General features: G+C 48.0%; 3 protein-coding genes and 1 long non-coding RNA gene across 7 annotated transcripts; 3 read left to right on the top strand and 1 right to left on the bottom strand.

The window, feature by feature from the left end:
• The first annotated feature begins 65,760 nt into the window (after nucleotides 1-65,760).
• HYI (hydroxypyruvate isomerase (putative)) lies at nucleotides 65,761-68,644 on the top strand. 2 transcript variants are annotated; one of them, XM_069588918.1, is made up of 8 exons: nucleotides 65,761-66,099; nucleotides 66,179-66,290; nucleotides 67,252-67,366; nucleotides 67,766-67,844; nucleotides 67,934-67,983; nucleotides 68,086-68,155; nucleotides 68,244-68,378; nucleotides 68,488-68,644. In XM_069588918.1, the coding sequence occupies exons 1-8, from the start codon at nucleotides 65,901-65,903 to the stop codon at nucleotides 68,559-68,561; spliced, it is 834 nt and encodes a 277-aa protein (XP_069445019.1). In that variant the 5' UTR covers nucleotides 65,761-65,900; the 3' UTR covers nucleotides 68,562-68,644. The 2 variants fall into 2 exon arrangements, with proteins under 2 accessions (XP_069445019.1, XP_069445027.1); XM_069588926.1 differs by lacking the exon at nucleotides 68,086-68,155.
• SZT2 (SZT2 subunit of KICSTOR complex) lies at nucleotides 68,638-120,341 on the bottom strand. Of its 2 annotated transcripts, XM_069588845.1 has the most exons (72): nucleotides 120,245-120,341; nucleotides 108,454-108,579; nucleotides 107,969-108,142; nucleotides 107,502-107,672; nucleotides 104,074-104,205; nucleotides 103,166-103,307; nucleotides 102,652-102,758; nucleotides 98,998-99,208; nucleotides 98,632-98,802; nucleotides 98,042-98,276; nucleotides 97,740-97,869; nucleotides 96,700-96,842; nucleotides 96,297-96,449; nucleotides 96,050-96,164; nucleotides 95,629-95,846; nucleotides 95,331-95,546; nucleotides 94,861-94,939; nucleotides 94,567-94,661; nucleotides 94,135-94,303; nucleotides 93,851-93,965; nucleotides 93,616-93,729; nucleotides 93,256-93,426; nucleotides 93,039-93,133; nucleotides 92,680-92,803; nucleotides 92,424-92,588; nucleotides 92,130-92,334; nucleotides 91,686-91,801; nucleotides 91,331-91,577; nucleotides 90,376-90,517; nucleotides 90,150-90,242; nucleotides 89,926-90,004; nucleotides 89,531-89,824; nucleotides 89,222-89,363; nucleotides 88,950-89,045; nucleotides 88,798-88,861; nucleotides 88,381-88,566; nucleotides 87,883-88,053; nucleotides 87,708-87,795; nucleotides 87,538-87,609; nucleotides 87,159-87,360; nucleotides 86,240-86,339; nucleotides 85,413-85,542; nucleotides 83,514-83,666; nucleotides 83,309-83,411; nucleotides 83,118-83,223; nucleotides 82,921-83,032; nucleotides 82,266-82,384; nucleotides 81,996-82,160; nucleotides 81,677-81,761; nucleotides 81,378-81,542; nucleotides 81,122-81,289; nucleotides 79,630-79,763; nucleotides 79,076-79,242; nucleotides 78,865-78,962; nucleotides 78,643-78,775; nucleotides 78,413-78,543; nucleotides 78,180-78,280; nucleotides 77,931-78,107; nucleotides 77,478-77,745; nucleotides 77,295-77,374; nucleotides 77,090-77,215; nucleotides 76,786-76,985; nucleotides 75,376-75,466; nucleotides 75,069-75,149; nucleotides 74,912-74,986; nucleotides 72,505-72,718; nucleotides 71,990-72,143; nucleotides 71,725-71,847; nucleotides 71,223-71,628; nucleotides 70,992-71,108; nucleotides 69,636-69,704; nucleotides 68,638-69,474 (listed from the first exon to the last, which is right to left on the bottom strand). In XM_069588845.1, exons 1-72 carry the CDS (start codon nucleotides 120,269-120,271, stop codon nucleotides 69,331-69,333), a joined length of 10,290 nt encoding a protein of 3,429 aa, XP_069444946.1. In that variant the 5' UTR covers nucleotides 120,272-120,341; the 3' UTR covers nucleotides 68,638-69,330. The 2 variants fall into 2 exon arrangements, 1 of the variants encoding a protein (XP_069444946.1); XR_011256805.1 differs by lacking the exons at nucleotides 68,638-69,474; nucleotides 69,636-69,704; nucleotides 70,992-71,108; nucleotides 71,223-71,628; nucleotides 71,725-71,847 and adding an exon at nucleotides 75,786-75,897.
• LOC138439908 (uncharacterized) lies at nucleotides 77,882-82,067 on the top strand. The gene is made up of 4 exons (XR_011256855.1): nucleotides 77,882-79,679; nucleotides 79,819-79,907; nucleotides 81,053-81,878; nucleotides 81,971-82,067. It is a non-coding gene; the product is annotated as an uncharacterized lncRNA (long non-coding RNA).
• MED8 (mediator complex subunit 8) lies at nucleotides 120,249-125,644 on the top strand. Of its 2 annotated transcripts, none has more exons than XM_069588933.1 (7): nucleotides 120,249-120,455; nucleotides 121,819-121,937; nucleotides 122,949-123,093; nucleotides 123,503-123,643; nucleotides 123,838-123,919; nucleotides 124,288-124,536; nucleotides 125,264-125,644. In XM_069588933.1, the coding sequence occupies exons 1-7, from the start codon at nucleotides 120,450-120,452 to the stop codon at nucleotides 125,326-125,328; spliced, it is 807 nt and encodes a 268-aa protein (XP_069445034.1). In that variant the 5' UTR covers nucleotides 120,249-120,449; the 3' UTR covers nucleotides 125,329-125,644. The 2 variants fall into 2 exon arrangements, with proteins under 2 accessions (XP_069445034.1, XP_069445035.1); XM_069588934.1 differs by having other exon boundaries at nucleotides 120,418-121,572.
• Nucleotides 125,645-126,825: the final 1,181 nt, after the last annotated feature.

The raw sequence follows: 126,825 nt of genomic DNA, 5'->3' as shown, positions 1-126,825 counted from the left end.
CTTTCACTCCTACCTGGTGAGTCACTCTGCAGGGGAAGGGGGCGGGGCGGGGAGGGGGGAAGAGCAGGGGGCGGGGAGCAGGGAGGGTGTGTGTGTAAATGAGACAGGAGTTAATATCTCAATAGAGCACTCTGCTGATGACTTCCCCTCAAGCTCTGAGAGAATACAGGCTACCCAGGGGAGGACACCCCCACCCTCAACTATCAAATCCAGAAACCCACCCTGTCTGTTCTTTCCTTTCTCCCTCCTGAGGTGTGCCCCCCAGTAGCAAGTGGGCTGACCCCATTTGAAGCCTCTTTACTGTATCATTCCTATCAACTCTCTGTCACGCTCAAGTCTCTCCCATCCTAAAAACTCCCCTCCCTTGACTCCACCAGGCCCTCCAGAGTGGGAGAGGTGGAGCGTTTCTCTGTTCTCCATCCTTGCGAACCCAAGAGCTGTTGACACAGGGAGCCTCCGCTCTCCCGTCTCCTGTGCACACTCAGCCCACTGTGATGTGCATTCTGGGACCATCACTCCACTGAAATTGCTCTTGATACGATGACTACCTGGGCTTCCCAGGTGGCACTAGTGGTAAAGAACCTGCCTGCCAGTGCGGGAGACATGGGTTCGATCCCTGGGTCGGGAAGATCCCCTGGAGAAGGAAATGGCAACCCACTCCATTATTCTTGCCTGGAGAATCCCATAGACAGAGGAGGCTGGCAGGCTATGATCCACAGTGTCGCAAAGAGTCAGACACAGCTGAGACGACTTGGCATGCATGCACAGCGACTATTCGCCTGCCTACTGCCCAGTCCGATGGCCATGCCTGTTCGCAGCTTAGTGGTCTTCTCCATGGTCTTTTCCCCTTCCTGCCCACTGCCTGGGTCCCTTCGGTGCCAGCGCGCACAGACCAGCTCTGACCTCGTTACATCCCCATCAGCAGGCTGCTAGGCCCCCTGTTCTTACCCTCACACGCTGGCCTCGACCATCCCCCACCCCAGCACCTGCTGCTCCCACCTTGCTCAGGGGACCTGGAGATGAGATGGCTGTTGGGTCTTCTCAGATCTCTCCGCTGTGGGCCTGTGTTCTCCTAATGTATCTGCTCTCTCCTGCCTTCACTTTTCTTCTTGTCCCACCTACATGCCGAGGCCTAATGTTTTAATTACACTCTCGTCAATCCCCCATGCCCCTTTGCCTCTCTGCCTTTTGATGGTATCTGTCTGGCAGACCCCCAGCTCTGGATGCGCCCTCCTGTCTGCCTTCTTGTGCTTGCTCAAGCAGCCAAGTAACCCCACGGGGCAGAGTGCTGTTCCCATAAATCACAGCTGCTGACTGCACACGGGCCCTCCGCACCTTTCTACCTGCAGCTTGGAACCCCACCTTTCTGCAATGGCTGTTTTCAACCTTCACCATTCTCTTTAAGCCTCCAACCAGCCCATTTCCTCCTTGCTGGCAGATGTGGCCTGGCTTGCTCCTTTATAGGATTAAAGCCACAGACAGGAACCCCCCAGTGCCTTACACTGATGCACAGTCACGCATCTCCCTACATCCTCCCCCAAGCTGCTTCAGAAGAAACACCCCTTCTCCCACCTCCTGCCCGTCCTTGATGGCCTAGCCCCTCCTGCCTCTCTCTGTTATCCCCTCTTTCTCTGAGTTCTCTAGCCACCCCCCACCCCCACCCCGCACCTTACCTGGATCTTTTCCACCAACCTGTCCCTGCAACCTTAACCCTGTCCCTTCCCACCGTTGGCCGTTGGGCATTCCTGTCCACTCAGACATTCAGTCAAACATTGCTTTCACCTCCCACAACTTCCCCAGAGCATAACGTTTGAATGGGGTCCTCCATGCCACAAAACATGATGGGCGTTTCCCCCCAGCATTCATCTTACTAATGTCTTGATTACTAAACTCCTAAAACATTAGTGTCTTTGAGTCCCTTGACACCATACTCTCCTGGTTTGTCTCTTTGGTCTTCTCCTTAGGCTTCTTTGCAGGGTTACCTACTCCCTTAAATGCCTGTGTCCCTCGAGCTCATTCCTAGGCCTTTCTCCCTCTCATTGTGGACCCTCCCTGGTGATCTCATCTGTGCTACAGCTTCGATTACCACTCATCTGCTGATGATTCACACCTTTATGCATCCAGCCTGGAGAACTTCCTGTCTACGCTCCTGACCAGGAGGATCCTAGCCAACAGCCTCGTCATGTCTACTTCCATCTCTCAGAGGACCTCAACCTGGACATGTCTGAGACCTAACACACGGTTCTCATTCTCTTGGGGTTCTCTGTCTTGGCGAATGGCACCATTGTCCACCTAATAGGCTAACCAGAATCCTAGGGACCATCCCCAGATCCTGTTTACTTTACCTCCAAAGCACCTCTAATCTACCCCATTCTCTTCATCTCTAGCAATACTTCACTGGTCCAAGCTACTGTTACCTCTTATCTGGACTCCTACGGAGGCTCCTAACTGACCCTGTAGTCTTATAATGTCACTCACTCCGCTTTTAAAACCTTCTAATGACTTGCCATTGCTCTGGGATGAAGAGCCAACTCCTTAGCAACTACTAAACGCCCTCTCTTGCCACGCCCTCTCTTGCCCACCTCCCACATCATCCAGCACCGTGCTCCCCACGGCTCAGTGCCTTGCATCTGCGCTAGATTCCTTTCAATTCCTCAGACACTTGTGTCCCCACCCGCCCCAGCCACCAGGCCTTTGCACATTCTCTTTAAAAAATATTTATTTATTTGGCTGTGCGGGGACTTAGTTTCAACAAGCGGGATCTTTAGTTGCAATGTGTGAACTCTTAGTTGCAGCATGTGGGATCTAGTTCCCCCATCAGAGATTGAAGCCGGGCCCCCTGCATTGGGAATGTGGAGTCTTAGCCTCTGGACCACCAGGGAAGTGCCTGAACCATTCTTTGTAGAAGACTTTTCTACTCCATCACTTCACCTTTTAGTTCATTCTTCAATTTTTGGTGCAAGCATCATTTCCCTGGGGTAGCCTTCCCTGATGTAGGTCAGAGTTGTTTGTTAGACGTTCTTACAGTGTCTTGTTTCTTCCACGTGTAATTAAGCAAACATATCTCTCTGGGCCCCTCACCCCATCTGGAAGGTGGGTAGAGTCCATGGGGGTTCCTGGCCATGTGGGCATTGGGATTCATAAGTGTAGTAGGGGCTTCTGACAAAGGCTTTGGATCCACACAGGTTTATATCACAGACACCTCCAGGTTTCCAAGGGCTCCCCAAAGCTGCCAGTGCCACCAGACACCCCAGGCTGAACTGGCCACACTCAGGACAAATCAGTTACTAGGGGCAGGCCAACCTTTGGAGACATGCTAGACCTGGCCTGAATTAAGCCTGTGGCACTTACAAGCTACCTGGTCTTGGACAATTACTTCTCTTGTTTAAGCTTCACTTTCCTCTTCTGTAAAAGGGAGATACTACCTACTTTGTAGCATTGTAGGAATGACATAACATTATGTTTGTAAAGAGCGTCATCTGAGCTTTATATCACAGGTTCTTGAAAATAGAAGCTATTTGATGATTATCAGAATTAGCACAACCAAGACTCTAATAGCATTGGTTTCGAGGACCATTTAAAAGCTAATCGCACTGGGTCCATATCCTAGTAATCCTCAGCTACTGTTTGAATGAGTGCCAGCTTCATCATCCATCAGCCTCCTGCACTTCCTTTCTCCGGATCCAGCTTCACACTGCTGCCTCCTCAGCCTTCGCGGTAGTCCTGCGGATACCCTCAGCCTCTTCAGAAGGCCTGCCTCCAATTTCTGCCTCACTGAGGACCTGGCAACCGTCTCCAGGGAAGCTGCCATTCTCCACAAGTGCAGCCTAAGGAGGCAGGGCAGAGCCTCCCTGCTCAAGAAAGCCACGCCCATATCGTTATTCCTTTCAGCCTCATGGAAAAATTCCTGCTCGTTTAAGGCTCATGCCATCTGGCTCTTAAAGTTCATCGATTCAACCAGGATTTATTGAGTTCTTTTCCCTCTTTCTTAGATCTCCCCTGTGTTATTCAGTTAGAAACTGGTGCACCATTTTAAATGTTCTTCTAAGTTTGTGGGTGATCGCATCTCATAATGCTGGTCATCACCTGGTGCTTGGGATGTAAATTGCTCAAGAAAACTTCGCTTCCTCCCTTGGAACCCCAGCAAAGAGGTAGGAGGTGGAATCCTCCACCCCTTCACCAGAGCACCTTTTTCTTCTTCCCAAGACCATCATATGAGGCTGGGCTGCCATGTGTGACTTGCTTCAATGTAGGACAGGGCAGCTGAGAAGAGGTATTACAATGCAGAAGAAGAAAAGTTACAGTTGAGTAATAACTGAGACTTTCCCTGAGATCAGAGAGGTAAGTATCTCAAGAAGCCAATACTAACATCACTCCCCTGCCCTCCTTTATACAGATTTTCTCTGAATTGCAGCCTTCATCAGTTCACCCTTGCAACACAGAAAAGCCCCTCCTTCCCCACCAGGATGGGGGTCTCACTCCCTGGACCTCTTCTCTTCCCTCATTCAGTTCCCCAAGATAACCTGTGAGTCATATCTGCAGATTTGATCAATAATGCCTGAATGGACACCTCCTCCCAAAAATTATTCTTGTGGGAAATGTGTTGGCATTCTACTTCCCATTTTTCAAGGTGGGTTTCTTTACTTCAGGGATTTTCTTTTCAATATTCCATATCCATACTGGTTTCCTTAAATACTGAAGTTGTTAAACAAATACATTCATACCCATAAAGACCACTTCTTAGACCTAGTACATTTTAAAGCCAAATTGAGAAAGGAAATAATTCCTTAACTGCCTCAAATTAGCATCGTGTCTTCCCTGTTCCCTGGGAATCAGTAAATCCGATTATTGTGGCAAGGGTAGAATGTCTGTTCCTTTCTTGATCCCCTTTGGGATTTGTTTGAATAAGAATATGGTCCTAGTCCCTTTAATGACTTCTCAATGATTTTCACAAGAGAGGATTTGATGGCTTGATTTTAGGACGCAGGCAATTACATTCTTGCCAAGAGCTAATATCAGTTTGGGGAAAGAGAAGGGAATTGGCCTATTCTCCCAGTTAACAAAAATGGAAAAGGATGGAAAAAAAAAAAAACCAAGCACAGTACTCAAGACTATGTAGGATAGACCTACTAATCAATTAAACAGACTTGAGAGCCCAGAAATAAACCCGTACACTTATGGTCAATTGATTTTTGACAGAGGTGCAATTCAATGGGGAAAGAGTTGTTTTTTCAACCAACAGTTCTGAGACAACTGGATATTCACATGCAAAAATATTAATTTAGACTCTTATCTCATGCTGTACTCAAAAAGTAACTCAAAACGGGTCATATACCCAAATCTAAGAGCTAAAACTATAAAACTTTTAGAAGAAAACATAGGAGCAAATCTTCAGGACTTTGGGTTAGAAAGAGTTTTTGGATATGATACTAAAAACACAAGCAATGTAAGAAAAAATAATAAATTGGGTTTCACAAAAATTAAAACCTTTTCAATTAGAAGAACACCATTAAGAAAGTGAAAACAAGTTACACATAGGGGAAAATATTTACGAATCTTATGCTTAATAGAAGGATTTGTATCTAGAATGTATAAAGAACTTTTACAACTCAATAATAGGACAAATGACTCAATTTTAAAATGGGTGAGATTTCCCTGGTGGTCCAGTGGTTAAGAATCTGATGTGCAGTGCAGGGGCCACGCATTCCATCCCTGGCCTGGAAAGATTCCACATGCTGCAGAGCAACTAAGCCCTGAAGCCACAATTACTGAGCCTGCACACCACAACCAGAGAGTGCGTGCTCGGCAATGAAAGGGCCACATGATGCACTGAAGATGGAGCCAGATAAATAGTTAATTAATTAGAAAAAGTATCCACCTTCCAAGGCAGGGATGCAGGTGTGATCCCTGATCGGGGAAATAAATCCCACATCCCACAGGGCAACTAAGCCCACAGGCCTAAACTACCAAGCCCATGCCACAGCTAAAGAAACCCGTGTGCAAAGACATGACATAGCCAAACAAATGAGTAAATGTTTTTAAAAATGGCAAAGTATTGAACAAACATTTCACCAAAGAAGGCATATGAATGGTCAGTAAGCACATGAAAAGATGCTCAATGTTAGTCATTAGAGAAAGGTAAATTAAAAGCACAATGAGATATCACTACACATCAACTACAATGGCTGTAATAAAAAACGCAGGCAGTAACAAGTGCTGATGAGGATGTGGAGAAACAAGTTTTCACACATTACTTGTGGGAATGTGAAATACTGCAACACTTGGGGAAACAGTTTGAGATTCTTAACGCAAATTTACCACGTGACCCGGCAACTTCACTTCTGGGGTATCTTCCCAAGAGAAATGAAAACATATGTCCACAGAACTTATATGTGTGGAAGTTCACAACAGCAGTATTTACAATACCCCCAAAATAGGAACAGCTCAAATATTTATCAGCTGGTGAATGGATAAACAGAATGTAGTCTGTCTGCACAGTAGAGTACTATTTGGCAATAAAAAGGAATAAAGTACTGATCGCTTCTGCAGATGAACTTCAAAAACATTGCACTCAGCAGAAGAAGCCAAACACAAAAGATCACATATTGTATGATTCCATACATATAAAAAGTCCAGAAAAAGCAAATCTACAGAAACAGATAGTAGATTAGTGATTGCTGGTGGGAATATGCAGTGACTAGAAATGAGCACAAGGATTCTTTTCGAGGTGATGGAAATGTTTTGTGGTGATAGTTGCCCAACTCTGTAAATCTACTAAGAATCATTTAATGCTACACACACACACACACACACACACACACACACACACTGCAGAAAAATTACAACTGGGTAATAACTAGGACTTTCCCTGAGACCAGAGAGCTAAGTATTTCAAGAAGCAAATGCTAGCTTCACTCCCCTGCCCTCCTTTTGCTTTGGGCTACATCCTTCATCAATGCCCCCTTGCAAAAAAGAAAATCCCTTCCTTCCCCACCAGGATAGGGGTTTCACTCCCTGGATCCCTTCCCTTCCCTTATTCAGTTCCCCAAGATAACTCATGAGTCATGTCTGCAGGCTTCACCAAGTTGATCAGTAATGCCTGAATAGACACCTCCTCCCAAAGATTATTCTTGTGGGGAAGGGTGTTGGCATTCTATATGCATCCCATCCCATACAAGACAACAGGGTAGGAACAAAATAAATGGAACTGAGGATGATATTAATATTCAAAGGCACCAAAGGTAGAGGCTCTAAATTTGACTGAGCTTCCTGACAGCCAAAGAGAAAAAGGAAACAAATTGAGTATGCAATTCATAGTGTCTTTAAGACTGAAAAAAAAAAAAAAAGACTCACTTGTTAAGAGCAGCTTTGCTTTTTCAAGTACTTAGGCCTGAGAAAAATTTTTTCTAGTGAAAGGACACTGTAGGAACTAGTGTACATCTTGAGCACTATCCTACAGTCAATTTAATTTTGAGTTTCTTTGACAGCTTCTTAGAATTAAGAAGAGTAGAATTGGTAGAATTAGGCTAGAATCCGTCTAGTCAAGGCTATGGTTTTTCCAGTGGTCCTGTATGGATGTGAGAGTTGGACTGTGAAGAAAGCTGAGCACCGAAGAATTGATGCTTTTGAACTGTGGTGTTGGAGAAGACTCTTGAGAGTCCCTTGGACTGCAAGGAGATCCAACCAGTCCATTCTGAAGGAGATCAGTCCTGGGTGTGTTCTTTGGAAGGAATGATGCTAAAGCTGAAACTTTCAATACTTTGGCCACCTCATGTGAAGAGTTGACTCATTGGAAAAGACTCTGATGCTGGGAGGGATTGGGGGCAGGAGGAGAAGGGGACGACAGAGGATGAGATGGCTGGATGGCATTACTGACTCAATGGACATGAGTCTGAGTGAACTCCGGGAGTTGGTGATGGACAGGGAGGCCTGGCATGCTGCAATTCATGGGGTCTCAAAGAGTTGGACACAACTGAGCAACTGAACTGAACTGTGCTGCCCAAAGTGGTAGCCACAGTTGCATGTGGTTATTGAAATTAAAATTAGGACTTTCCTGGTGGCCCAGCAGTTAAGAATTCACCTGCCAATGCAGGCAACATGGGTTCGATCCCCAGTCTGGGAAGATTCCACACGCCACAGGACAACTGAGTCCGTGCATCGCAACGACTGAGACGGAGTTCTGGAGCTCCAGCACAGAGCCCGCGCTCTGCAACAAGAGAAGCCGCTGCAATGAGAAGCCTGCGCACTGCAACTAGAGAGTAGCCGCCGCTTGCCACGACTCGAGAAAGTCCTCACACAGCAACGAAGAGCTGCCGCAGCCAAAATTAAATAATAAATAGATAAAACTGCAAACACATAAAATTAGAGATCTCATTTCTCAGTCACCCAAGCCACACTCCAAGTGCTTAGGAGCCCCCTGGGCTAGTGGCTAGCATATTGGACAGTGCATCTGTGAGGCATTCCCATCACTGCAGAAAGTTCTATTGGTGCTGCTGCTAGAGGAGAGCTTAGTAAAAACAAATAAAAGCTTAGAGTTGAGAATACTAGTGAAAGAGTAGTTCTGTCCCGACTTTGGCATGGATGGAACTCTTCAATCTGGGTTGGGGATGTGTGGAAATTTCATTTGAAAAACAAGGAACGGTTTTACCATAGATAACATTTTGACTTTTTCTAACCTTTGAGCGTGGAGTGGTGGGATAAACTGGGGTCCCCCCAGGATCATGCCCCCATGGGGAACAACAATTGGTTAGTTTAGCTGTTCAGCTAAATGACTGGGCTTCTGTTTGCTGAGTGGTATGTTCAAGCTGGCAGGATTTTGATATACAGATCAGGGAAGGAGTAAATCCAGGCTGGCAGGGAGAGGCTGAGATATGGATGGATGGGGAGAGGAGGGGTGAATGTGGGTTCTGCTTTGAGCAGAGATGAAGGAATAAGGACCTGAGGGGATTCTGCTATGCAGAGGGTCACGCGCTTTTCTGTTCCAGAGCTCCAGGAAACTTTTAGTCACAGGGGAGTTGGGCTTGTATTTAGGGGGATTTTAGGTACTTAGGGGGATTTTATGATGTGCAGGGGCTTCCCTGGTGTCTCACCTGGTAAAGAATCCACCTTCAATACAGGAGACCTGGGTTGGATCCCTGGGTTGGGAAGATACCCTGGAGAAGGGATAGGCTACGAAGTCCAGTATTCTGGCCTGGAGAATTCCATGAACTATATAGTCCATGGGGGTCACAAAGAGACAGAACTGAGTGACTTTCACTTTCTTATGATGTGCAGAGACCAACTTTCTGTCTGGCAGAGGGTGACAGAAGCAGTGGCTCCAGGAGGTCTAGTCACGTGGGGGTTAAAGGCTGGGTCTTGCCTGGGATTTTTTTCACCTGATGGGTGTTACTTACCTGCATCTTAGATAAACCATTCTCACACTCCAGAGTCCAACCTCACTCTGACTGTCAAGCTTGCAGATCTATGGCACAAAGAAATGAAGATTGATCAGGCCCAAGCTGTAATGAGGTTTAGAATCCCACTTCAGAGTCAGAGGGAAATTGCGGAAACCACTCCGAGATAGAAATGACAACTGTGGTGGCATCACAAGGCCCCCTCTGGGCCCGTGTCTGCCTTCCTGAAGCCTGGGATGCACAAAGGCCAGAGTGGCCCAAAGGGCACATGGCCATGTGACTCCTGACCTAAGAGACAAGGGCTCTTTGTACATAATAACACACTGGCCAGGCGCCAAGAGGAGACGGTGATGGTGATAGGAAGAGTTTGTCTTTCTTGCTCTTCTCCCTGCTGGCTGGAGACCTCCCGGAGCCACTGCTTCTGCACCCTCTGCCAGACAGGAAGTTGGTCTCTGCACATCATAAGAAAGTGAAAGTCACTCAGTTCTGTCCGACTCTTTGTGACCCCATGGACTATATAGTTCATGGAATTCTCCAGGCCAGAATACTGGACTTCGTAGTCTATCCCTTCTCCAGGGTATCTTCCCAACCCAGGGATCCAACCCAGGTCTCCTTCATCCCCATCCCTCCACATCTAGAGTGAAACCAGATGGAACTGAACAACTTACAGCTTGAACCAGAGCCCACAGAGGTAGCTTCTGTAGGACAGAAGGGATGACCAGACACAGGCAGGTCAAGCCTGGGGTGAGAGTGAGAGGGTTCAGGTGAGGGTTTTGTTCATCCCAATGCCAGAGGGCGGTGGTTTTGACTACACTGAGAGCCTGCATGTAAATGCCCTTGTACCTGTGGCACTGGTAGGGTCCAGTTATCCTTGAAAATTCTCTGGATACATTCTGTATAGATTGGAAGAAAAACTCAAGTCAAAAGTCGACAATGGGGACTGCCCTGCTGGTCCAGTGGCTAAGGCTACATGCTCCCAGTGCAGGGGGCTCAGGGTTCGATCCCTGGTCGAGGAACTAGCTCCCATATGCTGCAACTCAGGGTTCACATGCCACAACTATTAAAAAAAAATCCTGCATGCCACAATTAAGAACTGGCACAGTCAAATAAGTCAATAAATAAAAGTAAATATTAAAAAAGAAGTCAACAGTGATTTTAGTGCTTTAGGTGTGTGTTTTTTTCTGACTAATATTACAGTTATTTATAGTAAACTCTGCTTTTCCCTCGCTTTCACAATCATAGAATCATGGTGAGTGGTGTCAGTAAAAACTGCCCGGAAGTATTGACCGAGGCTGGCGACCCCATCATCCCATTAGGAGCGATAAGGAATATAGTGAGGAGCAAAGAGCATCCAGCGATGGACGGAAGAAGAGGAGAGATGGGGGCGGGGGGTGGCGGTGATAGTGCGGGGCCGAAGGGCACAGGAGGTCACAGTCACACCTGGCTCTGGAGCAGCTGGAAGGTGTAATTATTGAAAACGAATGGTTTGATCAAGCAGCGCCAGACAACATGGAGGGGAGGCAGCCGTGCAGGGAGCTGTGTGGACATGTATGATCTGAGCACATCTGGAGTAGCAGATGCAAACGGTCGTCACTAAGGAAGCGTGTGACTATCCACTGCCGTTCCCCAAGGCTGTGGCCAAAAGAAATGAGGAAGTGCTGATATGCGATGGGAGTCACTCATCCTGTATATTTCACGTTGTTAGTGGTTTTGCTAACATATGCAATTGTCCCAGGGAGATGGGATACCTTTTATTTTGTTTAGATGGAGAGGGAGACTCCAGGAGCTCACACTAGGTCTTTCCCTTGAAAAAAAGGCTCTTCATTCATACAGGGTGGGGATCAGGAACAGCTGGAGCTGTGAGTTCTGGCCACACCTCACAAACTGGAGAATGATCACAGGATAGAGCTTGAGCCTCACTGGACCTTGTGTGAGGTGGATTCGGGTTCAGATCTTTTTTGCCCCCAGTGCCACACACCCCTACTCTATTGGACTTTATTGGCGTCTGGATCTCTGGGAATCAATGTTAGATCAGCTGCGATGCCCAGTGATCTCTAAAATGTCTGGGGTAACCACAGGCCCTGAATGAGGGCAGGGCATGCAGAACCCCACAGATCGGCTAATCTGTGCTCCTGTATGACCCTGCCAATCCACCTAACCCGCCTCCCTCACCACTCCTCCTTGGAAGGTACTTTAATCAGGATTCTTTGTTGCACATGGCAGAGAAAGGACAATGTGTTGGTCTTCTGTGTAACTGAAAAGTCCAAGGTGTGGCAGAAAAAGTTTAAATTCTGCACTGTGCTTTTAATGTGAGTCAGCTATAATTAATACTTGTTTTCCTTGTATAATTTCTACAAGGGGGAAAGAACTTACAAATACTTTTTCCAAATGCCAAGAAATTCTACCACACTTACATTTGCTGGCTGGTTTAAATAAAACAAAAGCACTGAACTTATACTCAGCGGGTTAAATATTACAAGGTTGATGGAAAGTTCAATTTTCTATAACAAACTTACAATGAGTAAATACAATTTCCTACAATAAACAGGCATCATAGTCTCAAGGTTAAGGGTTATAAAACAATAAACGATTGTAGTTAGAATAGAATTTTATAGGAGAGATCTTGCATACAAACTACTCAATATCATCATGACAAGATACGAAATAAGAATAAATGTAATTTGAAATAAGATCTTAACTCCATATGGTTAATATTCTCTCTCTCTCTTTCTATTCTTGTACCTTCCAACTTACTCCTAGTCTTTGCCATACAAAAAATTATATTCAGCCTGATGCTTTGCATTCTCAAAAGCCCTCATAGCAATAACTTCTCATTCTTGCAAGATTTCTTATTTATTGTTTAAACTACATTTTCAAACACACATGAAATAAGATTGATATTAAATGATGATATAAATGATATTAAAGATAATATTTCATTTCCTCCAAGGATGGATACTCAGACAAGGCTGGGTCCAGGGGCTCAGATAACAAAGTTCTCTCCTCTGTATCTGTCTGTGTCTCTCTCCATCTCTCATCTCTACTTGATCTCTGGTTCACTTGGCTTGTTGGACTCATTTTCTCCTATTGTAGAATTTTTCCTTCATGGAGACAGTGAACTAGCCTCAGGTGGCTCCAGTTTGAACGCTCAGAAAAGGAGGGAGCATTTTCTTGATGGAGTTGACAGGAAACTCCCAGGGAAGAGTCAGGTTGGCTCAGCTTGGCCACTGACCCAGCCTTGAACTAGTCACAAGGGCTAGTGGAATGGAATGATCTGCAGGCCTGTGTCGCATACCCGCCTCTAGGTTCTGGGGCTGGGGACTGAGTGGGGCTCCGTGCCATCTAAACATAGAATCACAGAGGGATATTCCTTCCAGGTGGAGAAGACAATGGCACCCCACTCCAGTACTCTTGCCTGGAAAATCCCAAGGACAGAGGAGCCTGGTAGGCTGCAGTCCATGGGGTCGCTAAGAGTTGGACACGACTGAGCAACTTCCCTTTCACTTTTCACTTTCATGCATTGGAGAAGTAAATGGCAACCCACTCCAGTGTTCTGCCTGGAGAATCCCAGGGACGGGGGAGCCTGGTGGGCTGCCGTCTATGGGGTCACACAGAGTCGGACACGACTGAAGCGACTTAGCAGACTTAGCAGTAGCATTCCTTCCAGGAAGAGAGGCCAGGCAGACAACCTCAGGCTAGGCCAAAAAGTGGAAGGTAATGTTACATTGGGTCAGTGGGGATAATAAAATTGTGACATTGCTCATCAAAGCACGACTGGCGTGAGACCCAAAGACCCATTAACAGACTATAGAGTTTTTAATGCTGAAGTGGATTATCGAGAACACATTTAAGGAACTTGGGTGTGGCACAGCCTTCCTGGCATGGGTTGCCACCTGCCTTACTTCCCAGCGCTGAATTGGGTATTAAGAAGCACGCTGGATGTTAGCTCCAGTGGCCTGCAATTCCAGCATTGTTATCATCTGCTCTGAAGGTGCAGCTGCTGCATTAGAAAGGTCAGGTCCTCAGGTCACTGAGAACATATTTAATGAGGGCGGGTAGGCCATTTGGAATGGCAAAGGGGTCTGGAAAAGAGGCTTGGCTGACAGCCTAGGGCAAACTTCAGAAGCTGCACCTACGCCCTTAAATGACATAACCCAGCTCTGCCTCTCGGTCCCAGATGGAGGTGAGGAGTCCTCAGAGTACTTTACCTGCAAGTGAGCAGCTGTTGACAGTGAAGGGGAAGAAGTGGGTCCAACGGGCTGGGAGGGTACGGAGCACCTCTTGAGGCCCAAACCTCCTGTCCTAGAACCACAACGATCGCCCTGATTATCAGGACCCTGATTACCCAGGACCCTGTGTGCCCTGTAAATGGACAGTTGGTACAGTTTCAAAAAGGCTGCCCTGCAGCGCTGAGGTCCATGCATGATGACTTTGGGCCTTGGGGAGGGAACAGATGCTGGGGCTAATTAGGGCATGACTCCTCTGGCCCATGACGGCAGAGGACATCCAAATAAAGTGGGACACCTGCGCCCAGTGCATTACGTGGACAACACTGCTTCCCGACCAGCCTGTGTGGGGAGGACTCAGAGTGGCTCTTAGAAACAGTGTGCCCTGAATGTTGTCTTCTGAAACCAGAGAGTCCAAATCAGGGAGGCACAGCTCCTCCCACGACCAGGGATCAAGAAGCATCCTCCACAGTAGGGGTGAGGAGGGAGAGGTTCTCAGTTTATAGATCTCCTGTCTTTATAAACCCTCACCAAAAAATTGTGAGGTTTTTTTTTTTTTAGGATCATTTTGCCAGCAGGCTTACACTTGGTAAGGCTAGGACCACTCCCTAAAATGGACCCTAACCCAAGGAATTCCACAGAACTTTATTAAACATGCATGGGAGGCTCTCTCCAGATCAACAGTGGCAGCAACGCTGGTGTGCAGATGCTCTAATCCACGCCAAGCCCTGGGAACAGCGCTGCCGACGGCTCTCTAGCATGAGAGTTGCGCTGGAGCCATGGCCACTGATTGACCTTATTTTGGACTTGACAACAGGGGACACCTAGGGACAGTCTCACTCAGTATGCCACCACGCTGAAGGATAAACTTCAGGTGACTGATGGTTCATCACCATGGAGGCTTGGTGGAACGGTGCACAGAAAGCAAGATGAGAGCCTGAGGAGCTGACATCTGTTGTTTTGGCCTGCTCAGAAGCTATTTATCCTTCCTTCGGTGACCACACTCCACTTTTTGCTTAGGAAACCGCACCTCAGCCTCTCTGTCTGTGTCGTTTAGGGGTCAAACACTCGGGGAACCCACGACAACCATCAGGCAAGACATAAAGGTCGATTCCTGATGATATTGTTTAAGCCAGGGTTGGTAAAGTTTTCTACAAGGGCCAGTAGTAAATATTTGCAGTTTTGTGGTCCTTAGATCTCTGTTGTGACTACTGCACTCTGTGGTCATAGGGCGAGAGCAGCCGTAGATCACATGTAAACAGTTCAGCGTGGCTGTGTTCCAATACAAAGGTATTTACAAAACAGGAGGCAGGTTTCACGTGACTTATAGGCTGTAGTTTATCAATCCTGAGTTTAAGTATCTGGATACAGCTGAGCCTGAAGCCAACTGCCCTTGGGATTTTTCAGTTAATGAACCAGTGCATTCTCCTTTTACTTAAAGCAATTTGAGTTGGTATTCTTATCAATACAATGAAAAGCTTTCTTCCTAATTTACCCAGGTATAGAACCAGGGTTGCAGACTAGAGAGGGGGTTTCACAATGGATTTGGCAACCCCAAGTAGGCAGGAGACAGCTTTACCCTAAGGGAAACCTTATATCTGTTAGGGCACTGCTCAGGATGCCTGACTGTTTATAACATGCAGCCGGAGAGGCAGGGCTGTTAAGAGTGTACATCCAAGCAAACTTCCATGCAATGGAGACCTGACAGGGTGGGCATCTACCTGTCTGAGGACACTGATCAGACCGCATGATCAGTGGAACAGGAAATGCCCCAGTGAGGCCGAGGAGAAGTCAGCCCTCTCTTTTGGTGAGGAGTGGGAGGAGATGAATGCTGAAGAGAAGGACAAGTGGGGAAGGAAGCCTGATGACCACATGGAGTGGGAGCCTAGTGACACCTTGATCCCAGACACCTACTCCTCTCTGTGGGGATATGACAGCCTTCTTCACAACAGTTAATCTGGGGATGGCAGATGATAAGGAAAAAGAAAAGCAAGTAATGAAGGGAGGGTGGTGGGTGGAGAGCTGGGAACTGGAGCAGGGGATCAAGGGGAAACTTACCAGTCACTTGACTGATGGCCTAGAGGATGATTTTGCCCAAGATGGGCACCCCCACCCCTCCAGGGGCTGCCTCCTCTGTGGAGCATGTGGATGCCCCAAGCCCTTGCTGCCCTTCACGTGGAAGGGATTTGAATCCCCCTTTATAAGGAAATAGGAAACTCCAGCCTCAACAGATATTCAGTTCCTTAAGGGGGTCAGTCTTTCTTTCCCTGGAGCAGAGAGGAGTTGGGAGCCCATGTACCTGGACTGGTTTGGGGTCCGGTCTTACTTTACCTGCTGGCTGAGCAGATGCCAAGAGACAGGATGGGGCAAAAAGGCAGCACTCTTCTCCCAGGATGGGAGATGACCTAGAGTGGCAGGTTTCAGATAAGAAGAGTTTGCACTCAGAAGTAATTACAGAGAGACTAGAGGAGGCTGTCAGGGTTCCGCCCGTATTCCCCCTGGATGATTTTTTGCATACCAGCTGCAGAGCACTCTCACACTCAAGAATGTGCACTCTACCTTTGTCAGATGCTGAGCTCAGACAAGAGCTGGGGAATTGATACGGAGCAGGGGCAGCCTTTACCGGTGACTGTGGGACTCCATGGTCCCTGGTCAGGATGACCCAAAGTAGTAGCATTAGCCACTCAGTCGTGTCTGACTCTTTATGACCCCATGGACTGTAGCCCACCAGGCTCCTCTGTCTGTGGAATTCTCCAGGCAAGAATACTGGAGTGTGTTGGGGCTCCCCAATGCAGGGACTGAACGCGAGTCTTCTGCATTCGGCAGCCCTCAAAGTCCTTATGTGGAATGGAGCCAAGTTTACCCTCCATGGGACTTTGCTCAGTACCCATCCTCACTAGACCCCCCTCCCTGCCTGGTGACCCCACCTCCCTCTCCATTACTGGTTTTCCCAGGAATTCTTAAGTCTCCCTTCTTAATTCCTAAGCCACCACGGCTTCCCTGGTGGCTCAAATGGTAAAGTGTCTGCCTGCAACGTGGGAGACCCAGGTTCGATCCCTGGGTTGGGAAGATCCCCTGGAGAAGGAAATGGCAATCCACTCCAGTATTCTTTCCTGGGAAAGCCCATGGATGGAGGAGCATGGTAGGCTACAGTCCATGGGGTCGCAAAGAGTCGGACACGACTGAGCCACTTCACTTTCACGTCTTTAAGTCTCCTTTCAGGGTTTGCTTCTCGAGACCCAACCCAAGCCTCTGTGGTCCCGTGAACTGATAGCCGGGACAGCACAGAGCAAGCAGACCAGGCGTCTGGTCCCAGGGTCGAAGTGGTGACCCCAGGTCATTGGGAAGGGGAAGGTGCTTTCACGTGTGTGCATGGATCCCAGAAACATTTGGAGTAAGCTGTTTCCATGGTGCCCAAGTCCAGCTTTGAGTATCTGGAATGGCCGAAGCCAGTCAGCCTGGGGACAATTTGGCCAGGTTTTCCTGAACAATTTTAGACCCTCCAGAACCTGGATGGGCCACCTGCATTCTAGCTCTTAGTGAGGGAGGAAGAGAGGGAGGTTGGGAGAGGTAGGTCAAATTCTCTAAAGATGAGGAGGGGGAAGGGGAGATGAGCCCCCTAGTCTGAGGGCCCCTCAGACAGGCTCCAGCCCGGGGTGGACACCACTCTTAAGTTTGGTGCACGGAGATTCCTGGCTCTTTCGTCTTCCCAGAGAGCCCAGAGAAAAGCGGACAGCCTTGGGGACAAGCCAGGACAATCCAGGGCTTTGTGTCATGAAACCCTCCATATTCTTCTGCTCTGAAAATGTGTATAGATCGTGGCAGGGAAGGATATGTTGTAGCACACCATGCCTGCAGGAGAAGAGCCTGGTGAACCCGGCATTACTCCTGGGGAAGGGAGACTGGAGCAAGCAGAGCAGCACCCAGGAAAGTGAGGAGCAGGGGACGCGGGGCAGCAGCCCCTGGCAGAGTAGCCAGCTTCCGGCTCAGCTTTGGGTGAATCCCAGGACCCGTGCGTTTGCCTCCACGGCCATCACACATTCCTCAGATCCAGGGCATCACCACAGGTTTTGGTGACCAACAAGAGTCCCCTGCAGGCCAGCATGGGTCACAGGAAAGAGCCTGGAGTTGACAGTCCTGAAGAGCCAGGCTGGGACTGGCAGGCAAGTCCATGAGCAAAGCTTCAGGAATGAAGGCAAGGATGGGGTGGGAGGGGAGGAGGGGGTGGCGCACGGGGCTTAAGCCAGAGGAAATGCCTGGGCACAAGCGAATAGCACGTCTACTGCTCTGCCAAAGACCAGAAGCACCTCTTGGGCAGGAGACTGTGGGGAGAAGCAGCAAGGCCTTCCCAGGGGTCCTGGGGGCTGGCCAGCCGGTGGTGGTCTCTGTCTGGCTAAGGATGAAGGGGGTTTTACATGCTGCTTTTGAGAGAGAGGCGCGGGGAGGCTGGAGCCACCACAGAGAGAACAAGGAAGAAAGGTTGGGGAGAGGGCACGGACGTGCAACTGCTGTGGATGGAAGGACTTGGGGAGAGCCTGTGGGGAGCACTGGGCTTCCCTGTCATCTCACAAACCCTCAGGAAAACCCACACTATCTACTGAGGCCTCCGGAGCTAGAATTCTGATTATCTGGGATGCAGCCACATATGGGTTCTGGCCTCAGGGCTGTCTGGGGAGAGCCGGCACAGCCCTGGGTGGCCCACTCATACGGTGAAATCCGGAGAAGGTTCAAATGAAGGTGTGAGAGGCCTCTGTGCTCAGACTCCAAATGAAGATCTCCTGTCTCTGCTTCTCCCTTTCCCAGGACAAACACGGCTCCATGCAGCCCTAAGGAGGGAGGTTAGTGGGAAGAATGGCTTCAGGACACAGAGAGCTCCCAACTCCAGGAGGAGAAAGACGGAGGGATTTGCTGCTGATCAATCCTGTTGGCCAGATCCTGGAACTGAAATTGCCCTGCCCAGGAGATATTTCAGGGCACATGTGCCAGGGGGAAAGGGAGTTTGCGGAGCCCACAGTGCCTGCCTTGAATTTGATTCTTGAATTAGAGGTGTGACTCCTTCAGAACTTCAGGGGCTTCAGAAACAATTGAGGGACTTGGTGAGACCTCATGGAAAGCGTGGGCTTAAGCAGGCGATACAGGCCATAGCGAGTCAACGAGGGACCCTGTCTCCAAGGTCATGTGAGTTTGTCTTTGCAGGGGTGCTCATCACCAGGCCTGGCTTTCGGGGAGCAGGGGTGTCTAGATGTGATGCTTGTGAGGGGGGCAAGTGGCGAAATTTGAATTATAGCTGCTGTCGGGATACCACTAATATCAAAGGCTGATAAGCCTGGCAAAAGGCAGTTTACCCCTATACTGTGGGTCTGTTTTTTTTTTTCTTTTAATTTATTATTTTAAAAAATTATTGATTTATTTCTGGTTGTGCTGGGTCTTCACTGCTGTGTGTGGGCTTCCACGGGCTTCTCATTGCAGTGGCATCCCTGTTGCAGAGCATGCGCTGTAGGCGCATGGGCTTCGGTGTTGTAGCTCTTGGGCTTAGCTGCTCTGTGGCATGTGGAATCCTCCCAGACCAGAGACTGAACCTGTGTCCCCTGCACTGGCAGGCAGATTCTTATCCACTGTGCCACCAGGGAAGTCCCTGTGGGTCTGTTTTTAAGGCAAGTAAGGTCGTTCTGCACAGAAACGTATTCCTTTTAGTTGCTGACATCTGTCAAACTTCTGGACCTGTTGTTCTCAACTCTGTCACACACAACACACACTTATACATGTAACATATCCTTGAAGGGGATCCTGGCTGCTCTGCATGAACTCAGAACAGTGAACTATTGTCCCTTATCCTGACTGACTTGGGAATAGCTCACTAGAATTTCATGTAAGTAAATACCCTGTGTATAATGATCTGAAAGTTAAATTCTCTCAGTAATGTCCGACTCTGCAACCCCATGGACTATGCAGTCCATGAAATTCTCTAGGCCAGAATACTGGAGTGGGTAGCCCTTCCCTTCTCCAGGGGATCTTCCCAACCCTGGGATTGAACCCAGGTCTCCCACATTGCAGGTGGATTCTTTACCAGCTGAGCCACTAAGGGAAAACCTAGACCTTATTTCTGTGTTACAAGACAGCAAAGTGTGCAGTTCGCCTGTAAACTGATGCAGCAAATGCTGAGGGCTCTGCCCATGAACAAAGGGGAGCTTCCATCTGGGCTCGGCCCTTGAAAACAGTCAGGGAACAGGACACGTGGACAGTCCCCCTCCAGATGAAGAGCTGGCTTCTTGACACGTGAAATCCAACGAGCAGTCCTAATAACAAGAACCACCAGCCCTAGTTCTAGTGCAAAATTACTTGACTGGGTCCGAGAGGCCCTTCTCCAGTGGAGTATCAATCACTCCGGGACAAGGGTCCCCAGAATATGAAAGGGCCATCTAAAGCCACTGTCTTCCAAAGGTAGCTTTGTGTATAGCAGTTGCAAAGTTCCCTGGACTCCTCCATGGCCTGTGCTGAGCATGAGGACAGCACCCCTGGAAAGAGCTGCAAATAAGAAGACAGAATGAATAGAATGAGAGGGAGAGAGAGGTGCAAAAGCACAGGCTTCAAAAAAAATAAAGAAAGAAAGAATGCAAGAGAGCCTGTCCTGTGATATGGAGCAATTGTTGCATTCCTTCTAGCGGCACGCTGCTTTCTTCCTGTTGGTGACACCTGTTATTCCTTGGGGGAATATCTCCTGAACTTTGAGATATCTTGGTGTGAAGGTCACAGTGTCCTGCCCACCTGACTTCCCCCAGACTCTCAGGGAGAGGTGTGCCACCCAGGCCTGGCCAATCAGAATGCCCCATTCCCTAGGACACAGAGATCAGGCCAGAGAAGGCATGTGATCTACGCTGGACCAATCACTAGTTGTCTGGGCCCTGCAAACGTACAGACACTGAGAGAAACAAAGGCTTTTTTCTTTTGTGTTGCTAAGCTGAGAATATGTGAATTCGGAGCTGTCAGCACCTAGCTCCCCTGGCAACATGGAGGAAATCCGTCTGGAGCCGGAGAGGAGAAGATCAACACGTGGAGGGAAGCAGAGAGAGCCCTGTTAGTATCAGGGAGGCGCTGGACCCACTGCACATTGCTCTGGCGCTGCTTGTGGCCTTCCCCCTGCAGTGAGCCTCTAAGCCACGGCTCCCCTTTTTTTCCTTTTCATTTTTCTCTTTTTTTTTTCTTTTACTTCTCCTTTTTTTTTTTTTTTGCTGAAGTTAGTTTGAGATGGATTGTAACTGAGAGTCCTGACTTTTACAAATAGCATGAATTCATTAATTCATTCATCAAACACTTATTGAGTGTCTAACATGTACCAGGCAATATCTTATATCCTAGAGCCACAACTATAAACCAGTGGATTTGATCCTGCCCTCAGAGAGCTTACTGTTGTGGGAAGAGGCAGAATAAAAAGAATCTCACAATCAATTATTTTATATACTAATTTTAAGAAGCGCCTGTAGAATGAAGGAAAACCTATAGAATGAAGCTCTGTGAGGGCAGGAGCCTCCATTTCTTTCACTCATTGGTGTATCCTGTGGCACATAGGGCGTGAACTGAAGCGACTTAGCGGCAGCAGCAGCAAAAATACCGCTTGAAAAAATGTGAACAAAAGACTAAATTCCAGATATAACAGCAGGAAGGTATGAGGGTCAGGGAGTTTTTCCAGGCAGCAACATTTAAGCTGAGATCTAAAGAACAGGGAAACCTAAATGGGAAGGAAATTTCAAGAAGAGGGGCTGTATATACATATATAGTCTTTCTAGGTGGGCGCTAGTGGTAAAGAACCCACCTGCCAGTGAAGGAGATGTAAAAGACGTGGGTTCAATTCCTGGGTCGGGAAGATCCCCTGGAGGGCATGGCAAGCCACTCCAGTATTCTTGCCTGGAGAATCCCATGGACGAAGGAGCCTGGCGGGCTACAGTCCGCAGGGTTGCAAAGAGTCAGACGTGACTGAACGACTAACACACACACACACACACACACACACACACAAACACACACACATACATGTATAACTCACTTTGCAGTACAGAAGAAACTAGCACAACATTGTAAAGCAACTATACTCTAATAAAAATTAAGAATAAATATAAAGAACAGGGAGGGGTTGGCCAGGACATAAGAGCAGAGGGGGGCATAAATCACGGGGGGTGGCAGAGGGAGCGGGCCTAACTGAAGGAGTAAGAGGAGGCTGCGGGATTGGGTGTAGGGAGAACTGGGGTGTGTAGTAGGAGAGGAAGCTGAGGCCGGGGGCCTCACTAGAGTCTGCAGCAGCCACATTCAGGATCTGGACCACAGTCCCAAGGCAGTGGGAAGCTAGCGTTAGAGCAATGAACAGAGCAGTCAGAGTCCTTGGGTCTTAAATGGAAGCAGAGAATGAAAAGGGAGTAAGGCCTGAGCAAAAGCAAGGGTTGCCTTCACCCTGGTGAGAGATGAGAGATGATGGAAAAGAGGGCATAGCCAAGATATTTACAATGATTACCATCAAATGAGCAGAAATAACATTCACATATCCAATGGGAAATGATTTCCTGAGCTGGAAAATGATTGGGTAAATAAATCAATGAGTTTCAGGGAAAATTGGTAAAAGAATTATATACCATGATATATCCTGGCCGTGAAAAACAAATTTTTTTTTTTACGATGAAGGGAAAATATTGCAAGGCTCCTCAGATTAAGTGAGATTACAAAGGGGGAAGTTTTAGATTGGACTTAGGCTTTACCTCAGCATTTCTAAATGCTAGACAATAGGGAGGAATGATTATTAGTTTTGGATGAAAAAGATGGTGACACAAGAATTCTGTACCTAACCAATTGTCATTCATGTGCAAAAACAATAGAAACATATTCCAGATTTACAGAGAAGGATGTAGAAAATGTATCATTTATGTGTTCTCCCTAAGCAAACAACCTGCAGACATACTTCAGTGGCTCAAGAGAGGAATTAAAATTAAGAACTCGAAGATGGGAACACTGTAATATAAAGGTTTGGTTGCAAGCATTAAAACCAACTAAATATATCATAAGACTTGAACAACAACAACAAAATATATAGGGTTGAAAAGCAAGTTGGATTTATAAACCCACAGTACATTTTAAAAAACAGGGAAATGAGAGAGCAGAGGGCAAGACAGGTAAGGACACACACTAAAGTCTCTATTTGACATAAAATAAAACATAAGGGAGTTAGGAGATATAGATTGTTCTTTACTTTCCTAATCAGAGAAATGGATGTTTAAGAATATATTTGTTAAACATAAAAGTTGATTACCAGTTAAATTAAAAACAGGATTCAGTTCAGTTCAGTTCAGTCGCTCAGTCGTGTCCGACTCTTTGCGACCCCATGAATCACAGCACGCCAGGCCTCCCTGTCCATCACCAACTCCCGGAGTTCACTCAGACTCACGGCCATTGAGTCAGTGATGCCATCCAGCCATCTCATCCTCTGTCGTCCCTTTCTCCTCCTGCCCCTAATCCCTCCCAGCATCAGAGTCTTCCAATGAGTCAACTCTTCGCATGAGGTGGCCAAAGTACTGGAGTTTCATCTTTAGCTTTTACTACCTTTTAAATCATGGGAGATGACAAAATAAAACATGCTATATAGCAAAAAGCAGAAAATAAAGGATTCCTAAGTGATAGAGACACAATGTGTAAAAAGATCGTAAAAAATACTCTGATACTAAGATTTCAAGTAACTTCAAAAAAACAGGTGAGGAGTGGAGTACAGTTAATGATCTTATCTTATTCGGAGGGAATTAATTAGCTGATTTGATTCTTGACATTGACAGAAAAATCTGTTTCAATATTTAACAAAACATACAAGGACAACCACTAAAAGTGGAGAAACAGAATTCAAACCTTTCAGACCACAAAAGGAACAAAGATATACTGCTGCCGCTGCTGCTGCTAAGTCGCTTCAGTCGTGTCTGACTCTGCGACCCCATAGACGGCAGCCCACCAGGCTCCCCCGTCCCTGGGATTCTCCAGACAAGAACACTGGAGTGGTTGCCATTTCCTTCTCCAATGCAGGAAAGTGAAAAGTGAAAGTGAAGTCACTCAGTCGTATCCAACTCTTTGCAATCCCATGGACTGCAGCCTACCAGGCTCCTCCATCCATGGGATTTTCCAGGCAAGAGTACTGGAGTGGCTCAAAGTTATACTATCAAACCTCAAAAGGCATAAAGAGAAAAAGGAAATCAGAGCATGATCAATAGAAAATATAGACTAAAATAGTAGGCATGAGTCCAAACACATCAGTAATCACAGTAAACCTTCATTTTCAAATGATAGGATGGTCTCCCCAGCAAATAAACGATAATTAACTGTAAAACTATTTTTAAAAAATGTTCAGGAAGGATGCCAGAAATAAGATCAACACACCAAAACCAATAGCTCTGTTATTTGTCCATAGTAAACAATTAACAACAACAACTTCAAATATCTAGGAATAACTTAAAACAATGTGTGGAAGATAAGGAAATGACAAATTATCCAACAGAAAAATAAGCAAAGGTCATGAACTGTCAGTTCACAGAAAAAGAAAAATCGTCCAGCAGACATAAAAACAAGTTCAACCTCACTGGTAATCAGAGATATGGAACTTGAAACAATATTAATACCAAAAGCAAAAAAATGGTCCTTAATATGTAGTGATGGGGATGGAGTGGGGAAGCACATTCTCACAGGAATAAACATCAGTAAAGCATTTGTAGGACAATTTGGGAATGCTTTAAATTTAAATGCATGTGTCTTTTGACCCAGCAGCACTGCTTTCAAGAATCTATTCTACAGAAATATCTGCACTCATGCCAAGATACTCATTGCAGAATTATTTATAATAATAAAAAAGGAGGGAAACAAATATCTGAAAGTAGAGGAACAATCAATTAAATTACAATATATCCATATGTAAGCGAGGGCCAAGCAGCTGCCCCTCTTCTCTGCTTAGGTGATTTTAACATTTCACCTTGAAACAAACCTTCTCCATCCAGGGAAGGATAGCTTTTGTGGTATCCATTATTTATGGCAGTGTACCCCTTGCCCTGAGAAAATAGCAAAATAAAGCTTTCTGTGGCTTCATCAAAGCAGGATTCTTACAGATGCCCTTGCTATGGAGGTTTGGCCTTTGAGGAGAAGGTAAAGTGATTTGCATGAGAAGCACAAGCCCTCTGAGAAGGAAGCGATGGCAGTTATTGCCTCTCTTCTCTGACACTTGAAGTTAAGGAGCCCTGATCAGGTGGAACACTAACGTCCTAATGTAGATCCGCTGGTAAGAAGAACACAATGGTTTCCAATACAGAAATCATCATGAAGGAAGTGGGAATCTGGGCTCCAAACAGGTATCTAAGAGCTCACAAGGAAAGCTGTGCCTTTAGGTCAGGGCACCTCGGCATGGTAATGTCTAGGGGAAACTATAGTCAAGTTGCAACTCTCTTAAGACCCAGGTCAACAATGTCAGCATCAGAGTAGAAGAACATTCATTGGGTTGTGGGGCCCAGGTTCAACAGGAACACCATGTGAAGTCAACCAAAGGAAAAATGCTAGTGACTCAAGAGGGTCCAGCTGACCCCCTTCCATGGAATGTCATGTAGAGATGGATAACTATAATAGCTGACAAGTCATGGTGTTACCTGGCTCTCTATAGCAATCTGACCCCATCTCTAATTACTGCTCCCTTCCTTGGTCTGGTCTAAGCCTCTTTATTGTTCCCTAAACATGCTAGCAGGCTCTTGTCAAGTCTTTGGTCTTACTTTGCCTAGAAAGCTCTTTTCTTATCTTGCCTCACTTCTTACAAGTCTGCTCAAACATTACCCTTTGAGTGAGGCCTTCCTTGTTCATCATTTGAAAAATTATGAGCCTCTTCCCCTTCCACGTGTTAGCACTCCCCATTGCCTTTCTCATTTATCACTTATTTATTGTGTTTATTGCTCATTTCTAATCCACCTTCTCCCACCCTCACTAGAATGTAAGCTTCATGAAAGCAAATCTTTTGTATATTTGGTTCACTCATTTATCCCCAGGACCTAGAATAGTGCCTGACATGTAGCAAGTGCCCTGTGAATATTTGCTGAAAGAATAAATAGGTACTCATAGAAAAACCCTTAAATACATAAGTGAAAACAAGCGCATTGCCAAATAACATATATATAGTATCATATTATTCATGAGAAAATAATATATGTGTGTTTGTGTGTAAGAGGAATAAAGAAAACATATCAAACTATGTGGGGAAGAAAATGGGATGGGGTAATTGAAGTGATTTATTTTTTAATCACTTAAAAATTAATTTTTCATCTGTATACTCCTGTCTTATTTGTATTATTTTACAGAAGAGTATGTATTTTCATATAATAAAATAGGTAACAAATGGATAATTTTTATAATTAATATTAAGAGTCATGTCTGACTCTTTGCAACCCCGTGAATGGTAGCCCAACAGGCTCCTCCTTCCATGGAATTTTCTAGGCAAGAATACTGGAGTGGGTTGCCATTTCCTTCTCCAAGGGATCTTCCTGACCCAGGGATCGAACCTGGGTCTCCCACATTGTGGGCAGATGCTTTCTTGTCTGAGCCACCAGGGAATTAATATTAAGAGGGTAACAATTTAAGAAGAAGGTCCAGACTTTTGGTATTGGCAGCATAGTTCGTGTCAGATTTGTCCTCTTGAAGAAAAATTTATAAACATTGGCCAAAATATTTTTTAAATGACTTGAAATTCCTGGAGAATGACCAAAAACTGGGAAGAAACGTGAGGGAATTCAATTCTTGAAAGAATAGAATATGCTGGATGAGATCCATGCTTGATCTTGCAAAGCGTGAGGATAGAAGACAGCAGCAAGCTGTAGCCTGAGGATTCAGGGGACAGAATTTAGGGCTGTCAAAGGACTGGACCTGGAGGAAGGAAAACCAGGAGGGAGGGAGCTACAGAAGGCAGAAGCACCAAATCTATTCATACAATGTCCTCAAATTCTTGGCTGACTTCTAAGCTATGGGAGCAGAGAGACTCCAAAGAGATTGGGGAAAATAACTTCCTGAAGCCTGAAAGAGTTGAGCAGCAGCTTCCATAGCTCTTCACTTCAAGGGAAGCAGTACCTGGAGTTTGAGTGTTATCATGTTAGGGGAGCTTGGTAAATACCACAGGTATTCCATTAAAATTCCAGAAGGACAGTGACCAGCCCAAGGAATTCTCCCTAATAAGGCCAAAATCAAAAGAAATGATTTATAGTAAAGCATAAGACCAAGGTTCCACAAGCTCAAGGTGATACACCAATAAGTTACTGTCTACTATAACAAAACTGAACCCTCCTCAGAGGAAGACAACAGAATCCAGAATCTCCACAATGTTTTTTACCTACAATGCTGAGTATGCAATAAAAAGTTATTAGACACATGAACAGACAGGAAAATGTGACTCAGTAGAGAAAAAATAAGGCAATAAAAGCAAACCCTTAGATAACTCAGTGTTGGAATTAACAGACAAGATAACTGGGTTAAAGAACCCACAGAAAAAGATAAAAAATAATGTGTTTAGAAACGGAGAACCTCAGTAGAAATACAAAAACTGTAAAAACACAAAAACAAAACCCCCAACTCTGTAGATGTTTTGAATTGTATGCTCTAACTGGATGAAGTGTGTGTTATATAAATTATACCTGAATAAAATTGTTACATATATTTTAAAATTGTCAGTGGAAATCCTTGAACTAAAAAAATATACTAACTGAAATAAAACACTCATTGAATAAGATTAAAAGCAGTTTGGGAAAATGGCAGAGTATCAGTTCAGTTCAGTCGCTCAGTCGTGTCCAACTCTTTGCGACCCCGTGAATTGAAGCACACCAGGCCTCCCTGTCATCACCATCTCCCAGAGTTCACTCAGACTCACGTCCATCGAGTCCGTGATGCCATCCAGCCATCTCATCCTCTGTCGTCCCCTTCTCCTCCTGCCCCCAATCCCTCCCAGCATCAGAGTCTTTTCCAATGAGTCAACTCTTCACACGAGGTGGCCAAAGTACTGGAGCTTCAGCTTTAGCATCATTCCTTCCAAAGAAATCCCAGGGCTGAGCTCCTTCAGAATGGACTGGTTGGATCTCCTTGCAGCCCAAGGGACTCTCAAGAGTCTTCTCCAACACCACAGTTCAAAAGCATCAATTCTTCGGCGCTCAGCCTTCTTCACAGTCCAAGTCTCACATCCATACATGACTACTGGAAAAACCATAGTCTTGACTAGATGGACCTTAGTCGGCAAAGTAATGTCTCTGCTTTTGAATATACTATCTAGATTGGTCATAACTTTTCTTCCAAGGAGTAAGTGTCTTTTAATTTCATGGCTGCAGTCACCATCTGCAGTGATTTGGGAGCCCAAAAAATAAAGTCTGACACTGTTTCCACTGTTTCCCCATCTATTTCCCATGAAGTGATGGGACCGGATACCATGATCTTTGTTTTCTGAATGTTGAGCTTTAAGCCAACTTTTTCACTCTCCTCTTTCACTTTCACCAAGAGGCTTTTTAGCTCCTCTTCACTTTCTGCCATAAGGGTGGTGTCATCTGCATGTCTGAGGCTATTGATGTTTCTCCCGGCAATCTTGATTCCAGCTTGTGTTTCTTCCAACCCAGCGTTTCTGGCAGAGTATGATCCTCCAAAAATTCATCCCTCCATAAAACAACAAAAAAATTGGAAAACAATTGATATGATTAACATATGCAGAACTATGGGAATTAACCAGAAGCTTGGAGCAACCTGGGGCGTGTGTAGTTACAGCAGCAAGTTTTGTGGCATTTAAACTTGCTCTAGTATATCTCTCACTTTCCAGTCCTTCAGCAGCCTTGAAGGATAATAGCCCAGTTCCCTCTTGGGAAGCCCTTTTGGCAGTCAGCGGTGGGAATAAAATGGAGCTGGAGCTCTTTCAAAGACTTGTTCCCAAGAAGTGTCATTATTTGGCCTGTGCCTAAAAGATTTCAATTACAAGACTGGTTTGAAGCTAGCTTATATAAGCAGCCTCATCCTTAGGCGGGGTGGAGGGTGGTAGTGTTTGAAAAAAATTACAGGCACATGTTTCAACTTCATGACTACCTGAGGCAATAAATAACAGCTGAGGGTAGCAAAAACTAGCCAAGAAGCATAGAAGGAAAATCTCAGGAATGAGATGACCACAGGGTCTCGAAAAGTCCCGTCATATTCTTGGCAGCCTACACAGTCACGTACATGTGTAGGGCTGTGCTCATGCTCAGGAAGACTAGAGAAAGACCTAAGCTCTCAGCTTATGGCTGGCCTTGAGGATTCGTGCAAATAGGAAGCAAAGGCTTAGGTGGAACTGCCTGACCAGTGTGGAAGGTACACACCAACATACACGCAGAACTCCTTGGCAATGACTTGTATACAATAAAGAATATAGGCTTTGTGTGTGTGAGTTGCTCAGTCATGTCTGACTCTTTGTGACCCCATGACTCCTCTGTCCATGGAATTCTCCAGGCAAGAATACTGTAGTGGGTAGCCATTCCCGTCTCCAGGGGATCTTCCTGACCCAGGGGCTGAACCCAGGTCTCCTGCATTGCGGGCAGATTCTTTTCCATCTGAGTCATCAGGGAAGATTTAAAGAATTAATTCAGAGAAATTACTGAAAACAAAAACAAACAAAACTCTAAACAACTACAAGTAACAATAACACAAGCACTGGGGGGAGGTGTGATTTCCAAGCACCACATAATAGCATTTTAAATGCCTAGTTTTAACGAAAAATTATTATTCTTTTTATGTGAGTTATCACGGGAAAAAAGGAATTAATAAAAACTGTCCCTGAAGAAGCCCAGATGTTAAACCTGCTAGACCAACATTTAAAATTGACTATTTTAAATATATTCAAAGCACTGAAGAAACCATGTCTAAAGAAATAGAGAAAATTATGAAAATGATGTATCATCATTTAGAGAATATAAAAAAAGAGACAATTATAAAAAATACCCAAATGGAAATTCTGGAGTTGAAAAATATAATTAGAATGGAAAATTCACTAGAGGTCTTCATCAGCAAATTTGAGTAGGCAGAAGACATAGTCAGTGAACTCAGAGATAGCTTCAAATTATAAAAGCAAAAACTGACAATTAGAAGATAAAAAAGGAAATGGGAGAACTAAACAACACTATAAATCAAGTTGATCTGGTGTACATCTATAGAATATTCTACTCAGTACCAACTAAATGTGCATCCTTCGCAAGTGCACATGGATTATTCCCCAGAGAAGACCATATGTTAGGCAATAAGACAAGACTTAATAAGTTTGAAAGAATTGAACTCATATAGTGCAAGTTCCCCAGGCACAATGAAATAAAATTAGAAATAGTTGGGGTGTTTGGGATTGACATGTACATACGGCTATATTTAAAAAGCATAACCAACAAGATCCTACTGTATAGCACAGGGAACTCTGCTCAATGTTAGGTGGCAGCCTGGATGGGGGAGAGGGGGAGTTTGAGGGAGAGTAAAGAAAAAAAAATCTTAAAAGCAGCCAGAGAAGAAGGACACAGGGGAACAATTATAAGAATGTCAGCTGACTTCTCATCAAAAAAAGAAGTCCGGGAGACAATGAAATGATATTTTTGAAGTGCTGGAAGGAAAAGATGACCAAAGTAGAATATTATATTGAGTGAAATATATTTTTTTAAATAAAATGAAATAAAGATATTTTCAGAGAAGCAAAAGCTGAAAGAGTTCATTGCCTCAAACTACCCTGGGAGAACTACCTAAGGAAGTTCTTCAGGAGGAAAGAAAGTGTTATTCGATGGAAAACTGGATCCACAGGGAGGAATAAAGAGTACTGGAAAGGGAATATATATGTTTAAAAATAAAATAACTATTTTTATTTTAAAAATTCTTTAAAATTCAGTTGTCTGTTTAAAGCAAATAGTGGCAATGTACTGTGGGGCTTACAAAATGTTCTTATGAAATACAGCACAGAAGATAAGATGAGGTGCAAAATGGAATTATACCATTGTATAGTACCCTTGCCTGGAAAATCCCATGGACGGAGGAGCCCGGTGGGCTGCAGTCCACGGGGTCGCTAGGAGTCAGACACTACTGAGCGACTTCACTTTCACTTTTCACTTTCATGCACTGGAGAAAGAAATGACAACCCACTCCAGTATTCTTGCCTAGAGAATTCCAGGGATGGGGGAGCCTGGTGGGCTGCCATCTATGGGGTCACACAGAGTCGGACTGAAGTGACTTAGCAGCAGCAGCATACTACCTTATGTATGATGTTGTATAATATTAATTCAGCACAGATTATGGTAAGTTATGGATGAATATTGTAATCCCTAGAGGAACCACAAATAATAACATAAAGAAGGTAAAAAGCTAAAAGACTTCAAAGAAGATATATGAATGGCCCCATAAGCACATGGAAAGATCTCAGTATCCTTAACTGTCAGGAGAATGCAAATCAAAACCCTATTGAGACACCATTTGACACTCACTAGAATGGCTATAATAATAATAAAAAAAACAATGGTAATAAGTATTGGTGAGGATGTGAGAAATTGAAACCCCTATATATCGCTGCTGCTGCTGCTAAGTCACTTCAGTCGTGTCTGACTCTGTGTGACCCCAGAGACGGCAGCCCACCAGGCTCCCCCGTCCCTGGGATTCTCCAGGCAAGAACACTGGAGTGGGCTGCCATTTCCTTCTCCAATGCATGAAAGTGAAAAGTGAAAGTGAAGTCACTCAGTAGTGTCTGACTCCTAGCGACCCCGTGGACTGCAGCCCACCGGGCTCCTCCGTCCATGGGATTTTCCAGGCAAGAGTACTAGAGTGGGGTGCCATTTCCTTCTCCATGTAAAATGTGTCACCTTGGAAACCAATCTGGCAATTTTCAAAGGTTTAAACACAAGATTATCATATGGCCTAATACTTAAACTCCTAGGTATATGCCCAAGTGAAATGAAAATGTAAATACATACAAAAATTTATGCACAAATGCTCATAGCAGTATTATTCATTATAGCCAAAATGCAGAAACAACTTATGTCCATCAACTGAAGAATGGATAAATAAAATTTGGCTTATACATACAATGGAATATTATTTCACCATAAAAAAGAATTAAGTATTCATCCATGCTACAACATGGATGAATCTCGAAACTATCATGCTAAGTGGAAGAAGTCAGCCACAAAGACCACAAATTATATGATTCCATTTATATAAAATGTCCAACACAGGCAATTCTAGAGACAGAAAGTGGTTTATTTGTAGACTAGGGCTAGAAGTGGGCTGGCAGCAGAGGGAAGGGAGCTAAATGATCCATGGGTATTTTTAGTGGGAATAAAATTGTGCTGATGGTTTCACAACCCTATGAATATTCTAAAAATCACTGAATTGTATACAGTTGATCTGTGAAGAGCACAAGGGTTAGGGACGCCGGTTCCTACACAGTCTAAAATCCACGTGGAAATTTACATTTGGCCCTTGGTATCCATGGTTCCACATCCGTGGATTCAACCAGTGAGGAGGGATCGTGGAAAAAAATCTGCATGTGAGAGGACCTGCACAGTTCAAACCCATGTTGTTCGAGGGTTAATGGTACTTAAATAGCTAAAGTTGTATGGCATGTGAATTAGATATCAATAAAACTCTAAAAAATACCAATGGAGAAGATGAAAATGGAATACTAAAAATACATGATTAAGCCAAAAGAAGGCAGAAAAGAAAGAACAATGAAACAGAGAAAACAGGGAATAAACAGAAAATGACTAACAGTATGGTTGACTAAAACCCAGCCATATCTATAATTATATTAAGTGCAAATAGACTGAAAGGGAAAGTGCTAGCTGTTCAGTCATGTCTGACTCTTTGTGACCCCAAGGACTGTACACCACCAGGCTCCCCTGTCCATGGAATTCTTCAGGCAAGAATATTGGAATGGGTTGCCATTCTCCAGGGGATCTCCCCAACCCAGGGATCGAACCTGGGTCTCCTGCATTGTAGTCAGATTCTTTACCGGGTGAAGTAAAGAATTCCTTTACCAGGGAAGCCTGAAAACGGGCTAAATATCCCAATTAAAAGAAGGAAATTGACAGACTAGGTTTGAAAAAAACAGGACCCTTTAATTCTTCCTGAACTTTGTTTTGAGACGCAACCAAGTTACTTTTAAGTGGTTTGAGACTTTTAGGTCTTGGTTTCATGATTTTTCAGGTGGGTCTGCAGTACTGCTCAGTCCAAGACTCATTTTCCCCTGCTCCTGAGGCATTCTATACAATGCTTACGTACTCTGCCCTGTGTCTGGTGAATGTAGGGTTTTTCTGGTGAGTGCCAGGTGCAGCTCCCTCTAATCCTTTTGGATGGTTCTTTCTCCAGTCTCAGAAAGTTTCCTCACACACATACACCAGTATTTCTGCTGAACACTGGAGTGGGATCCTCTGAAAACCTTCAGGGTTCTCTCTCCATGCAATTCTCCACTCTTTTGTGTTCTGCCCTGTATAAACTCTAGCTGCCTTGTCTCCAGACTCTCAGTTCCATCCTCTCAACTCAGGACATCTGCAGATTCTGCCAAAGTTCCCCTTACTTACTCCATGACCTAGAAACTCTTTCAAGGGAGCAAGTTTGGGAAATCATGGGACTTACTTCATTTGTTTCCCAGTCTCAAGGATCAGTTCAGTTTAGTTCAGTTGCTCAGTTATGATCGACTCTTTGCGACCCCATGAACCACAGCACACTAGGCCTTCCTGTCCATCACCAACTCTCAGAGTCCACCCAAACCCATGTCCATTGAGTCAGTGGTGCCATCCAACCATCTCATCCTCTGACGTCCCCTTCTCCTCCTGCCGTCAATCTTTCTCAGCATCAGGGTCTTTTCAGATGAGTCAGCTCTTCGCATCAGGTGGCAAAGTATTGGAGTTTCAGCTTCAACACAAGTCCCTCCAATGAACACCCAGAACTGATCTCCTTTAGGATTGACTGGTTTGATCTCCTTGCAGTCCAAGGGGCTCTCAAGAGTCTTCTGCAACACCACCGTTCAAAAGCATCAATTCTTCTGCGCTCAGCTTTCTTTATAGTCCAACTCTCACATCCATACGTGACAACTGGAAAAACCACAGCCTTGACTAGATGGACCTTTGTGTCTGATGTACTGTATCTTGAAAACTTTTCATGTATTTTCTCTGTTTCGGGTGAGGGGATAAATCTGATTCTTGGTACTCTATCTTGGCTGGAGGTGTAAGGGTGGTGTGGCCATTTTAATATTAGAGAAAGTAAACTTTAAGACAAATGTTATCAGAGATAAAGATGTCAACTCTTAATGATGAGGATCCACTTTACAAGAAAGATGGTACTGAAATCTCCAATGATTGTGAATCTGACCAGTTCTCCTGATAAGTCTGTCAATTTTTGCTTTATGTATTTTGAAGTTCTATTATTAGGTGCTGTTAGGGGCTAACTGTTTGTGTATCCCCCAAATTTGTATGTTGAAGTCTTAATTCCCAAAGTATTGGTATTTGGATGTAGGGCATTTTGGTAGCTAGGTTTGTATGAGGTCATGAGTAGGGCCTCCATGGTGGGATTAGGATTTTTATAAGAAGAGGAAGAACCCAGAACTCTCCCTCTCTAGTATGTGGGGCTACTGCAAGAAGGCTAGCTATCTACAAGCCAGGAAGAGGAGTCTCATTATGAACTGCTAGCACTTTGGCACTGGACTTCCCAGCCCCCAGAACTGTGAGAAATAAATTTCTATTGTTTAAGCCACTCAGTCTGTGGCATTTTGCTATGGCAGCCCAAGCTGACTGATACAGGTGCAGACATTGCTATGTCCTCTCAGTAACTGATAAAACAAGTGCGCAAAGATAGTAAGGATACAGGAAATAACATTATCAACCAATTTGACCAAATGGACATTTATATAACACTGATGCAACAACTCAGGCATACTTTAAAATACACAAGGAACATTTACCCAGGTAGACCATACACTGGGCATTAAAACAAATCTCAATGAATTTCAAAGGACTGAAACCATACAGAGTGTGTTCAGTGATCATCATGAAATTAAATGAGAAACAAACAAAAATAAATTTAAAAAAATGTAAAATTCCCAAATATTTGGGTGTTAAGGAACACCATTTAAATCCGTAGGTCAATAAAGAATTACAAGGGATATTCAAAGCTATTTTGAGTTGAATGGTAATGAACTTATATCAAAATCTGGAGGGTGCAGCTAAAGCCACACTTAGAAGGAAATTTATAGCTTTAAGTACTAATATTAGAAAAGACCAGTTTTATAATCAATTATCAATGCTTCCACCTTAAAATTTTAAAAAAGAAGAGAAAATTAAACTCAAAACAAGGAGGATAAAGGAAATAATAGAAATAGTGGAAACAAAGGAAAGAGAAACAGATAAATATAGAAAATAAACAAATCCAAAAATCAATAAAAATAACAAATTATTGATATATTCAATAACAGATTGGCCTAAAAGCATGTTAAGTGAAAGAAGCCAGTCAAAAAAGTAGGATTCCATTTATCTGAGGTTCTAGACAGTGGTCCGCTGATCAAATGCAGCCCAATGCCTGTTTTTATATAATCTTGAGTTAAGAATGGTTTTTACATTTTTTTAGAGGATTGGAAAGGAGAAGGAGGAGGAGAAATAGTGCTAAGTTGCGTCAGTCATGTCTGACTCTGTGTAACCCCATAGACGGCAGCCCGCCAGGCGCCCCCGTCCCTGGGATTCTCCAGGCAAGAACACTGGAGTGGGTTGCCATTTCCTTCTCCAGTGCATGAAAATGAAAAGTGAAAGTGAAGTCGCTCAGTTGTGTCTGACTCTTAGCGACCCCATGGACTGCAGCCCACCAGGCTCCCCCGTCCCTGGGATTCTCCAGGCAAGAACACTGGAGTGGGTTGCCATTTCCTTCTCCAATGCATGAAAGTGAAAAGTGAAAGTGAGGTCACTCAGTAGTGTCTGACTCTTAGCGACCCCATGGACTGCAGCCCACCAGGCTCCTCTGTCCATGGGATTCTCCAGGCAAGAGGACTGGAGTGGGTGCTATCGCCTTCTCCGGAGAAATAGTAGTGACAGAAATTGTATGTGCCCTGCAAAGACTGGAGTGTTTACTGTCTGTCTCTTTACAGAAAAGTTTCCTAATGGTTGATTGAGACACACATAGCAATGGTGATACAAATGAGAGTGGTGTTTACCTTTTGGATAAGATGGGAGGATGACTGGGACAGGGCATGAACGAACGTTCTTGTGTAATGGAAATGTTTGCTGTTTTGATTGTGATGATTACTTGGATGTCAAAACTCATTAAAATCTGAGCACTTTATTGTACATAAATTTTACCTTAATTGGAGAACCAGGAGGTCTTTTCCCCGCCACGAGCTGCATTCATTGATTAAATTTTAAAAAGCATCTTTTAAAAATATGTTTAAAATTTCCCCCTCATATCTTTCCTTCTAAGTGGGATTGATATTTTGAATAAAGAACTTTGTGCTAGAGGTCTTCTTTGAAATTTTTGGCTTGACTGAGAGCTCATCAAATAAAAAACAGGTTTTATAGAGCTTCAGAAATTATTGTTTCCTTGGGATTATGCTTCCCAACTAACAATTTAGCATGATTGAAAATATAAATTTATGTTGTGAAAACTGCAACAGATGCTCTCTTTCCAATGTTTATCTGTCTATATGTGATTAGGGTTGAGCAGTGTATTCTCTCCACTTACATGAAAAAGCATGTGGTAAATTATTTTGCAGCATCTTCTGTTTTCCATCCATTGGTGTGAATTTCCCTGGTAGAAAGTTGATTTGGTCTTTAAACTGATGTTAAATTCTGTTCCAGTATGATTCTTAATTTTGAGAGTCCAAGTTTTGAATTTTTCTTCTTTCAAATTTGTGATTTTTTTAATGCAAAATGTTGACTTGCATTGGCTTATCTATATGTATTATCAGGAGCCCTAGTTCCCTTTCCCTCTGTTTAAATGATGAAATGGGATGGTTAGGAAAATCTTTGTTATATAGAATTTGGATTTTTCAGAAAGCAAGATATGGGAGTAAAAACCCAGAGTCACTAGATGAGCTAATAATAGTCTGTAGTTTTTATTTTAGAAATATTTCACGTATAGGCAGGTTTCTATGACTCTTCTAGATAGTGAGCTGGCAATGAACAACAGGGAGGAAATCTTGTTTTAAAAGTTGATTTAAAGATACCACTTCTGAAGAAAAAGTAGGAACAGTAGAAAATGGAGGTAGAGTTCTTAGACCTCTGCCTCACACCACATACAAAAATAAATTCCAGATGGGTAAAAATATAAATAGTCTATTTCTAGCAATGGCTGTCTGGAGAAACTGCCCAGTATAAACTGCTTAAAATGCTGGATGAAATACAAAAAGCATCTTTCTTTTTAAAGACATGGCAATGTCAGAAAAGGAAGGGAAATTGTCAGAAAGAAGAAGAAAGCTCCACTCCAGAAAAATTCCAGCTGGAGTTGGTGTTTGTCTGGTGACATCTGTCAATCCCTGGTGGCTTAGCAAAGTGCAGAGGATAGGGGTTGAGTGTAAGAGGGCAGGGAGTTTGGATTGAAAATACATAAAGCTGGGATTCTCTGAGGCTGAACTAGAAAAGTGGCTGAACTGAAAAAATGCCAACAGAAAAAGGCAAGGTGGATTCTCATCTCCAATGTGGGGCTGTGCTCACTTGGAAATGATGTCTCATACATGTTTATCAAAAAAACCTCAAGCCCCAAACTTAAAATGATTCTGGGTTTGTAGTGCCCTAACTGCCTGGCAGAAGCAAACATGTGAAATTTTCTGCAAAGGAACACATTTTCACCTGGGCCTCAATTGCCACAGATAAATTTTCAAAGTATATGAGTTTACACACATTTAAAAAATCCTCAAATACAGGAGGTAATAAGATACTGTGTGTGAATCAGCAGAAACAATACCTAGAAGGATCTGACCTGTAAATATGACAGCTACTTAGAATGATCAGTTACAGAATACAAGAGACACATTGGAGTGGGTAGCTTTTCCCTTCTCCAGGGGATCTTCCCAACCCAGGGATCAAACCCAGGTCTCCTGAATTGCAGGCAGATTCTTTACCAATTGAGCCACAAGGGAAGCCCTGAGGCACATTAACTATGTTTGAAGAAATACAAAAGACACCAAAAGTTTGACAAAGTAGCAACGGACCATCAAGAGGAATTAGGCAGAATTAAAAACAAACCTTGCTCCTTGGAAGAAAAGCTATGACAAACCTAGACAGAGTATTGAAAAGCAGAGACATTGTTTTGCTAACAAAGCTCTGTCTAGTCAAAGCTACGGTTTTTCCAGTAGTCATGTATGGGTGTGAGAGTTGGACCATAAAGAAGGCTGAACACCGAAGAATTGATCCTTTGGAGCTGTCGTGTTGGAGAAGGCTCTTGAGAGCCTCTTGGACAGCAAGGAGATCAAACCAGTCAATCCTAAAGGAAATAAATCCTGAATATCTATTAGAAGGATTGATGCTGAAGCTGAAGTTAGAATACTTTGGCCACCTGGTATGAAAAGCCAACTCATTAGAATAGACCCTGATGCTGGGAAAGATTGAAGGCAGGAGGAGAAGGGGATGACAGAGGATGAGCTGGTTGGATGGCATCATCAACTCAATGGACATGAGTTTGAGAAAACTCCAGGAGGTGGTGAAGGACAGGGAAGCACGGCGTGCTGCAGTCCATGGGGTTGCAAAGAGTTGGACACAACTGAGTGACTGAACAACAGCAAAAGCAAACCAAATAGAACTTCTGGAAATTAAAAATAAAATGGGGAAAACTAACGAGCTGAAAGGGGAGATTATACACAGGTGGAAGGAGGAGATATAGCTAGGAAGCTGCCCAGAATGCACGAAGAAGAGACAAAGACAGCAAATATGTGATGGATTAAGAGATAAGAAGGAGCAAATGAGAAGACTACCATAAACCTAACAGGAGTTCTAGAAGGAAGGGGAGTTGCAATATTCAGAGATTATCATTGAGAATTTCCAAAACAGATGAGAGGTGTCAATTTTCAGTATAAGATTCAAAAAGACAAACAATTCTCAAACAGGATAAATAAAAAGAAATATACACCTGTATAAGATGAAGAAAGAGCAAGAACAGATCATTATGAGGGGACAAGAATTTGACTGACATCTGTCTTTTCAGCATCCACAATGGAACTCAAAAGATGGGAGGATTATATCTGCAAAGTGCTGGGAGAAAGTAATTGTTGAATTACAAGCTCAGTAAAATTTCTTTCAAAAGAGAGGGCAAAATAAAGGACAAACAAAAAGAGAGGAATTTACCTTCAATGGACTAAAGAAGATGGTAAAGATAAAGCACCTTTAGATGAAATACTCATCTTCAGTAGTCGAGGGAAATGTAAATTAAAGCCGCAACGCTACTACTACACACCCACTGCTGCTGCTACTGCTGCTGCTAAGTCGCTTCAGTCGTGTCCGACTCTGTGCGACCCCATAGACGGCCTCCTACCAGGCTCCCCCATCCCTGGGATTCTCCAGGCAAGAATATTGGAGTGGGTTGCCATTTCCTTCTCCAATGCATGAAAGTGAAAAGTGAGAGTGAAGTCGCTCAGTCACGTCCGGCTCTTAGTGACCTCATGGACTGAAGCCTACCAGGCTCCTCCGTCCATGGGATTTTCCAGGCAACAGTACTGGAGTGGGGTGCCATTGCCTTCTCCAACACACCCACTAGAAGCGTACAATTTAAAAAGGCTGACCACACCAAGCGTTGATGAGAAATCGGAGCAACTGAAATGCTCATTCACTGCTCATGGAAAAGGTAAAGTGGTACAACCATCTTGGAGAACGATTTGGCAGTTTCTTTAAAAGTCAAACACATACCTACCATACGATCCAGCCATCCCACTCCTTGGTACTTACAGAAGAGGAAAGCAAATATATGTCCATACAATGACCTGTACTAGTGTTTATAGCAGCTTTATTTGCAATAGCAAAACAAAAACCTTAAAATAATCCAAAATTCGCAAACAGGTGAATGGATACATAAATTGTGGATATGCCTACAATGGAATACCATCTAGCAATGAAACAGAATGAACGTTCACAATATGATAGGTGCTGAAAGAAACCAGTCCAAAGTACAGTGTCATTCCTTTTATAGAAACCTCTAAACTATGTAAGCTAATCTTTAGTGACAGAAAAATAGATTAGCGCCTGTCTGGGGATGGGGCAAGGGCAAGTAGGGGTAGGAGGTAGTGATCACCAAGGGTCCTGAGGAAACATCTGTGGGGGATGGGTAGTTCACTGTCTTGATTGTGGTGATGGTGATGTGAGAACTTGCCAATTGCACACTTGAAATATACACAGTTCCTTGCATGCCAATTATACCTCAGTAAAGCTGTAAAAAAAATGGTAAGAGGATGGGAGGGAGCAAGGAAGGAAGGAAGGAAAGGAAGAAAGGAGGGAAGAATGGAAAAGAAAAACCGAATTCAGCGGTGTGCTGGAGCCTGCAAAATTCGACCATCTCTTCCCCCATCCACACTCAGGGATGTTACATTGGTGGCTTGAAAGAGAACGTGGTGGGAGTACATTCACTACAAATCAGGGATCCTGCTAACCCCAGTTACTCCTAGCCACCGCGTGTACACTGGCAGAAGAAAACCAAGCCTAGAAGTGCCTTAATGCAAGGGGAAAAATGCAGGCAAAAAGCACGAAAAACGTGTGAATAAGTTTAAAAAGAAAATGTAAAAACGTGTTAATAATATCAACCTCATGGGGTTACAGACAATGAGGTAGACCCAGCACACAGAACAAGGATAGCATATATGGTCTGAAATAGGGTGACTGGAGTTGAAAGAGCCCAAGACTCATGAGCTGATTGGGAGGAGGACACAGATACTAACTGTAGACTTTTAAGGTTAAATACAAATGTTAAAATGTTTAGAGCAACTACTAAAAGCATATAAGTGAAGTGTATACTTCCAAAAGAGGAAGAAAATTCAGTGAGGGAAAACTCTTAATTCAACCCAAAAGAAGGCAAGACGTGGTGTGCTGGAGACATCTTGTGCTGATTCCTGAGAGCTAATTGGTAAATTTTCAGGTATTATGTGAATCAGCTGTTAACCATATCTATGATTAGAAATTAAAAAGGCAGCTTAAAATTAAATATACAAAGTTTGCTAGACAGAGGTCATAAATACTCGAAATACGTCACTTCATAGTTATTTCACTATTATCTGTGCTCTTGAAGTTATTCATGTCTATTCTATCTGTCTGGTGGAAATACTGTGTGCTATTGCTCATTTTTCCAAACTCTGTATTTAGTGATGTCATGTTGGTAGTTTGAAATGAGCCATGATAGGAGTGATTACACTCAGAAATCTGGAAACAGTACAAATCGGGGCTTGGTTCATTGTTCTGCTGATAATCTAGACTCAAGAAAGTGATGACGAAAAATGTTAACACAGGTTAAAGTATGTTGTGTCTGCAATCTTTATACTGGGAATAGCACAAAATATTCAGAGGATATTCTTTTAATATTTGAAGCTATTATCTAGCTCAGCAAAGAAGATGTTCTTATTAATATAAACAAAAATATAAACTGACATCGATGGCAGAAGCACACTTAGAGAGCTGGTGATTAAACGTTTTCTAGTTCACCACTGTTAGAAGGGGTGGATATGTGTGTGTGTGTGTGTGTGTGTGTGCAGGTAGCAGGACAAAGTGAAAGCACAAGAGTAGAAATTACTTCAACTATTTCTACAGCCACATGAATGAAAAGGATTAGTCAGCCTATATTAAGAAACAAACAACCAAAACCCAATTAAACCCAGTTATACTTTGTTCACAAGTTCAGTTCAGTTCAGTTGCTCAGTCGTGTCCAACTCTTTGCGACCCCATGAATCGCAGCACGCCAGGCCTCCCTGTCCATCACCAACTCCGGAGTTCACTCAGACTTGTGTCCGTCGAGTCTGTGATGCCATCCAGCCATCTCATCCACGGTCGTCCCCTTCTCCTCCTGCTCCCAATCCCTCCCAGCATCAAAGTCTTTTCCAATGAGTTAACTCTTCACATGAGGTGGCCAAAGTACTGGAGTTTCAGCTTTAGCATCATTCCTCCCAAAGAAATCCCAGGGCTGATCTTCTTCAGAATGGACTGGTTGGATCTCCTTGCAGTCCAAGGGACTCTCAAGAGTCTTCTCCAACACCACAGTTCAAAAGCATCAATTCTTCGGTGCTCAGCCTTCTTCACAGTCCAACTCGCACATCCATACATGACCACAGGAAAAACCATAGCCATGACTAGACGGACCTTAGTCGGCAAAGTAATGTCTCTGCTTTTGAATATGCTATCTAGGTTGGTCATAGCTTTCCTTCCAAGGAGTAAGCGTCTTTTAACTTCATGGCTGCAATCACCATCTGCAGTGATTTTGGAGCCCCCAAAAATAAAGTCTGACACTGTTTCCACTGTTTCCCCATCTATTTCCCATGAAGTGATGGGACCGGATACCATGATCTTCGTTTTCTGAATGTTGAGCTTTAAGCCAACTTTTTCACTCTCCTCTTTAGAGACACACCTAAAACACTGTTGTTGTTAAGTCGCCCAGTCTTTTCTGACTCTTTGCAACCCCAGGGACTGCAGCACACCAGCCCTCTCTGTCCCTCACCACCTCCTGAAGTTTGTGCAAGTTCATGTCCATTACATCAGTGATGCCATCCAGCCATCTCATCCTCTGACTCCGTCTTCTCTTTCTGCCCTTAATTTTCCCAGTCATTGGACTTTTCCAGTGAGTCAGCTGTTCTCATCAGATGACCAAAATACTGGAGCTTCAGCTTCAGCATCAGTCCTTCCAATGAGTATTCAGGGTGATTTCCCTTAAGCTTGACTGGTTTGATCTCCTTGCTGTCCAAGGGACTCTCATGAGTCTTCTCCAGCACCATAGTTCAAAGGCATCAATTCTTTGGCTCTCTGCCTTCTTTATGGTCCAGTTTTTTCACAACTGTACATGACCACTGGGAAGACCAAACATAGCCTTGACTATATGGACCTTTGTTAGCAGAGTAATGTCTCTGCTTTTCAACACACTGTCTAGCTTTGTCATAGCTTTCCTGCCAAGAAGCAAACATCTTCTGATTTCATGGCTGCAATCACCGTCTGCAGTGATTTTAGAGCCCTAGGGAGGGAAATCTGTCAGCACTTCCACCTTTGCTGCTGCTGCTAAGTCGCTTCAGTCATGTCCGACTCTGTGTGACTCTAGAGACGGCAGCCCACCAGGCTGCCCCATCCCTGGGATTCTCCAGGCAAGAACACTGGAGTGGGTTGCCATTTCCTTCTCCACCTTTACCCCTCCTATTTGTCATGAAGTAATGAAGATCATGGCATCGGGTCCCATCACTTCATGGGAAATAGATGGGGAAACAGTGGAAACAGTGTCAGACTTTATTTTTGGGGGCTCCAAAATCACTGCAGATGGTGACTGCAGCCATGAAGTTAAAAGACACTTACTCCTTGGAAGGAAAGCTATGACCAACCTAGATAGCATATTCAAAAACAGAGACATTACTTTGCCAACTAAGGTCCATCTAGTCATGGCTATGGTTTTTCCTGTGGTCATGTATGGATGTGTGAGTTGGACGGTGAAGAAGGCCGAGTGCCAAAGAATTGATGCTTTTGAACTGTGGTGTTGGAGAAGACTCTTGAGAGTCCCTTGGACTGCAAGGAGATCCAACCAGTCCATTCTGAAGAAGATCAGCCCTGGGATTTCTTTGGGAGGAATGATGCTAAAGCTGAAACTCCAGTACTTTGGCCACCTCATGTGAAGAGTTAACTCATTGGAAAAGACTTTGATGCTGGGAGGGATTGGGAGCAGGAGGAGAAGGGGACGACAGAGGATGAGATGGCTGGATGGCATCACTGACTCAGTGGACGTGAGTCTGAGTGAACTCCGGGAGTTGGTGATGGACAGGGAGGCCTGGCGTGCTGCAATTCATGGGGTCACAATGAGTCGGACATGATTGAGCTTCTGAACTGAGCTGAACTGAATGGGGCCAGATGCCATGATCTTTTTTTTTTTTTTTTAAATATTTAGTTTTCAGCCGGCTCTTTCACTCTCCTCCTTCACCCTCATCAAGATGTTCTTTAGTTCCTCTTTGCTTTCTGCCATTAGAGTGGTATCATCTGCATATCTAAGGTTGTTGATGTTTCTCCCACCTATCTTGATTCCAGCTTGTAACTCATCCAGCCCAGCATTTCTCATGATGTGTTCAGCATATAGATTAAATAAACAGCAGAAAGCCGTGTTGCACTTTTTCCTCAATATTTAACCAATCAGTTGTTCTATACAGGGTTCTAACTCTTGCTTCTTGACCCACATACAGGTATCTCAGGAGACAGGTAAGATGGTCTGGTATTCCCATCTCTTTAAGAGCTTTCTACCGTTCATTATGATCCACACAGTCAAAGGCTTTGGCATCATTGATGAAACAAGGGTAGATGTTTTTTGGAATTCCCTAACTTTCTCTATGATTTAGCAAATGTAGGCTATTTGATCTCTGGTTCTTCTTCCTTTTCTAAATCCAGCTTGGATATCTGGAAGTTCTTGGTTCACATAATCTGAATTCTAGCATGCAAGATTTTAAGCATGACCTTACTAGCATGAGAGATGAGGGCAATTGTCTGATGGTTAGCACATTCTTTGGTGCTATCCTTCTTGGGAATTGGAATGAGGATTAACTTTTTCCAGTCCTGTGGCCACTGCTGAGTCTTCCAGATTTGCTGACATATTGAATGCAACACCTTGATGGCATCGTCCTTTAGGGTTTTGAATAGTTCCACTGGAATTCAATTGTGTCCACTGGTTTTATTAATAACAGTGCTTCCTCAGGCCCACTTGACTCCACTCTCCAGCATGTCTGGCTCTGGGTGGCTGATCACACCATCATAGCCATCTAGTTCATCTGAATCTTTTTTATACAGTTCTTTCATGCATTCTTTCCCTCTCTTCTGATCTCCTCGGTGTCTGCTAGGTCTTTACAATTTATGTCCTTTATTGTGCCCGTCTTTGGGCAAAAAATTCCCTTGATATCTCCAGTTTTCCTGAAGAGTTCTCTAGTCTTTCCCCTTCTGTTGTTTTCCTTTAGTTTTATACCCTGTTCCTTGAAGAAGGCCTTCTTGTCTGTCTGCGCCGTTCTTTGGAAATTTGCATTTAGTTGGATATACCTTTTCCTTTCCCCCTTGCTTTTCACTCTCTTCTTTCTTTAGCAATTTGTAAGGCTTCCACAGACAATCACTTTGCTGTCTTGCTTTTCTTTTTCTTTGGGAGGGTTTTGTTCACTGACTCCTGTATAATATTAAGGCCTCTGTCCATAGTTCTTCAGGCACACTATTTACCAGTTCTAATCCCTTGAATCTACTTGTTACCGCTACTGCATCTTCATAGGGGATTTTACTTAAGTCATACCTGGCTGGCCTAGTGGTTTTCCCCACTTTTTTAGTTTAAGCCTGAATTTTGCTATGAGAAGCTGATGAACCGCAGTCAGTGTTTTTGCTGGCTGTATACAGCTTCTCCGTTTTCACCTACAAAGGATGTAATCAATTTGATTTCAGTGTTGGCCATTTGGTGATGTCCATGTGTAAAGTTGTCTCTTGTGTTGCTGAAAAAGGGTATTTGCTATGACCAATGCATTCCCTTAGCAGAATTCAGTTAGCCTTTGCCCTGCTTCATTTTGTTCTCCTAGGCCAAACTTGCCTATTGCTCCAGGTATCTCTTGACTTGCTACTTTTGCATTCCAATCCCCAGTGATGAATAGAACATCTTTGTGTGTGTGTGTGTGTGTGTTAGTTCTAGAAGGTCTTCTAAGCCTTCATAGAACTGATCAACTTCAGCTTCTTCAGCATCGGTGGTAGGGACATAGACTTGGATTACTGTGATGTTGAATGACTTGCCTTGGAAACGAACCAAGATCATTCTGTCATTTTTGAGGTTGTACCCAAGTACTGCATTTTGGACTCTTTTGTTGATTATGAGGCCTACTTCTTTTCTTCTATGGGATTCTTGCCCACAGTAGTAGATATAAGGACCTAAAGTAAAGTTGGAAGTAATAAGATGGGAAAGCATGTAACAAAGAAAGCAAACTGGCATAGCTGGATTAATATCAATCAAAGCAGACCTTAAGGCAAAAAAACATGCCAAGCATAAAAACAATCAGATAAAGATGATAAAATATTAAACTTACTAGAGCTCACATTTCTCAATGCATATATATTTGGATACATTTCTAAATATATATACATCATATATATAAAACTTTGAATTATATTAAGCAAAAATCAACAAAACTACCAGAAAGAATCAACGTATCTATTATAATTGTGGAAGTATCTTTTCCAAAATAGACTTTATTTTTTAGAACAGATTTATATTTACAGAAAAACTGAGAAGATAGTATGGAGATTTTTCCTATACCTCCTCACCCAGCCTCCCTTGTTATTAGCATCTTATACTAGTATGATGCATTTCTTACAATTAATGAACCAGTGTTGATAAAGTGAAAGTGTTAGTTGCTCAGTTGTGTCCAATTCCTTGTGACCCTATGGGCGGTAACCTGCCAGGCTCCTCTCTTCATGGAATTCTCCAGGCAAGAAGACTGAAGTGGGTAGCTATTCCCTTCTCCCAGGGAACTTCCTGACCCAGGGATCAAACTCCATCTGCTGCAATGCAGGCAGATTTTTTACCATCTGAGCAACCAGGGAAGCCCCATATTAATATAATATTATCAAATAAAGTAGTTTATTCATATTTCCTTAGTTTTTTACCTGATATCCTTTTTCTGTTTCAGAATCCCATCCAAGATACACATTACATTAGTCATCATGTCTCCTTAGGTAGGTTCTTGGCTGTGGCAGTTTCTCAGACTTTCCCTGTTTTTGATGACCTTAATTGTTTTTGGAAGCATCAGTCAAGTATTTTGCAGGGTACGCCTCTATTGGAATTTATCTAATGTTTTCCCATGATTACACACTGGTAATGTTTTTGAGGGGAAGCCAACAGAAGTAAATACGATTCCCATCGTATCATATCATATCACATCAAAGATACATAGCATCAACATGACTTATGCAACTGTGGAGGTTGATTTTGATCACCGGGCTGAGTTAGTGTTAGGTTTCTCCACTGTAAAGTTTTTCTTTCAATTCTCTACTCTTTGGAATGAAGTCATTATGTGCAGCTCAAGCTAAAGGAGTAAGGAATTATACTTCCCTTTTCTGAGGGCAGAGTATCTACATAAATTATTTAGAATTCTGCAAGGGAGATTTCTCTCTTCTCCCCCATCTGTTTACTTATTCAATCACTTATATCAGTATGGACTTATGGATATTTATTTTATACTTTGGGCTATACTATATTACTACTTAATTTTTTTATTCATGTGGAAAATTTTCAACACAAACCTATTAAAATTTTAAAGACTGAACATTCAGAAAATCAGTAAGGATATAGAAGATTTAATAGATCAACCAATAGTTTGATCTTACGAACACAATTATAGCATTACACCCAACAACTGAAGAAAACAAACATATAAATTATTTTGAAGTGTACATGGGACATTCATAAGACTGATCATGTGCTAAATCATATATACTAAGTCAATATATTTCAGAGAATTAATGCCATTCAAGCCATACTCTTTGATCATAATGCAATTACATGAAAAGCTTTAAAATTCTATAAATTTGAAGATTTAAATGCATACTATCAGAATGATTCCTGGGCCGAAGAAGAGATGAAAATGTAAATCAGGAAATATTTAGGGACTTTCCTTTGGCTCAGTATTTAAGGCGTCGTGCTCTCAATTCAGCAGCTTGGGTTCAGTCTCTGGTTAGGGAACCAGATCCGCAAGCTGCAGATAAAGATTCCATGCGCCACAACTAGGACCTGGGACAGCAGATAAAAGTAAATTTAAAAAATATATTAATTTTTAAAGGAGATACTTAGATCAAAATATAAAAGAAATACAACATATCAAAACTTGTGGGATGCTGCTAAAGAGAAATTTGGAGAGACATTCACATATTTTATTCAGAAACTTGTACAAGGAAAGAAGAAAACACATGTGCTAACTATTTAATTTAGAAATTAGAAAAAAGGACAACAGAATAAGCCTAATGGAGAAAAAGGAAGTACCAAATAAAAGAGCCAAAATTACGAAAAAGAAAACAACGATATAATTGAAAAAATCAAGAAGGCTGAAACATTGTTCTTTAAAAATGATAATAAAAAGCAAGTTGGAGGACTCCACTACATTATTGCAAGACCCGTTCAAAGGTACTGTAATCAAGTTTGTGTAGTAACAGCACAAAGGTAGGCATATAGACCAATGGAAAAGAATAGAATACAGAAATTGACTGACACACATGTGATAAACTTATTTTGTACAAAGATGCAAATACAAATTTGGAGAAGGATAATCTTTTCAATAAACAGTGCTGGAACTATGGTACATTCATATAAAAAACTGAACCTTGACCCATACCTTTCACTTTACACAAAAATTAACTCAAAATGATTATAGACTACAGTCAAATCCAACACTCTAAAGCTTCCTGAAGAAAACGTAAAAGAAAATCACTGTGTCCTTTGAGTAGGCAAAGATTTTTTATATATGACAAACAAAATCTGGATCCGCTAGAAAATAAATGAATTAAACTTCAAAATTAAAATTGTCTGTGGAGGACACTGTTAAAGAATGAATAGATAAGTCATAGTTTGAAAGAAAATATTTGCAAAGCATGTACCTGTCAAAACATATGTGTACAGAGTAAATTTTTTAATCCCCACAATTTGGTAATAAGAAGATAGTTCTATTTAAAAATAAGCAATCATTTTAAACATACAGTTCACCTCAGAAGATATTTGGACAGGAAATAAGCATGTGAAAAGATTCTCAACAACATTTGATTTAGGGAAGTGCAAGATAAAATTACAGCATGACACTACTACACACCTATTAGGATGGTTAAGCTTACAAAGAAGCAAACAAAACAGCCAAAACCAAGCATCGATGAAGATATGGAGCCTTGGAACTCTCGTACATTGCTGGGGGGAATGCAAAAACGATACAGCCACTTTGGGAAACAGTTTGACAGCTCATTATAAGTTAAATATCTATTTTGCCTGTGATCCAGTAATCACACTCCTAGGTATTTACCCAAGAGAAATGAAAACTTAGGTTTGCACTAAAACCGGTATACAGGGTTTCCTTGGTAGTCCTGTGGTGAAGGATCTGCCTTGCAATGCAGGGACACTCGTTTGATCCCTGGCCAGGGAAAATCCCACATGCTGCATGGCAACTAAGCCCACACACTGCAACTACTGAAGCCTGCGTTCTCTAGAGCCTGTGCTCCACAACAAGAGAAGCCACTTCAATGGGAAGCCTGTGCACCGCAACTAAAGACTAGCCCCCGCTCGCTGTAACTAAAGAAAACCCACACGCAATGATGAAGACTCAGCACAGCCCCCAGATATTGAAAAGCCAAAAAATCTCCCAAACTGTATGCAAATGCTTACAGCAGCTTTATTCATAATTGCATAAATCTGGAAACCCAAATATTCATCAGTTTGTGAGTAAACAAACTATAATACATCCACACATTGTAATGCTACTTAAGACAACATATTATAGCAATGAAAATAACATACATTAGCAGGAATGAATCTCAAAGATTAATGCTGAGAATAGAGAGCAAATCACAAAATAGAAAAGACTCTAATTTATATTGTGTTAACACCACAGGCAAAACTAAACAATATATAGTACATATATATGTGATAAAGCTATAAGGCAATCAACAAAAGTGATCAAGACCAATTTGGAATGATGGTTACCTTTGCGTTCAGGGAGGAGGATGCATTTGAATTTGGGGAGGAGCGTATAAAAACTTCAAAGGTTTTGTTGTTGTTCTGTTTATTAACCTTGCTGTTGAGTTATATTTTGTTATTCTTAAAATTTTGCATATATGTTATAATACTCTTTTGAATGTATTATATATTTCATAATTTAACAAAGATAACCATCTAACGGTAATAAAAGGCAGTTGAGAATAGCTTGTATTGGATATTTTGCATCCAATATCTCTTTAGATCTTGGCCAACTCCTAAGATGCACACACACACAGTAAGACTCCAAGAAGCTTAGAAAAGAATAGCTGATAGAGTAAAAGGTTGAGCAGGGATTTCAACTAATGCATGCTGTTGAGAAGACAGAAGTTGGAGTTCAACTACTGTCAGGGTGAAAGGGCCTTCATAAAATTTAGGCTTTTAGTTGTGACCCCAGAAAAGCCATCCTTGGGTTAAAGTCCACACATTAAGAGAAAGTTCCATGACCTTGGAACAGGGCTCTGATCCAAGGGTAAGTCCAACCCTCGAAAGGATTGAGGTATTTGCCCAATACTCTGCCCTCCAGAGTACCTTTCTTATAGTTGGACTATAGAGAAAGCTGAGTGCCAAAGAATTGATGCTTTTGAACTGTGGAGCTGGAGAAGACTCTTAAGAGTCCCTTGGACTGCAAGGAGATCAAACCAGTCAATCCTAAAGGAAATCAACCTTGAATATTCATTGGAAGGACTGATGCTGAAGCTCAAACTTCAATACTTTGGCAGCCTGATGCGAAGAACTGACTCATTCGAAAAGACTGTGATGCTTGAAAAGATTGAAGGCAGGAGGAGAAGGGGACGGCAGAGGATGAGATGGTTGGATGGCATCACTGACTCGATGGACATGAATTTGAGCAAGCTCTGGGAGTTGATGATGGACAGGGAAGCCTGGTGTGCTGCAGTCCATGGGGTTGCAGAGTCAGACATGACTGAGTGACTGAACTGAACTGAACTAGCCTCCAGAAGAAACTTTAATCCTCTTTGTAGAAAGACAACATCATCAAATCCTCAATAATTTTTCATACACAATGACAGGCATCAATAAAAATTATGAAGTATGATTGAAACAGAGCCAAATGCTTAAAAATCAAGAGAAAAATAGATCCATACATGATTTAGATATTGGAGTTACCAGACAGGGGCCTGAAAATAGCTGTTATTAATATAGTCAAGAACATACATAGTATATTTAACCAGAAACCTGGAATCTATATGAAATGATTAACTTAAATCCCAGAAATTCAATAGAAGGGTTTAAAAAGTAATGAGACACAGAGGATTTATAAACTGGAAGACAGTCTAGGAAAGAATACATAGATTGAAACACTGAGAGATTTAAAAAAAGATTTTAAAAGACAGAAGTAAAGGATCTTTAAAAGCCCATAAGAGACGTAGAGATACAGTGGAAAAGTTTAATATATGTATAGTAAGATTCCCAGGAGAAGAGAGAAAATGAAACAAGCAAACGGGACAGGCATAAACACACAAATTCAAGAGACTTTTTAAGATTCTATGAACTAAATACACACAAAACCATGCTCAGGCACATTAGAGTCAAACTAATAAAACCCAAAGACAGAAAACGTATTTAAGATGGCTAGAGAGGGGAAAACACATTACGTTCGTAGAAGGAACATTATGACCTCCACCTGATTCTTCAACAGAAACAATGGAGGCCATAAGACAATGGATACCCAGTGTAACTATCCTTCAAAAATGAAAATGAAATTGTTTCCCAACAAACAAAAAAAAAAAGCTGGGAGAATTTGTCACTATCAGAGCAACATTAAGAACTATTAAAGGGGGTTTCAAGCTGAAGTACAATAATTCCAGTTGGAAGCACAGCATTGTAGGTTCATACCCAAGGAGTGGGAAGTTATCTTTTACCTCCCTGAAGGCAGAGTATTTATATAAATTATTCAGAATTCTTGTACAAGGGGGATTTCTCTCTTCTCCTTTATTTATTTATTGTATTATTTACCTATGGGCTCTGGTTATTTATTTTACAATTTGGGTCATACAGCACTCTTTTACTTTTTTTTTCCTTTGCTCAAGTTGATCCAGCTTTGGCCACTGGGAGCTTTTTATTTGATTCTTGCATCTTTTTGACATACCCTATTTTTTTTTTTTTAAAAAAGCACTTATTCACTTTATGGCACTACAAGATGATTTAGACTTATCTTGCATATTTTCTGTCCCAGTTTTAGTTAGCCATTTCTCTAAGGGCCCCTGGTTTCTTTGAGAATGGCATTAGAAACCAAGGTGCAAGTGATAGCTGTGTTTGCTGCTAATGAGGTGTCATAATGTCCAGGCCCTCTCAGCTGACAGTAATGAAGCATATGCGCATATACTAGACTGTGCACACACATATGCAGGTACGTGTGTGTGTATGTTTATAAGTATATATTTCTACATCTGTATCTGCTGCTGCTGCTGCTGCTAAGCCGCTTCAGTCGTGTCTGACTCTGTGCGACCCCATAGACGGCGGCCCACCAGGCTCCCCTGTCCCTGGGATTCTCCAGGCAAGAACACTGGAGTGGGTTGCCATTTCCTTCTCCAGTGCATGAAAGTGAAAAGTGAAAGTGAAGTCGCTCAGTAGTGTCCTACTCTTAGCGACCCCATGGACTGCAGCCCACCAGGTTCCTCCGTCCATGGGATTTTCCAGGCAAGAGTACTGGAGTGGGGTGTCATTGTCTTAAATGTGAGTTCATATAGATGTAAGGACATATGCTCAGTCTCTATGGTAACCACTAGAAGAACAAGAAAGTGTAAAATTGATAAGGTAATGGAGGGATAAATGGGAAAAAAAATGAGTCCCAAAGATGGCAAGAAAGGAGAAATAAAGGAACAAAACCTTGATGAAACAAGTAGAAAACAAAGAACAAAATGGCAGATTTGAATGCAAAGAAAAAGAAACAGTAAGGGTGTCAGAGAAACACCAGAAGGACAGTCACCTCTCCAGATCCACTGTGTACGTTTCTCCACCCTGCGCTTTGCCTCGGGGCTGACCCACATGGGCTATGTCAGTGACTTCTTCACCTTCTGACTTCTTGTTGGGTTCAGCCAATGCAGATCCCCAGCGAGACATATCCCTTAGAGGTCCACTAGGACTGCTGTGTCCTGTGATCAAAAGTCATTGCTTCTTTCCTGCTCGATCAGAATTTTCTTACGGATCTCAGAAACCACTCCCTGTCTTCATCCCTTCAGGCCCGGGGATATGAATTATTCTGCTCTTCTTAGTTCTGGATTAACACATTATCCCTTGTGGGTCCCCTTGCACTTACACTGCCCAAACCTTAATAAACTGTCCCTTTATAAAACCTTCCTTGAATTACCCATTTCAGTGAGCCATCTGTTTCCCATTCAGACTTGGGAATAATACAGTAACTGTAGAATCAGGAAACAGTCCCTCAAAACGAAACCCTGGAATTCAGTTGCTCAGCTATTCAAGGGTTACTGTTATAACCTTGCTGGCATAGAGTTGGGAGCTAAACAATCTACGGCGTGTGGTGGCGTCATTACTCGAGTTATCAATGGTGGCAGCGTAGACGACATGCAGAAGGAGGACAGGGCATTCAGAGAGCAAGTGGCTCTAACATGTCATTACTATGGCAAGAACAGTGGTTATAAAATAGTGGAACCAACTGGATTCTTTTTACCACTCTGAAAAGTATACATAGGGAGAAAGAAAATAAAGCTACAGAAATACAAGAAAAGAAACATATGGAAAACCAGAATACCTCCACGACAGCACTGAAGGAGTCCCTTGTTTCCAGTAACTGCAGAGGAAATATGGCTAAGAAACAATCCTAGGGTATTACTGTAAAGGTCATAGATTTTGCAGTGCCAATTAAATGCCAAGTCTCTTACACCTGGTCAAGGTTATTGGTGGAAAGAGTAAAACTCTGACACCTGGGAGGGAAAGCATGATGCCGGAAGGGCAGAAAATTCTGACCCTTCATACTGCTTCAAATCTCTTCTGCTGGCTGGAAAAACTAGCTCTTCTTTGTGTAAAAGCTTTACAATAATTGCATGCAGGACAATTGCTTCATAAGCTGAGGTCAGTTTTCTTTAGGTCCCATCTCCTTATCTCTTATCACTTTCAGGCCCATGCAGAACCCAGATGGAGAGGTATGTGCCTGTTCCAGAAGAAGATGGCCTATGTACTTAACAAGCTATAGAAACTTGCCAAGGTATAGAATCAAGGGTCAAGCGAAAACGTGTGGTAGTGGATTCTAAGGATGTTAGACAAGAGGTTCTCAAGGTGTAGTCCCTATATCAACAGCATTGGCACCATCTTGAATGTGTTAGAAATGTTCATTCTTGGGCTTCACCTCAGATCTATAGTCATAAACTTTGGTTGTGAGGGGTAGGATCGGAAATTTATGTTTTAACAAGCTCTCAGGGGACTCTGATACACCCCCAAAGTTTGAGGACCACAGATAGAACAGATCCATTACAGTCCCATTTTCTAACTCATCAGACACCCTCCTCTGTGGCATTACTGCTCAAAGCGGTGATATTGGATAAGAACTGCTGCTATCATCTAGGAGCTTGTTAGAAACTGCAGAAGTTTGGGCTCTACACAAGACACACAGAATCAGATCCTGCATTTAGAAAGCTCTCCAGGTGATCTGCATGCACACTGGAGTTTGAGAAGCCCTGTTCTATAGTAATAGGTCTCAAACTTTAGCATGTATCAGAATTACCATACTTTGAGAACAATGGTCCTGGGTAAGCCTGCTCACTTCTCCCCAACCACAGCCGGGAAGGCCTGGAAGACACTCCCCTCATAAAGGCAGCGAGAAGTCTTTGAAGAGCTTGCAGTCACTGGACTGTCATCTATAGACTGCAGATGAGGTTTAGGGATAATGCAAGGGAATCCTGTCCCTTGATCTCAGCAGTAATAATGGGATCCCAGAGTAGAAAGGTCAAGGTGGCCACACTTACCTGTCAGAGACCAGGTAAGCCACAGTAAGTCATGGGTATATAATGGCTATAGGAATGCTTTGATCTCTAGGTAACTGTGGCAAAGATGTTTAGAAATGAAATAGTTAGGTAGCCTGTGAAGGCGCTGCTTGACAAACACAGATGAAAAATGCTAGATTTCTGCATAGAAACGGAGGGGAAGGTATTCCTGGCTTTCTACCCCATTCTTAGGCCCCTGGTACCTTAGCTGGTAAAGAATCCGCCTGCAGTGCAGGAGACCCTGGTTCGATTTGTGGGTTGGGAAGATCCCCTGGAGAAGGGATAGTCCACCCACTCCAGTATTCTTGGGCTTCTCTGGTGACTCAGACAGTAAAGAATCCACCTGCAATGTGAGAGGACCTGGGTTTGATCTCTGGGTTGGGACGATCCCCTGGAGAAGGGAAAGGCTACCCACTTCAGTATTCTGGCCTAGAGAATTCCATGGACAAAGGAGCCTTGCAGGCTACAGTCCATGGGGTCGCAAAGAGTTGGACATGTCTGAGCGACTTTCACTTTCAGTTTAGACCTAATTAAGACAGTTCACAGACTCAGAGACCCTCAACTGAGGAAGAACCGTGTGGCTGCAGACAGATACTGTGTGTTGTCCCTGAATGTTGCTGTTTAGTTGTTAAGTTATGTCTGACTCTTTTGCAACCCCATGGTCTGTAGCCCACCGGGCTCCTCTATCCCCGGGATTTCCCAGGTAAGAATACTGAAGTGGGTTGCCATTTCCTCCTCCAGGGGATCTTCCCAACCCAGGGATTGAACCTGTTTTTCTGGTGTCTCCTGCATTGGCACCTGGGAAGCCCACGGTAGCCAAATGACCTGTTATCATTAACCAAGGTAACTGTGCACTGGTGAAAGGTACATACTAGATCTTCCGGAGGTTAATAGACATTGGCTCTGAATTCACGCTGATCCCCAGAGCCCTGAAGTGCCACCAAGATCCACTAGGATCTTGGAGGCTGGGAGCTAATGAGAAGCAGCTGATGTATGGAGTCCTAGCCCAAGTTTAATACAGTGTCCTTGGGGTCATGGACACACTGTGTGTTTCTCCCAGAATAGACAGTGAAAAGAAAGATACTTAATAACAGGTAGAATTCTTATATTAGTCCTTTCACCCATGAAATGAAGGCTAATATGATGAAAAGGGCAAAGTGTAAGCTCTTAAAATGATCCTCCCCATTTACATGCCCACCACACCAAGAAAGTCAGTCAGAAGCAGTACTTTCACCTTGGGGAAATCACAGAGATTAGTGCTACCATTGACACTTAAGATGCGCAAGAGTAGTGGTTCCCAGCACATCGTCATTTAACTCACTTAACTGGCTAGAGCATGAACCAGGTGGGGCACAGAGAAAGAGAATAAATCTCTGCAAACTTAGATAGTGATGCCAATCACGACTAGAGCACCAAAGAGGAAGTCTTTGCTGTGGCAATTCAATACAGCCCATGGCACCTGGCATTCAGCTTCACCATTTCCCATTTCACCTGGAAAATATTTTCTTTCCAGGAAAAGAAATCTGAATTTATACAGCAGGGAAAATAGTATAACTTTACCGTCTTTGCCATGACGATGTCCTGTCTCGTCCTCCCTGCCCTAATATTATGTGATGGGAAATCAAGCATTTCTGTCTCTGATAGGACATTCCCATTGATGGTATTATGATCAACAGACCTGTGAGTGGGAAGTGTCTCACACTCTAGAGGCCTTTGTAAGCTAAATGTGTCCCTGAGGCAAGGGACCCACCATACAGGGGAAGTATCTAGGGGTTCTGTGGTCTGGAGCATCCTTCTGAAGGAAAAGACAAGTTGCTGTCTCTTGAATTTTACACCACAAAGCAAGAGACACACTGAGGTTGGAGGGAGGCCACTGTGGACCCGTCCACCTTGGAGGGAGCAGAGCTTGGTTCTCGTGGAGTAAATACATATTCTGCTTGTCTTCTCTGCCTGAAGTTCTTCTTCGAGGATCATCTGTAGAGTTACAGAATGCCTTATCCTTAACCGTGCTACCAAATGCTATACCATCACCTCTGACAAGGGGACATGATTTACAGCATAAGAAGTGAGAAGTCCTCAAAGCCACCCACATTCCTTCTCCATCTCCAAAGCCACCACTGGACAATTTCTCATGCACTAACTCCGAATCTCTTTCACCCGGAAGAGCTCTGGCCCTTTTAAGGGCTCACCTAATTAGGTCAGGCTCATCCAGCTGCATCTTGATTTCATACCTGACTTGGGACCTTAATTGCACCTGCAAAATCCTTTCATAGCAATATCTAGACTAGCATTGGATTGAATGACTGAGAGATGGGGCGTGTACACCAAGAGCAGGAATTTGGAGAGACTGTTTCTGGATTCTGCCTACCATACCTCCCCTCACTGTAACCTGATTCCTTATTTGAAGAACACCAGCGGCAGAAAAGCTATGGTGTCAGGGGGATTAAGCAGATTGAGATCACCTCTTGATGAAATGGCAGTCAGTGGGATTTTGTGCATCTTGTTGACAAGAACACGATTTTTTTACCCAGATGAAGAATGAAAGTGCACACCGAGGAAAGAAAGAGGAGAACTCTGATGGATATTTTTTGTGTCCCTTGTTGTATTCTACTCCTTGCTCTCTGCCCGAAAAGATGGACCAGTGTTGGCTCCATCAACAGGTTCCCTTTCCCTCGGGCTCTGACTGGTTTATCTAGTGGGGAGGCCCACCAGGAGACTAGAGGGGAGAGGAGTCAGGTGGGGTATTTATTGCTCAGGCTTCCTCCATACAGGCTGCCTCAAGCTGCCCGTGTCCTGCAAGTGAAGGCTTCTGCTCCTTGTAAGACAGTTACTGCTATTGAACCCTTTCCTCCTGGATCTCAGTCCCCTTGCCTGCACCTTTCAAGCTTAGGAGGAGGAGTAGCTCTGCTGTGATAGCCCTAGGTTGCTTCACTATCTCATGGATCTCCCCTACACCCTGCCCACGCCTTCATAAATAGTCCCTTTATTCAATCTTCCGAATTATCCTAATTTGAATGTGCCATCTGTTTTCTGTTTGGACTCTGACTGATGCAAGAACCTATTAGGAGATAGGCACCGGAGTGTGGCAGATGGAGATACAAATATTACCTTTATTACCACTACAGCTGGCACTGGACAATATGGCTTAGGTCTGCTAGGCAAGCAGGTTGCTGACACTTCACCCCGAGGTCAGTCCCATGAGGGCTCAGCCCTGTAAGCCTTACAGTGGGGGGAGTGGACCAGGAAGGTACTTTTTCGCACAGAGAGGGGAGGATGGAACTCAGAGGAGCAGTTAGGCTCTTCTCTGCGGAAGGAGTCGCTCTGCTTCCCTGGGGAAGACTGAGAAGGCAGGGCAGGCTTCCTTCACATTGGGAACATGAAGCCTGGGGGAAAGGCGGCACTGCTCCAACATTCCAAACAGCAAATACTCTAACTAAAGACAGAGATAAGTAAAACAGCCAAATACTTAACATCCAGAATTTCTAGGAAGAACATCTATGAACTAATTAAGCATCCTACTGAAAAGTGGACAAAGGCCGCAAATAAGCAATTCACAGAAAAGGGAATGTTCGTGGCAAACAAACATCTGAAAAGATGTTCAACTTCAGAAATAAGGAAAGACTTGATTTTTTAAAATGTTTTTTTTCCTGCGTCAGATTGGCAAAAATCCAGCGTTGATGAAGATGTGGGGAAACAGGCACTCAGAGGCTGTCAGAACGAATGTAAACTGATAAAGTGTTCTGAAGGGTGATTTGGCAGTGAATGAGAACTTTAAATGTGCTCATCCTTTGACCAAGCAAGTCCACTTTCAGAGACATATACTGGAAAAATATTCATATTTGTACCCACATACAAAAAGGCATATACAAAGATGTATTATTGTTGTAATAGTGATCGCTTGGAAGCAATCTTTTTGTCCAACAATAGGGGAAGGATAAAAACTTTGTATTCTGCAATAAAACGCAGTTATTCACACTTGCACCCTCTGAGTCATACACACACTGGTTATATTTAACAAAGTTTAAAGATTGCATGTGGATGGGTGTGTAACTAGCTAACACTCCATTAACTAATACTGCCGAGAACAACAGGCATATGTAGGGGAGGGGCACAGAAGAGTTTCTGGACACGATCCAGCCTCTCAGTAATAGAATTTAGAAACTAAAGATAAAGGGCCAGTTACAGGAGCCTCCTTTTAAAGATAAGGGTGCATAACATGGAACAGCAAATATTATTATATTCTTCCAAGAATATAATGATTGTTCGTGCAAGTACAAATTTTGTAGAGTGATTCAATGCTGTTTCATATAATGATGTTATTATTCAATGTACTGTGTGAGTGAGATGACTCTGTTTAAATGTGCTGAAATTTTAGTTATACAGTCCTAATGTAGATGTACCATGGGTATTCCTCTATGACATACTTGGATACCACAGAAACCTATGGAAGAAAAACTTTACCAAAGATTTAGCTTCCTTTTTGACACAGTTACAAGCGATCATGAATCCATGTGATACGGACTATTACTGGTAAAATTGAGTAAAGTAGAAAGTTAAATTCCGAAGCCTTGGAAATGCAAACTCAATGGCTCAGACAAATAATAATAACAGACTGACACTAGATTCTTAAATCCAGGCAGCTGTAACTGAACACATGGCTGGATGTGAAAATACCTAACATGATATATGGAGCCTGATCTGAACATGCCGTATAAAAGTGATAAAAAAGACTGGGAACTCAAATAAGAAAGTTAAAATAGAAAGGAAGATGCTCTTGTATTAAAGCAAGGTAGGAAAGAGATTAATGAAGATTGGGTGAAATAAAAATCATCAGCATAAATTCATTACTTTGAAAGATAGAGATTCTCTCATAGACACTGAGATCCCTAACTTGCTGTGAGTCATTTAGCTTACTGCTACCAGCTATATGAAATTATATAAATTAATAAAATTATGCAAATACATAGCCTAAGTGCCCATGGTCCAAGTCTTTAATTTTTTTTTTTTACCAAAAGAACCAAGTGTTTTTTGAAATGTGCACAATTCTTGGTTTGGTGATGGGAAAAGCAAGTTAGTTCTGAGACATCTCTTTCTTGGGAAGAGTTAAGATGAAGCAAGAAGGCTAGCCTGATTGATTCCCTTACAGAGGTTTTGAGGGAACACAAGGTCTCTCTCAGTTTTTCTTGCCACGTCTCTCTGTTGTTGTTACTTAGTTGCTAAGTTGTGACCCCTCTTTTGTGACCCCATGAGCTGGAGCCCACCAGACTCCTCGTCCATGGGGTTTCCCAGGCAAGAATACTGCAGTGGGTTGCCATTTACTTTTCCAGGGGATCTTCCCCACTTAGTGATTGAACCTGTGTCTCCAGCATGGTAGGTGGAGTCTTTACCACTGAGCCACCTGGGAAGCACTCTGTACATCAACTTTATTCTCTTTGGCTAAGTGTCACCTGCTTATTTTATTTATATACAGAGTACATCATGTGAAATGCTGGACTGGATAAATCACAAGCTGGAATCAAGATTGCTGGGAGATATATCAACAACCTCAGATATGCAGATGATACCACTCTAATGGTAGAGAGTGAAGAGGAACTGAAGAGCCTCTTGCTGAGGATGAAAGAGGAGAGTGAAAAAGCTGGCTTAAAACTCAACATCCAAAAAACTAAGATTATGGCATCCAGTCCCATCACTTCATGGCAAATAGAAGGGGAAAAAGTGAAATCAGTGACAGATTTTCTTTTCTTGGGCTCCCAAATCACTGCAGACTGTGGCCGCAGCTATGAAATTAAAAGATGCTTGCTCCTTGGAAGGAAAGCTATGACAAACCTAGACAGTGTGTTAAAAACCAGTGACATCACTTTGCCGACCAAGGTCCATCTAGTCAAAGCTATGGTTTTTCTAGTAGTCATGTATGGATGTAAGAGTTGGACCATAAAGAAGACTGAATGCCAGTGAATTGAGGCTTTTGAACTGTGCTGTGTTGAAGACTGTTGAGAGTTCCTTGAACTGCAAGTAGATCAAACCAGTCACTCCTAAAGGAAATCAACCCTAGATATTCATTTGAAGGACTGATGCTGAAGCTGAAGCCCCAATACTTTGGCCAGCTGATGTGAAGAGTGGAGTCATTCTAGAAGACCCTGATCTGGGAAAGATTGCAGGCAGGAGGAGAAGGGGACAAGAGAGGATGAGATGGTTGGATGGCATCACTGACTCAATGGACATGTGTTTGAGCAAACTCTGGGAAATGGTGAAGGACAGGGAAGCCTGGTATGCTGCAGTCTGTGGGGTCGCAAAGAGTCAGATAGGACTTAGCAACTGAACAAAGTGTCCTGATGAGGTATGGTTCAACTAAGGAGAAAAGAGGGAACAGACATTGGGTAGGCAATCTACAATGCCTATTACAGGTACTTTGGTTGGTCTAGCTTGGATCTGGTGTCCACTCACTGACCAATCACTGTGGCTGGGTCGAGAGAGGAACTTATAAGCAGATGGTAGAGCCTATTCACACTTAAGATGAAGAAGTGGTGAAAGTGATATAATTCCCCCAAACAAGAGAAGAAAGAGAACCTCTATTAGATATTGATTGCTGCTAACAAGTTACCCCAAACTCAGGGACTTAAACGACAAATGTTTACTGCCAAAGAGGTTCTGCAGCCAGGAATCTTAGTTGGATCTCTCTGACTCAAATCTTGTCTGTCATGAGGCAGTCAAGGTGTTGGGCAGGACAGTCATCTTAAGGCTCAGTGGGAGCAGATCTGCATCCAGCCTCACTCACAGGTTGCCAGCCAGAGGCACTGGCTCCTAGTCGCTAAGTTGTGGCCAGTTCTTAGTTGCTCTGGAAAGACTCTTAGACATAGATCTTTCCATAGGGCAGCTCACAATATGGCATCTGGTTTTCTTCAGAGCAAGTGAGTTAAAGAGGATACCCAAGACATAAGCTAAAGCCTTTTTGTAACCTAATCTCCGGGGTGACATTGTACTATTTTTGCTGTATTCTATTTGTTTGAAGCGAATGGCAAGGTCCAGTCCATATTCAAGAGGAGGGGACATGATGACCAGGAGGTGGAGATCACCAGGGATCACTTCACAAGCTGCCTCCCACAGGTTCTGAGCAGGCAATATAGTAAAGGACCACTAGCCTGAGCAGTGACACGCTGAATCTAAAAAGTAGCAATTATAGTCTAACACAAACAAGCTGAGTCTGTTGAAAAACCTTGAGATTCTCATGATAGTGAAATGAAGATGTTAATATAAAATGTGCCAACAGGTGGTAATAAAGCATATCAAAAGTTTTAAAATGTTAGCATTTTAAATATAGAACAGGTACAAAATATTTAGAAAATATATGTAAGATACAGAGATGTGATCACAACACACCAGAAAAAGGGGATGACCCTTAATCTTGAAGTTTCCGACACCACCCCCTTCTCTCCCCCTCCAGAAGTCACCATCATCTTGAATTTTGTGGTCACGATCACTTGCTTTTCTTTATAGTTTTACCACAGATGTTCGTATCCCTATACAAGGTATTGCTTGGTTTTCCCTGCTTTTGACTTCATGTAAGTGGAATCATATTGTATATATTTCTCTGTGATTTGCTTCTTTCACTCACAATCATGTTTCTGAGATTTATCCATTTGATGTTTTCAATTTGATCCAAAGTCACTAAGTCTTCATGCATTACTCTAATCCAAGAGCAACTCAATTTTATCATTTAAGTCCCCTGTTTTCCCTTCACTTTTATAAACAACACTGCAGGGCCATGCTACAACTCATCTATATATGTATCAATGGACATTTGAGTTAGTTCCTTATTTTTGCTGTTATGAACATCACTGAATTATTCTGGGTACGCTTCTCCACAAAGTCCTCCAGGGGATAAACCTGGGCATGGAACTGATGGATCAAAGGTATATGAATGTTCAGCTTAAAGAGATGATGCCAAATTAACTTCCAAAGTGGTTGTAGTAATTTATACTCCTACCAACAGTGAATAAATGCTCCAGTTATTTCAAATCCTTTCCAATACTTGCTATTGTCTACTTTTTAAGGTTTTTTTTTTTTTTTTTTTTGCCAATCTGGAAAGTATAAAATGAAATTTCATTAAGGCTTTGATTTGCATTTCACATATGAGTTGTAATATTTTTTTATGACATTGGCAAGTGCAATCAGTGATCAAATGAGACCATGAACTCTACGTGCAAGTTTCAGCCATTATCAACATAATTATTTACAAGCTCTTCTTCTCTTAACTGATCATCATACCTGTACACATTCTTTGATTAAAGTTAAATGCAGGGCCTCCCTGGTGGTCCAGTGGTTAAAAGTCTGCCTTGCAATGCAGGGAAAACCAGTTCAGTCCTTGTTCTGGGAAGATCCCACATGCCACAGCTTGCTAAGCCAGGGAGCTGCTGCTACTGAGCTCAAGCTCCGCTTGCTACGGAAGCCCGAGTGCCCTAGAGCTGGTGTTGGACAACAAGAAGCCACTGAAATGAGAAGTCCATGCGTAGCAATGAAAGCTTAGTGCAGCTAAAATTAACTAAATAAATTTAAAAGAAAGTTAAATGCAAAGAATCAAGATTTGTAAAAATAACTTAGTGTAATGCTTATTTTGCAAAGTGGGATAAGGTATAGACAAATGATGACTAAAGAAAATAATTTTCCTGGACATTGTTCTCCTCTTGTATATGTTTTGATACATTATGTGAAGGTGGATATAAGGAGAAAAGTGAGTCATGAACATCTAGTTTATACATTATCTCTGCTGCCCTAAAAAGGGTATACAAGCAAAAAACGAGTAGACCATTGGAGCCTGGACAAATCTTTTTCCTGGTAAAGACCCAAGAAGATGGTGGTGTTTTTAAAGTCTTAAATAGAATTTGCATACTCAGAGATTTACAGCGAAGCAATACTTTGGCCACTTCATGCGAAGAGTTGACTCATTGGAAAAGACCCTGATGCTGGGAGGGATTGGGGGCAGGAGGAGAAGGGGATGCCAAAGGATGAGATGGCTGGATGGCATCACCGACTTGATAGACATGAGTTTGGGTGAACTCCGGGAACTGGTGATGGACAGGGAGGCCTGGCATGCTGTGATTCATGGGGTCGCAAAGAGTTGGACTGAGTGACTGAACTGAGCTGAACTGTTGATAAGGAATTACTTACCTTAGATGTCACTCCACATTGTCAACAGTGGATCATAAACACGCTGAACTTGAGATTGATTAAACTGTTAAACTTAGTGAGGCCATATCCTGAATGGACAGTGCCCAAGAAACATGAACGGCTTCCCTGATAGCTCAGCTGGTAAAGAATCCACCTGCAATGTGGGAGACCGGGGTTCGATCCCTGGGTTGGGAAGATCCCCTGGAGAAGAGAAAGGCTACCCACTCCAGCATTCTGGCCTGGAGAATTCCATGGACTGTATAGTGAATGAGGTCGCAAGGAGTTGAACACGACTGAGTGAATTTCATTTTCACTTTCTTCCAGGAAACATGTTCCCGGAAGAGTCAGAGTTCCAAGCATAAAGTAGAGGGGCAAGAAATTAAGTGATTTGATTTCAGGTGAGCTGACATCCGTCTGTTCGTGGAGGCAGTGCTGAAGACACAGTACCTGCCAGGAACTGGGATTAATTTTAACTCTCAGCCTGGGCCCGGGGTGGCTGGGTGAGCCTGACTTGGGATGCAAGTGGGCAGTGACAGGAGACAGGGAACACTGGGTTCTCCTGGTGTTGCACTTCAAGCTGCCTTTTGTCAAAGTTAGCACAGAGAGCAGATCAACATGACTGCTACGCATGTGTCATCTGAGTGCAAAATTACATTTTTGAGAAGCCATTCCCGGGTGGCGCTCCTGCTAAAAATTCAGCCTGCCAGATAGACTTGAGACAGGTTCGATCCCTGGGTGGGGAAGATTCCCTGGAGGAGGGAACGGTAACCCACTCCAGGTTTATCTCCTGGATAATCCCATGGACATGGACAGAGGAGCCTGGCAGGCTGCAGTCCATAGGGGCGCACAGAGTCGGACACCCACAGCACGTTAGCACAGTCATAAAAAACTTAAGTATGGTCCTACTTTTTCACCATGTAATCCCAACCTGGAATCTGCCAATTCAGTTGGGTTAGTGTGGCTGAAATAAACTTATTCGGATGATCTGAAGAAACACCAGGAAACTACAGACACAGAAACCAGGGAAAGTCTAAACATCCTGGCCTGAGGAAGCGTAGACCTGGGAGCTGCCGTGGGTTTGGTCAGTCCTGGGACTAAAGCAGCGGTATCACAATGTGCTACGCCTACTCGTAGTGTTCGGTTATTCTCTTTCTCTGTTCTAATTTTCTTCACCACCTGACTCCAGCTTATTTATTTTGTACAGCCAGAACCATCTGCCAAACCCATCGCTTACTTGGCTCTCAGGATTTCCTTGTTTGAACTCTCCAAGAGGGAATCTAATTGGCCAGATCAGCTTTACAAACTGGACAAGGGTCTCGGGCCCGTCTATGGATTGGCTGCGCTTGATCAGATGTCTTTCCGTGGCCCAATCAGCTGGGGCTGAGGGAGACAGGCCGCCCACAGCCGCTCCGTGCTGAGTCCAGTGGTGGGGGCAGTTTGCCTTACAAGGGACTTTGAACTTTGTACCTACAAGAGGAACCTGGGAAAACGATTCAGATATGGAACCAAAAGGTGCATTAAAGAGCTTTTATAGCACACGTGCCCGCGCGCGCGCACACACACACACACACACACACACACACACACACTTTGAAACCCCTGTAAGCATGAGTAATTCTAGGCTGTTGAGGTGCGGAACGAGCAGCTAATTCAAGATTTTCTCTGGGAAAACGAAATAATATGCCATAAGACCTCATATACACTGTGATCAGGGTTTTCTAGGACAAGACTGTACGTGTTGAGTTTTTGCCCTGTACAGGAAAGTTAACGGCTGAGTGGTGCGGCACATGGCTATCAAAAGTTCTTTAATGAACAGATACTCTGGTTATAATGAAGGTAAACACCAAGCGTTTGTTAGCATCCACGTTCCTTCACCCTAACTGGGCCCGCGCCCCCTCCCCATGCCTTCCTCTCCCGTCCGGAAAAGTGCACTTTTCTGGCAGGTTCGCGGCCCTTACCACCCACGGGTCTGCCAGCGGGAGAGGGCCGGCACCCAGCTCGCGGCGCCAGTGCGCCCCCGCGCGGCCGGGCCGGGTTCCTCCACCACTTCCGGGTCCTCCACGCCCCGCCCCGCCCCGCCCCGCAAGTGCGGCCCTCCAGTCTTTTCCCCGGCCCTGCAGGCAGCGCGGGCCCTCGAGTCCCCGCTCGACCCTGCCCGCCATTGCAGCCTTCTAGCTGCGGGGACTCCTCCCCGCGCGCGCTCTCGAGTAGCCATGGCTCCGCTCCGCTTCTCGGCCAACCTGTCGTGGCTGTTCCCGGAGCTGTCGGGCTTTCCCGCGCGGCTCCGGGCCGCGGGCAGTTCGGGCTTCGAAGCAGCCGAGATCGGCTGGCCGTATGCGGAGCCGCCGGAGGCGCTGGCGCGCGCAGCGCGGGAAGCCGGGCTACGGGTGGTGCTAATCAACACGCCCCCAGGTGCGCAGGGAGGGCCCAGGCCGGGACAGGGTGGGGCAGTGGGGAAGGAGCAGGGAGCTGAGGCCCATTCTTTCCGCAGGAGACAGAGAGAAGGGGGAGAATGGGCTGGGGGCTGTTCCCGGGAGGCAGGCGGCCTTCCGAGAAGGGCTGGAGCAGGCGGTGCTGTACGCTAAGGCTCTGGGCTGTTCCAGGTAACCTCCCCTCTCCATTCCCCCGCCCCCATAATCCGCGAGAGAAGAGGCTCAGGGGTACTCCCGTCTCTGCCTCTTTAGTCCTGGTCCCTTGTAAATTGCCTTTTTGCATTTCATCTGTGTGTACGTCACTCTCAGTTTGCAACTCTTTCTTGCTCACCTCTTGCTGAGAACTCAGTATGACCTGGGACATAACCCAGTCAGTTCAAGGAGACTCTGGGAGCAGAGAAAGCTTCATAACAGGTAGTGATGTTGAACTGGGTCTCCGGGGTGGGTGCTTGCTTGACCAAAGGAGCATTCCAGGCAGCGGTGCAGTAGCCACACGCCCCCGGGGCTTGGTGTATTCTGCAGAGATTATGAGGCTGGAGGTGAAGTCTGTCTGCTTTGGAGGTGACTGAGAAAGATGAGGTGGCGAAGGGAGAAGGTGGGGGACTCAGAGTGGGGCTGATAAGGTGAATGTCAAATCCTGCACAGGGCAACCAGACTGCGAAGGAACTGGCAACAAGCAGTTATGGGGCAGAGGGAGGAGTGTGTGTGCAGAAAACAGATGGGAAGCAGCTAAGAAACAGATGCAAGGAGGAGAGACAAGCAGCGTGGAATACCTGAGCATAAGGGTCAAAGTAATTTTTTAAAGGTGAGGCTTGAGGAGAAGGGCCATGGAAAAGGAGAATCTGGATGTACAGGAGGGGCTGCGTGAGGGCCTGTGGTCTCTGAAGCAGGAGGATGGTGGGCCTTCAGAAGGAATCTGGGAAAAGCCTCGGTCTTAGGTTGACACAAGTGTCTGAGGGCGCCGGGAGGCCTGAGCACCACAGCCAGGTGGTCTCACTGGGGACCTGGGGAGACGGGAGGCTGGTGCAGTCGGAGGGCAGCTGGAAGAGAAGTACCCAGCGAGCATGGGTGTGAAGGCTTCTTCGGTGAGGATGGACTCCACAGCCCCCCTCCAGCCCCATTTTCCCCACAGGATTCACCTGATGGCTGGCCGAGTGCCCAAGGGGGCTGACAGAACCACGGTCAGGGGTGAAATGGAGGTAGTTTTCCTGGAGAACCTCAGGCACGCAGCTGAGGTTTTGGCTCAGGTGAGACAGTGAAAGGGGCTTCTCAGATGGCCCAGTGGTAAAGAATCCGCCTCCCAATGCAGGAGATGCGGGTTTGATCCCTGGGTCAGGAACGTCCTCTGGAGGAGGAAATGGCAACCCACTCCAGTATTCTTGCCCAGGTAATCCCATGGACAGAGGAGCATGGGGTCGCATAGAGTTGGACATGGCTGAGCACCCACATGAGACAGTGAAAACACATACAGACACACATACTTCATGCATGTATGTATGTGGAGGGGAAGCACAGGAGGGAGCGCAGTGAGGCACAAGGCTGGGCCCTGGCCGAGGCCAGAAGGGCTGGGGATCGGCTTGAGCAGTGACTGACTGAGGGGGTCGAACTTGGGGAGAGCTCTACTCATAGATCTGGCCTGGTGCTAGGAGAACCTCGTGGGACTGCTGGAGCCCATAAACACCCGCATCACGGACCCCCGGTATTTCCTGGACACGCCCCAGCAGGGTAGGCCCCCAACCCCCGGCCGCCTCCTGTCCATTGATTCTCCAGCCCTCCTTGAGTCTCACGACCCCTCTCCCTGGTTTCTCTCCCAGCGGCAGCCATCTTACAGAAGGTGGGAAGACCCAACCTCCAGCTACAGATGGTAAGTGGGGGAGAGGGTGTGCTTCTCAGAGGGCCGTGTTCTCCAAATCTAGGGACAGTGGTGTGGGCTGCAGGGTCTCTGACTGGGGCATCTCTGCCCTAGGACTTATTCCACTGGCAGATCATGGACGGGAACCTGACAGGGAACGTGAGAGAGTTCCTGCCCATTGTTGGTGAGGGCCCCTTTCTCGGCTTCTTCCTGGCCTGCCATGAGGCTTCCCCTGTCCTTCCACTCTCTCTACCCCCAACATCTACCCCCAGGGCACGTGCAGGTGGCACAGGTCCCCGGTCGGGGGGAACCCGACAGCCCCGGAGAGCTCAACTTCTCCTATCTGTTCCAACTGCTGGAAGATGAAGGCTACACAGGCTTCGTGGGCTGCGAGTACCAGCCTCGAGGTGAGGGTGGGCTGAGCCTGGCCCCAGGGAAGGGCCTCTGGAGGGACACTGTCGACAGGGGCTGTCTTCCTCCTCATGGCCTGAGAGGCCGCGCGCCCGCTCCCCTCAGGAGACACAGCAGAGGGCCTGAGTTGGCTGCATTCATACTGGGAGATGAGGGGCCGCCCGCAGGCTGGCCAGTGAGGTCCTGCGCTCCAGCCACATGCCTCTGGGACGGTGAGCAGCATGACTGAGTCTCCTCTAATTAAAGACACCCTGCTGACGTTTCCACGTGTGTATGTTATTGGAAGGGGCGGGGGAGGACACACAGTGTCTTAACTCTGCGGTTTCTTCGGGCCACTTCCCTCCTGCAGAGAAGGGCCATGCAGCTTGTGTTCAAGTCCTCCAGTCTGTGCCGGTGTTGCTGTGTCCGTGCTCCTTGGGTACAGACGAGAAACCAAGGGTACAGCGGCCAAGGGACTTGCCCACGGTCACAGCTGCTTCAAACGCAGAGCTGGGATTCGAACGGAGGTGTCTTATCTCGATGGCAATTGTCTGGCAATGATGTCCCAGTGGGAACTGATGATCAGATGACTCGTGATGGGGGTGGGGGAAGTGGGTATCGGACAGGATTCAGGCAGAGCAGCTCTAAGGGGTCTACCTGCCACCTGATATGAAGAATTCCCAGACTCAGCCAGGTGAGCAGAAAGGAGTCTCCTTCTGGAAGGGCCCAGGGACCTGAGAGGACATGGGCACCTCAGGAGGTGAGTGGACCCTCTGGAGCCCTGTGCTGGTCAGTGGCAGCAAGTGTTTAGGGAGCATAGCTCCTGCTGCAGGCCCCCAAGACACACTCACACGAGCTCTGGCGTCCCTCAGTGTCTAGTCTTGCCCAGGGACCTGGAAGGGCTGGTCTAAGATTTCAAGTGGGCAACCTTATAGAGCCATGGTTCGAGGACATTCAGTGGCCTGTCCTTCAGAGGAGGCGGGTCCAGAGGGTGAAGCAGGCTGTGTTGATGACGGACTCCAGGTGGTGGTAGGTGGAGACGAGCTGGGCAGGGGGGCTCTCGCTGTCCTGGGGCTGCACAGGGAAGGGCTCTCGGAAAACCACCGTCAGAGACTAAGGAACAGGGAGTGAGTGCAGTGGTGAGAGGTGGGCAGGCTGGGCCCAGGAAGCTGGGCTCCCCAAACTCAGCAGGCTCTGGGGTAGAGCATTTGAGGTATAGCCTCCCACTAGGGCTGACACAAAGCCCCTCAACAGCCCCCCACCCCTGTTCTCACCGTCTTTCCCAAGTGGGAGTCCAGAAACACTAGCACAAAACAGTCCGTGAACTTCTGATTCAGCACAACCTAAAGATACAGACACAATGAGATGGACAGTGAGGCAGAGATCCTCCACGAGGGCATCCTGGAGGCGGGACCAGCCTGAGGAAGGCCGGCTTTCATCACCACCTGACCCCACCCGCGCTGCAACCTTGCTTCTCATCCTTATTGGCTCCCAGTCAGCCTGTGCAGGACGTCAGGATGAGGGGAGTGGTCCTTGACTGGAAGGCCCTACACAAGCTGGCATCAACATCTGAAGCCCAGCAACAAAGGGGGGCTCTCCCCCCTCGACGAGAGTCCTCCTTGCCTCCTGGGTTTTGTGTGTCTGGCCTCCCGGATGTCTGTCCCTGTAGCTCAGCTTTGTGGTCTCTCCCCAAGCAGTTTCTTCTATGCCTGGGGCTTCAGTGATCTCCTGTTCATATAAGTGCTGCCTACAACCCTCTCCTGAGCGCTAATCCCCGATGTCCATAGACCTTCTAGACTGTGGTCCTGCAAGGTCCTCTTGGGCCTCAGACTCAACTCATCGCCCTTCCCCCAAACCCATCCCTGCTCCAACACTCTTGCCACCCGCAGAAGCACCCCCATCTGCTCACACTCGCCACACTACTGCAGCCTTACCCCAACTCGCCTCAGCTTCTGGGTGATGCTTTGTCACACCTTGAAACTAAGTCTTCCCCAGAAGCACCATGCGGCAGGACCCCTCACCATGGGCCAAGTCCTTTTTTTTCAGAAGTCTCTTGAACCTTACCCCTCCTGAACTGCTGCTCTCAACTGGGCCCATCCTTGAGTCTTCCAGTCCCCAGTGCCCACTGCCATAACTCTCTTCTCTCCACTGCCCTTCCCAGCAATCTATCAGTCTAATGTGCACATTAATCACTTGTGGAGATGGTGGAAAAACAGCTTCTGGGCCAGCAGGTTGGGGGTGGGGCCTTGGGTCTGCACTTCAGCCAGCTCCCAAGTGGGGCTGACGCTGCTGGTGCGAGGACCACACTTTGGTAAGAAGTCTTGAAAGCCCAAGAAGTCCTTTCTGGGACTTGAACCTACATGAACTAACCACTTATGAGGTTCCAGAGCTTAGCCCTTGGGATCACTAGCCAAGGTTTGTGCCCTTGAGGGTCCTGAGAGCACAGCTCTCTTCTCAGTGAGTCACAGCCTATGGCTTGGTGCTTGAAGAATTTTCCTCCTCTCTTCCTGTGTAGGCACTCCATCTCAGCCTCCCTCCAGAGCCTGTGTAGTCAGGCTGGGGCTCCTTGAGGGGGACCCTGTCCTCCATCTAATGAGGATTTCTTTCAGAGGAAGGCCAAGGAAACTTACCAGGTACTGAGTACCCAAGTCTGGGCTCTGGAAATGGCGACAGCTCTGGGGAAAGCGGCTCAGGAGAACCTTGATCAGGCTTTGGTACCAGGAGACCGTCATGGACAGGAAGCAGTCCTGCGGGGGGAGGCCCACAGGCATGGGTCTGCTGTCCCGGAGCCGCCTCTGAGACTCCCACAACCTTCACCCTGGCTGCTGGTGGCCTTCCAAGCACCCACCCCAGCCCCTTACCAGCTGCGGGTCGATGTCCCCAATGGATTTGGCATGGACTGCTTCTAGGAGCTCCTCCAGCTCAGCCAGGGCCAGGCGCCCCCCTAGCCTCAGCCGATCAGGTCCTGGTGGTTCCAGCAAGAAGAGGCGCTTCCAAAGGGTGTCCCGACGGCAGTGCCCTCCAGCCAGCCGGACCAGCTGAGCCAGCCGTGCCCGTGCCACGCCCACCTCTGCAGCCAATGGGGGGAAGAGGGGAGCTGGTCCAGGGGCCACACTGGCCCCAGAGGCCTCCCCAGGGCTACTGGCTGAGCTCCCAGGAGCCTCTGGCTCAGGCGTCAGTCTGGGCGGCTTCCGGAGCCGGCGCATGTCCGCAGTGAGTCTGGGGAACAGCTCTCGTTGGCTGGTGAGCACCACAAAGAACTGTAGCCTAGGGTGGGGAGAGGGTAGGAGTGTGATGGTCACAGTAGGACAGACAGGGCCACTTCAGGGCAAGAGCCACGTTCAAGGTAGGGGATCTGCTGACCGAAGAACGTGCCGCTCAGCCTCGCCTTGCTCCTCAAAGGGTGCAGCACAGTGACAGACAAGCAGAGACACGTCAAAGTCGTCCTGGTGACGAAGTCCCTCAGAGTCGAGGTAGGAGCCAGAGCTGAGCAGTGAGGGTGGGGGAGATGTCAAGCCTGAGGTTCTGATGAAGCCAGGGGCCCACGCTTTCAGCCTAAGAGAACACGGGTCCTCCTACTGCGGGGATGGCCCTGCCTCCAGCTCCACCTGTCCCCACCCCGCCTTACCTGTGCCATGCCGACACCAGGGCATACTCGTTGTGTTCCGGGCCTCCTGGCCGGGCCATCCGGAGCGGCTTCATGTGGTAGGAGCTGGCGTGGTCGGCCACATAGTTGTACAGCTGGTGGGCAGCGATGAGTGGGGTGGGCAGCTCCAGGGTCCCTGAGAGGCGAGTTACAGGAGACACTGAGCCCCAGACAGACACAGTGATCTGTGGGCTGGAGGACAGGAGTCCCTGAGGCTCTGACTGACAAGCGGACTAATTCTTCTGGGGAGCTCCTGTGGGACATGGAGGTGGGACAAAGCGGCTCAGGGCACATGGGGTACAGGACCTAAACTTACGAAACAGACTGGGAGTTACTTAAGACAGAAAGGTGAGGACAGGGTCCAGGTGACACGAAGCGACTGACAACACAGGAGAGGGGAGACAAGAGACAAGGTCTGGCCCCCGGAAGTGGTCCCTTCGGTCCTGGCTTGTGGCCTGTTCTTTCCCAGGTTCACTGGCTTGCCCTTGGGCACTGACCTTGGTAAATGTGATTGCGGCCGAAGTGGGGCCCATCGGGGTGGTGGGCCAGGAAGTGACGCAGGAAGGTGGTCAGGTGGTAGCCGTGCCGCAGCACCGCATGGGCGCCCAGCACGTGCTGGCGCACGAGGCGCAGGTGGAAGTCGTAGCTGAACGAGTGGACATGCATCAGGTCCCGCACCCGGTCGCACTCCTCCGTGAATAGCATGGAGAGCTGGGAGGTGGCGGGGCCAGTCAGGAAATGACGGCAGGCTGCCCGGCGCACCCCCACCCCCTCCTCCTGCCTGGGAAATGCCACGCACAGTTCACCCTGTCCTGTGGTCCCTCTGTGAGAAGCCCTCCTCATTACATTCAACTCGGTTGTAACTGTTGGCATGAAACTGACCATTTTGAGAGATGAACCTTTGAACTCTGTATCCCAGAGTCCACTCAAGTCCAGCACAGATTTACTCATGCAATAAATACTTGCTGAGTGCCTACCACCTGTCTACCCGGTACTGTTCTAGGTGCTGGGGATACACACCCTTGCCCTCAAGGAGCTTACAGTCTAGCAGTGGGGACAGGATAATAAACATCAGAGGAAATGAATATGCAGCACATTAGTAGATTGTTACAGAAAATCAATTGGTAAAGCAGGTGCAGTTTTAAACAGGGTGGGCTGGGTAGGCCAGGGGTGTAATTACTGACTATTAGAAAGGTTTTTCTGGTCACTTCCCAACTCTCCAGCTTTATCTTCTCATCAAATTACTTGCTCTCCCCAAGTATATATCACATATTTTCTCTACACTTTTGTACCGGCCATTCTCTTTGCCTGAATGCTGCTCCCACTGACCCCCAAAGCTGGCTAACTCCCACTCATTTGTAAAGCTTCATCTGGGACATCCTGTCAAGGCGAGCCCAGGGTGGGCCTTCTCTAGTTGATCTGCGAATGAATGAATGAATGAATGAACAACCACTGATGCAGGAAGAAAGGAAGGCAGAGAGGCGGAGCTGGGCTTCTCCTGGAGGAAATCAGCATTACTGAGAGTGTATTAACAGTTGGATAAGTGAGGCTGGGATGGCAGAATCTACATGAGCATGCCCCTTGGTGACACTGGGCAAAAAACTAGTAGGAAAGGAAATCAATGACTGTAAATGAGGCAACTGCCTAGGAGTCAGAGTAGCTGCAGGACCCTGGGTAAGTCACAACCTCTCTGCTTCCGTTTCCCCATCCACTATGGAAATAAAGGAAAGGCCCTCATAAATTTGAAGCAGCGTGATAAACACTGCAGTCGCCAAGGATGAGCCTCAGATTGCAGCCCCAGTATTGCCACCAACTAGCTGTGTTCCTGGGGCACACCACTTAACCTCTGTGAACCCCCGTTTCCCCTTCTGTATAGCAGGAATAAAATTCTCTTTGCTTAGAATGTATACTAAACACTTACTAATAGCAATAATAAAGCAACTTAGAAATCTAAGTAGGGATACAGATTAGATATGCAGGGGCAGAGAGAGCCAAGCTGGATAGAGATGAGGGGTCAGGGAAGTCAGGACTTCAGGAAGCTCAAGAGAATAGTGAAGTGGGTCCATCCTGCCAATACTACAGCAAAGTGTGGAAGAGTGCCTGCCCGTCCAATCTCCCTGCTGTGCCCTAGGCCAGGTAGGTGCCTGCACTGAAGTCACCAAGCTTTCCTAGATCTCATTTTCCTGTGATGACTAGATGAGGCATCCATACCCGAATCCATACCTACGAGCTGGATCTGAAGCTGTCCAGATTTGGGAAGAGTCTATGCCGTCTGTCCTGGAGAGTGACAGCCTGTGCCCAGTCAGACCCTAATCTTTAGAAACTCAACTCAAAGTATAAGGAAGGCAGAGGCCCTTGCATGACAAGCCTGACAACCCAAAGGGGCCAAACTCACTCAAGGGTGGAGGGCTTCAGGTCCCTGACCACATTCGGTCCTGACTCATTCATTCATTCTGAGCCCTCCCGAGTGCTCGTGGGGTACAGAGGCCCTGCCTTCAGGCAATCAGAGGGCTAGAAATAAAACCGTGTGTGGGGGTATGCTGTATGGGAGGGGACTTTAGTCCACATTGTAAGTGTTAGCGACTATATGAACAGTGCCAGGCTGTCCCCAGCTCTAAGCCAGGACTGGCACTGGCCCACCCAAGTGTCACATTACCCATTCAGCTCAAATATCCTCACTGTCCAACCATCTATGGTCAGTGCCAGAATGACTACAGGGCCAGACCGGCCCCTGTGCTGCACTGCCCTCTGCCCCCAGGGCCATGCCTGAACCCGGCTCTGGACTATCACAATGTGACTGGCAGATGGGCCAGTCATGGCACTGGAATGACCCAGCTACCCACAGCAGCAGATCATTGCTGGGGCTACACTTAGACCCCGCAGCCCTCTGTCCCTGCCACTTACCTGAGAGTTGACAGCTTGCCCCATGGGCATTCGGGAACATTCCAGGGCAAACTGTTTGACACAGAAATAACAGCCCTGGAGAGAGGATGAAGATGAGGTCAGGAGGGCAAGAGATAGGAAGGCCTGGCTCTCCTCACATGGTGCTCCTCCTGTTTACCTGAAAAGCCAGCTCCATGAGGATGATGCCCCCAGGCAGAGCCCGCTGCAGGTGGTATGTGGTGACTGGAGAGCCTGTGCTCTGCAGAAAGGAGAAAGACTGGGGTTCAGGGGCAAGGATGGGGGCTCTTGGGGAAGCAGACCCCTGGGCCAATGACTTTAATGGTGTCAGGCTGGGATCAATGACCTCAGTCATTATCCAGGGCCCCTGACTCTGGGCCTTGGGCAAATAATTCAGGCTTAGTGATGCTGCTGTCTGAGGCATCGCTGATTTCACTGCTGGGGAAAGCACATGACGATGTGGTTACCTTGGGGCTCCCTTCAGCCTTGGTTTTCGGGCAGGAGAAGGAACCCCGTCCTTCTGTTCCAAGGACAGCCATGGCCCGAAGCCGACTGGCGCTGCAGAAGAGGAAGAGGGACGGGGGTGGGCAGGCTCGTGGGGCAAAGGGTCCCAGCTACCAGACCCAGAGCCAGCTCACAGGAGTCACTGTGGAGGCGAGGAGACAGGCTCAGAGGCGACCTGCTTGGGTCCCATGGTGGGTCAGTGGGCAGGCTGGGACTGGAGTCCGGGGCTAGACTGTGGGGCGGGGCGCTCTCCACAGCAGGTGCTGCTCTAAGGGGAGGTGGAGACAGGCCCCCCTATTCCAGCGAGAGGATGAGGGTGGGGCCGCCGAGGCTGCCATGACTAAGGGGAGACCCCTGTGGGATATGGCAGTACCTGCTTGTTGGAGGCAGCAGGGGAGGATGGGAGGGGAGTGGGTGATGTCCATCTTGAGACTTCACGGGGAAAGCTCAAGTGGATGCTTGATGCCCTGGTAAGGACGGTTCCTCTGAGAGGGAAAAGGGGTTCTCTTTTGAGCTGGGAAGGTCAGTTTTAGTGATCTAAAGCCTGTTGTTCTTCCCTTCTCAACTCAGAGACAAAGGGGAAAAAGAGAAGTACTGTGAATGAGGACAAAATAGAAAGAGCCAACGAGACCCACTCATCATACTCAGGACTACAAACTCCTGGAACTGTTGCTGGGGGTGGGTGGGGGTGGCGGGGTGGGCAGTGGTCAAAGCCTTTGGCAAGAAGAAATGTCCTACTTAATTCTCAAGGAAATAGGGACCAGACCTATTGATTGGAGAGACTTGAGAGGGAGGAAGGCTTGATTTAAAATTTTCCTCTGGAAACATATATTTAACCGTAGTGTCTTTGGTTTTAAAAGGGAATTCTGACTTCTGGGAAGAACATAGCTGAATGGCAAGGACATGAACGCCAGAGAAATCCCTGCCGCTGGGACCCGGCTGTGGAGGGCAATGAGCAGAGTTCCTCCTGGGGTCTGTCCCGGAGAAATGAGAGGGGCAACTGAATGAGACGTCCTGGAGGCGCAGGCCTGTCCTCCTCCTAAGGCCGGGGAGAGAGCGGAGGCCGGGGGGATGGAGAGCTGGCTACAGAAACACTAAGGAGGTGGGAAATGGCTTTCTGGGCCTAGGGGGCATCTTGAGTAAGAAAGCATGACTTACATTTACTACTTTGAAAAGGCATCAAACTGAAAACAGGAGGGAGAAAACAAACGGACATATCTGGATACGTGAAATGAACTGTGTCATAGTGTGGGCCTGGTGAGCTGAATGTGCACGTGGCCCTAATTACCCAAACAGGACCCAAGGAGAAGGGAGTGTGCGGCTTCACCTGCCACGGAGGAGGAGAGGAGAACAAGGAGACGAGAGGGGCTCACCTGCGGGCAGGTGAGGGGGGCCGCAGCGGCACCAGCACAAAGCCCATGCTCTGCAGATACTGCACGTACTGCTGCAGGAAGGCCAGGCTCAGCTCCTTCAACCAAGGCTCCTCCCGGGCGCCCAGCGGAGGCCCGTCCGAGGAGTCGCAGTTGGCGGGGGATTCTCGGCTTCCCGAGGCCGACTCAGGGCGATGGCGCCGCTGTGGGAGTGGAGGTTAAGAGAGACTCTACCCACCGGCAACCACCCTATCAGGGGTGAAGGAACGGAGGTCCTCCCGAAGAAATCCAGAGTCTGGAGCCTCACCTGTCCCTCCGGGGCCCCCGAGGTCTCTGGGGGCCCATGCAGCCAGGCTGCAGGGTCAAAGAGCAGGGCTGTTGCACAGTAATGCACCAGGCGGGATGACTGCTTCAGGGTCTCCAGCTCCCCGGCCTGGAGAAAGAGTGAGCACCGGGTGGGTGGCCAGGGCAGGGTCATGGGACTGCCCGGAGGATGCGGGGAAGGCACTCACACTGATAGGCATGCTGGCTGGGGCGGAGCGCTGCTGCCACGTGACAAACAGGTTCTCCATCTTCATCTGGCGCTCCAGCTCTAGGGGTTGGAGGCTTTTAGTAGCAGAACCCAGGAGCAGCCGCCCCTCTTCCTGCCGGGCTCCACAGCTGGCCCTGCCTGCCGCCCGGCCCGGCCCGCTCACCTCTGCGTTCTGCCATCTTGATCTCCAGGAACTGCTGTCCATGGTAGGTGACGGGATCGGGCGGTCTGGGCACAGGGCCGAGGGAGGAGCTGGGGCGGGTGGCCGTGATATCCCGCAGGGCCTCATCGAAGGGGAATGTGTCCAGGGGAAGGGGGCCCCCGCCCCGCGAGGACCCACTCAGCCGGCCCTGCTCACGGCTCAGGGGGGGACTTGCACTCCGGATGAGGGTCTCTGCTTCCACGGTCGGCAGCAGGAATGGGTTTGGCTCCTGAGAGAGACAAAGCCTCACAAGGGGTCTGGGCCTCTGCCCTCAGACCTCCTCTCTCACCCCGTGGCTGCCTCTTTGACTTGCCCTCCCTGCGACCTCTGCTCTGTCTGCCCCCTCTCCTGTTTCCGGACGGCAGCTTCCTTTAGCTGACTGCTCAGGAGAGGAGGGGCCCAGACGGCAGGCACCTTTTCATCCCGCACTGGAAAGTCCAACTGGCCATAGTGGTGGAAGAGGCCCAGCTTCTGGCTGAGGAGGCAGAAGATGAGGTGGGCGCGTGCGTTCTGCCACTGCACGAGGCGAACCAGAGCGCGGCCCAGGGCCGCTCCCAGGTCTGGAGCCCAGTTGTAGGTCAGCAGCTGGAGCTGGAAGTCAGGGCTCAGCATCAGTGGGATCACAGAGCCCCTCCTACCACCCAGCCCCTGGCCCATGCCTACCTTTTTGTCCACGACCTCCAGCAGCAGGAACCTCTGCCGGGGAGCATTTCGCCCCATGCTCCCGTCACCTCCTGGCTCAAAGCGCTGCACGGCTTTGGCAGCTATGGGGTCAAGAGGCAAAATGAAGGTCTTAGGACTGATCCCTCTCAATCGCTCACTGCCCCCCACAGGGTCAGAGGCTACAGGATCAGTCCCTCTGAGACCCCCACCCCCACCGCAGGCTGTGGCCTCACCCTGCTGGGTGGGTCTCCTCCACTGTGAGAAGTTCCTGCCCAGAAGCAGCAGGTGCCGCTCAGCTGCCGGGCGGTGTGGTGGGCCCAGCTGTCCAAGGGAACACGGACTGAAGAGCTCTGGCTCAGGAGTCCTAGTGGGAGGGAGGGATGGACAGAAAGCAGACCATCTACGGCCCCATTCCCTGGCCATCGCCTCTTCCACCTCAGCTTCCGTGAGACCCCAAACTCACAAATGCTGCTCAAAGATGCGGACACTGGTGTCGCCAGCCATCGAGGTGACCAGAGTGGTGAGCTCAGACAGGACGGATGGGAGGAGGAAGCGGGACACCATGTGAGTGGAGCTCCTGGACACCGAGGCGCATCCTGGATCCCGGGCACAGAGGTCGTGGTGGGGCTCGGCGCTGGGGGCTGGGGACTGGGCCACAGGCTCAAGGGTGGGAGAAGGGTCTCACCAATCTGAACCATGAACTCCATCCAGTGCCGAGCGACACGAGCAAACACAGGCTGCAGGGTGCCTGCCTCGCCCTCTTCTAGCTGTGTGGTCCTCCGTCTGAAGACACAGCAGGAGTAAGAGCCTTGCACCCACACACAAGACCTGTATGTTCACACGCATTCAATAGCCCCTGTGACTTCACAGCACACTTTCCATGATAACACACATACCTTTGTCTCTGGGCTCCAGACTCTGGGCCTGCTGCCCGCTCAGTCCCACCTGGAGTCCGAACGCTTTCCGTTTTGTGACGCCTCCGGCCCCGAGTGTCTTCTGGCCGATCCAGGACAATGTCGTCAGTTGTTTTTGGGGAACCCAAGTCCCCACATTCTGTTTTACTCTGGGGGCAATGCAGTGAATGAGGAGGGGCTACTGGGAAGGGGAATGGGGTAGAGGATGGAGGCATCCAAGAATAGTTACAAGAACCCAGAAGAGCTGGAGGCCAACCAAGTAGCCTTGAGCAGGCTACCCAACTTTCCGGATCCTCAGTGGCCTCGCTAGTAACAGGCCTGCTGAAATCTTGCAGGCTGTGAGATCTGACAAGGAAAGTGGAAATGAAAACACTTAAGCTGAGGCTATCTGTGTGTAAGTGAGAACGTTCCATGTTCTGTATACTCCTGTCTAAGGGACAGAGCTCTGAGGCAGGGCCTCCAGGTAGTAGAGAGGGGAGACAGGAGGCAGGCAAGAAAGCAGAGGTCAACCTCACCACCTCTCTTTATTCCATTACCAGCATATCCCAGAAGCTACGCCGGCCAGCTCTGCTGGGAGGAGTCACAGGTTCGCCAGGGCCAGGGCTGGGGGGAAAGGTGCTGGCTCGGCCTGCAGGGCTCTTGGTGTCCAGTGACCCACTCCTGAGACTCCCTGTGAGTAGCAGGCATTACAGACTCCTGTCACTGACCATCAACCCCCATTTCAGACAACCCAGCCAGCCCCAAGGCTGGTGAGAGACAGACATGCCATTTACTTACTCTACCTGTTCCTGCAACCCAGCCAGCCCTAAGTCTGGTAAGAGACAGACATGTATTTACATACTATACCTGTTCCTGAATGGCGGGTGTGTGTGTGTGTGTATACAGAGTTCCTGGTCGTGTGTGTGTGTGTACGGAGTTCCTGGTCGTGTGTGTGTAGGTGTGTGTAGGGAGTTCCTGGTCGTGTGTGTGTGTGAGTGTGTATGGAGTTACTGGTCGTATGTATGTGGGTTTGTGTAGGGAGTTCCTGGTTTTGTGTGTGTGTGTGTGTAGGGAGTTCTTGGTCGTGTGTGTGTGTGTGAGTGTGTACGGAGTCACTGGTCGTATGTATGTGGGTTTGTGTAGGGAGTTCCTGGTTTTGTGTGTGTGTGTGTGTGTGTGTAGGGAGTTCCTGGTCGTCTGTGTGTGTGAGTGTGTACGGAGTTCCTGGTCGTGTGTGTGTGGGTTTGTGTAGGGAGTTCCTGGTCGTGTGTGTGTGTGAGTGTGTGTGTGTAGGGAGTTCCTGGTTGTGTGTGTGTGTGTGTGTAGGGAGTTCCTGGTCGTGTGTGTGTGTGTGTGTGTGTAGGGAGTTCCTGGGTGTGTGTGTGTAGGGAGTTCCTGATTGTGTGTGTGTGTGTATACAGTTCCTGGTCGTGTGTGTGTGTGTGTGTGTAGGGAGTTCCTGGTCGTGTGTGTGCGTGTGTGTGTAGGGAGTTCCTGGCTGTGTGTGTGTGTGTGTGTAGGGAGTTCCTGGTCGTGTGTGTGTGTGTGTGTGTAGGGAGTTCCTGGTCGTGTGTGTGCATGTGTGTATGTACACAGTTCCTGATCGTGTGTGTGTGTGTGTGTGTGTGTGGAGTTCCTGGGTGTGTGTGTGTGTGTGTAGGGAGTTCCTGGTCGTATGTGTGCGTGTGTGTGTAGGGAGTTCCTGGTCGTGTGTGTGCGTGTGTGTGTAGGGAGTTCCTGGTTGTGTGTGTGTGTGTGTGTGTATACAGTTCCTGGTCGTGTGTGTGTGTGTATGTACACAGTTCTGGTCGTGTGTGTGTGCGCGTGTGTAGGGAGTTCCTGGTGATATACCGCCAATCTAAGCGAGTGGCCAGCTGCACACATGCATTTCTATCACGTGTGTCACCTTGCTGGCGCAGGGAAGGTGAGGGACAGCTATGAATGTGTAGTTTAGATGCAGCCTCTGCCGCATCTCCCCAGACTCTCCTTGCGCCCTGACCTGGAGCACCGTCTCACCTGGACCTCCAGGGCTCTCCGGACTCCACGTACCTGCAGATGCGTCCTCTGTGCACAGCGGCGCTGGCAGCAGCCACAGCTCCATGACGGCATCCGCCAGGGCCTGGCGGGCTGCTGTGCGGAGCTTCTCCTCCAGCTGCACAATGCTGATGTTCCCCTTTTCCCAAACATCCAGTCGAAGCCGTGGGGCCCCGCGTGGAGCTGGAAGAAAGAACAGGGGCCACCTGAGTGTCTCCCTGGTTTCCACAGCATTAAATGAACACCCCGTCCTCTGACCAAGCTGCCCCACCTGAAGAACTGTCTGGCAGGACTGGGCAGCGAGTGACCTGAGTCAGCTGCTCGAACTCTTCCTCCTGCAATGGGTCTGGGGGCCCCGGAGAAGAAGTGGGCCATGATGCCAGCGAGATGGGGGCTCCCTCCTCATCCACAAAAGCTAGAGTGATGCAGGCGACCCCTGGGTAGAAATCCAAAAGGAAAGCTCAGCTCTGAGACTTCTGGGCCCTGCCCCTTCCCACCCCATCCAGCTGCGGGACAGAAACAGGCTTTCCCACACCCCGTGGCGCCACGGGCCCAGGGGCTGCACTGTACCTTTGCCCCCAGTGCCCTGTCCTCCAGGCTTGTTGTACAAGTAGATGTCCAAGTCGGGGAGGCCACCCTGCGGCGGGAGTGGATGCTGCGGAGAGAAGAGCCACCGAGCACTAAGCCCAGACAGGTGGACACAGGCTTCAGGGAACGGGTGCCCACAGGGAGAGCGGGGAACAGGCACACGCAAGAGCAAAGGGAGACACAGGTAGGTGACAAGGGCCGGGCCGGGGCTGGGTGTGCAGAGGTCCACGGGTGGGGATCTGTAGAAAACAGCTTCCTCAGCAAGCATGCACGTAGGTGTGGACTGGAGGTGCAGCCTCACCTGGAAGTGGTTCCGGCTGTTGCTATCCGTGTACTTGGGGGAGTGCAAGAAGATGAGCAGGTTCTGACGCAGGTACCAGGCCAGGGCGGGAAGCCAGGGCCGGCAGGAGGGCGGCAGGGCCAGGTGCAGCACCTCCGAGGGCAGACTCCCTGGGGGCTGGATGAACTGCAGAGAGGGAAGGAAGGGGAGTCAGAGCTGAAGAAAGTTTCTGGCTGCAACTGTCCCGGTAGCTGCGGTGGAGTCACGCAGGGAGCCTGGGAGGGAGCTGACCTCCACATCAGCTGGTGTCAGCTTGCAGTTCCGCACGAGCATGACCGTGATGACGTCTAGTGTGGCCTCATCCAGGCGCCGACGCAGAACCCGTACGAGCTCATCTGTGATCTCAGGACCTGGACATAGCCATGGTGGGGAGGCGGAGACGCTCGCTGGCAGAAGATCCAGCCACTCCATCTCATCCCTTAACCCCAGACTCAAAACAGGCTGCCGTATACTAGAGGCAGCCAGCACTAAGTTCTAGTTCTGCCAAGCTACTTACTCAGCATGTGACAGATGAGTCTTACCTCTCAAAGCCTCGGTGCCCCCCTCTATACAGTGGGAATAATAATAGCATCTATCTCATCAGTAACATTCTTAGCCCAAGGCTAGTATACATTTATTGAGCCATAAATAAATGAGCCAGTTGCCTATTGGATACCTTGGGTTCAATGTATCCCAAACCCGCCCCAGTATCTGGCCAATGGGACCACCATCTATCCACATATTCACTCAGTTTAGACATCTGGGTGCATTTTAGCCAGCTATAGGTCCTACCCTTCAACATCTCAGGAGCCTGTCCTTTCCCACCCAGCTCCTGCTCGAGGGAGGCCTGGAGCTAGTGTAAGAAGTCCCAGACAACTGTGGAACTGCATCTGGCCACTCCCCTCACCTGCTTGCCCCACGCCATGCACCAGCAGCTGGATATGTCTGTCCACTTGGCCCACAGGACGAGTAGCATCGGAACTGCGGCTGGACGCCATGTCCAGGGGAGAACGAGGACCCTGCAGGCAAACTGTGGTCAGGGCCTGGCTCCAGGGAGCAAAGTCTGCAGGAGCACGGGGGAATCAGGGAGTGGGAGATACATGCCAAGGCTTCCTCGGAACAGATGGGCTCCTGGCTTCGGGACAGAGCAAGGGATGGGGGCAGGGCGTCACTGTCCCACGGCCGCTCACTGCAGGACGTCTCCAGGAGCCTGGGAAAGAGTGGCACGGGAGGGCTTTGGACAACAGCTCCTCCACTGCCTCAGGCTGTAGCCCGGCTTCCCAGGACTCACATACCGCAGATAGTACACAGCTTTTGTTGCTCGCTCCTGATAAACAAACATGTTCTTCCGGTTCACCACAGAGAAGGCATTAAGCACAGAGCGTAGGGCCTGGATGGCTGTAGGGGGAACCAGGGTTTAGAAAACTCTTTTCTCCAAATTCCCCACCCCCAACCACAACCCCACTACACTCCACCTGCCCTCTCATGCCAATCACATACCCCGAGAGACGCCCATGCTGGGTCCCATTTTGAGGCGTGAGTGGACTCGAATCACGGTTCCCCATACGACGTCACAGGAGAAATGGCCAGGGACAAATTGCATCGTGGCGGCCAGGTACCCTCGGGGCCCACAGCTCTCATCAGCAGCATAATCTGGGGGACAGGAGATGGTGGATCAGAAACAGGGCACAGCCCTCTGCCCTCAGACTTCTCACCTGTGAACTGGCCTACCTGTCCTCAACCCCCGACTCCTCTGGCCGATCACTCTGCGAGGGGAAAGATGGTCGCTTTGGGTATTAAGATAAGCTCTTAGGAAGACAGGTCATAGCACAAAGGTTTTCAGAACTATCTCAGGAAGACATGGAGAAGGAGCTAAGAAGAGGTGTCAGGAAAGGCAAAGCATAATCCTGAGGATGCTGCCAGGACACTCTGAGCCTGTCAGAATATAATACAGAACATATCCTACTCATGTATTCATTGGGCAGTGCAATAATACATACCCCATTAAAACAGAATGTGCGTGACTGCTCACATACCCCTACAGCAGGGGGGACACTACACCCTTTGCTCTGGAGGACAGCTAGCCCAGAAAACCCGAAGGGTTGGGTGGCTCTTTGCCAGAGTCTGTGGCTGCAGCCCACGGCCTTGATCGACCCTTTCCAGGTTGATGAGGAACCTTCCAGTAGGTCAAGGTGGCAATCTGGTTTCCTAGAGAAGCTGCTCTAAGATGTGAGCAGAATACAGGACACCCAGGGGCTGCAGAGTCTGGACTGGAATGCTGGTTGCTAAGGGTTTCAGCGAAACCATATGGAAAGACTAAAACGAGGAAGGGCTGGGTTTGGGCTCCGACTAGTCTCACATCCCGGGCTGTTGGGAGCCACTGGGAAGGAGTGCTTGGCGGACGCAGCTCATACTCAATTTGCAGAAGATGTCTTCTAAACCCTGGGAAGTCCATCAATTATGGGGATTCTGCTTTGATATGGAACACATCCCAGGATGTGCTGAGAGACGCGCTCTCCCGTAGCTGTTAGGAACGTTTGTCTACAGCCTTGCCGAGCATGTTAAAGATAAGGAGTGATCTGACGTGACTTTTAGAACTGAGGGAGAAAGGCAAAGGAATGGCATGATCTGGCTTTTTTCTGTGAGCTGGGGTGAGAGGTTGTGAGGAATAAGAGAAGGGAGCGGAAGTGTGGAGATTTTGATTCCCATCTCAAGTAGATGATCCTGTGTTTCCTAACCCCTAAGGTTTCTGTGCCTGCCTGTCTGGAGGGACAGCCAATCAGAGGGCAAATCCTACAGGCACTCAGGCTCCACCCCTCCGGGGTTCTTGCCTGTGAGGTGGCCTACTTGCCCACCACCCCCTGCCCTTTCCTCGGCCCCGGCCATCACCCTGCAGGGGTGAGATGGTCATTTCAGAAAACAAGGCATGCCCTTAGGAAGACAGGCCACAGGGGCGCCTGCTCCGGGTCCCTTCTCTCCTGTATTCTTCCACGGCGCCCCCTCTGCTGGCTCTCTCCCGTGGAACGGAAACATGCTCAAGTCTCTGCCGTATTTTAAATTCCTGCCTTGCCTCCCACCTCCCTTTAGTCTCACCGGATCTATCTGCCTCTCCCTTCACTGCCAGGCGACTTGAAAGAGGAGTGCCTCCCGGCTCCTCCAGCCCAACACCCTTTCATGGCCCCACTTCCTCTGGTTCCCTACTCCTGTCTCCACTGAAAGCGCTTTCACTAAAGTCACTGATGACCCCGTGGCAGCCAAACCTGGAGATCCTTTTCTGTCCTCTTCTCCTTGTTCTCACTGTATTTCCTGGCACCGAGGACCAAGTAATGGTGAGTTACTTAGTCTGCCCCCAGCTTCTCAGCAGTCTTCGGTAAAGGCAGGCTCCTGAGTGGGACTCACCATCGCTGGGCAGTGGTACCCGCTGGCGGGAGTGGAAGGGGGTCTCGCTACGCCACAGATCTTCTTCACTCTCAGCCACCAGAAGAGAGTTGCAGACATGACTGTCGTGCAGGTCCTGAAGAAGCAGCCGCTAAGAGAAGAAGGAACCAGCTCTCAGGGAACTGAAATATTCCTGCATACACTGCTGCTGGTGGTGGAGAGGGGTGATCAAAGGCTAGAGAGAATGCCCATTATCTCTGGGGGGTCGGAGGTCAAAAAGAGCATCAGTAATCACTGGGAGCTCAGAGATGGTGTCTGACAGTCACTGGGCTCTGGGCGCTGAAGCCAGTGAGGAACATCTGTCCCTCCTCTTTGCCAGAATCTATTTACTGCCCTTCAGATCTCAGCTTAAAAATCTCTTCCCAGCTTTCCCTGACACTGCAGATGGTCAGATCCCTGTTAAGTGCTCTCACAGTCTCTGCTTTTCCTCTACAGAAGCCTTCACAATTCAGCGGAAATAATTTGTGTTTTAGTTGTTTCATATCCATCTCTCCCCACTTGACATAAGCTTCCCTCTGTCTTAATTTATTATCTCATCCCTAATGCTAGCTGAGTGCAATGAGAGGGAGCATCTCACAGTCATTGGAAGGGAATGAGAGAGTAACCCACTGTGGGGGTGGGTTTGGAGAGCTCCTCAGGTTGTAAGGACGTTGGGGAGTAATAGCATCCCAGTAACTAAGGGTCAAAGAAAACATCCAAGTTGGATCAACAGCCTCTGAAAGTCAAGCTCCTGGAAACTCCTTCCTCATCTGGGCTGCATCCCATGCCTGGGGAGCCCTGCCCCTTACCTGGTTGACCTCCCTGCAGATCTCCCCAACTCGCCTCACCAGGAGCTGCTGCAGGTGGCGACACTCGGTGCCTGGCCCCGCATCCTCCCGAATCAGGCTCCTGGGGAGGATGCATCAGACACAGAATTGCAGTGGGGAGGAAGAGGGGGGAGGAGGTCATGGGAGGAGGGACCAAGAGGAAGGAAAGGAAGGAGGACTGGACAAGGGGAAGTAAACATGAAGGGAACTAGGAAAGATGGAATTCTCAGCAGCAATTCTGGAAGCCTGGGCTCCAGGCCTGCCTCACCAGCCTCCATGTAGGCACCACCTGAGGTTTCCCTCACGCAGTTCACCTCTTCTTTATCCTCCGATCTTCTTTGTCAGAATGGTGGGCCTCCCTTCTCTTAACATGCCCACCCCCATGATTAGAGCAGCACTGAGCGAGATGCCTAAGTATGGTGCTGCTGCTTACTAACTGGGATCTTGAGCAAGCATAATATAACCTATGTGTGCTGGAGTTTCTTCATTCTGACCATAAGGATAATAATATTTCGCAGGTATGTTACAGATCAAATGACGGATCCATATAACAAACACCACAGTGCCTGCCACATAGCAAGTACTTGTTAAATACTACCTATTATCCCTTATTTTTATATACCTACAGCTCCTGGGCTGCTGTGAACTGTAGATTCTCTTAATGCTTGGCTAGGAGCCAAAATCCTCATCAGCTTTTCAACTCCATTAGAAGCGCGGAGTGATATGCTTTGTTACAACATGTGGGAAGTGGTCAGGAGCCCCCAGCCTCGGAGCACAAGTCAGATCCCTACCCAAAACCTCAGTCCCAAGTCTAGCCTTCTAACAACACTGAAGAGGGGAGCTGTGGGACCAGGGAGAAGCTAACGTCGGCGTCAGGCTGCAGGGCCCAGCTGCTCCTTACCTCGCATGTGCATACACTTCCACACGGTCCTGCAGCACCCGGACAATGAGCCAGAAGTCAGGCAGGCAGGGTCCAGGGAGGCCTATGAGCGAAGGCTGTGGAGGTGGCAGCCCGGGTGGGGTCCGCAACACGAAGGGGGGCTTCTCACCTGGGGTCTCACTGGGACCCTCACTGTCTGAGCCACTGCTGCCACCATCGTAACCTGTGTCAAACATGCTTAAGTTCAACCTTACCCTTAGGCTCATGTGAGCCCCAAATGCATCACCTTGGTGGGTCCCCCTGGGTTAGTCCCTACTGATGGACCTGCCCAGACCTTCCACTATGCGGCCCTGAGTCCACTTCCCATCAGCTTGGTCTTCCCTGCTCTGCCCCAGCTTACCTAGGTGGTCCGAGTCCACACTGCCCTGACTGGACATGAGACTGAGTCCCCGGCTGGGCCCAGCCTGGCTCCCTGGGAAGAGAAGGGAAAGCCTGGAGCCTCTCTCGATCCTGCCAAGGACGCTTTCTGAACACGGTTGCAGGGCAAGGAAGGTGCAAGTCCTCTCTTACCTCCCTGGGGCAGGTTGGGGAGACTGATGAGCAGGGGGCTCTGAGAATCCTCTGGGGAGCCAGGGGCTTGGGGGCTGGCTGTCAGGGCCTGAGGGTCAGGAGGTCAGGTTGGAGCACAGCCCCATACTTCCACCACCACCCGCTCCTTTCGCAGGTGAGCCCAGGCAAGACTCACCTCCCCTTCGAGGCCTTCAGCCCTGTCCTCCTGGCTGCGCCAAGCCCAGGCCGGAGAAGTCCCAAGCTCCCTGTGGGACCCACCTGGCTGTTGGCCCACTGCCACAAAGAAGAAGCCACTGTCAGGGTCCTCAAGAAGAACATGACCAGGGAGGTGGAGGCGGCGGAACTCCTAGGGAGCAGGAGCCAAGGGCAGAAGTTAGGCAGGAGCAGCTCTCCCTATTGGTGGGCCCCACACTTCCTCATCAGACCCCTCACAAGTACCCAGTGAAGCACACACTAGCATCCCCATTGAGAGTTATGAAAAGGCTCAGTGACTCGCCCAAGACTCAACAGGCCCAGGGGCAAGGGTGAGCTGGGCCGCCAGGCATGGGGTCAGAGTCAGACCACAGCGTGAGGAGGTGGACTCCAACCGAAAGAGGGCCTTCCGGTTCTATCCGTGCAGCCTGGGGAAGGACGGGCCCCAAGGTGACCAGGGAGCATCTTGAGGGCAGCATACCTCCTTAAACTGTGTGAGAGAACGCTCTGGCCCAAATACAAAACTCAGGGGCAGCGTTTGGCGCAGGCAGGTGGAGCGTCCAGGTGAGCTGTGGATGTGGGCAGCTGCGCGGTGCAGGGCTGGGCTCTGGGGGACGCCCCCTCTTCGCAGCGCCCCCACCATCTCATCCTCCAGCAGCCAGCGGATCTACGGTCAGAGAGCGATACAGGGAGTGGTGAGGGGCACCCCCCATGCTGACTGGGGCGTCACCACACTCCTCCATCAGAAGACACTGGAAGAGACTCTGCCTCACAGACTGGGACAGGCCTCAGTGGACCTCAGAATAAAGGGGGTGACTTACGTCACCATCTGATGGAAAGGGTGTCAGTTACAGTGCTGAGGGGCGATTACTTAGGCTGGGGGAGGGAAGGCCCTCACCTCACTCATGGTGGTCTCAACAGCCAGTCTGTGGGGTGTGGCCAAATTAGACAGTCCTGGGTGCCTAATTGGAAAAAAGGTTTACATACTGGTTTCCAGAGGACAAAAACCAATGGGGAGCAAGGAAGTCTAAGAGGGAGATAAGGAAATACCTGTCTTCTCCTGGAGGCGGCAGTGGGGGCCCCAGCCCATCATCGGATGGCTGCCCTGGGGACCGAGGGAAAGACGCACTGCTTTCAGATGTTGACCTGAACAGGACAGGAGCAAAGGTCAAAGGTCAGCACCTATCATCCTCCCAAGGCCTCCTCAGCAATCCTTTCTTGGAATCCTTAAGTTACCTTTAGTCCCCAGGCACCCCTAAATTCCTTAATGGTTCCCCTACTCTAACAAGGCCCCAGACCCCCCACCAAACTTGCTGCCACACCGGTGGTGCTGAGGATCTGAGGTCGGGGGGAGCTCCACTTCCAGGGGCAAGGTCAGCACAAAGACGTCCAGAGTGACACTGAGGTCCCGCAGAGGAACTCGGCCTCCGATGGGGGGCCCCTCCAGACTAGAAAGCACCTGGCCTGGGAGAGGGGGGAGGTTAGGGGTCACTGGAACCCTGGGACAAGCACAGATTCTAAGTGTCCAGGGCTAAAGAGTTATACCCAGAGGCTCTCTCCCACCCCCAGACAGGCAGGCAGGCAGGCTGGCCCAGGCCCTGTGGCCCTCCCCTGGGGACCTCTAGACTCACCCAGGCAGGTGGGCAGGCTGCACACAGGCACTGAGCTGTGCCGGCCACGCAGCCGCACGGAGCACGTGAGGTGCAGGAAGAGCGGTGGCAGGTCGTGCCCCAGGCTCTCGGGCCCCGTGGGGGAGTCGCCCCCCAGGATACTGAAGGAGTCTTCATCGGGGTTCACGGTGTCTGCGTCTGACAGTGAGGCGGAGTCCAGCCCGGCAGGCCCCAGGTCTGGTTCGCGGCTCTCGCGGTACTCCACCTCCAGCTCCGGGTCACTCTCGGTGACCACGCAGCAGGCAGATGCGTCTCCTGGAGACGCATGTCACGTGGTCAACAGGAGAGGCTGGCAGCGGAGGCCCCGGATGCTGGCTGGAAGCCGCCTTTGCCCCTCTACCCACTGGCCTATGTACCTTCCTCTCCTATGAGCTCAGCCTCTGAAAACTCCAAGTCACTGACTTTTCTGTCGACTGTATCCCGGGGGCCCTCATCCTGGGCAAGAGAAAGGGGCAGCCTTACCTGAGGTGGGCCTCAGGGGACCAAGGATCAGGGATCGGGAGGATCTGGGTGGGCCAAGCACGGTTTCAGGGGCTACAGGCTGTGGGGAGGGTGGGAGGTAAAGGAGATGGCCACTCACCTCACGCCTGCTGGATGGAGGGCAATAGAAGAAGTAGTGGGGGTTGGAGGGCACGGTGCGGAAGTGGAGACTGCTGATCTCCAGGAACTTCTCCTGTTTGGGGTTAGAAGGCTACGATGTCAGCTGCTATTCGGCTGAACACTGCCCCTATCCTAGAACAAACACCTACACACCCCCAACCATGAGGGACCACTGCCCAGCCAGGGCTCTGTCTCTCTACCCTCACCTGGATGAGGCTGTGAAGAGCATCATGGGCCTCTCCTCTGAGCTGACAGACGTCTGTCAGAGAGATCTCCAGGCCCGGGTCTGGATGCCCAGGGACACGGGTGCTCTGAAACTCAGGCTCGCTTAGGTCCTCAGTCTCTATGCTGAGCAGGGTGGGGGGTAGTGAAGTGTTAGGAACCATCACATCCTAGAGGAGCCTGCTTCCCAAATGGGAGCAGCGCACAACGGCCTGCCTCTCCCTCTCAGAAGGGTGCTGAGCACAGGACGCTGGCAGGAGAGGTCGGGAGAACCCGCCCACCCATCTCCACTCTAACTTCCATATTCCTTAGTGGCTGGACATTTCTGTGCAACAGAGGACTGAGCAAGGCTGATTCCTGGCTTTCTGACTTGGACCAGTGGGTGGAGGGAGAGATCACTCATCGTGGGAGAGAGACCCAGGTGGAGAAGCAAGGTTTGGTGGGAAGAAAGTGCACTCATCTGAGGGGCATGAAAGGTGGGGGATCTAGGCCTCCAGAGAGGGAACTGGGCGTCACCAGTGCACTCATCCCTCCGCTCCCTCCGTTTCCCCAGTGCTGACCCCTGTAGACACCAGACACACAGCTGTCTGCCTGCCTCTCTCACGCAACAGTTTCTGTCTTTGTGAGACTCAGCAGTTTAGGGGATTATCACTACTATCTGGATATCCTCGGAACAAGCTTCTGCTTTCACTGATGGCCACTGGCAACTCCCCACCACTAACCTAGCTCAACACTCCACATCAAAACAGGAAAGCTAGGAGAACAAGGAAAGTAAGATGGGGAGACTGCTGCCCATGTTGAATGGGAGACAGAAGCCTGGGCAGGAGGTGAGAAACCAGTGGCCAAGCATGGCTGGTTGCCTCCCCAGGGCAAGAGGCCCCGGGCTATAGGGGCTTTGTCTGTGTGCCCCCTTATATATCATTCAAGAACCATCCCAACCTGGACTCAGAAGCCAGGATAGCTCGTTCCCGAGGCTCGGGGCCCTCCTCCATGCTGCTGCTGAAGAGCCCTGGGCTGAGGGGACCGGGGCTTGGGGGTGCATGAGGCAAACCCCGAGTGTGGCCGCACAGTGCGAGCAGAAATGGGGTGATGTCTATCTCCTGCAGCAGCTCCTCACAGGCATCCACTGCTATCAGCAGGTCCTGCGAGGTCACGCTCTGTGCTTGCTGCAAGCTCCGGAACAGCCCTGCGGGAAGCGGAAGGGGCCACGAGGTCAAGCTCTGTGAGGACCTCTCCAGTCCCCATGTCCGTAATCTGCAAAGTGGGCTTCTCCTTGCCACAGCATCACACTCACCACGGACATAGCATCGCTGTGCGTGCTCCTGTAGCAAGGCACAGTGGTTGGCTGCCTCCTTGTGCCTGGGCTCCATCCAGGCTGAGGAGAGGGAAGGCTGGTCGAGGAACTGAGTCCTAGGAATGGAGGAAAGAGAGGGCTTGGCTAGCTCCCCTCAGTGACAGCCCACACGTAACCATCCCCCACCTTCCAGTGGATTGTCCCTAGGTCCCTACCAAATGCAGTGACGGCTCAGAGACTTCAGCTGATGAGCTGAAGGAAGTCCAGCACTGGGCAGGCAGGACACGGCCAAGAAGCTGAGCTCCTGCCACTGATCATCAGCTTGTGTGTCTGTCCCCTTGAGCAATGGCTGGGGGCCATGGCTGGCTGGGGGCCATGGCTGGCTGGGGGCCATGGTTGGCTGGGGGCTGGGAAAGGACCTAGGTCAACACGGAGGGCACTCACCGGAAGATGAGATCTCGGGGTGCCTGAGGGGGCTGCACGCCAACCATCTGCTCCCTCAATGCTTCCAGAGAACAGCTATAGATGTAGACAGGACACCGGGTCCGGGGCCCATCTGCACCCTCTGTCTGTGAAGCCTGGCGCCCAGGGTAAGCTGGTAGGTCCTGACAGAAGGGTGGGCTCAGCTCTCCTGAATTCTGGGCACTGTCTGTGGGCAAGAGTGGCCCATGGCATCCAGCCCTCTGTCTGTTCCCATTCTTGCTGCTGCTTAACTGACTTAAGAGTCAGCAGACTTACCACTGGCTGGGGTGACACTGAGGGTGGGGACCTGGGACTTTGTCACCGTGACCCCAGTTCCTGCCAGATCTTTCATGCTGGGGGCCCCATTCCAATCCCCAAACTTAGGCCTTGTCTCCTCTTGAGGGGGTCCCTCTAGGCCATATGAAGCCAGATGCAGGACATCTGCAGAAGAAAAGCAAGACATAACTCAGAGCTGCCTGGCGGGCCAGTGAGGGGGCTGAGGGGACGAGTGAGAGAGGCCAACAGTTGGTACCTGAGAAGGTCGCGGGGAGGAAAGTCAGAAAAACATGCTGGGGGGTCACAAGCCTCGCATAGCAGCGCCACTGAGGGGGCTGGGCAGAGCTGACGGGCCTGGGAGTTTCAGGAGGGCCTGGACTCTGTACGAGAGAAACAAAATCAGAGCCGTCTGAAGGGACCACCCAATGCCCACTCTCTTTCTCTGCCCAAGACTCCATGCTCAGGGACAGGTTGCAAGACTGGTGACCACGAGGGATGGCGGCACCCTGTCAGTGGCGGGCAGCACTCAGCCTCCCCAGACTTAGAAAGCTGGGGGGGAACATGTGGGCATGGCAGGAGGTCACCATGATGAAGGCCCGATGCACCAGTGCTGACCGGGGTGGGAAGACCGGGGTCTCCGATGGGCTGGGCGCTGCTGCCTGCTTGATCCTTTAGGATCCCAGGGTCCCCCACCGGTGGCCCCTCTGGACCTACAATGAAGGTAGAGGTGGACGGGAGAGAGCAGAGCTCTGAGGTGCAGGAAAGGGGAGGCCAGCACCCAGACGGGAATCGCTCTGCAGAGTCTGGTAGCTGGAAAGAGGCAGGGGCTCACCTGGACTGTGGCAGGTCCGCCGAAGCACCCCGTGCAGGAAAGCCGCCTGGTCGGTGGCGGGCAGCGGGAGCTCCCGGTCACTCAGCTCCTGGCCCAGGCAGCCATGCAGCAGGCACAGCACCATGTCATTGGCGGGACAGGGCGCCTCGGCCGGAGGGATGCCCTCTGGCTCTGCCCAACACACACTCCGCTCAGCACCCAGGGCCTCCTGCTGCCCAGTGACCCCCGGCTCCGGCCCGGCCAGCCCGGCCCTCCTGCAGCCCCCGCCCCCAACACTCTCTGCTCCTTCGCAGACTCATCTGCTTTCTGTGCTCTAACACCCCTTGGCTGGCTGGCTCTCTAGGCACAAGGCTCACCCACCTCTGGAAAGCAGGAGGAAGAACATCTGGAGCTGCTGGCACTGAGGCAACAGTCCCATGAGGTCAAAACGGAAAGGGATCTCGTGGACGCAGGCGTCTCTTCCCTGGTCCAATCCTGGGAGGGCGGTGGGGGTGGGGTGGGGGGAGACGAGCACAGGGAGGCCTGGAGTTCCCGTCTGCAGCTGGCTTCTCCCCACTCCTCCCTGGCTCCTGCCCAGGGGCCCCTCCCCACTGACCGGCAGAGACCCTTGGCTCCGGGGGCAGGGGACTCCACTCCTTGCTCTGGCAGAGCTGTATCAGATACTCGAAGCTCAGCATGGAGCCTATGCAGGCAGCGTCCCGAGGGTGGAGCTAGGGGAGGAGTAGCAGAGGGCAGGGGTGAACCCCAGCTTCCAGCTCTCAAGGAAGGCCCCACCAACACAGACATTCAGAACACAGAGACTGAGAGGGACCAGGAAGCCATCAGGCTGTGCTACTCCCAGGGGACTAGGGAGCGCTGGGGTCCTCCGAGGCCACTCACAGCTCGAGGGATCTCACAGTACGTCAAGTCCTGGAGGTGCCTCCAGCTCTCAGGGCCAGGTCCCACCCGTCCATGCTGCGGCTCCACCCACACCTCGGTGACCAGGTTGAGTTCCGAGTCCCCCTCCAGGGCCTCTACCTCCACATCGTTGTCATCATCTGTGGAGAAGCTAAAGAAGGAAGGACTCTAAGCCTGGAGAAAGGGGAGTCCACCCACCGCCGCCTGGTCAGGAGTCGGCCCACAGAGCGCGGGAAGGCCAGGGCTCACAGGACAGCCACAGTTCACACATGGCCTTCTGTCACTGTATCCGCCCGATGAAGCGTCTGAAGACAGCATCCCCTGCCCTGACTCTCAAGGTTGGGAGATAGACCTTCAGAGGGCAGTAGGGGGAAGGGGAACTGGAGCAAGGTGGCTCGGGGGGTCAGGGCTCACCTGTCCTTGGTGGAGGTTGAATGAGGCGGGAAGAGGATGTACTGGACCACGCACGTGTGCCTCTCCTCAGCCGCAGCCTGCCCCGGGGGCTCATTCTGGGACAGGAGGGGAGAGTTTGGGCCCGCCCCAGCCCTGGCCCTCAGAACTTTAGGCCCCTCACCACACTGTCCTGGGATTGGCCTCAGGCCACAGGGTCCCAGTGAGGCAGTGTTTCCATCAGCCTTGAACCCGCTCAGAAGCGAGTAGCCGTGGGATGACGACGGACCTTGGTGGGATGTGAGGGATGGCACATACCTGAATCGGGAGCTCCAGGACCATGGTGATGATGCCTTCCCCACTGCAGGCGAAGTGGAACCCTTCTGAGAGCCGGACTCTGAGGCCCCGGAGGAGCAGCGGTGGGACGGGATGAGATGGGGAGAGACATTCAGCACGCAAACCCTGGCCTCCGATGCCCCTTAGACGCCCTCTTTCCAGTGGCCATCCAAGCAGACTTGTCTGCTGGTGGCCCTGTTCAAACCACCGGTCCCTCAGGGGCAGCAGGTCCAATGAGAACCAGGGGCCAAAGTCACCAAGTTGTGGGGAAAGGCGGTGGGTAGGGGAGCAGCACGCCTGCTCTGTGCTGGCTCTGCTGCAGAGCGAGGGCCTCAGAGATGAGGGCAGATGGAGGGGCCGTGTCTGGCTTAGGCTTTCTGCCAGCATCCAAGCCCAGCGTTGACGCTTGCTCCCTCCCTGCCCGCTGTGGCCCGGTAGGTTGAGTGACGTACTCAGTGAGGATGGAAAGGAGCTGGGCGATGGCACTGAGTGGCAGCGCAGGGGCCAGCCCCGACGGGACGCTCCAGAGCCAGCGCTGGTGGTACAGGTAGCGGGACAGTGATGCCAGGCTGGAAGAGGCTGAGCGGCCCGACACCAAGGGCAGTGGCCCTGGCGGCTCCAGGGTCAGCAAGAAGGGTGCCCGGTAGTCCAGAGGCAGCTTCTCATACCTGGGCAACAAGGGCAATTCCCAGTTGACCTCTGCTCATGCTCAGCTCACGTTCCTGGCCGGTCCTCACCCTCTCTACCAACCTGATGAGCAGCTTGTCCAGCGGCTTATGCAGGACCACAAGGCAGGGCCGGTCAGACAGGGCCTGCTGTGGCCCCAGCGTTGGGGGGGACTTGGAGGGAGAGCTTCCCCCACCGGTGCCCCCCAGCCCTTTTCGTTTCACCTTGGGTGTTGGCTCCTTGCTTTGAACCCGGTGGGGGAAACGCAGGCGCAGGATTTCTTCCCGCAAGTCCGACACAATCTGAGGGGAAACTGTGATCACACCCTCCCATCTGGTATGGACACGCAGAAGGGGGTCCACGGACGAGGTGGGAGAGCCTGGTGCTGCACAGCTTATTGGTCTGGGGGGCTCCTCCTTCGACTGGCCCCGGGAGTGCTGGGGAGAAGCAGCCTGTCGACACTCCAGGGCTCGTGGGTCGGAGAGTGAGTCGGGGCCCCGCTCACCTTGTGCCGAGCCTGTGCTGGTGTGCCGATGAGGAAACCCAGGCGCAGCACCATGCACGGGGCCTTGGAGATGATGCGGACCATGTAGAAGGAGGAAGGGGGCTGGTCTGGGGCACTGGGGAGAAATGGAGGGTCTGTGAGCAGCCCTCGGTTGGGAGAAGATGGGTTTAGGAGGAAGGAGGGAGAGGGTCTGGGGTGAGAGGAAGAGACACAGGCTGGGGGGAGGAGGGGACATCACGGCGCCCACCTGGAGAGCAGCTTCACGTAGGAATAGCCCTCGACCAGCACGAAGCTGCTCCAGTCACGGAGCAGGGAGGTCAGTGAGGAGTGCGAGATCCTACACTGGACGGTGCTGTAGCGGCCGTTGCTGCCCGGGGTGTGCAGGTGCTTGGGGATCGGCCTGGGAAGAGGGTGTGCGGTGCAGTCAGCCGTCCCGGCCCCAGGCGTTGGGGAGAGGGACAGGCTGCTACTTCTCTCTTCCAGGCCCTGTCTGAGGCTCTGGAGGCTCAAGAGCAGGAGGGCTAGGACGGTTGGCGCTTTCCTTGGCCAAGTCGGTATGGGCTCATCCACTGCCTCCCTTCCCCGTCACTTCGCGCCCCTCCCGCACCCTGCTCCTCCACCCAGGCTGTGGCCTGACCAGGGATACCCACGTGTCATGCTCCAGGATGAGCACCAGGCGGTGCATGTGCAGCCAGCGCTGCCACGAGTTAGCGTCCATGGACAGCACTGGCTTCCAGTAGGCAGCAAACTGGGCGTGGGAGGAGTCAGAGCCACTGTGCTGAAGCGACAGCACCTGGGGGCAGGAAGAGCTCGTGAATGACCTCCACGCGGCAGCAGAGCCTGGGGTGGGCGGGGTCAGAGGCAGCAGTGGAGTAAGGCTAAAGGAACCTTCAGCCCCGCCTGGGACAGAGGCAGAAACTGCCTCCAATATGAAGGCTAGGTCAGGGGCCCCCAGCCTCTAGAATCTCATGCCTAATGGTCTGAGCTGGAAATGTTGAAATAATAGTAATAAATAAAATGCACAATAAATGTAATGTACTTGAATCATTCCAAAACGACTACCCCAAACCCAAGTCTGTGGAAAAATTGTCTTCCACAAAACCAGTCCCTGGTGCCAAAAAGGTTGGGGACCACTGGCTAGATTAAGACAAACGACCCCAGGGACAGGCTGTGTGGCCTCTTAAAGATGAATCCAGACACAGGATGAAACTTCCATCACTGACTTTGGGGGAAAGCCTCTGAGTGATGGCAGGACCTTAGAATGAGGGTATGATTCACTAGAGTAAGCCCCCAGCCCCTCAGTGCTAGGCTGATGGCTGAGGCCAAGTGTGGAGAAAGCAAAGGACAAATGGAGCCACAGTCCTTGAGAAGCACAGCAGTCAGTGGTTGGCTGGAAGTGTGGGGGAGGCTGGAGGATGCGTGTGGAGACGGCGAGAGGGCTTGCAGCTGGCTGGGAGACCACTACTGAGACATTCTGTGAGTCTTGACCTTTGACTCCAATGATCTGTTGGGGGCCACCTTTCTCTAGAGACTCTTTCCTCCCCTGGGGGGGACAGTGGGGGTGGGGAGGAGGGGGCTCTGAAGGCTCAAGTTCCTGGTTTGGGGGCCTCAGAGGTGAGGAAAATGAACGTGCTTCTGGGCTCCAGAGGGTGAGCACAGGACAGGGAGAATGCGCGTCAGGGCCCCTCACCGGGGTGGTGGAGCCGGGTGGGATGTAGAAGAGAGGCACTCCACTCTTGGTGCTGTCGGGCAGCGTGAAGTGCTCTGGGACGGAGGAGAAGGACTGCAGGTGGGCGAGCATCTGGTCCGTCTGGTTAATGCTGCAGAGCAAGGGCCACCCGGAGAGTCAGGGGAGGGGAGCCCCAGGGGCACCTGGGAGTCTGGACACAAGCCCCGAGTGCTCAGGGTGACTCTCTCCAGACCCCGCTTTCACACATCCACCCCTCCACACAGCAAGTGGGGCCTCCGTCACTAAGCGGTGACCTTGCTTACCTCTGCAGTGTGTTCCAGAACCGTCGGATAACATGGGTGCGATACAGCGAGCGAATGGGTTGTCTCAGCGCACAGGACACGTCATGCAGGATGTCATAACCGCCTTCCATTGTCACTTCCACCCGGGTGCCTCGAGGGCCCTCAGGCTCCAGGGGCCAGGGTGCAGTAGCCACGTACTCAATGCGCATGTTGTGTTTCCACAGCAGCACCAGCTTCACCTCCAGCTGGGACCCGCCTTCAGGGGAAGCAGGAGGGGAAGAGGGCCTGGGGCTGAGTCTTGTCCACAACCTCCACCTACAGCATGGAACTCTAGCCAGAGGTTCCAAGCCTGGTTCCACAGAGTGCAGGCCCAGAGCCTACCAACTGACACAAACTGAAGTTTGCAGGCAAAATCTGAAAACAAAGCTAAGTCCAGGACACTACACCACTCTCAGCTGACTCACCTGGAACAGAAGGAGATGGAACTGGGAAGCTAAATGCTAAGAGAAGCAAGCCCAGCTCAACTGATAGGCAGAGTCTGCCGTGCATGGTTACACGGGGCTCTCCTGCTCTGTTTAGATGTGTGGGATACGGCAGGGCCTGGACCTTACCTTTGGCCAGTGTGACCTCTCGGACGCTGTAGCCCTCTCGAAGCCGCACAGACACGGTGCTGACCAAGTCAGCCGGAACCTCCTTCTCAGTGTGCTTTTTCCGGCGCAGGGCCAAGGCAGGGTTGCTGCTTGCGGAGACCAAGTGCTCATTAAACAGGCGGTGCTGAGAGCCTAGGGGCCGGGCGGGGGGCAGGGGGCGGGAGGGGTCGGGCAGGGGACAGTGTTACCTGTTAGCTGACGGAGAACAGGGCGAAGTTAGCCCCGTTACACTGCCCGGGGACCCGAGCCCTGGACAGATCCCTGCATCATCTCTGGGTCCACACTAGGGTCCCCCGGTTCCCACACCTGCCCTAGTCTGCCCCTCACCGCAGTAATATTCAGGGTTCAGGGCTTCCCCGCTGCGCAGGAAGGAGTAGAGCAGAAACGCCCGGTGGTAGACAGTCAGACCCAGGTTGCCTGGTTCGGGCTCAGGACAAGTGGACAGGTAGGAGCCGAATGTTGCCATGGCGATAAACTTCATCAGTTCCACGTTGGGTACATGGCCAAAACTGCAGTCATAAGAGTAAACTCCTCCCACCTGAAGAAAGGGAGCAAGTAGAGACCTAGCTCCGAGAGAGGCAACGGAGAAGACAGTGCAAGAAGAGGCTGGGCTGCGTGGCGGCTCGCACCCCAGCACAGCCGCAGCTTTCCTTCCCTGAGCCCTTCTGTCTGAAGCCAACAGCAGCTGGCCACACCCCTCTCGCCCCACATCAAATACCAGCCTGACCCCACTCACTGAGATTCTGGCCAACGGCTCACCAAATTCCTATCATCTCAAGACTGCAGCATCTGACAGGGTGCTTCTCAAACCTTAGGGTGCAGACAAAACCCTGAGGCCTGGGGTGGGAACCTAAGAGTTCGCGTTTCTAACAAGCTCCCTGGCAATGCCAAGGCTGCTGGTCTGTGGACCGTAGTGTGAGCACTAAACCTACAGATCAGAGACTGGAGAACCACATACAACCTGCGGTCAAACCTAGCCTAGCCTCTGCTTTTGTAAATAAACTTTTATGGGAACACAGCACACCCTGTCCATGCCTGCTTTCAGGCTACAAGAGCGCAGCTGAGCAGCTCGGACAACCACATGGCCCACAAAGCTTGAAATGTTTACTAGCTGGTCCTTTGGAGGTACACTCTAGAGTTTAGCGGTCCCCAGCCTTTTTGGCACCAGTGACCAATTTCATGGAAGACGACTGCCCCATGAACCAGGGTTGAGGGGGGTGGTCTCAGGATGATTCGACTGCATTACATTTACTGTGCCAGTTATCCCTATTATTATCACATCAGCTCCACCTCAGATCACCAGGCTTTAGAGACCAGAGGTGGGGACACCTACAGATGGTTCATTCAATTTCCTGGCCACTCAGCTCCTTAACCCTCATCTCCAAGAACTTTATTCCACTCACCTGCCCCAGAGCTACACACTGGCCCCTGGCTTCACCTGGAACTAATTCCTCTTTGTGAACTCAATTGCCACATCCCTGATTACACATAACTCTGTCCCATTTTTAAGTTCCTTTCATCCTCCTCCTCCTGCTGCTCTTTGATCCCATTAAGACTCCCAGGCCTTGAACCACTGCTCTTTTCAAATCTATCCACGTCCTCCTGGGCCTCTTTTAGCAACCCAGCCTGGACTGCATGTTCAAGCAACTTCTTATGCAACATTCTCAACTCCCAGGCCCTCCTCACCTTTCTTCTGCTTCCACCTGGAAACCCCAACTAGGATCACAAGCTCTATACCCAGATCCCAAACGAGATCTTCAGTTCAGTTCAGTCGCTCAGTCGTGTCCGACTCTGCGACCCCATGAACCGCAGCATGCCAGGCCTTCCTGTCCATCACCAATTCCCTGAGTTCACTCAAACTCATGTGCATCGAGTCGGTGATGCCATCCAGCCATCTCTGTCGTCCCCTTCTCCTCCTGCCCCCAATCCCTCCCAGCATCAGTCTTTTCCAATGAGTCAACTCCTCGCACGAGGTAGCCCAAGTACTGGAGTTTCAGCCTCAGCATCAGTCCTTCCAATGGACACCCGGGACTGGTCTCCTTTAGGATGGACGGGTTGGATCCCAAATGGAAGAAAAACTGCATAGTTGTGTAGGGTGGCGCTACATCAAAGAGTATGGCACCCCATCCAGCTGGTCCTTCAGGCGCCATTTCTCCTTCTCAGCTCTGCCTCCCTCCCTCACAGTACATGTCCTCACTTCTATCCTAGTCTCAGAGAAGCAAGGACACTCTTCTGCTCCAAGAATCCCTCAACTTATTTTTTGAGCCAACGCCCTCCTCTTAATTTAGGGACTTCACTCCATCCAGCTTCCTCTCCTTTATTTTCAAACTCTGCTCCACGATGGCCCTTTGGAAACATGAAGTCTCTAGCTTAAAACACAAGTCAGAACACCCTTCTCTTTCCACACTATCCTCCCCTCAGGCTGCCATTCTCTCTCTCGAGCACACTTGCTCCTCCCTTGATCTGAACAACCAGATTCCACATGTCAACACTTGTCTTACATCCTTCCCTTCTATCCACTCTTCCACGCACTGCAATCATTTCTCTCACCGCCTCTGGACTATAGTAGCCTCGAAAAAAATTTCTATAACCTAACTGCCAAACCCAAAGGGCACTTTTCATTCCTCATTGTACATGATCTCCCTACTGCCTCTCATGCTGTTAAGTACTCCTTTTCTCCCCCAAACCCTGAAATTCTTGACACCAGAGCCTTCTGGTTTCTGTCTGATTATTTCCTCTTCATTCTTTGCTGGGCCCCCTCTCTATGAAAGATCTTTAAACCTCAGTAGCCCCCAAGTTCTTTGGGGACCCTTATCTATTCTCAAATGCCATGTGTAGGCTGCCCGAATCCTAACTATCTCTCAGTTAGTGTGGACTCCTGAGTATCTGGTCTGTGTGTCCGGCTGCTAACCGCTACGAACGGCAGTCATTTACTGCGTAATTCTGCACTATGCTAAACCCTTCAAATGCATCACCTCACCCACTGAGGAAGGTGCTATTACAACCTCCGTTTACAAATGAATCCACCTAAGAAGTGAAGTGGTGTGTCCACATCACACAGCCAGCAAGTGGAGTCGATTCCGGCCAGGCACGCCTAACTCCAAAGCTGACACCCAGGCGCCTGGAACAACATGCACACACCTGGACTCATCATCCTGTCCGCATTCCACCCCAACTGCGGCTCTGTTGACTCTGCTGGCTCCTAGTCATCAGTGAAGTCAGCAACTTGGAGATGCCCTTAGCCCCTCTTTCTTGTTCACCCCTCACATCTCGCTAATCATAAGTCATGTTGATGCCGCCCCTTCATTTCCTTAATGCTATCCCCCATTCTCTCTTACCCTGAATTCCCCTAGTTTAAGTCCTGATCTTCTCACCTGACCACTGCAATTAACAGCCTCCCCGCCTCCACTCTTGTCCCTCCCCCAGCAATGAGTGACATTTATAAAACACAAACCCAGTAAGTGACTTTCCTTCCCTCCACACAATTATGCTGGAACTCCTCTAACACAGCAGAAGCACCTTTCCATGCTCTGGCCTATGCCTACCCTCTAGCCTCACTTTCCACTTTCTGCCTTCTGTCCTATAGCCTGTCAATCCAAACTGGCTGCAGGTCCCTGAATATACTCCCTCCTCTGCTTAAGCTAGTTTGAGCTGGGTTTTCTGACCCTTGCAACCGAAACAGGAATAACTAATCTAATGAGGGAGGTGGGACTGGAACTGACTGCCAGACAGCAAACTTTGCATTCTTCTTACTATAACACGCTGTCTCTCACATCCTAAGGAAAGAACAAAGATGAGAATCCTCTCCCACCAGTTTAATATCCTGTTCTAGACATGATGCTCCATCCCCATCCCCACCATCCCTCCAGAACTATGCTATTGGCTTTACCTGGGAAACCCCTGCCTACAAGAAAGTAACCAGCCACATTCCACCTGGTAAGGTATGATACTTTCCTCTCCTCCTTCCCAGAAAGTCCTTACCTGCACAAAAGAACAGGCCACAGTGCCACTGCGAAGCTGGTTCAGCAGCGTCTCACAGACAGCAACATCGGGGACACTGGTCACTCCATCCGTGATCACAATGATACCTGGAGCAGCAAGCATCAGACTCAGACCTGGGGTCCCTCCAGATCAGAGTCACAGGGAGGCGCCCAAGGGACAGGACCTCAGTGTCCACCAACCACTGTGTTTTATAATCCTCCAATACCTTTCCTTCTTCCCTTCCCTCCTGCTCCAACCTCTCGAGGGCTGGGTCCCAAACTCCTCCCAAGAGGTGATCTTGGAGCTCTGCTCCTTCCCACCAGGATCCCTGCTGGTTGTCAGAGCTGGGGCTACTCGAGATACACACTACTGAACACTTACCTTTCATAAACAAGGAAATAGACCCGCTTCCCTGCAGCCCACTAATCCTTTGGAACTTCTATCTTTGCTGATAATACCACCACCCTTCCTGTACCCCCCTTTCCCCAGTCTTACCAACATTCCTCCTACTGACCTGCACTGGAGTTGGAGGGCAGCAGCTGCAGTGCCAGGATGCCCTGACGAATCATACTGACCAGCCCAAGATCAGCTGTCACCATGGAAACGCCCACTTTCCGGCCTGAGGGCTCCCCTAAGTCTGGGGACTGGTCCTCGGTCTGGCCCAAGTCACAGAAAAGATTGAATGGGACAGATGGCGCTGCTACCCCATCCACAGCAAAGCCAGAATTGATAGTCTAGCATTGCCCACGCCAGACAGGCCTAATCCTATGAGCTCTCCAGTTCCCCTACTGTATGGCTAAGTCCTGACTATGCTCCTTCCCCTGCTGTGTGCTTGGAGGCCGATCCTCAGATGGGCAAGCCGTCCAGCACCAGCTGAAGCACCACACTGTCCTGGAGCAGGCTTTCCCCACCTTTTGCCAGTAAGGCCCCCTTTCCGTATTCTTCCATTGCCATTATGATACATATTACTACATCAATCGAATTAAGTCTTCAGACACACAGACCTGCCATCTGCCTGGCTACTTCTCAGATATCTGAAAGAATAAGAGCGTGCACTGTGGTGAACCCAAGCAGCTTTATCCCAGATTATACAAAATAGTAGAAATCAAAGTCACCCACAATCAGCTTCTCAGATCCACGGGGGGAGAAGATTCAGGACTGAAAAAACACAAGCAAACAGCCTCCACGTTTTCTCCCCGCCACAGTGTGTGCCTTGGGGAGTCTGGTAAGCCTCTTCAACAGGGAACCTGCTGTGCGCACTCACAGCACTTCTTCCCCTGGCGCCCTCTGCCCCTGGCTTTTTGCCCTTTTTTTCTGCTGTCTCCTCCCTCTATGACATTTGGCTTGCCCTTCCTCTGTCCCCTCTGTCCCTTAACAGCTCCTCCTTCTCCACGGCCTCTACCTGCTTTCTCTCCCACATACCTGGTTCTGGGGGTCATACTGCTGCTGTAGCATGGTGGCCACCTTATCCTCAAAGAGACAGAGCTGCGCATACACCTGTTGCAAGAACACCTCCCGCTGGGAAGGGTCCAAAAGGCAGCCCTGGACCAGCACCTGAGACGCACAAGGGAAAGAGCGGTATGTGAAGGGCAGGGGGACGCTGGGCAGTACCCCTCTGGCCTCCCTCTTTATTCGCCACACTGGGCTGCCCCAAGCTCCCGCGTGGGGGCGCCACTAACATCTCCCAGTTTCCTCCATCTTGGCCTCCAGGACATTGTCTACAAGCTGCCCTATCTGGCCAGGAAATGCCTCTTTTCACTCGTACATTCTTATTCTTGTTGATTTCCAAGCACTGCACAAAGAAGCTGCTCTGGATCTTTTCTTTTTCTTAAGCTGAGAATCTTATTCCCCCAACGAGTGTTCCTTCCTTCTCTTTACCCTTAGCAGATAACTCCCAGCCACCATTTTCACAGAGAAAGAAACCAGTCAACAGGAACTCCCCACTCACCCTAACCTTCAGGGTGCACTACTCTCTGACCTACCGAAAATGCCCTCAGCATTGGCCAGTCATTTGCATCTACCTGTGTTTTTGTTCTTCCTTCCAGGGTCCAAAGAAGAAGATTCCTCTTCCTCTTTTCTCTCCCCAAAGCTAATATCTCCATCTAACCTTGGATCTTTTGTCTGTCTAACATCTTGGTTCCCTCTCCATGGGGTTTCCTTCCTTCTACATTCAACATGAGTTAAGTTCTCCCATCCTAAAAGTTTTATACAGACCTGGCGGCCCCGGTGGTGGCCTTGGGACCTCTCCTCTCTCCCCGTCCTCATCAGACTCCGACAATCTGCCCACTTCTCCCCATCCCCTGCCCCCCCACCCAACAGCTACTTCTTCACTCTCCATTCAGAACGGGGCCAGTGCGTGGGGACAGCCAGAAGAGGGCAGAGCAGGACTCTGGACAACTAAAGGCCTGACTGAGAGGAGGGGAAGACTGGGAACTGGGGCTGTGAAAAGAGGAGCAAAATGTTCAGAGCTGTATTGTTCAGAAGAGTGAAAACTGAGTCAACCTAAGGGTCCAACAACGGTTTGGCTAAATATATAATGACGGAAAATACGATAAAATACTAAGAGAAGCAGTCATTTAAAACTGTGTTTTCAAAAAATATTTAGTGATGTGGAAAAAATGCCCATATCATATGTTAAAAGAGCAGGAGGTAGAACTGGGTGTTTGGAATAAGCTTGACGTTTCTTCTGTCTCTGGACTGAGTAGTGGTGATGAGGGAAATAAATGCATACTCAAAGAGAAGACAGACATTCCACAACATGTCAAAAATAGCTATTTCTGGGAGGTATATTATGATCAAGTTCTGTAGGTTTAAAAATATATATATTTTATATATTTTCCAAATCTCCTTCAAAGGGCATATAGTATAAATGTGACAACTTTTGTTTTGAAAAACAGCAGGATGCATCTTGAGGAAGTTGCCTCACGTCTTAGCTGACTTAGTGACACGTGGCCTGGAGGCTTCCCTAAGTTCAGTCCTCGTCTTCTCCACAGTGGCTGTCCTTGTTCAGAACTCACCTCCTCTGCCATGCCACAATAATCTTCCGCCTGTTCTCCCTAGTCCAGAATTTGCCCCCAATTCTCACTGGCCACAAACAACTGTCATCTTCCTAATGGACACATCTGATCCTGTCACTGACATTCCAAACCTCCAACATTTCTCTACTACCTGTGACTAATAATTTCAGTAGCTAACATTTGCACATGTTCTGTGTGACAGGCACTGTTTTATTAATAAATGCTTGACATGTATTAATTCAGTCACCATGCAATATTGGTGACATCCCCATTTTGGAGAAAAGACCCAGATGCACAGAGAGGTTAAGTAACTTGCACAAAAGCACACAGCTGGTAAGGGGTACAGCAAGGAAGCACATGAGGCATTTGCAGATACAGATGCTCTTTACCCCCAAACTCCCCTGTAGAATAAAGTGCAAGCTCTCAGCCATGACATCCAAGGTGTTTCATAATTCTGCCCCCGCTTCTCTCTCTCCCCTTTACCACCCTCCTAACCCTCCCATCACTCAATCTTCATTGTGTCCAGCTGAGTAACATGTAGCTCCCTATAACCCCTGTGACTGACAGCACAGTTTCACAGCTCTATGTCTGCTTCTGCTGGCCCCTCTGCCTGGAAAGCCCATTTCCTCTGTTTTAAATAATTAACATCAATTCATCCTTCAAGACTCAGTTCAAATGTCTTGGTCCAAAAGTCTCTCCTGCTGCTGCTCCAGGCTGGCTAGGTGCTCCCACAGCACCTGAGTCATAACTTAGCAGTGCCCTTATCACTTTCAACTGAAATTATCTCTTTTAATATCGGTCTACCCTACTAAGCTCTCAACCCCTCCCAGTAGGACAGGAACAGGGTCTGATTCATCCAGGACCTAGCCCAGGCCTGGCATCGATTGGGCTTCACTAAGTGTTTATCAAAGTGAACCAAGTGTTGAGTGATTACCTAACATCTAAACTTTTCTCACCTTGACCGTGAGTGCCTGCAAAGCCTGATCTCTGCCTGGGGATGTGGTCCACCACCAACAGTCCTAACACCAGCACTAGGAGAACACTTTAATCCTGGGTAGAGGGCTGGGACCCAGGCGTGTACCAAAGGCCATATGCATATTTCAGCTTCTCAGATGCTGTTTCTTGCATCCTCCTCTCTCAAAGCCAGTTTGATAGCTAAGCTGACAATGGAGCCATCAGGACAGTTTCAGGGTAAGCCCCTACCAATGAGTTAAGAGTGGTTACAAGCAGATGAGGGGAAACTGGGTCAATACTTATCTAAGCCCAAAACAGATATTCTAGTAACAGACTTGACCATTATCCAAAAGGAGTGCCTTCTGATAGCTTGTCTGGGTGTTGGATAAGCCTGTAATTATCTGTATGGTCAGCATTAACACCCGACAGCTCACAGGGCTCAGAAGAAAAATGGCCCTCCTCTCTCCTTGGAAGAAATTATGTTTTTGGGTCTTTGTTATATTTCAAAACCACAAAACTGTCCCAAAAGACCATCTTCTAGAGGTAGTGCAAGGAGTTAGGACAGTATCCAGCCTTCCGATGGAACTAAAAGGGGCAGGGGAGAGAAAAGAGACATCCGGGAGCAGAACCAGAGACTTGGAGGAGCAATGAGAGAGGCATTTGTCCAGTCAGTGCCAACTCACCTGATGCTTAAGGGAAGGCCCTTTAAGGCCAGAGCAACACTTTTAAAGAGGAGAGAGACTTGCAGAGATGACTAGGAATAGGTTTGAGAAGGGCTGGGGACTTTGGGCATGGAGAGTAGAGACAGGATAAGGACTTGGTCAGTGGACTACCCAAAATTAGGTCTGAGGATACAGACATGGAGAAAGGATGCAATACCTGATGGGACTGCAGGCCAATGATGGAAGAATAGGCCTGGATAGTGACGTAGACCTCAGGCTGGAAGTCAATACAAGATCCAGGCACTCGGAAGGGCCGGAGCAGCCCGCCTAGGCAGCGGGAGAGGGCGTGGAAAACTTCATCAAACAAGATCTCCCCTGTGGAATCATCCTGAGGGTAATGCAAAGAAAGGTCTCTCAAGGGTAACCAAATACAGCCCCAAGCAGAGGGCAGATGTAAGCAGCTTCCGGGGTTGAGATTCTTAAGGTTGATCATACCCCCCAACACAGTGCACAGATGGAACGGGCTCTGTCTCCAAACACCCACCATCCCTTCACACACCTGTCTCCTTTCCACAGTGGTACCACTGTGGGATCATTTTTCACTTATCTCAGGCTGCCTCTTCTTACTCTTCACTTCCTACCCAATCCTTTCTTCCCACTGCCTCCCCTCAACCAACCCCTTACCACAATGCCAGTGGATGGGCTGAGGTCCAGCTCAATGACAAACCGATACTGCCAGGCCAGGAAGGTGACCCGGGTGGATGGTACAAGGAGGAAGGGCCTGGGGACCACTGGCTCATCTGGCTGCCACCCAGGAGGCAGGACACTGAGGACTTCCAGCTCCTGCTCAGACTGAAGCTGATGATGGAGAGAAGAGGGAAGAGTCAGGGAAGTACCCCTTTCTCTCCAGGACCTGACTTCCAGACCCAAAATGACACACCACTGGCTCTACCTCCCACAACCCAACCAAGTGCTTCTCCAAGCTGGAAAAATGACTAGGCAATATTTCCCCTGTGAAATCTTGTGGCCAAAGTCACTTGCCCCTCCTCGAATTGGATCCCTCAAGAGTTAGTCTCCCCTCCTGTTTCCAGCACTCTTCTTAAAACAAACAAACAAACAAACAGATCCTCGGGGTCAGCCCTCATGTTGTGCATGTCTCTGGGCCTCACCAGCATCTCTTGGGGTGTGGCCTGCACAGTCTGGTGCAGGTGATTGAGGAACCAAGCCAGGCGAACATTTCGGGAGATTCGATAATCCTTTTTCATCAATAGGAACACCTGCCCGGCTTCTTCCACCTAGGGATAAAGAGATATTTTTAAAATCTATAAAAATTCACTAGTCCCAGGGACTTCCCTGGTGCTCCCCATGCAGGCGGCCTGGGTCTGATCCCTGGTCAGGGAACTAGGGGCTTGCCAGGTGCCTCCGTGGGTAAAGAATCTGCCTGCAATGCAGGAGACACAGGTTTGATCCCTGGGTCAGGAAGATCCCCTGGAGGAGGACATTGCAACCCTCTCTAGTATTCTTGCTGGGAGAATCCCACGGACAGAGGAGCCTGGTGGGCTACAGTCCATGGGGTCACAAAGAATCGGATACGAATGAAGTGACTTAGCATGCACGCAGGTAACTGGGTCCCATGTGCCTCAACTAAGGGTTCACATGCTGCAACTAAAGATTCATGTGGCCACAACTAAGACCTGGCGCAGCCAAGTAAGTATTTTTTAAAAATCCACTAGTTCCTAGTACATATAGATCACAGTGCAAGTAACTTGTCCAAAAAGCTCGGAATCCATTACCGAGGCAAGGCAGCAGAAGTGAAATGGTTACCCCCACTTCAGTGCAATGGGCTTCCCAAGGATTCAGTTCTCATCTCTTGATTCCCATTTCTCCTCTAAAGACATCTATGCAGATCAAGTGACCTTGTACATTTCAATGGATATGTGAGTTTCTCCTATAAACTCTAAGTTCTTTGAGGGCAGGGATTGCATCTTGCTCTATTTTTGTGTCCCTCTGCTTAGCAAATCGCTTAAAACAGAACAGACACTCAATAAAGCCCAGCAGTTCCTCCTATAAAGTCTTGACAACAGCAGGTAGTGAGAGCTCTTCACTGGGTGGATGGCAAGCCTACTGAAGACCTCAAAGCCCAGCTTCTGTGGCTCACAGTCTCCCTCCCCACCCTTCCCAGCTGTCAACGCTCCAGTTCCTTCCTTCTGTTGCCTCACAGGCAGTCGGTTCAACTGTGTCCTAACGACCATCTGTTCCCTTGCCTGTGTCCTCACCTGTTGTGACAAAAGCCTGGGCCAACTCTTGACTCCGGAGAAGGCAATGGCACCCCACTCCAGTACTTTTGCCTGGAAATCCCACGGACGGAGGAGCCTGGTGGGCTGCAGTCCATGGGGTCGCTAGAGTCAGACACGACTGAGCGACTTCACTTTCACTTTTCACTTTCATGTACTGGAGAAGGAAATGGCAACCCACTCCAGTGTTCTTGCCTGGAGAATCCCCGGGACGGGGGAGCCTGGTGGGCTGCCGTCTATGGGGTCGCATAGAGTCGGACACGACTGAAGCGACTTAGCAGCAGCAGCAGCAACTCTTGACTCAGGATGAATTTAACTTTCTTCCTTATCCACACATACACTGCACCAGCTGTATACTCTGACGGAAAGAAACTTTCCACCTTGTCAGTGGTGCCACTTCTAGCGAACGTTACCAATCATTTTACCTTTCCCTGGTCAGCAACCTTTCCTTAGTCCCCTCAGGTTTTCCAATCTGTCAACTCCCATGGTCCCACCAGATAAACCTATTGTTTTGCAGAGAAATAAGGGTCAGCTGGCCTGAACTCTTCAATGTGTCCTCAAGATTAACCCTTATCAGTAACATCCTTTACTCCCTTACTCTTGCTTCAGATGAAAAGATTACTCTCCTCCTTAGATAAACTGCAAATTTCTCTTCCCATGTTCCTAGTGAGGGGGGAAATGCCAGGCTACAAGGAAGTGAGCAAAAGTCAGTGATATCCGGTTGAGAAATGGGATGTTGAAATGAAGATTTTTTTCTCTCCAACAATGGGGAAATACCCATGGAGAAGAGATGGAAAAAGTCCTGGAAAAGCAATAATGATGGATATCTGATGCTGGAGAAGAGTTTGGAGAGTAGAGATGCAACGACTAATGATGAAGAAAGACCTTTGTCTCCAAGACAGAAGGCAAAAGTAAAGAGATATAGAAACAACGGATACAAGTATATGTATATGGCTGAGTACTTTCACTGTTCACCTGAAACTACCACATTTTTAATCGGCTAAATCCCAATACAAAATAAAAAGTTTAAAGTTTAGGGAAAGAGACAGAGCAAGAGACATTGGGAAATGGCAGGGATGAGAGTAGAATGAAGAAGAGGGAAGAAACACATATTTATTGAGAACCTAAAATACATTCAATAGAACACTGTAGAGATTAAGTATAAGAACTTCAGATTCAGACAGCCTGGGTTTGAATCCCAATTCAGCCTCCTATTAGCAGTGAGATTGTGGGAAAGGTACTTAACCTATATGTTTCAGTGTCCTCATTTGTAAAATAAAGATAGTACCGGTGTCAGATTTACCAGCACCAATCCTAATACCAATTGAATTGCACTGTTCTGCGGATGAAGGCAAATTACACATATGAAGTCCTCAGCACAGAGCATGGCACTTAGAACACAACAGAAGTCAACTATTACAAGTTATGACCAGGCTCAACACTAGGCCCTTTACCTAGGTAACCACATTCAGTCTTCACACAAAACATTTAACAGAAGTCAGTAGAGATCCAAAAAAGTTAGGCAGCTTAGCAGAATTTGTAGTTCAGTTCAGTCGCTCAGTCATGTCCACCTCTTTGCGACCCCACGGGCTGCAGCATGCCAGGCTTCCCTGTCCATCACCAACTCCTGGAGCTTGCTCAAACTCATGTCCATCAAGTCAGTGACGCCATCCAACCATCTCATCCTCTGTCGTCCCCTTCTCTTCTTGCCTTCAATCTTTCTAAGCATCAGGGTCTCTTCCAATGAGTCAGTTCTTTGCATCAGGTGGCCAAAGTATTGGAGTTTCAGCATCAGTCTTCCAATGAATATTCAGAATTCTCTTTAGGGTTAACTGGTTTGATCTCCTTGCAGTCCAAGGGACTCTCAAGAGTCTTCTTCAACACCACAGTTCAAAAGCATCAATTCTTTGGTGCTCAGCTTTCTTTATAGTCCAACTCTCACATCCATACATGACTACTGGAAAAACCCTAGCTTTGACTAGACAGACCTTTGTCAGCAAAGTAATGTCTCTGCTTTTTAATATGCTGTCTAGGTTGGTCATAGCTTTTCTTCCAAGGAGCAAGCATCTTTTAATTTCATGGCTGTGGTCACCATCTGCAGTGATTTTGGAATCCCCAAAAAGTACTCTCTCACTGTTTCCATTGTTTCCCCATCTATTTGCCATAAAGTGATGGGACTGGATGCCATGATCGTAGTTTTTTGAATGCTGAGCTTCAAGCTAGCTTTTTCACTTTCATTAAGAGGCTCTTTAGATCTTCTTTGCTTTCTGCCATAAGGGTGGTGTCATCTGCGTATCTGAGGTTACTGACATTTCTCCCAGCAATCTTGATTCCAGCTTGTGCTTTACCCAGCCCAGCATTTTGCATGATGTACTCTGCATATAAGTTAAATAAGCAGGGTGACAACATACAGCCTTGACATACTCCTTTCCCTATTTGGAACCAGTCTGCTGTTCTATGTCCAGTTCTAACTGTTGCTTCTTGACCTGCATACAGATTTCTCAGGGGGCAGGTGAGGTGGTCTGCTATTCCCATCTCTCGAAGAATTTTCCAGTTTGTTGTGATCCACACAGTCAAAGGCTTTGGCATAGTCAATAAAGCAGATGTTTTTCTAGAACTCTCTTGCTTTTTCAATGATCCAATGGATGTTGGCAATATGATCTCTGGTTCCTCTCCCTTTCCTAAACCCAGCCTGAACATCTGGAATTTCATGGTTCACGTACTGTTGAAGCCTGGCTTGGAGAATTTTGAGCATTACTTCTCTAGCGTGTGAGATGAACGCAGTTGTGCAGTAGTTTGAACATTCTTTGGCATTGCCTTTCTTTGGAATTGGAATGAAAACTGATCTTTTCCAGCCCTGCGGCCACTGCTGAGTTTTCCAAATTTGCTGGCATATTGAGTGTAGCACTTTCACAGCATCATCTTCTAGGATTTGAAATAGCTCAGCTGGAATTCCATCACCTCCACTAACTTTGCTCATAGTGATGCTTCCTAAGGCCCACTTGATTTCACATTCCATAATGTCTGGCTCTAGGTGAGTGATTACACCATCATGGTTATCTGGGTCATGAAGATATTTTTTGTACAGTTCTTCTGTGTATCCTTGCCACCTCTCTTAATATCTTCTGGTTCTGTTAGGTCCATACAATTTCTGTCCTTTACTGTGCTCATCTTTGCATGAAATGTTCCCTTGGTATCTAATTTTCTTGAAGAGATCTCTAGTCTTTCCCACTCTATTGTTTTCCTTTACTTCTTTGCACTGATCACTGAGCAAGGCTTTCTTATCTCTCCTTGCTATTCTTTGGAACTCTGGATTCAAATGGGTATTGGGTGTGTCTTTCCTGTTCTTTGCCTTTAGCTTCTCTTCTCTCCTCAGCTATCTGTAAGGCCTCTTCAGACAACCATTTTGCCTTTTTGCATTTCTTTTTCTTGGGGATGGTCTTGATCATTGCCTCCTGTACAATGTCACGAATTTCCATCTATAGTCCTTCAGGTACTCCATCAGATCTAATCCCTTGAATCTATTTGTCACTTCCATTGTATAATCGTAAGTGATTTGATTTAGGTCATACCTGAATAGTCTAGTGGTCTAGAATTTGTAGGCACAGGGTCAGAAGTCAAGCCCACGCCTGATGAGCTTAACATATGGATTAAACTGGGGACTTAGGAGCAGAAAAGTTTTAAAATGGTTACAAGAAGGAACATGATGGAGGTTTATAAAGGATGCTGTGACATAATTCAAAAAGACAATTTAAACATCAATATGTGATGCGATTATTACTCTGTACTGTCGCTATACTGTCTAAAATCACACTTTGGGAAATACTACTGTTATCCTGCACGGGCCTGAGGTAGGCCCTGGCTAGGATTCTGGATTTTATCCAAGAATTAGGTCAAGCTACCTAAATCTTTTTTCAGCAGGGCAGTATTATTGTATCTGCATTTAAAAAAATCCCCCCCCTGGCTACCACAGGTTTTAGAAAGCTCCCCTAACAACCAGGGGAGATGACAATGGCCTACAGCACAGCTACTCAAAGTAGCCATTCAGTGAGCTGTTTGAGCCTGTTCCCTGCTGAGACAAGGCGCTGTACTAGAATGTAAAACCACCGCCTTTCACTGACGGTCTTGGGAAAAGTCAGTTGAACTAACCTTTAAGACAAGTGAGCTCAGTTGCACTTTAAAGAACCTTTATAATAAGATGGCCAAGAACTGATGATTAATCAAAGAGGGAAGAGAAGTGAAGTCGCTCAATGTCTCTGACTCTTTGCGACCCCATGGACTGTAGCCCGCCAGGCTCCTCCATCCATGGGATTTTCTAGGCAAGAGTATTGCAGTGGGTTGCCATTTCCTTCTCCAGGAGATCTTCCCAATCTAGGAATCGAACTCAGGTCTCCCACATTGTGGGCAGACTCTTACCATCTGAGCCACCAGGGAAGTCCAAAGTAACCAAAAAAAAAAAAAAAGGTGTCAAGGATGCTTAAGGTAACACCAAAAACCAGTAGGTTGCAGGATGATTCCTGGTAGCTAGAGAAATCAGGTATCGTTATTTCCTATCATTTCTAACCATCATTCTCCTCAGAAGGTCCCATCAAATTGAATGCTCTTATTGCCAAACTATTAAAAAGACAAAAGGGGTCTAATTGGCTTGAAAGGAAATAGCAGCAATTACATGCCCTCTTTCTCAGAATGAGTTACTTTTATCAACTAGGCAACCTCTCCCTCTGGATTGGCTGTGTGGTCTTAGCGACCTTCCTTGTCTATCTGTTGACTGTGCCACGGTTCTTATCTTGAAAAAGGCTGGGGTAGGTTCAATATTATCAGAATAAGGATATCCCAGTTCAGCAGCCCTTTCTGTTTATCACTCTATCCCTGGAGTCTGGTGCACTGCCTGGCAATAGGATGCTCTATACAATTTTGCTGAATAAGTGAGTTCACTCTATGTTCTAAGCAAAGCAAATGCAACACTTAAAACCAATCATAGGCAGAACAACTCTTCTCAAGGTGAGGTCATCATAACACTAGTCTCCATTCTATTTTCCTGTTCTTCTTTGGTGGTGAGTAAAGATTTTTTTTTTAAAAAATGCCAGTTTGTTTCAGTTGTGCAAGGAAATAGCCAGGAAAGGAGTTTTTTGGCCCATACTGGGCCAGGGTTAAAGGAGGGAGAGCACAGGTCTACATGTCAGCACCATAAGGAGAGTTGGGGACACCTGGTCACTTCATCTGCTAGGACTAAAATCTTGGCCACTCGGGGCTTAATAAACGAACCTTTCTTTCCATGATTCCCTGTACTGTTTAGTATCTTGTTAGGCATTCGCAAAGCGGCCTGAATTTCTTCATATCACCCACCAGAGTTAATACTGAAAAACTCCTATCCTGCCTCATCTGCTTTGTGGAAAAACTAGTTTGGATTTTTCCTTTGCCTCCATGAAAGTTGTTTTTACCAAGTTTTTTTCCCCCTACTAGTATGTTCTTGAGTAATATTATCTTCTTCTCTACAATTCTAGAATGGGGGGGTGGTGGTTCTGGTGTAGACTCTTAACAGATTTGTTTTAGATAGAATGACAGTATTACAGAAAGAAAATGTGATGTGACAGCTGAGACTCTGGCCTTGACCTTTAGTTTCCTCCTCTATAAAATATCATCACCTATCCCAATGATGGGTGAAAGCACATTGTAAAGTTAAAAGTGCCACAGAAATGCATGTATCAATAGTAACAAGGTGCTGCTGCTTTGAGTCTGGAGGAAGTCCTGCACAGCCATTCACTTCAGCTTTTTGTGCTCACCCTCACTTGGTTGGCAGAATTAGAAATTTCTTCACACCGAGCCAGAATCTGTCTTCTTGATATTACATTGACCTGCTCTTGAAATCTGCTCTCTTGAAAATATGTAATTCACTTTGGGTTTTACCTCCTGAGGCCACAGAGGGAAAATCTGACCCTCTGCCAAAGGAGAATCTATCAGATATCTGATGATGGTTCTGAGTCTTTGCTGCTCCACAACAAACATCTCCAGGTTCCTTAAGTGTATCTCTAACAGCATGGTTTGAGTTCCCTATTTTATATCTTAGATTACAAACCCATGAACGAACTCTGGCTGGTCTACTTTTCAACTTAAAATGTGGATGCCAAAATGGAGTATAAGACCCAGGTGAGGGCACAGATTCAGAGTATCATTCTGTTTACTTTGGGGAAAGCTTTACCATGCTGTTGACCCAAGAAATCTCTATGCCTTTCTTGCTTCTGCTGCTTAGACACATCCCCATTCTGTCCTAATGCAGCTGGCTCTTTTAGGACACACACAATTATTCAATTCGTCCTACTACACTGGATAAACCCAGCCTATTATTCTATTGTGAAGCTTAGGCTGCTGTTTTGTCTTCTAGTAAATCTCTTTACAGCTGAATTTCCCTGCTGATTCAATCACGATGCCATCAAGTTCTTATCCAAGTCCAAAGAGGACAAAGATAAGGTGAGTATGCATCCATTTGTCACTCAACAAATTTACGGACAGTCTGCTATGTGCCAGCACGGGGCTAGGTTCTAAGGATACGATGGAAAGCAAAAAATGGCATACTCTGCTCTCATAGAATTTACCCCAGAATAAAAACAAACAAACAAACCAATCAGATAATCACTCTAATTATTATATTAATACAAACTAGGTGTGCCTAAGGATAAGAATGTGGTTTTATGAGAGCATGGAACAAAGTAACCTGACTCAGAGGTGGGTCTTAAGAGAAAGTGGCTCTGAAGATTGAGCAGAGTTGACTAAGGGAGGAGGGAAAGGGGGATTCAGCAGATGGAGGGTACAGACAAGCACTGTCCCATTAGAAGACTTTCTTCAGACTATTTATTAGTAGGCTGCTTAATTCCACTACTGTGTAGCTTCTGTTTCTCCACCTTGTCTCAAAGGTTATTTTGAATGACGGACTAACTCTTCAAGGCCAAACTGAAGTCTAGCTCATCAATCAGTTCTTACAGAATCCACACTCTTGAAACCAGGAACATTTCCTAACTTGAGCCTTCTCGCAACATTCCCCCTTGTATGCATCCTTCAAAGTCAACAACTACAGTTTCACAAACATTAGCTCTAAGTTTTCTTCACTTTCAAGATGCAATTTATCGAAACCAAAAGACTCAAGAATTAATTCAGGCAGCTAGAGTGGTATTTTTCCAAGTGTGATCCAAGGACCCACTGGCATCAGAACCACCTGAGGTGCTTGTTAAACTGCAGAAACCTGGGCACCACCTGAGACCAAATGAATTATGAGTTGAGAGGGCTCAGGAGTCTACACTTCATGAGCTCCCCCAAGTCACTCTTCCACTGCACTGGTTGAGAATTCCTGAGTTAGCTGTGTTCTCACAGCACTGACACTTACGTGGAGATTTAATCCCTGATACTGAATCCTCCTGAGTTTGAAGTACATTGGAGTTGTCTGGCAAAGAGAAAGCAGGGTTTTGAAGGCAGAGACCTGGATTCAAATATGTTCTACTACTTAACAAGCTTGGACAAGTCAGTTTTTCCAGGCCTCAGTTTCATCTGTAACATGTGAATAAGAATGTTTACTTCAGAAGGATGTTGTGGCAATTAACCCGGAGAATCAGACAATGATAGAGAAAGCCTATCATTCTCTGGAACATTCACTGAGGCCTACATACCATCCACAGCAAGCTGAATAAGACATGAGGCATGTGCTGCACACTATGCACGCCAGGATGAAGGGAGCAAAGTCCATCTCATTGATTTGTTTTTTTGTTTGTTGCCCCTGTCCCTTGGTGGTTAAGGTACAAATTATTCTTGAAGCCTTTTCCAACCCTGTGCTGTTTTCTGTTAACAGCGTTCCACAAGAGTTTTCACCTGCCTTTGAACCACTGTACATATGCCAAAGTCCTGAACTTCAAGCATGCTTCAACCTGAATCTTCTTCACCAGTCTTCTCTCTCACCCACCTCCCCCTGAGTTTGAGATCCCACACTGATTCCACTGCTTATTAGAATAAGGCCTTGGTGAAGTTACTTAAACTCTCTGTGCCTGAGTTTCCTCACCTGTGAAAGAGGGATAATAACTGTGCCGATTTCACAAGGATTTCCCAAGTAGTAGATGATGACTCAGGAAACACTTGTGTTAGCTATTCTCAGTGTCACTGAGCCCACATGAGCAGCTGCTTCCTCTAAGTTCTCTGAAGGCTCACACCTCCTCCTCTGCTGCTGCTGCTAAGTCGCTTTAGTCGTGTCCGACTCTACGCGACCCCATAGACGGCAGCCCACCAGGCTCCTCCGTCCCTGGGATTCTCCAGGCAAGAACACTGGAGGGTTGCCATTTCCTTCTCCAATGATGCATGAAAGTGAAAAGTCAAAGTGAAGTCGCTCAGTTGTGTCTGACTCTTCGCAATCCCATGGACTGCAGCCTACCAGGCTCCTCCGTCCATGGGATTCTCTAGGCAAGAGTACTGGAGTGCGTTGCCATTGCCTTCTCCTCCTCCTTCCCCTCAGATTGTCAATTTTCCTTTGCCTGCAATGTATTCTGCCTCTCCTCACTGCCACCCTCCACTCCTCCATGCTTAAATGTCATTCCTCTGAGAAGGCTTTAGGATCCACCCACTTCACTTAACAATTAGGTTAAGAACCCTTGTTAAACACTCACTCGCTCTGTACTTTTCCTCTGAGGCACTTATTATAATCCAATGTTTGTTCACCCCATTAAAATAGGGAGTGTCTTACACTGCTCCCTATCCACCCTGATACTTAGCACAATTCCAAGTCCATAACAGCACACATCATTTAAGTATCTGAGGAATGATGACTTCTTAAATCTGACTAGGCCCAAACTTTCTCTATTGGGATTATAATAACCTCTAACAGTCAGTCACTTTAACTCTTCACTCCCTTTACCTTCTGGGGTAAGATGTGCAGAAATGCAAATCAAGAATTTAACAAATGAACTTGTGGTTGAGTGAGACTGCCAGGAACGTGTGTTGATTCAAGTTATTTTAGATTTGCATTGCTCAGTATGGTAGCCATTACTATCTGTGGCTACTGAGCACTTGAGATATTGCTAGCCCAAAGTGACATATGCTTAAGAGTAAAATACACTCTGGATTTTAAAGACTTGGTACAAAAGAAGAACGTTAAATATCTCATAATTTTTAATATTCATTACATGTTGAAATGGCACTATTTTGGAAATATGGGGTTAAATAAAATATATTATAAATTAATTTTACCTATTTTTTTTAACCTCTTTAAGCAGCTTCTAAAAAACTGGCATATATGGCCTGCATTGGGTTTCTATTAGATAATGCTGTTTTAGACTATCTGCATGAAAGGTTTGTTGTATTTCACAACATCCCTCCGTGTCTTCTCATTTTAATCCACAAAACATGCTCCAAATTCCTTGAGTATTCCTCAGTAATGGTATTTCTGATGCCTAGGCTACTCCACCAGCCCTGTGAGCACATTTGATCCTTTTTAATAGGGTAGTTTCCTACAGTTGTATTTAATCTTGGATCTCATTACATCAAATCCTAGCACTGGAGATTTACCATCCTGTGGCTACTTTCTCTTTGCACTGTAAACATTATGGCTAAGAACACAAGATCACAAGGGACCACCTGTTTTGGAGTCCTGGCTCTGCCACTTACTAGCTGTGCAACTTTGTTACTCTTAAAATCTCTGTGCCTCAGTTTCCTCAACTGAAAAATGGGGATAAGTGTCTACTTTGTAGGGTTGAGAGTAATCTTTGACATTGGTAAAGCGCTAAGATGGTCTCTGGGACACAGTAAGCATTCGATAGGTAAGGATTCAATACATGACTATACACCTCTCACCCTTCCCATCCACTCACATGTTCTCCTGTAACACTGGTCAACTCTCCTAGTGATGTTTTCTTTCCAAATCTGACATTTTAGACTTCTAATTACAAAACTCTGCCACTCCCCAGCTGAGAGTAGCACTTGGGTAAGGTACTTCACTTCCCTCGATTTTTAGTTTGTCTGTATATGGAAATGGGTATTGTCACCTTCCTTGCACAAGTCTGAACCACACAATGTATACAAAAGTTCCTTGCATGGTCCTTCGTACTTAATGGATGCTTTATTTGCATTTTCCCATTTAAAACGTGTGATCCTCACAATAGACCTGAAGATAGATATTTTACAAAGAAGGAAACAGGATCCGGGAAGTCAAGATTTGCCCAAAGTTGCACAGATAGCTACAGGGCAGCGCCAATACCAGAACGAGGTTTCACTCTGAATCCAACGTTTTTTCATGACATCTAAGCTGCTCTCCAATTGCATGAGCGCTAGAACCTAATTAATTTATGCTGTTTGTGGCATTCCAATAATATCTGAATGAGGCAGCAACCGGCAAACCTGCCCACTGAAACTGCAACAGAAGATCAAAATACAGATTTTCTGAATGCCATTACGAGGTCAAAGAACCCAAGAGCCCTAGAGTAGAGAATCGTGGATTAAATTTCGGCAAACAAAACTGAGCCACGAATTCCTCCTCTAGGCCTCCCCGAGGAAAGTAGGGGTGAGGAGATGCTACTGTTGGGCCTTCAGGAGGGCCAGGCGGCCCCCAGACTCGCAGGAGGCCACGGCCGCGCCTGGCCGCCGGACCCTCCCCCTCGGATCTACAGGCCCAGCGCTGCGCCCGCCCGCCCCTCACCTCCGGCTCCGGGCGCTCCGAGGCCATCACACAGCCCTCCCGCGCCGGCCCGGGCCAGAGACGATGCTCCGCTCCTGACCCCTGACCCGGAGGTCTCGCGACTGGCGGGGCCGGAAGTGAGTGGGAGGGTCGAGTTCTGAGCTTTCTAATTGGCCTACTTGGGAACCGGAAGAGGAAGTGATTGACACCGCCCCCCGCCGCAGCAATGCAGGTGAGGACCGGTTTGGCGCTAGCGACGGGTAGCTAGCTTGGGGTAACGAGACAGAAAGTGGGCTGGCCGAGGAGAGAGTGAGGAGTTAGGGATGAGAGGACTTGGTCGAGACCGCGACTGTGAGATAAAGGGACGCGCGATGGGGACGAGGACCTCTGGAGAGGGATAGGGGTGGAGCCCGGCTGACAGGAGACAGAAACTGCGGTTAGGTTGGGACGGAGAAGGCAGCACTGTCTTGCTAGGGTGTGGAAAAGGATCAAGTTGTTGATAGGGTGTGGAAAAGGATCAAGTTGAAATTTGGGAAGGTGCAGTCCAAGGAAGACGGCTGAAGAAAGAGGTGGATTGGGCTCGGGCTCAGGCCCCGGCCTAGACGTTGGATGTTGACAGAACAGAGGATCTAACTGGAGAGAAGCCCGAGGGTGGAAGGAATTGTGGGACCGTGGTGGCCAGAAGCCAGACTAAATAATCTGAGGCCGTGGGTGGAACCCGGCTCGTGTCCTCCACATTCGGGGTTTTGCAGTTCTGTTTCATTCTTCCTAGTGTGTACCCCTAGTAGTTAAAGGGTGAAATGAGATAAAACTGGAGATCGCAGACGTAAAGGAAATGCCATGGAGACCCCTCAGCTTTTAATATAGTTTGCCTAGTGCTTAGGGGCATGTGCGGTTTGGTTGCTGTTTTGTTTTGTTTTTCATTTGTCACTGTTTGTTGCAGAAGGGTAGTTGTCAGTACATTTTTATAGGTTGACTAAGCTTGCGAAAGGGGCACAGGAATATTGGCACAGCAATAAAGTGAGTGCAGATTGATTTAGCAAGGAGGAGGTTGAAACAGCAAATGCTGAGGGAAGAGGAAGGTGACGGTGGCAGTATTCAGAGGAGCCTTCCTGTATAGGTAGGTTTTCAGAGATTATGTCATTGCCAAGAACAGCCAGGTTCACAAGGCAGGTTCTAGAACATAGGACGTCAGAGTACGTCTGCTGCTGAGGTGTGCCGAACAGAATAAATCCCAGGCATTACGTCTGGTGAAAATTGTCCAGTGAGGGAGAACAGATACAAACCAAGCCTAATATAGAGAAACAGTCACGCCCGGATTAAAAGCGATGAGAGGAAGGAATCAGTAGGTAAGAGGAATTGAGGTCAGATGAATGGGTTTTAAGGTCTAAGGGTTGATGCTGTCTGTGATCCTAACTCCAAATAGGGGTGGAGCCCGGCTGACAGGAGACAGAAACAGCCTGACTGTCCCTGTGCCAATGAGATTCTGTGTCACTGTCCTGGTGTTGCACACTGTCACCCTGGCTTTTCAGCCTTCCTCTATATGTGTCATCCTTACACTCAGCTGAGTAACCAACCTATTCCTATTGGCTCAGAGGGAGGAAAAACAGCTTGAGGCATCATTAGATGCACTGCTGAGTCAAGTGGCTGATCTGAAGAACTCACTGGGGAGTTTCATTTACAAGCTGGAGAACGAGTATGACCGGCTGACCTGGTAAGAGTTGCCAGGGCAAGCTGGGGAGGGCTCTATGGGTGGGGGCTAGGCCACCTGCTGCACAGGGTACCTCCTCCAGCATTTATCACTTTGTGAACATCTTTTGATTTAGAAAGAGCTGGCTTTCCCAACATTTAACACTGAAGTTGGCCTTGGACCTCAACTTTAAGGGTAGTAGAGAAATGCCCAATTTCTCAACCCAGGTTCTTTCTAGCTTTTGATTCTCCCTGTTTGACTTCTCCAGGATGAGGTCCTCCTGCAGTGGGTCCTCCCACCACAGTATTCATACTGGATTTCTTGCACGGGTTTTGTCAAGTCTTTTAGGTCCAATCTAGGAAAGTTTGGATCTGGAAAGGGATCTTTCACCCGGTTTCTGAAGTTCTAGTGATAATAGTGTAGCCATCGTTCCTATTTTGCCATTGTCCTCACCCCATTCAAATGTAGTAGCTCCTCGTGATCTATCAGGGATAAGTTCTAAGACCCACTGTGGATTCCCGAAACTATGATAGTACTGAATCCTATTCTGTATATACTGTGGGTTATTGTTTTTTTTTTTTTTTCTATACTACTTGTGTGGGTACCGTATACAGTATGGATATGCTGGACAAAGGGATGATCAACATCCTGGGTAGGACAGAGTGGGATGAAGCAAGATTTCATCACACTCCTCAGAACACCTCCCAATTTAAAAACATGGATTGTTTATTTCCTGGATTTATCATTTAATATTTTTGGACTGTGGTTGACCACGGGTAGACGAAACCTCAGAAAGTGAAACTTAGGATAAGTGGGGATTGCTATAATGACCTGTTTTTTTTCTCCATCTGTGTCAGAAACTCAAAGTGTATCCCTCTTTCTTAACCCCATAATCCCTGTGAGCCAGTCTAGTTCCTGCCCAGGCCAGCATAGGGCTATGAGTGTTTTGGGGGTGAGTCTGGTTATTCCTAGTCCGAGGGACCCCTTTGAGGCTCCTTTACCAGGAACATGCTGACATCTTCTTACCACCACCAGGCCATCTGTCCTGGACAGCTTTGCCTTGCTTTCTGGACAGCTGAACACTCTGAACAAGGTCTTGAAGCATGAAAAGACACCACTGTTCCGCAACCAGGTCATCATCCCTCTGGTGTTGTCCCCAGACCGAGATGAAGATCTCATGGTAAGAGGAGGAGAGGGATGCAGCTTAGGAAACAAAGCCCTTAAATGAGGACTGACAGCACAGTGGTTGGTTTCTATCTAGAAATTTTGAATATGCAGTAGTGTGTGGCAATAAGTGGGGGCTACATTTTGGAGGCCTTGCTTTTTGTCCTTCTGTCCTATTTCAATCTTTGATTAAAATGTGGTAGAGAAGGGTTTATCCTTAGATCTGGTAGAGACAGGGTGTGAGTAGATAGAGTTGAAGGATGGAATGAGGGGAATAGTGTCTTAGGAAGCCAGATATTATTAGTCTCAGGTTATGTTTTCCCTGAACGTGCACTGTTTGCCTGTGGAAGGAACTATGTGTATATCAGGCCAAAATTGAATCTTCTTGGAGTGCACAGTAGGATCATAAAATCTGTGTGTTACAGAGGCAGACTGAAGGACGGGTACCTGTTTTCAGCCACGAGGTGGTCCCTGACCATCTGAGAACCAAGCCTGACCCTGAGGTTGAAGAGCAAGAGAAGCAGCTCACCACGGATGCTGCTCGCATTGGTGCTGATGCAGCGCAGGTTGGACCGAGTCCCTGCCCTGCTGCCCTACACCCTCGAGTTTTACCATGAGAGGCTGAGTATTCCCACTTCTCTATTGTAGGGTATGGCAGTTGGTTATGCCTCCATTGCCCCTGGAATAGCTCAAGGAAGAACCTTTCCTGTAATCATTTCTTGCTTGCCCTAAATTCTGCACAAACTTACATGTGTTACAGAAACAGATCCAGAGCTTGAACAAAATGTGCTCAAACCTCCTGGAGAAAATCAGCAAAGAGGAACGAGAATCAGAGAGTGGAGGTATGGAGGGATTGGTGGCAAAGTGATGGGGGAATGAGGGATAAGATCACTGGAATAGGAAGGGTGGTGTTGGTAGTGGTGAAATGAGGATGCAGGGATGTGCTATTTAGCCAAGGGTATGCATCTATTCTGTTGGCCTTCTATATTTCAGGCCAGCGCTGGGGCAGGTGGAGAAAGGAGCAAAGGGAGAAGGGCGAATTCTGAGATAGTCATGGGGGTCCTCTGGCTCTTCCTCTGGGTTGCCAGGAAGTCTGGATGCTACCGAAGTCAGAACTCCAAGCCCTGGCACTCATACTGGTCTTCCTGGTGCTAGAAGAAGTCCAGGGCTAGAGGCATACCTCAGGGTCTCCACTTACTTTGCCCTTCAGGTCTCCGGCCGAACAAGCAGACCTTTAACCCGACAGATACCAACGCCTTAGTGGCAGCTGTTGCCTTTGGAAAGGGGCTGTCTAACTGGAGGCCTTCAGGCAGCAGTGGTCCTAGCCAGCCAGGCCAGCCGGGAGCTGGAACAGTCCTCGCAGGAGCCTCAGGGTTACAGCAGGTGCAGATGGCAGGAGCGCCAAATCAGCAGCAGCCAATGCTCAGTGGGGTGCAGATGGCCCAAGCAGGCCAGCCAGGTAAGGTGACAAGGATTGGCTTGGTGACAGACCTTGAGCAGGGATGTGAGAATAAACTGGGTTATCTGCCACACTTCCCCCTCACCCCATCCCCAGGGCTGGAGACATTCTCCTTTTCTCCTTGGACTGTGACCCAGAAAAAAACTCTTGAGACTGAAAGTCTCATTTGAGACTCTGTTAATAGACACCAGACAATGAGAAAGAACTTCGACTAAAATTGCCCTTAGCTACCCTTCTGTGCCCTTTAACTCTGGGTGGGTGTGTTGTCAGTGTCTCACCCTAGGTATTAGGATCACTGGGTAGATGTGTTGGGAGTTGACAAGCAGGCAGGTTTTCCAGTGCTACGCGTATTCCTTGCTCTGTATCGTGTCTCTTCTGCTCACTTAGTAATTATCAGAACAGTCTGGAGGAGTTCGGATATAAGCAGCTAGAAGAAATATTTTCTTCCAAGCTGTCTAGGCAAAGGGACAGCTCTCTTTTTCCATTAGGGGAGGAGCAGGAGCCTGCAGGGATGTGCTCCAGCCCTTCCCGCTATTCCTCCTCCTGACCATCTTCAGGTAGAGGGCTGGGCAGGGAGCTGTACCTCTGAGCCTTGTCACCCAAGGTCAGATGCCACAGATTCTGAGCTGATGGAGGAGGTGACAGAAGGGAACCTGGGAGGCAACACTTCTGATTTATGACGAACATCTGACTGTGCTTCAGGTGTCTTTCTTCATGTTCTTTTTAGGGAAAATGCCAAGTGGGATAAAAACCAACATCAAGTCGGCTTCCATGCATCCCTACCAGCGGTGAGTGTGAGTGGCAACCTCCACTCCCAGGTGTTCTTTTCAGAGTTGGGCAGTGAAACTGCCTTTTGCCCAAAGCTGACCTGGATGGGTACAATGAAAAGAACACAGGCTTTCGGCCACAGACAGATCCCATCTCCACTGCCAACTAGCTGTGTGACCTTGGGCAAGTGACCTACTTTTTCTGAGCCTGTTTTCTGGTTTATAAATGATGATAATACCTACCTCATAGGGTTGTTGTGAGGATTAAAATGGGAAAATGATGTAAAACACTTAGCACAATCTATGAAATAATGAGTATTCAATAAATGAGAGTTTCTACAGCCACTTCTCCCCACTGCCCCCTCCTCGGTCCTCGATCCAGAACTTGCCCTGATCTGAAACTGCTTCATGTCTGTGGTGAGCTGATGGACACAAGATCGTGGACCGCTCAGCTTTGTTTGAAAGCCTGTGTTTATTTTGTGCTGCCAGAGATGGTGACAGCTTCTGTGTCCTTAGAGGCCCGCTGCCTCCACAGGCCTTGCTTCCCACATTCCAGCCTGGCCATCTCTCCAGGCTGCAGGTGACGAGGCCTCCGGGCTGAGACAGACCATCCACTTACAACTCTGGAGAAGCTTGGGACTGCTCTACTCTCCATCCTCTCAGAAGCCAGTTCAGCTCTCATCTGGGAAATAGTCAGAGTCCCCTGTCCTTTACCCCACCCTGGGCATGTCAGGGAAGATGCTGAAGTCCCAGTAGGTGGGGACTTCCTCAGGAAGTGGCTCTGCCAGGCAGGACTACGTGAGAAAGGGTTTTGTGAGCAAGTGAAAATGTCCCTTGTTCTCCAGACCTTTTTTTTTTTCTTTCATATTTTGGAGGGAAAGGGGACTTGCACCTCACACCGTCTCTCATCGTGGTTGAGTCATCCTCAGAGTATGCCTGGTTCCTGGGCTCAGTTAGCATGGCTTTTCTCCAGTCCACTGAGCCAGTGGTTCCAATAAGGGTCAAGTGGATGGTGGGAGGTGGCAGCCGCCAGCACTTTTGCCTGCTTCTATAAAGCTGGAGAGGAGAGTGGGCTTGGGTCACCAGCTTAAGCTGCCTTTCTTGGCTCTCCTTTGCAAGCAAGGGCAGGAGTTGAGTCAGCAGAAGTGGACCAAAGGATTGCTCTGAATAAAGTTATTTAAGTTGATGACCACTGTGTCAGGGTTATCTGACAGCAGGTAAATTGAGAGAGCTATGTGGGGATTGGAGACTACACGTCAGAGACTTTCAAGGTTGTTGCAAGGCAATATTTTAAAAAATTTTATTTATTTGGCTGTGCTGGGTCTTAGTTGCAGCATGCAGGATTTTTGGTTGCAGCAGGTGAACTCTTAATTGCAGCATATCGGATCTAGTTCCCCAGCCAGGGATCAAACCCAGGCCCCTTACAATGGGAGCCCAAAGTCTTAACCACTGGACCACCAAGTCCCAAGGCAATCCTTTTTTCTTCTCCAATAAAAAGTTTTCTTAGGTAGTTTTTTTTTTT

Source organism: Ovis canadensis, chromosome 1 (assembly GCF_042477335.2).
Source record: "Ovis canadensis isolate MfBH-ARS-UI-01 breed Bighorn chromosome 1, ARS-UI_OviCan_v2, whole genome shotgun sequence".
In the NCBI taxonomy this organism is placed as follows: Eukaryota; Metazoa; Chordata; class Mammalia; order Artiodactyla; family Bovidae; genus Ovis; species Ovis canadensis.
Note: the sequence above shows the minus strand (reverse complement) of the source record. Positions and strands in the feature narration are given on the sequence as shown.

Excerpts from the sequence above, each read along its gene's own strand:
- HYI (XM_069588918.1), top strand. The coding sequence starts at position 65,901 with ATGGCTCCGCTCCGCTTCTCGGCCAACCTGTCGTGGCTGTTCCCGGAG. Across the intron at positions 66,100-66,178 it reads GCTAATCAACACGCCCCCAG|GAGACAGAGAGAAGGGGGAG; the intron begins GTGCGCAGGGAG and ends TTCTTTCCGCAG. Across the intron at positions 68,379-68,487 it reads CTGCGAGTACCAGCCTCGAG|GAGACACAGCAGAGGGCCTG; the intron begins GTGAGGGTGGGC and ends CGCTCCCCTCAG.
- SZT2 (XM_069588845.1), bottom strand. The coding sequence starts at position 120,271 with ATGGCCTCGGAGCGCCCGGAGCCGGAG. Across the intron at positions 98,277-98,631 it reads AGAGGTCACACTGGCCAAAG|GCGGGTCCCAGCTGGAGGTG; the intron begins GTAAGGTCCAGG and ends CTTCCCCTGAAG. Across the intron at positions 77,216-77,294 it reads CAGCCAGCATGCCTATCAGT|GCCGGGGAGCTGGAGACCCT; the intron begins GTGAGTGCCTTC and ends CTCTTTCTCCAG.
- MED8 (XM_069588933.1), top strand. Across the intron at positions 121,938-122,948 it reads GAGTATGACCGGCTGACCTG|GCCATCTGTCCTGGACAGCT; the intron begins GTAAGAGTTGCC and ends TACCACCACCAG. Across the intron at positions 123,644-123,837 it reads TTGGTGCTGATGCAGCGCAG|AAACAGATCCAGAGCTTGAA; the intron begins GTTGGACCGAGT and ends CATGTGTTACAG.